The 101,469-nt window shown below is 44.4% G+C and overlaps 1 protein-coding gene across 1 annotated transcript; it reads left to right on the forward strand.

Annotated features, from left to right (window-relative positions):
- Positions 1-23,691: 23,691 nt before the first annotated feature.
- On the forward strand, positions 23,692-101,045 carry SH3GL1 (SH3 domain containing GRB2 like 1, endophilin A2). The gene is made up of 9 exons (XM_073544550.1): positions 23,692-23,970; positions 51,156-51,224; positions 63,942-64,014; positions 68,821-68,964; positions 82,869-83,002; positions 84,877-85,035; positions 88,498-88,726; positions 100,033-100,089; positions 100,192-101,045. Exons 1-9 carry the CDS (start codon positions 23,926-23,928, stop codon positions 100,386-100,388), a joined length of 1,107 nt encoding a protein of 368 aa, XP_073400651.1. The 5' UTR covers positions 23,692-23,925; the 3' UTR covers positions 100,389-101,045.
- The last annotated feature ends 424 nt before the right edge of the window (positions 101,046-101,469 follow it).

Consider the following 101,469-nt stretch of genomic DNA (forward strand, 5'->3'; position numbering starts at 1 on the left):
CTGATCAACCATTTTTCACTATTCCATAGTAGACTGCACACTATAACACATCCCCCCCCCCCCCAAAGGACCCTGGAACAGAGTATCTTGTTGCACCCTTGGGTCTACCCTGATGAACCGCAATTAAGGACATTTGACAGGAAATCTATAGGGAGAAAATTAAATGAATGGACAGGGACAGAGTGAGAGTTGACCCTTTAATGATATGACATATTTGGGACATTATGACACAGTCCCATTTTTCACATTTGGCATTTCTCACTTTTGCATAGCAATAACTTTAGAATGCCTTTTATGTACTCAAATGATTTAGACAGTTTTTTGTGACATTTGTAACTTTAGGGCAATATGCTTTGATATATTTTTTTAAAAAAAAGGGAAAATTAGCCATTTTCAAACTTTTAACACCTCATGACTGATGTATTTGTTGAGGAGTGAATTGTGAGGTGAGGAGCGGGTTCAGGAGCTGAGCATGCTCCATAAGTGTTGAATGCATGGCCGGCATGTGTCAAACCGTCATGGCCGCAGATGAGTTCCGCTCGCTGCTGATAAATGATTTAGATGCCGCTGTCAATCTCTGACAGTGGCATTTAAAGGCACGATTGTGAACCGACAGGTTATTATAGCGTCCGTGATCATGTTGAAGACCCCTTGTCGCTGCCGACTTAGTAACCTGTGAAACTCAGCTGCAGATTGTGATTGTACACTAAATACTGTACAGTATATAGTGTAAGTGATCGAACCGATCACAGGTTCGAGTCTCCCAAGAGACTATAAAACAGGAGTAAAAAAAAAGTTTTACAAATTTTTTTACGTAAAAATTTGATTCACTTCTCGTTTCCTTTGGTTAAAAATAAAGCAATGTGAAAAAAATAAACATATCTTGTATCTCCACATCTGTAAGAGTTTGGTCTATAAAAATATAAAATTAGTTAATTTGTAAGGTATGCACCATAGGAAGAAAAAAATAATGAAATCCTAGAAATGGATTTTTCGGGCACCACATATCCCCCCCAAAAAAAAAAAAATACATGATATGGTAAAAAGAATGGTATCATTCAAACTACGATTTATCGGACCAAAAATAAATAAAGACCTCATATGGCTATGGTGACAGATAAATTAGAAAGGTTGCCTTTTGGAAGAAGGAAAGTAAAAAATGCAAACAAAAATAAAAAATCTCATCCTGAGCGTTCTAGCCCTCTCCCTTCCTAGTTGCAGGGGAGCGAGCACTCCTCTTTGAGAGTGATCTAAATAAGCTATTGTCAGTGCACTTGTTCCAAAGTCTGCACTGCTATCTGTACATTTCCATAAAGAGATATCCGTGCCTTTCATCAAGCTAACAAGGGAGGGGAGACCGCAGTCTATCTGCTCTATAGAAATTAGTTATTCTAAAGGGGGATTTACACATAGCGATGTCGCTAAATCGTCACCGATTTTGTGACGCAGCAGCGATATCGCAGGCGATATCGCTATGTGTGATACTTGCCTCCGACCGGCTCCCCCGCTGTCTGTCGCTGATCGCGCAAGATCGTCCACGTCCATTTCTCGTCTGCTTCCTGCTGGCGCCGACGAGCGAGCTATGGACGCGGGCGGAAGACGGCGGTCATTGCTTCGTCTGAAAGGTAAGTATGACCGCCGAGCATCGCTACATCGCTGGTGAGATCTGCCTGTGTGGCAGCTCACTAGCGACCATTTAGCGATGCACCAGCGATCCTGACCAGGTTATATCGTGGTCGGGATCGCTGGTGCATCGCTAAATGTAAAGGGGCCTTAAAGGGCTACATGAGATACTCTGACTATTGTGTAGGGCTGCACCAAGAGGCCGAACTTCTGCTTATTGTTTTATATTAAATAAGAAAAATTAATATTGACTAGAATTAAAGGAGTCCGCTACTAGGACAAACCCGTTCTTGAACTAAATGTTTGGTGTCACAACAACCGCACCAGAGCTCCGGGACCGCGAGTGCCACCACCGCTGGAACGATGTCGGCACATGAGGTTTTTTTATTTCATCGAGACCAAACATTTAGTTCAGGAAGGGGTTGTCCTAGGAGTGGACAACCCCTTTAAGTATGGTGACTCAATGCTACTGTTAATGCATGTTATGGCATAGCTTATTGTAATATGTATTCTTACTGGTAGCAGATAGTCAACACCATAAAATGCACTGCTTTATACAGTGCTCAAAAAAATAAAGGGAACAATTAACAGAATATACCTCCAAGTAAATCAAACATCTGTGAAATCAAACTGTCCACTTAGGAAGCAACACTGATTGACAATCAGTTTCACATGCTGTTGTGCAAATGGAATAGACAACTGATGGAACTTATTGGCAATTATCAAGACACCCTCAATAAGGGAGTGGTTCTGCAGGTGGGGACCACAGACCACATCTCGGTACCAATGCTTTCTGGCTGATGTTTTGGTCACTTTTGAATGTTGGTTGTGCTTTCACACTTGTGGTAACATGAGACGGACACTACAACCCACACAAGTGGCTCAGGTAGTGCAGCTCATCCAGGATGGCACATCAATGTGAGCTGTGGCAAGAAGGTTTGCTGTGTCTGTCAGCGTAGTGTCTAGAGGCTGGAGGGGCCACCAGGAGACAGGCCAGTACACCAGGAGATGTAGAGGGGGCTGTAGGAGAGCAACAACCCAGCAGCAGGACTGCTACCTCCGCCTTTGTGCAAGGAGGAGCACTGCCAGAGCCCTGCAAAATGGTCTCCAGCAGGCCACAAATGTGCATGTGTCTGCTCAAACGGTTAGAAACCGACTCCATGAGGATGTCAAAAAAATACTACAATGTGTGGTAGTGCACAAATTCAGGTAATTATATATAGTGCCACACTACACACATTGTAGTATTTTTTGACACGCTTTTTATATTTCACATTTTTTTTACATTTAGATATAATCCACATCTATTTACCGTATTATATACAAACTGGATAAGTGCGCCCCTTTATTGTATCATACAGATATGTACTGTAATTTTACTATTTTATAAATTGACCTTACATTAATTTAAACCTGCTATACTAATAAAAATTTATATTCTGAATTTTGGACTGTTAGTCGGCTTTTTTTCTTTTGTGGTTACATGTTGGTTTTTCCGATTGTCCATTTTTTCTACTAAGGTCCATTATAGGTGGTATTGTGAGATATTACACTTTGATTTACCATATTTACACAGAAATAACCTATTTTTTGGTACTCTGAGTTTGGGTCCCCTTTCTCTTGTAAATTTATGTTTAGGGCCTGTGGGGGCATCATACTGTGTTGGGAGTGGTTGACTGCACAACAGGAGCATGAGACTTACTGCTTTATACACTACTCAAAAAAATAAAGGGAGCACTTAGACAACAGAATATAACTCCAAGTAAATCAAACTTCTGTGAAATCAAACTGTCCACTTAGGAAGCAACACTGACAATCAATTTCACATGCTGTTGTGCTAATGGAATAGACAACAGATGGAAATTATTGGCAATATTTTTTTGCTCTCAGATGAATAAACAAAATTTATTTGCTCAAAGATCGTGTGTGCATACCTTTCTCCAAGTGCTTGTAATTGTAGAGGCCTAGTCTCCTAATTTGGACTCACTTGTGATCTTGTAATTTGACTTTGAGTCAGAACAAAAAACACACCCCTTTAGGCCTCATTCACACATCAGTATTTTTGCATCAGTGTTTGTATGCCAAAACCAGGAGTGGAACTTACAGAAAAAAACTATAACTGAAAGACTGACACCTGTTCTCTGTTGTGGAGACTGTGACGACTCCTGGAGGGGACCCTCTGGGTCATGGCACCAACCCTCCCAGGGCGAGCTGACCTAGTGAAGACGACCCCTTATACAGGGAGTGTCAGGGGCAGACCCAGGGGGGTAAGGTACCACGACTGCTGGCACCAGGTGGCCGACTCACAGGAGACACGAGTGAGTGTGTACACGGACACGCAGGGTACAGGACAGTACAGGGCGAGTGTACGGAGGCACGGAGAGTACTGGACAATACAAGGCGTGTACACGGGAGTGCACTAGATACAGGATAGTGCAAGGCGGATACACGAGAGCACGTATGGCGTGCACAGACAATCACGCCCGGGTGCGAACAAAGCAGGACACGTGCAAAGGAGCACGTCAGAGTACAGAGTTAGATGGGACATGCGCAGAGAAGTATGTCAGAGTGTAAGGTTAGGCAGAAGGTATGCCAGGAGGCACAACAGAGTACAGGAACAGAGGATGTGCCAGGAGGCACAACAGAGCATAAGTCAGAATGCAGGAACAGAGCATGTGCCAGGAGGCACAACAGAGCACAAGTCAGAATGCAGGAACAGCATGTGCCAGGAGGCACAACAGAGCATGAGTCAGAATGCAGGAACAGCATGTGCCAGGAGGCACAACAGAGCATGAGTCAGAATACAGGAACAGCATGTGCCAGGAGGCACAACAGAGCATGAGTCAGAATACAGGAACAGAGCATGTGCCTGCAAAAACAGAAAAAAGCCCATCCGAGAAATTGCTACAACATTAGGAGTGGCAAAATCTACAGTTTGGTACATCCTGAGAAAGAAAGCAAGCACTGGTGAACTCATCAATGCAAAAAGACCTGGACGCCCATGGAAGACAACAGTGGTGGATGATTGCAGAATAGTCTCCATGGTGAAGAGAAACCCCTTCACAACAGCCAACCAAGTGAACAACACTCTCCAGGAGGTAGGCGTATCAATATCCAAATCTACCATAAAGAGAAGACTGCATGAAAGTAAATACAGAGGGTTCACTGCACGGTGCAAGCCACTCATAAGCATCAAGAATCAAAAGGCTAGACTGGACTTTGCTAAAAAAAACATCTAAAAAAGCCAGCACAGTTCTGGAAGAACATTCTTTGGACAGATGAAACCAAGATCAACCTCTACCAGAATGATGGAAAGAGAAAAGTATGGCGAAGGCGTGGTACAGCTCATGATCCAAAGCATACCACATCATCTGTAAAACACGGCGGAGGCAGTGTGATGACTTGGGCATGCATGGCTGCCAGTGGCACTGGGTCACTAGTGTTTATTGATGATGTAACACAGGACAGAAGCAGCCGAATGAATTCTGAGGTATTCAGAGCCATACTGTATGCTCAGATCCAGCCAAATGCAGCCAAACTGATTTGTCGTCGTTTCATACTACAGATGGACAATGATCCAAAACATAAAGCCAAAGCAACCCAGGAGTTTATTAAAGCAAAGAAGTGGAATATTCTTGAATGGCCAAGTCAGTCACCTGATCTCAACCCAACTGAGCATGCATTTCACTTGTTAAAGACTAAACTTCAGACAGAAAGGCCCACAAACAAACAGCAACTGAAAACCACCGCAGTGAAGGCCTGGCAGAGCATCAAAAAGGGGGAAACACAGCGTCTGGTGATGTCCATGAGTTCAAGACTTCAGGCAGTCATTGCCAACAAAGGGTTTTCAACCAAGTACTAGAAATGAACATTTTATTTACAATTATTTAATCTGTCCCATTACTTTCGGTCCCTTTAAAAACAGGGTGGCACATGTTAAGGAGCTGAAACTCCTAAACCCTTCATCCAATTTTAATGTGGATACCCTCAAATGAAAGCTGAAAGTCTGAACTTCAACTGCATCTGAATTGTTTTGTTTAAAATTCATTGTGGTAATGTCTAGAACCAAAATTAGAAAAATGTTGTCTCTGCCCAAATTTATATGGACCTAACTGTCACACCTTTAACTGTCTGATTCAAGCCTTGGATGTAACTACTGCGCAAGTTATTTTGAACCTTATTGTTTCCTGACCCTTGTTCGGTATCTACTCTTTTGGGTTTTACACTTATTTCCGAATGGTCTGCCATTCCCTTAATACAGCAGGTATATGTCACACAATATCGATTTATTTTCCATTATTTGTGATATACATCTATTGCTGTGTTTAATGCATCTTTTTACCCTGTAACATGAGCAAAATGCATCCTGGCGTTGTCATGGTGAAAAACAGCTACTGGGACACTTTGGCATAATAGCCGTACCACTGCTTTCAGAACCATATCAATGTAACATCGAGCTATTATTGTACCTGTAATGAAGACTACAAGGGACTTAGAACCAGTGAAGCAACCATTTTGCCAGAGTGTCCCAGGAACTGTTTTCCAACATGACAACGCCTAAACATGCTTCCACGGCTTGCAGTATCTCTGGACTTGTCTCCCATCGACCACATCTGGGATGTTATTGGTAGCCATTGCAAAGGTAGCTGCCAGCAAAGGATCTTGATGATTTCCATTAACAAACTCAGTGATTGCATGCTAAGGCATTTAATTTTGTGTATTTCTGCTTCTCATACTCGATACCGAATAAAATAAAACTGTTATTTTCATTTTGTCATCATTTACATACTATTAACAACTCTATTTACCTTGTGATTTCCATAATTACACAACTTTTCCTTCTTGGTGTTGCAATTTCAATGTTTAGTGATTCTGTGTGAATTATCTACTGACAGAGCGCATTAGGCCCTGAATCCAAAGGTTTCCTACTATTCCTAGCATTCACAATTTTGGAACCAAAGTGGACATAATAGAAGTTCCCAAATTTATCATAGATAATCCCACAGAAAAGATGCCGGCATTGTCCCCTGCTTTTCTGTCCTGGCTTACTTTGTTTCCCTTTTCCCTCACATCCCTAAAGGAAATACTCTGTTGTGAAGGATCTGTGCCAACAATGAGTTTCTAGTGTATTCTTGCTAAGCCAAAAAATGCAGCGTCTTACAGTCCTAGCCAAGCCGAAGGGTTTTATAGAAATCTGTCTTCTGTGCTTTTTCTTTCTCTTTTAACTCTGCTTAACCCCTTAATGATCACCGATACGCCTTTTAACGGCGACAGTTAAGGATACTTAAATCAGCGCCGTTTTTTAACCGGGCTTACAATAGCAAGGTGGCATTAACCCCTTATTACCCCATATGCCACCGCTACACGGCAGTGGGAATAGAGGGGCTAAGTGCCAGAATTAGCACATCATAGAGATGCACCATTTCAAGAGCAGCTGCGGGCTGGTATTTGTAGCCGGGGAGGGGAAATATCCATCGCCCCTTCCTAGGCTATGAATATCAGCTGCTTGCTTGACAAAGACCGTGCTGTGAGGTCGAAAGATTGCACCACTTGGCGCTGGATTAACGTCCACAATTTTTCCTTGAACTAGAGAGCTGCCTCATTATTTTCCATTTATATTTTGTGTTAGACAACCGCATTACTCAGGAAGTATTGCACCCAAAATCTGCTCAAGTTTGTGCTGCTGTCTGTTTTTTCTATCTATGTGATATATATCCATGGATCTCTATATCTATGGATATCATATATCTATGGATATATCTATGGATAAATCTATGTATTCTATCTATAGATCTGTCTATCTTTCTATCTGTGGGCGTTTTTTTCAATCAGATCCGTCAAAAAACATGAAAAAACGGATGCAACGGATCCGGTTTTTTGACGGATCCGGCTAGCAGATCAGGGCGAAAAAACAGATCTGTCTCATCAGTTTTTCATAATCTGCGATAGATCTGTCGATCCGATGGATTGTGACTGACGCCAAAAAACTGATATGTGAAAGCGGCCTACAGGGCATAAAAATTAAAAGTTTGAACATTGCAAAATTTTAAAATTTTTCGCCATATTTCATTTTTTTTTTCATAAGTAAACGCAAGTCATATTGAAGAAATTTTACCACTAAGATGAAGTACAATATGTCACGAGAAAACATTCTCAGAATCGGTGAGATCTGTTAAAGCGTTCCAGAGCTATAACCTCATAAATTGACAGTGGTCAGAATTGTTAAAATTGGCTCTGTCACAAAGGGGTTAAACTGACCTGCGGTGTGCTCTTCAAATCTGCAACGAGTTTATTTGTGGATTTTCTCCATAGAATTGCATGAGGCCGGTGCCCACGATCCGGAAGTAGCAGTGCTTTGGACGCCGCATATGTTCACTGCGTCAAAAGCGCTGACGTCCATTGAACGCAGGTAAATCCGCATATGCTCACTGAATCCTGCCGATTTACCGCCTTCAATACATTCCTTTGGTGAAATTGACATGATGTGGTGTGGACAGACGCCGCCACATGTCCGTCTCCGTGGGTGATCCGCGGGCGTCTGGATGCATAGTTGGCATGGGATTTCTTGAAATCCCATCCACTATGCTGTAACATCTGGATGCTGCATAAGTACTGCGTGTCCAACTCGCAGCGATTACTGATCGTGTACACATACCCTTAGATGCAGAAAATACGCAATTAAAAAATGCCTAAGTGTTTTTAGTGGATTTCTGCTACAGAATTGCAATAAAAACACACAATCTGCACATGAAACTTTTTAAAAGCCAAATGCCATGAAGTATAAAAAGCAAGCAGTTTATTTAAAATATGACATACCAAAAAGAGACGAAAACCGCAGCATGAAAAACACTATAAAAACGCATGTAAAAAAACGCAAGTAACCCTTATTTAGATGCAACTGAAGAAAAAGCCAGCACCCGTCCGCCGGGATGAATTCTTGTTCTTTATTCAGAAATCATATGCACAGACGTTAAAAGTAAGTATCAGAGCATCTTCTAAAACTTATCGTGGGAATTTTGCCTAGCGGTTATGCTTCAAAAAAATTAAAGTCCCCCTCCCCTCTTAATTATGAAAATACTACTATCTCCCTAGCATTCTGTGTCTTCTTATTGTACTTTGCCCAGTATTTCACATTCCTTGTTGGAGTAATGTTTTCTGAATATATAATTTTTTTCTATTTACAGTTTGTATTTCCCTGCCCTAATTTCATTCTCCTTTTCTTCAATGGTTGTGTGAATATTTTTGTTTTCAGTAGCCTGGTAGACCTAAAGGGCTTCTTCTTGCTAAAAAGGAAGAAAAAAATGTTTATAAAATGGAAAGAGGGAGGCATATCTAAAGAAGAATATAATGCTGTCTGCAGAACCTGCAGGGCACAAATCAGATTATCTAAAGCTGAAAATGAACTGAGGCTTGCAAGAGATGTCAAAAGCAATAATAAAGGATTTTGGGGATATGTCAAAAGTAAAAGAAAAGTCAAAGATGCTATAGGATTTTTACAGGATGAAAATGATGAAATGGTAAGACAGGATGTTGAGAAGGCTGAACTTTTAAATTCCTATTTTGCATCTGTTTTCTCTCAGAAAGGAAATGCAACATCAACTGTTATTCACTGTCCTATTAAGGGAATAGAAGAATCCAGGATATCTATAAACAGAAAGATAGTGAGGAAACACTTAGCTAACCTAAATGAATTCAAGTCTCCAGGTCCAGATGAATTACACCCCAGAGTACTGAAGGAGATAGCAGAAGAAATTTTTGAACCCCTCTCCATAATCTTTGAAAATTCTTGGAGAACAGGAGAAGTGCCAGAAGACTGGAGAAGAGCAAATGTTGTTCCTATCTTCAAAAAGGGGAAGAAGGTGGACCCAGGCAACTATAGGCTGGTGAGTCTGACTTCTATACCAGGAAAGATCTTTGAACAAATTATTAAACAACATGTATGTCAATACCTGGATAAGAATGAAGTGATTAAACAGAGTCAGCATGGGTTTCTAACTAATAAGTCATGTCAGACTAACTTAATTTCCTTCTATGACGGTATCACTGATTGGGTGGATCAAGGAAATGCTGTAGATATAGTATATCTTGACTTCAGCAAAGCATTTGACAAAGTCTCTCATACAATCCTTATTGAAAAAATGACTAAGTATGGAATGGACAAGGCAACTGTTAGGTGGATTCATAACTGGCTTAGTGATCGGACCCAAAGAGTGGTCGTAAATGGCTGCACATCCAGTTGGAAGAATGTCTCAAGTGGGGTACCACAGGGCTCTGTCCTGGGCCCTGTATTGTTCAACATCTTTATCAACGATTTAGATGAAGGAATTGAGGGTAAACTGATTAAATTTGCTGATGACACAAAGCTAGGAGGGATAGCTAATACTAGAGAAGAGAGAGAGAGGATTCAAAAAGATTTAAATAAACTGGAGAAGTGGGCAGCAACTAACAGAATGGTTTTTAACAGGGAGAAATGCAAAGTACTACATCTGGGCAATAAAAATGAAAAAAGCATATATAGAATGGGAGGAATAGGGCTAAGTGACAGCACATGTGAAAAAGACTTGGGTATACTAATAGATCACAGACTGAATATGAGTCAACAGTGTGATGCAGCAGCAAAAAAGGCAAATGCAATTCTAGGATGTATTAACAGAAGCATACAGTCTAGATCACGTGAAGTCATTATTTCCCTCTACTCCTCTTTGGTCAGACCTCATCTGGAATATTGTGTCCAGTTTTGGGCACCACATTTTAAAAAAGACATCAACAAACTGGAGCAAGTTCAGAAAAGAGCGACCAGAATGGTGACCGGTCTGCAAACCCTGTCTTATGAGGAAAGGTTGCAGGATTTGGGAATGTTTAGTTTGCAAAAGAGAAGACTGAGAGGAGACTTAATAGCTGTCTACAAATATCTAAAGGGCTGTCACATTGTAGAAGGATCAACTTTATTCTCATTTGCACAAGGAAAGACTAGAAGCAATGGGATGAAACTGAATGGGAAGAGACACAGATTAGATATTAGAAAAAACTTTTTGACAGTTAGAGTGATCAATGAGTGGAACAGGCTGCCACGAGAAGTGGTGAGTTCTCCTTCAATGGAAGTCTTCAAACAGAGGCTGGACAGACATCTGACTGGGATGATTTAGCGAATCCTGCTTTGAGCAGGGGGTTGGACCAGATGGCCCAGGAGGTCCCTTCCAACTCTACGATTCTATGATTCTATGATGGACTTCGTCATCTTCTCTCCTTTCTAATCAACGTGAATAAAGGGAATCTGTCCCCAGGTTTTTAGCTACCTGCAGCAGTTCTGAAGCAATCCAGAGCTTTTAGATTTAGAATGAAGCAGAGCTGAGGAAGCTAGCTGCTAGCCCCACCCACAATAGGCTCTCCATGTACAAAGTCCATAGACAGTCAGCTGCTTATCCCAAGAGAAGGGTGTGTTTCTGGACTATTGTAATCCATCAATGTTAATCTCTTAGTGATAAAACCTTCACAGTTAGTAAACAGCAGCAAAATATTCAGAATTGAGAGTCCTCAGTGGTTGATACCTTTTAATGGCTAATCACAACACATTAGGAGACCCCAATCAGAGGACTATAAAACATCCGGACTCCTTATCTATGTACTGGTCCAATACTTATGTTTCTCCCTCTCCCATATTGATAATTCTGCTTCACGTCACTTGTCTTATCTATTGCATTTTTTCTAGGCTGTATTGTGTATAAATATGATTCTTCAGCTTTTGTATTAGTCTATTCCTGATGAAGAGACCTGAGTAGTCTCGAAAGCTTGCAATGCGTTACCATCTTTTCAGTTAGCCATTAAAAGGTATCAACCACTGAGGACTCTCAATCCTGAATATTCTTCTATCTACTGGCTAACACGGTACAAAGATATACATCTTTCCTGTATCTAAACAGCAGCACACACTTTGACAAGTGATACATCCCTGAATTCTCCGTTTCAGCCTCTATCTGCTGCTATCTTCAGATTACATACAAAAACCTGCTGACAGATTCCCTTTAAGTAACATTGAATGTAAATAGTATCAACTCAAACGTCAAGTGGCATTTTCCAGTGCTAAAGATCATTAACCCCCTAACGACTGTCAATACACATAAAAATGCCTGCTGCTAAGAAGCCTTAATCCCTCATTGCCATTTTAAAACGGTGATCAGGAATAATCCTATAGCCCCCCCCCCACACACAGTCCACAAATCTCCAGGGACTACACTACCCTGGAGAACACAATCAGAGCTGGATTTTCCAGTCCTCGATCACGTGATTGCCGTTATTCAGCTAATAGCAGCAATCGCGTAAAAAAGTGTGCTCGGTATTAAAACAATTTCTCCCTCTTCTGACATTATATACATGTCAGAGGAGAGAGAAAGGATGTCCCCCCAAGCCTGCTCAGTAGCACCACCATGCCCCTGGCCCTACTGCTCTGGCCATCTGCCTCCTCTTCCTGAAAAATAAAATATCGGGCATACACACCGAGATCTACCAGGTGGCACCTGGCAACAGCAGGGATTTTTCTTATTGGTTCCTTTTGATCACTCTGATAGACCCTATCACAGTGATCAAAAGCCAAAAATTTGTAAGTCAACCCCCCCCCCTCATTCCCCCCGTGCCATCCCATTAGTCAGGTTATTTTTTATTTTTTCTTTCATTCTTTTCTGTTAGGGTTTTTTCAAAAGTTAAAAAAAAAAATGGATGACGATGTGATGAGCGCAAGTACTCACTACTCTAGTTTGCAACCTTCAAATGAAAAGTCCGCAGTCACTTTATTTGAATGCTGAATTATAGCAGTGCGCAATGCGCACACTGTCAGTCAAGTTTCCCCAGCATTCCCCAGTGCAGGTAGCTGCGCACGTGACTGTATGTGTGCGATCTGGCTTATCCCAATAGAAAAGAACTGAGAAAAGCCAGATGAATCTCATCAGCATGCGACTGTCAGAGGAAAAGTGACCGTGTGCTCATCGCATACGACACGACTCGGCACTGTGTAGTCACTTTTCATTCCAACTTGGACAATCCCTTTAATATTTTGGAGTTCATAGCCAAAGGCAATCATGTGTGAACACAGGCACGCACACCGATGTCAAATACTTCAAATTTTATACATACCGTCTCTGACATGCACGTGCACACCATGTTATGCTCACTGCTGGAGATTGGACACGTGAGATATAACCACACGTCTATTGCTCATATTGCCAAGGGGTGGCAGTATGATGTAACGTAGGAAGTAACGAGTGGTCAAAATGTCCCCCATCTGCAGACACAAAGAGCACTAGTGCTACTGCCAATGGAGTCTGCAGCCAAAATGATGGAAACATTAGGTGGAATACCGATGCTACGATGTTACTAGACTGTGCGATGTACAATTGTGGCTAATATGCCGCAATCATGTGTGATATTAGGCGACTTGGGCTACAGAACTGCCACGTGTCACTGCTTCAATACAAGTGAATGGGGTCACACAGCAGCGACACCTGGAGAAGTTTGGTCATGAGACAGGCTTTGTGGCCACAGTTGCCATGTAGCCCCAGCCTAAAATGGATCTGTCACCATGAAAATGCAGGGGAAGAAGAAGAGATATTTGTGCAAAAAGACTCAGTATAACCTGCGTATTAATCATTCATACCTCTGCTCTTTCTGGGGTTTGGGGTCCAGTGGGCGGTCCTAGCAGTGACTGACAGCCTTCCATGTATAAGTGTGCACTGTGCAGAGACAGCTGTCAGTCACTGATCGGACCACCCACTGGATCCCAATACCCCAGAAAGAGCAGTGGTATGAATGATTAATACACAGGTTATACAACTCTACAGTATATCAATCTGCTCCATTACATGGTTCTTGTAGACTGGACGGCATTTTCATGGCGACAGGTTCAATTTAAGGTTATTAACAGCATTACCTGAATTTTGTATTCTTATTAAAAACATAAGACTCGTGTATTAAAGTGATAATTGCTAGGAAGTGAAAGGGATTCAGTAGCCCATTGGGCAATCAGCATCAAATTACTGGGGGTTTCTCAAGTTGAATCTACAGGAGCACATCGTTCCCGGTTTCCTACTTGGCACGGGACTGTGTATTCCTGAGGATTGACAGTACGGACCGGCGGCATGGTGGTCTGCTAATGTAAACTGCTCTGTGCGGCGCTTACTTACTAGAGGCTGCTTAGTCTCTGCAGCACTGAAGAAGCCCAGGGGATGGAGGCCGATCAGATCCAACAACCTGACCAGATTCAGAACGCTGCGAGCAGGCGGTAAAACAGAGACAGCTTGGACCTCTGCAGCTGCAACTAGAGGCATCTTAGTCTCCGCAGCACTGGAGAAGTACAGTCAGACGGAGGGCGCTTGGTCCAACGATCCGGCCAGCTTCAGAGTGCTGTGAGCATCTTCACACGTCCTGAAATTTCTGGTACTGGAAAAAGTCATCCGTGTGCGGGACATATTGACATCATTGCTGCCAGATAAAAACAGACATGTCTATGTGTGCGTCACATGGACATGTGCGCAGTCCCATAGATTGTAATGGTTGTGCGGGTGTAAGTGTTTGCAGTACATGTGAAAACTGTCACCACACGTACCAAAAACATGGTGATGTGAATGAACCTATAGAATAGGGGCAGCTTGTGGCCCAGGTCTGAGCGCTGCGCTTTCCCAGGCTGCTAGCAGAAGCAGCTCTGCCTGTGAAGCCCCGAAAAAGTACAGGGGGGGCTGAGGCTGACCGGATCCAGCAATTTGCCGAGCAGGTGGCTGAGCCTAGAGCCAGCTTACACAGCGCACTCCTTGCCTAAGTCACCAGTCTGACAGGGAATGCAGAGTGGCCGGTAACCTAGGCAACGAGCTGTTCACTAAATAGGCACTTGGCAATTGTATCCATTTACAACCCTGAGCAGGGCTGTCACTAGGAATTTCAGGGCCCCATACTGGCAAAATTTTCAGGGCCCCCTTTAGACTCCACCCAGGCTCCACCCCTCGAACTGTCCACAGTCCCACCGCTCTCTCGTGGAAAAACTCCACTTCTCACCAATCACACATTAACAGTTCCCATCCCCAGATCACACATGTAGTCAGCAGCTATTGTTTTGGCCAAAAGATTTTTTTTAATCTGCCACCACAACAAGGTAGACTCTTTTGGCCGGCCCCTATTCTACTCTAACCTATTAAATATTTGTTAAAATATGCAATACAATTTAGGTATATTTTTATTTATGTTTCAATTTTTAAAATGACCAATAATACCACATACAAGGAGCAAATGCCGCCACACCATGTTCAGACCACATATTACCACCACATGGTGACCAATAATACCACATACAAGGAACAAACACCACTGCCCCATGACCAGACTCCATATTACCACCACAGTGATGGAATAATATCACACGCAAGGGACAAATACCATCACACCATGTCCAGACCACATATTACCACCACATGGTGATCAATAATACCACTTACAAGGAACAAATACCAACACAACATGACCAGACCACATATTACCACCGCACAGTGACCGAATAATAGCACAAACAAGGGTCAGATACCACTACACCATGAACAGACCACATATTTCCACCACATAGTGACCAACTAATAGCACATACAAGGAACAAATACCGCCACACCGTGGCCGGACAACATATTACCACCACATAATGACCTATAATACCTCATACAAGGAAAATATACCACCACACCATGTCCAGACCACATATTACCACCACAGTGACGGAATAATATCACATACAAGGGACAAATACCACCGCACCAAGTCCAGACCACATATTACCACCACATGGTGACCAATAATACCACATACAAGGAACAAATACCAACACAACATGACCAGACCACATATTACCATCACACAGTGACCAAATAATAGCACATACAAGGGTCAAATACCACCACACCGTGACCAGACCACATATTACCACCACATAATGACCAACTAATAGCACATACAAGGAACAAATACCACCACACCAAGTCCAGACAACATTATCACCATATTGTAAATGAATACTACAATACTGATTATTAATAATTAATAAAAAAAAACTATCACCATAAGTGCCATTATACACAGGAGATCTGTCCCCCTTACTTCATGCAGCCCCCTATCATTTCATCATGTGCAGTACCCCCTCAAACACACTTCATCATGTGCAGTCTCACTCCCCCCACCTCACCCATTTAAAAAAACAAAAACATTTTTTATACTTACCTCAGTCATTCCCGGGACATCTAGTGTTTTCAGCAGTGAACCAGCTAGACTGTATGGGCTGCTGACAGGACCTGGAAGGAGCCCATACACACCATGTCCAGACCACATATTACCACCACAGTGACCGAATAATATCACATACAAGAGACAAATGTCACCGCACCAAGTCCAGACCACATATTACCACCACATGGTGACCAATAATACCACATACAAGGAACAAATACCACCACACCGTGACCAGACCACATATTACCACCACATAATGACCAACTAATAGCACATACAAGGAACAAATACCACCACACCATGGCCAGACAACATATTATAACCACATTGTAAATGAATACTACAATACTGATTATTAATAATTAATTAAAAAAACTATCACAATAAGGCTAGTTTCACACTAGCGTTTTGGAGCGCAGCGACGGCCTGCACACGGCCGCCGCTAAGCCCCGCCCCCTGCCGCGCCCCGCCAGTAGCTCCGCCCACCGGCGCATGACGCTGCATGCGCCCTGCGTCCCCTATCTTTATCACAGGGGACGCAGGCCGTGCGCAGTATGCGTTTGGCGGCGCATGCGTCCTTTTGACGGTGCGCCGACCTGCGCCAAACGCAACCTGCTGCAGTTTGGTTGCGTCGGCGCACCGTCAAAAAGGCGCATGCGCCGCCAAACACATACTGCGCACGGCCTGCGCCCCCTGTGATAAAGATAGGGGACGCAGGGCGCATGCAGCGTCATGCGCCGGTGGGCGGAGCTACCGGCGGGGCGCGGCAGGGGGCGGGGCTTAGCGGCGGCCGTGCGCAGGCCGTCGCTGCGCTCCAAAACGCTAGTGTGAAATTAGCCTTAGTGCCATTATACACAGGAGATCTGTACTTAGTATGAAGTGTCTGTGTACAGGTAATACAATGATCACCGGTGCCATTATACACAGTTCTGTATATAGTGTCAGTGTACAGGAAATACAGGGATCACCAGTGACATTATATACAGGATCTCTGTACATAGAATACAATGTCAGTGTACAGGTAATATAGTGACCACTAGTGACATTATACACCGGAGCTCTGCATAAAATGTATAGTGTAAAGATAATAAAGTGATCACTAGTGATATTATACACAGGAGCTCTGTATACAGAGTATAGTGTCAGTGTACAGGTAATACCGGGATCACCAGTGACAATATACACAGGAGCTCTGTATACAGTGTATAGTGTCAGTGTACAGGTAATACAGTGATCACCAGTGACATTGTACACAGGAGCTCTGTATATAGTGTCAGTGTATAGGTAACACACTGACTCACCAGTGATGTCTCTAGCTGAAGTCCTTCATCTTTGCTTTTCTTTTTAATCCAGTGCAGACCGCCATCACTTCTTTCAGCCAGGAATTGTCTCTGCATAAAATAACAGTTATCCAGAGCACCACTTCCAGAGCATATTCCCCACTTTTTCCCTTCACTACACATCTGAATACAGACGTGAACCCACAATCAATATATAATTGTTTAATATGCAACCCACCATTCCAAATATAAATTATAATCCACTACTGTGCCCCCACTATCTATACATAGCCACTTTCCCCATTTAATATATAAATTAGTTAACCCCTGTACTCTTTCCACCAATTCATTATCAGGCACTTTATCCTCAAATCCCCCCACTATGTACCTCGCACTCTAACCCTAACCCCGATTCATTATAGTTACATGCCCCTTCCTCCCCAATTCATTTTCATGTCTTCTCTCTCTCCCACCCTCTATTCATTATCAACAGCTCTCCCCCACATTCAATACATCATTTACTCCCCTACCCTCAAAATTTATCATTATTTGCTCTCCTCACCTTCAATTCACCATTTGCTCTCCCCACCCCCACCTTCAATTTAATTGCTGTCGCCCTTCCCTCTCACTCAATTATTTGCAGTCCCAATCACCCCCACTTCATTTGCAGTCCCCATCACCCTCACTTCATCATTTGCAGTCCCCATCACCCCCACTTCATTATTTGCAGTCCCCATCACCCCCACTTCATCATTTGCAGTTCACCTTACTTCATCATTTACAGTGCCCTATCCCCCCTTCACTTCTTCAGTCCCCCTTCATCATTTGCAGCCCCCTATCCCCCTATCATTTCATCATGTGTAGTACCCCCTCAAACACACTTCATCATGTGCAGTCTCACTCCCCCCCACCTCACCCATTTAAAAAAACAAAAACTTTTTTATACTTACTTCAGTCGTTCCCGGGACGTCTAGTTTTTTCAGCAGTGAACCAACTAGACTGTATGGGCTGCTGACAGGACCTGGAAGGTGCCTATACATTTTAGCTACATCTGAGCAGGAGCTGCGCAGCCAACAAGGTTAGACGGCCATGGACAGCTCCGAGAAAGAGCCAACATGTGTGCCTCAGCGCACAGTATTTTAGTGCATGATGGGGCCCGATCAGCAGAAGCACAAGAGCAGGGTCCCGGACCTGCGGGCCCGCTGTGTACTGCTGCTCACAGGGCCCCTTACAGCAGTAAAGGCAGTAATTCCCTGATGGCGGCCCTGTAAATAGACTGCTGTATTTACATTATATTGTTGATACTGCTGCGTATAGTCGCAGTACATTATATATACAGTATATGATGCACAGCAGTATCACCTATAATGTACTGTATATAGACTGCGCTATATACATTATATAGGTGATACTGCGATTATATACAGCGGTAGAAGCCAGTATCACTTATATATTGTATATACAGCAGTCTATATACATTCTATAGGTGCAACTGCTGTGTATACATAAAAAAAAGTTTTCATCTTGGTGCTCACCCAGGTCACTGAGATGGGGGGAGGTTGAAGAGATGAGATGGGTCCACTGTCCAACATTAGTGGTGAAGAGGGGAGGATCCCTGGAATTGGTGAGTGTTCTCTGACGGCGGCTTTTTCAAATTTCTAACTTGGCCCTGTGTGCACACACGGCCTCTTGCTTGCCGGCGTTGTCAAAGGCGGCAGCCGTGCACACGCACGAACGAGAGCCGTAGCCGTGCTCGTGCACTGACGCGGGCAGTCACAGATTTTCTCAGTGCGTGCAACTAGAGAGCGTGCCAACACAGGGCCTTCACGCAGATTGCCCACAGGGTATCTGCCTGCCTTGGCAGATGCCCAATCTGGGCCTGATCAAGATCTTTGGAGATGGACTTGTAACCTTGAGATTGTTGATATCTTTCAACAATTTTGGTTCTCAAGTCCTCACAGTTCTCTTCTCTTTCTGTTCTCCATGCTTAATGTGGCACAGAGACACAATGCAAAGACTGAGTCAACTTCTCCAGTTTTTATCTGGTTTCAGGTGTTATTTTCATATTGTCCCCACCTGTTACTTGCCACAGGTGATTTTGAACAACCATCACAAGCTTGAAAACAAAGTTGTTTAGCCACAATTTTGGAAAAGTACAAACAATTTTGTCCTGGCCATTTTGGGAGGTTTTGTGTGAAATGATTTCCAATTTGCTGTTTTTGCTCGGTTTTTTTTTTGTGAATTTCCAATACACACAAAGGAAATAAACATATCTATAACAAATCGTGTAACTGCAATAATTTTCTGGAACAATTTCAAGGGTGCCAACACTTTCAGCCCTGACTGTACCATAATTCTATAGAAATTGTATATTCACTTTAAATTTACCTAGCCCACTGCTTGCATTTTACTATTCAGTTAAAAGGATTGTCCAATATTCACAGCATCGAGGATATTTGATTTCTGGTTGTCACACCTCTAAGACCGGTGAAGTTTGCGGTTGTGTTCGAATGGATCAATGGTCATTCATGTGCCGTGTTGTCCCATCCAAATTCCATGGAACTAGTGAGCGTGTAAAGAATTGTGGTCATAATAATGTGTATTATTAACATCCAATCTCGTTCTATACTTGTTCTGTACATGTTACAAGAAGATTGGTGCAACTATGAGACCAATGTCATTACAAATCTTACAGCATTGACTATACAAGAGTCGATGCTTGCAGTAAATATGACTGGAGGCTCAATGTCAGTTTTCAGCACCAAGTGAGGTATGATCCATGATAGAAAGAAAATAGAAATTGATCTTGTTAAAAGTGTCAGGCTGGAGTCACACACAACCATTAAAAAATCGGTCCCATTTTAACGGTACGAAATCGCACAAAGAATTCTTGGCCAGATATCCGTCTGTCATCCCATTTTCCGGCAAGGAACCAATTTTAATCGCATCTAATTGACATCCAATGCCAATGCCTGATGCCCTATCCTGTAGACCTGGAGAAGTCTTGCGATTTAATCGCAAGTCACACGTGTGGTGCGTTTTCCATGCTTTTTTTATTGCATCCATAGACTTGCATTGGGGAATCCGATCCGAAAATCGGTGACAATCGCAGCATGCTGCGATTGTCTCGGTCCGAGGATCGGATGTGATAAAAAATCGCATGATGTGAGCAGCACCATAGAATAACATGGGTTCGAATGCAATGTGATTTTTTATCGCATTGCATTCGACCGTTTTAATCGCTAGTGTGACTCCGGCCTCATTGAATAAACCACTGGTTGATTCGCCCAGTTCTGGCTTTAGTGCAAGGAGAGGACAGTGTAGAGGTGGAAATATTACAGACGTAAGCCAGACTAAATGAAAGGGTTGTAATTACAGGAATTCCTGGAAATAAAGCAAAACTGACATTAAAATGTAAATGGTTATAAAGTACCAAACGAGGATCTCTGGAAAATTACATGGTGTGTCCAATAATCTCTAAGCATCAAACCATTAAAAGGCTTATGTACCGCCCACCACCCCATTATCTGAACGCAAGGAAGAGTGTGAACTTGTGCTAATTGTGCAGTAACAAGTTGTCATCTATCCTCCGTCCTGTCTTCCAGCACAGGGTTAAAATTGCTCCGACTCCTGGCTTCATGGCTTCATCATAGATGCTGGATCCAGATTCCCAAGAAAATCCCACCAACCCAAGATTGTGAAAGAAAGGCACAAAACACTTTTATTGGATGTTAAATTGAGTGAATTTTATTCCAAATCTCATCATTATTATTTCATTCAGTGTCTGAAATTTAGAATCAGCCAATTACTATGAAGAAGACACTGAAAATGGCAGAACCCCCGACTCACGAAGAATCGTCCTTCAGCACTCAGGAGAGGAAAAACCCCCTGTAGTGGAAACCTCTAGGGAACCATGGCTGCAGGACTGCCCTTCCCTTGGGCTTAGAAGGTTAATGCCAACATGTAACAGCAAATTGTACCAGAATTTGTACATTGCGTCATATTTGTTATGGAGAAGCCTAATGCGACCTCTCCAGGCCGTACATAAAGGTGAAGGCGGCGAGCACCGGACGTGAGGGAGATCTGCCTGCAACATCTGTCACCCCATTGATCTGGCTGGCTAGGCGCTATGGCTGATCTGGCTGGCTAGGCGGTATGGCTGATCTGGCTGTCTAAGCGGTATGGCTGATCTGGCTGGCTAGGCGCTATGGCTGATCTGGCTGGCTAGGCGGTATGGCTGATCTGGCTGGCTAGGCGGTATGGCTGATCTGCCTGGCTAGGCGGTGTCCCCTTCCTCCCATTGTGGAGTGATGAAGCTCCAGGTCTCCAGACACATCAAGTATGGCTCCTCCTACGGCTGAATGACTTGTGGTTCTGGAATCTTCTCCTGCATCATATGCGTTTGTGACATCGGCGCAGTTACCATAGTTACCACAGATGTTTAATACTGTTGTTTCATTGGCTAGAAAGTCCCGCTTAGTGTTCAAAAGAATTAACCCTTGAATGACTGGCATTGTGCCTTTCTCCAGAAGCCTGTAAAATAAACTTGTCACTAGGCAGGACCATTATCATTATTATATTTTAAAGTTGCCCCAACCAAAGTCTGATTACTGATCGCATCTACAGATTTGATGTGTAAAACGCACAATAATTCCCTTAGTACAGAGGAGTCCCTAGCGAATGAATGATACAGAGGTTATTGCACCTAGATATAGGACGCTATAAGGGGGCACACACTGTATATAGGAGGCTAGGTGTGGGCACATACTGTACATAGGAGGTTACATAAGGACTCACATTGTATATAGGAGGCTATGTGCGAGTCATACTGTATACAGGATATAAAAGGGTTCACATGCTATATGGGGGCTCATACTCTATACAGGAGGCTATGTGTGGGTTGATACTGTATATAGGCTATATGGGGGCTCACAATCTATACAGGTGGCTTCATAAGGGCTCACACTGTATATAGGGGCTCGTACATATAGGAGGTTATGTGGAGGCTCACGCTGTATATAGGATTCTATGTGTGGACTCATATTGTACAAAGAAGGCTATAAAAGGGCTCACATGGCCCACCTGTCCACGTCTTCCTTTACACGCTGCTACACTACTGAATGGATTTCCATATTGGTTAAAATAAAGGACTTTTAACTTTTAAGGAATCGCTGAGTGCTGCCTTTCTACTTTCTGCAAGATTGCATGGGATCATACTGTATATAGAAGCATATGTGTGGGCTCACATGGTATATAGGAGGCTACATAGTGGCTCACACTGTATATAGGAGGTCATATGGGGGCTCATACCATATTTAGGAAGCTATATTGGGGTTTACACTGTATATTGGAGGCTATGTGCGGGCTCATACTAAATATGAGGCTATTTGCAGGTTCATACTGTATATAGGAGGCTATATATGGGCTCACACTGTAAATATAAGGCAACATATGGGTTCACATCGTATATAGGAGGTTATATGGGGGCTCATACTGTATACAGGGTATATGCGGGCTCTTACAGTATATAAGGAGCTATGTGCAGGCTCATACTGTATATAGAAGGCTATGTGTGGCCTCATTCTGTATATAGGAGGCCATATAGGGGCTCATACCGTATTTAGGGAGCTGCGCAGCCGTCAAAGTTAGACGGCTGTGGACAGCTCCGAGAAGGCTCCCAGGCCCCAGCGCTGACGTGTGCGCCACAGAACACAGTATTTTACTGCACGATCAGCAGAAACACAAGAGCGGGTCCCCGGGACTGCGGGCCCCTCTGTGTACTGCTGCTCACCAGGCCCCATACAGCAGTAAGGGCACTAATGCCCTGATGGCAGCCCTGGCCCTTAGACAAGTGGGACATCTTCAGCATGGCCACTCTGGGAAACCAAGAGCCCTCCATGCAAGTCAGGATGTCTCCAAGCCCCCTGCGAATGGTCTCTAGGTCCTGGGGGTGGCATGGACTCCTAAGGGAGGCAGGGGCACGCAGTAGGCGCCGGCCACTGCCGCCCGCTCCCCGGAGTCACCCACGCCACACACACTCATGGCACAGCCACACACCCAACAACTACACACTCAGGACGCGCTCACATTCAGGACCCGGTCACACGCAGGACGCGCTCACACTCGGGAGCCAGTCACACTCGGGAGCCAGTCACACGCAGGACCCGGTCACACGCAGGACGCGCTCACACGCAGGACGCGCTCACACGCAGGACGCGGTCACACGCAGGACGCGGTCACACGCAGGACCCGGTCACACGCAGGACGCGCTCACACGCAGGACGCGCTCACACGCAGGACCCGGTCACACGCAGGACGCGCTCACACGCAGGAGCCGGTCACACTCAGGAGCCAGTCACACGCAGGACGCGCTCACACGCAGGACCCGGTCACACGCAGGACCCGGTCACACGCAGGACCCGGTCACACTCAGGACGCGCTCACACTCAGGACCCGGTCACACGCAGGACCCGGTCACACGCAGGACGCGCTCACACGCAGGACCCGGTCACACGCAGGACGCGCTCACACGCAGGACCCGGTCACACTCAGGAGCCAGTCACACGCAGGACGCGCTCACACTCAGGACCCAGGCACACGCAGACCCCACGCTCCGTGATTGCTTCCACCCTCCCCCGTTTCCTCTCCCATACCGGAAGTGAGCGCTTGCCATGTAATTTCCTGAGCCGGGAGCCCCGAAAGGCTCTAAGTTTGTTTTTTCCCTTCCCCGACTGTCGGACTCTGCGCTCGCGCTCCCCAGGCCGGAGCCATGTCTGTAGCGGGGCTGAAGAAGCAGTTCTACAAGGCCAGTCAGGTAGGAGAGGGCTCCGCGGACAGGGCGCTGCCGCCAGCCCGGAGCCACAGGCGGTCACTGGGGCAGAGCAGACCCCGCAGCGGCTGGGAGAGGCCTCCATAGTGCAGGGGCGCCCAGCTGTTCCTGGGAGGTCGGGGGCCACAGCTGGCGATAACGTGCCTCCTTTCCCAGGACGTCTCCCAGTAGAATGGCGTCTCCTGCCCGCTCTTCCTTGGCTGTGCACAGTGTTCCTGGGAGGTCGGGGGCCACAGCTGGCGATAACGTGCCTCCTTTCCCAGGACGTCTCCCAGTAGGATGGCGTCTCCTGTCCGCTCTTCCTTGGCTGTGCACAGTGTTCCTGGGAGGTCGGGGGCCACAGCTGGGGATAACGTGCCTCCTTTCCCTGGACGTCTCCCAGTAGGATGGCGTCTCCTGCCCGCTCTTCCTTGGCTGTGCACAGTGTTCCTGGGAGGTCGGGGGCCACAGCTGGCGATAACGTGCCTCCTTTCCCTGGACGTCTCCCAGTAGGATGGCGTCTCCTGCCCGCTCTTCCTTGGCTGTGCACAGTGTTCCTGGGAGGTCGGGGGCCACAGCTGGCGATAACGTGCCTCCTTTCCCAGGACGTCTCCCAGTAGAATGGCGTCTCCTGTCCGCTCTTCCTTGGCTGTGCACAGTGTTCCTGGGAGGTCGGGGGCCACAGCTGGCGATAACGTGCCTCCTTTCCCTGGACGTCTCCCAGTAGGATGGCGTCTCCTGCCCGCTCTTCCTTGGCTGTGCACAGTGTTCCTGGGAGGTCGGGGGCCACAGCTGGCGATAACGTTCCTCCTTTCCCAGGACGTCTCCCAGTAGAATGGCGTCTCCTGTCCGCTCTTCCTTGGCTGTGCACAGTGTTCCTGGGAGGTCGGGGGCCACAGCTGGGCATAACGTGCCTCCTTTCCCTGGACGTCTCCCAGTAGGATGGCGTCTCCTGCCCGCTCTTCCTTGGCTGTGCACAGTGTTCCTGGGAGGTCGGGGGCCACAGCTGGCGATAACGTGCCTCCTTTCCCAGGACGTCTCCCAGTAGGATGGCGTCTCCTGTCCGCTCTTCCTTGGCTGTGCACAGTGTTCCTGGGAGGTCGGGGGCCACAGCTGGCGATAACGTGCCTCCTTTCCCAGGACGTCTCCCAGTAGAATGGCGTCTCCTGCCCGCTCTTCCTTGGCTGTGCACAGTGTTCCTGGGAGGTCGGGGGCCACAGCTGGCGATAACGTGCCTCCTTTCCCAGGACGTCTCCCAGTAGGATGGCGTCTCCTGTCCGCTCTTCCTTGGCTGTGCACAGTGTTCCTGGGAGGTCGGGGGCCACAGCTGGGGATAACGTGCCTCCTTTCCCTGGACGTCTCCCAGTAGGATGGCGTCTCCTGCCCGCTCTTCCTTGGCTGTGCACAGTGTTCCTGGGAGGTCGGGGGCCACAGCTGGCGATAACGTGCCTCCTTTCCCTGGACGTCTCCCAGTAGGATGGCGTCTCCTGCCCGCTCTTCCTTGGCTGTGCACAGTGTTCCTGGGAGGTCGGGGGCCACAGCTGGCGATAACGTGCCTCCTTTCCCAGGACGTCTCCCAGTAGAATGGCGTCTCCTGTCCGCTCTTCCTTGGCTGTGCACAGTGTTCCTGGGAGGTCGGGGGCCACAGCTGGCGATAACGTGCCTCCTTTCCCTGGACGTCTCCCAGTAGGATGGCGTCTCCTGCCCGCTCTTCCTTGGCTGTGCACAGTGTTCCTGGGAGGTCGGGGGCCACAGCTGGCGATAACGTTCCTCCTTTCCCAGGACGTCTCCCAGTAGAATGGCGTCTCCTGTCCGCTCTTCCTTGGCTGTGCACAGTGTTCCTGGGAGGTCGGGGGCCACAGCTGGGCATAACGTGCCTCCTTTCCCTGGACGTCTCCCAGTAGGATGGCGTCTCCTGCCCGCTCTTCCTTGGCTGTGCACAGTGTTCCTGGGAGGTCGGGGGCCACAGCTGGCGATAACGTGCCTCCTTTCCCAGGACGTCTCCCAGTAGGATGGCGTCTCCTGTCCGCTCTTCCTTGGCTGTGCACAGTGTTCCTGGGAGGTCGGGGGCCACAGCTGGCGATAACGTGCCTCCTTTCCCAGGACGTCTCCCAGTAGGATGGCGTCTCCTGCCCGCTCTTCCTTGGCTGTGCACAGTGTTCCTGGGAGGTCGGGGGCCACAGCTGGCGATAACGTGCCTCCTTTCCCAGGACGTCTCCCAGTAGGATGGCGTCTCCTGTCCGCTCTTCCTTGGCTGTGCACAGTGTTCCTGGGAGGTCGGGGGCCACAGCTGGCGATAACGTGCCTCCTTTCCCTGGACGTCTCCCAGTAGGATGGCGTCTCCTGCCCGCTCTTCCTTGGCTGTGCACAGTGTTCCTGGGAGGTCGGGGGCCACAGCTGGCGATAACGTGCCTCCTTTCCCAGGACGTCTCCCAGTAGGATGGCGTCTCCTGTCCGCTCTTCCTTGGCTGTGCACAGTGTGAACCATCAGGACCGGGGTGAGTGGGGGTCTCCAGCCTCGTCGCCCCCACAGAGGATGATGGCTGGTCGGATGGCATTACTTTGCTGTATCCTTTTGTGCTCCAGGAGATGAGGAGCTGTCAGCGGTTTCTCCATCTGCCCACTGATAACTGCTGAGCGGTCGGGATGGCGGCAGCCCTACAGCGTATGCTCGAGGAGGTGACGGCGTATGCTAGTGACACTGCCAGGCGTAGCATACTGCTGGCCTATCCTCAGGGCGCAGTCAGACGGCTGGAGAAATTAGACCAAGATTAAAACATACTGCGCCTAGGGTTTCTCTTTACAATTTTAAACAATGGCAGTAACCTTATCTGTCTGCTGACAGGGCGCGTTTTTTTTTTTTTCAGGAAACGCTTTACCGTAAGTTTTATTGGCGCCATTTTGCCGTACTTTTTAGGGTAGGTGCACTCGGGGTCGGTAAACGCTGCGAGTTGGACGCTGTGTACTTGTGCAGCGTCCAGATGTTACGGCATAGTGGGTCTCAAGATATTCCCTGCCCAGTATGCGTCCACAGACGCCCGCAGCTCACCTGTGGAGACGGACATGAGGCGCGTCTTTCCAGACCGCAGCATGTCTATCTTGTGGAGATGTGAGCCTCCAAGATATACATTGTATGGCTGAAATTTAGGACGCGGTGATGCCTCACAGTTCAGTGATCACAGATCAGATTAGAAAAAACTTTTTGACAGTTAGGCTAAGTGCACACGTACCGAAACTCTCTCAGAAATTACCGCAAGAATTCCGGAATTCCAGTCCGCGGGAAAATCGCATTTTAAATTCCCGCGATATTCCCGCGGAAAAACTAGCATTTTGCAAGCGTATTTAGCTTGCAAAATGCTAGCGTTCTCCAAGCGATCTGTAGCATCGCTTGGAGAACTGATTGACAGGTTGGTCACACTCGTCAAACAGTGTTTGACGAGTGTGACCAACTTTTTTACTATTGAGGCCGCCTATGCAGCATCAGTAGTAAAAGATAGAATGTAAAAAAAAAAAAAATACTGTTATTCTTACCTTCCGACGTCCCGCACAGGCGTTCCCAGTAATCCTTTGCGAAAATGCCCGCGATGATGTCCGTTCTCGCGGGATCGCGACGTCTCGCGGTAATTCGCGATGACCGCGAGACTTCGCGATCCCGGGCATTTTCGCAAAGGATTACTGGGAGCGTGGAGAGAGGCGGGAAGGCTGCGCGGGACGTCGGAGGGTGAGAATAATATTTTTTTATTTTAAATTCTATTTTTTACAGGGATATGGTACCCAGAGCCCGGAGGACAGTCTCCTCTCCTCCGGACCGTGGGTACCATCCGCAATTGTTCTGCTTACTTTTCGCATGGTGTGCACAGCCACATGCGGAAAGTAAGCAGAACAATGCATTCCTATGGGTGCGGGATCGCCGCGATTCCGCAAAATAATGAGCATGCTGCGTTTTTTACCGCGAAGCGATTCCGCCGCGGTAAAAACCACAGCATTAGCACAGCATTGCGGAATCCCATAGGAATGCATGGGATGCTTATTTTTCACGGCAAAATCGCGCGGTTAAAACTGCCGCGGAAACGCGAAAAAAAAGCCACGCGTGAACTCAGCCTTAGAGTGATCAATGAGTGGAACAGGCCGACATGAGAGGTGGTGAGTTCTCCTTCAATGGAAGTCTTCAAACAGAGGCTGGACAGACATCTGACTGGGATGATTTAGCGAATCCTGCTTTGAGCAGGGGGTTGGACCAGATGGCCCAGGAGGTCCCTTCCAACTCTACCATTCTATGAGGATTAGCCTGTGTTCAATAGCTGGCAGCGAACATGTGCTGCGTCCAAAGCGCTGCCAATTCCTGATCGTTTGCACATACCCTCAATCAAATTCTCACTTCAAATTTTTTTTGGGGGGGTCGTGAGGTGACCAAATGCAGCAGTTCAATTCTTTAACCCAATGGCAAGCATTCCCAGTGGGCTCTGGATATAAGCCCACCCCATCCCATGCAGATGCCTGCTGTGTTATACAGCCACCGTCTGACTGAAACAGCAACGACCAGAGTGCGCTCTGAGAGTGGCATCGCTTGTTCGCTCTCTCCCATGAGAACCCCATGATTTGATCAAGGGGTACCGATGAGTTGTCATGGCATCTAGGGGCCAGCTGAAGACCCCCATTTCTGACTCCTGTACTATATACTGCAATACTGTGGTATTGCAACACATATAGTATTCACAGAGGACTTCACATTCGCTAAGGAGGCTATGAAATAAAGTAAAAATATATAGAAGTTTAAACCTTTCCCATTTAAAAAAAAAAAAAAAAATACAAAAATGAACATATTTGATATCACCCTGTCCAAAAAGTCCAATCCTTTTCTTTTATCTTCTTTTGACCGGTTAAAAAATATATAGATATTATACATTCTGCATACGCACACACGGCCGAAAGTGTTGGCACCCTTGAAATTGTTCCAGAAAATTGTTGTAATTACATGTTTTGTTATACCCATGTTTACTTCCTTTGTGTATTGGAACAAGACAAAAAAAAAAAGGAATAACAGTCTAATTGGAAATAATTTCACAGAAAAACCCCAAAATGGGCTGTGCAAATCTGTTGGCACCCTCAACTTAATATTTGGTTGCACCCCCTTTGGAATAAATATCCTCAATCAATCTCTTCCTATAACCATCAATAAGCTTCTTGCACCTCTCAACTGGAATTTTGGACCACTTTTCTTCTGCAAACTGCTCCAGATCTCTCTTATCTGTATCAGTCCCTTCTCCCAACAGCAATTTTAAGATCTCTTCACAGGTTTTCAAATGGACATAGACATGGACTCATTACTGCCCACTTCAGAACTCTCCAGCTCTTTGTTTCCATCCATTTCTGAGTGACCTCGGACACAAACCCAGCTTTCTGACACTGGGCACTACATTGTGACCTAAAAATCTTTTGCTCTTCAGATTTTATGATGTCTTGCACACAGTCAAGTCACCCAGTGCCAGAGGCAGAAAAACAGCCCCAAGACATCTTTGAACCTCCTCCATATTTGACTGTAGGTACTTTGTTCTTTTCTTTGTAGGCCTCATTCTATTTTTGGTAAACAGTAGAATGATGTGCTTTACAAAAACTCTATGTTGGTCTCATCTGTCCACAAGACGCCTTCCCAGACATATTTAGACTCGCATACTTTTTGGCAAACTGCAGTCTAGCTTTTTTATGTCTTTGTGCAGTGTCGCACTGGAGTATCGGGCCCATCAGAGAAAAGTTAGTTTTGGGGCTCACTCTGCAGTTATATAGAAATGGTACAAGATGAGCAATTTTATTTCAAAAGGATGTAACATCAAACTTAGTGTATATTAACCAATAAATAACCATTTTAATTTATTGAATAACAAAATAAAGAAACACTCCTGGCAAAACAGAAACCCATTTCTCATTTAAAGGGGTTGTCTTGTCTTAAAGGGAGTCTGTCACCTCATTTTCGTCCTATGAGATGCGGCCACCGCATTCAGGGGCTTATATACTGCATTCTGTAATGCTGTAGATAAGCCCCTGATGTAGCCTGAAAGAGAAGAAAAACAAGTTAGATTATACTCGGCGGGAGCGGTGGGTGTCGCGGTCCGGTCCGGCGTCCTTCTTCTTACTTCTGCTGCAGCTCCTGCACAGGCGTACTTTCTCTGCGTCCTTGGGTCTAAAATAAATTTTCTGTGAAAAAAAGTAAAATTTTCATTTTTTTTTTCCTTCCACATTGCTTCAGTTCTCGTATAGTACCTGAAGGGTTAATAAACTTCTACAATGTTAAAATGTGGTTTTGAGCACCTTGAGGGGTGCAGTTTTTAGAATGGAGTCACTTTTGGGTATTTTATGTCCTATAAGCTCCTCAGTGACTTTAAATGTGATGTGGTCCCTAAAATTTTGTTGTAAAAATGAGAAATCGCTGGTCAACTTTTAACCCTTATAACTTCCTAACAAAAAAAATGTTTCCAAAATTGTGCTGATGCAAAGTACACATGTAAGAAATGTTATTTACCAAGTATTTTGTGGGATATAACTCTCTGGTTTAAGGGCACAAAAATAAAAAGTTTGAAAATTGCAAAATTTAAAATTTTTTGCCAAATTTCCATTTTTTTCATAAATAAATGCAAGACATATCAAACAAATGTTACCACTAACATGAAGTACAATATGTCACAAGAAAACAATACCAGAATCACCGGGATCCATGGAAGTGTTCCAGAGTTATTAACTCATAAAGGGACAGGGGTCAGAATAGTAAAATTTGGCCTGGCCATTAAGGTCAAAATTGGCTCGGTCACTATGGGGTTAAGGTTCACATTCTTAAAAGTGTAAGTCCCATAAATGGAACCTGCATCTATTGTGAGGACGGCGCCTGTCACACACTGCTGTCCATGGTGAGGGAGGCTGAATCCTGGCCATCTCCCCACTAACAGCGAAACAGATGCCGGTCTTATTTCTGACACCCCCTGTGAGTGTGCCACTAATGTGCAATATGGGAATACTCACATCTGCAACACAATGAGTAGTATTCAATAGGAAAACCATGAGCTCTGGGAATATAACCTTTTCCGAATTAGATAACTTGTCACCAAGCCATCTCCGCACACTCTCGGCACCCGCTGAGCAATACCACCGCACATAATGAGCTCAGGATGATGCGGCACACCCTTACAGCAGCACACCCACCTCGCCCTATAGTTTCCTATAGTCTGCATACACTACGAAACACCTGACTACAACCTTGGCGTACGAGGAGATTATGCACTTGTAGTTGGCACAGCCATATTAAACTTACATAGCAGCATATAGAATCAGTGTGAATGCAGAATGTGCCACAAAATGGGGTCTAAATGACAATGCTAAAGACGAATGTTGCATCAATAGGGAGATCGGTCAGCTTATTGTATGGTGTCGGGTGAGAAAGTGGGTCTGCTTTACAGACTCACCCAGGAGAGCCGACAGATCCACTATATACTGCACGGTACGGGTCACACCCTCTGTATACTACACGGGACACGTCCTCTATATACTGCACCACACACGGGACACATCCTCTATATGCTGCACCACACACGGGACACGTCCTCTATATACTGCACCACACGGGACACGTCCTCTAAATACTACACCACACACGGGACACATCCTCTATATGCTACACCACACGGGACACATCCTCTATATACTACACCACACGGGACACGTCCTCTATATACTACACCACACGGGACACGTACTCTATATACTACACCACACACGGGACACGTCCTCTATATACTACACCACACACGGGACACGTCCTCTATATACTACACCACACACGGGACACGTCCTCTATATACTACACCACACACGGGACACGTCCTCTATATACTACACCACACACGGGACACGTCCTCTATATACTACACCACACACGGGACACGTCCTCTATATACTACACCACACACGGGACACGTCCTCTATATACTACACCACACACGGGACACGTCCTCTATATACTACACCACACACGGGACACGTCCTCTATATACTACACCACACACGGGACACGTCCTCTATATACTACACCACACACGGGACACGTCCTCTATATACTACACCACACACGGGACACGTCCTCTATATACCACACCACACACGGGACACGTCCTCTATATACCACACCACACACGGGACACGTCCTCTATATACCACACCACACACGGGACACGTCCTCTATATACTACACGGGACACGTCCTCTATATACTGCACCACACACGGGACACGTCCTCTATATCGGACCTGGGCAAAGTGAGACAGCCGTGGGGCTGGAAACCAGAGGCCCAGCCCACGGTCTGCACCGTGAACGCCGGCTTGCTGTCTCCATAGGCGCTGACTCCTTTTGGAGGAGGGGCCTCCGGCCACTTCCTCCACGAATCAGTGTATAAAATATCTGATGCAATGATGTCATTTCATTGCATCCGCTGTGTACTGCGGAGAGTCAGCGCATCGGAGGCAGAGAGAAGCAGAGCATCGGGGAATGGGACCTAGGTAAGTATGTGGTTTTCTTTTGTTTTTATTTTTTTTCATGTGTATGGGATGTTTGGGTGGCATGGTGCTGCATATGGGGCTGACATCCGCATGCTGCTGCATATGGGGGTGATATTCTGAATATGGTGCTGCATATGGGGGTGATAGTCTGAACATGGTGCTGCATATGAGGGTGCATGCTGCTCATGGTGCTGGCTATGGGGGGCGTCGTGCTGCCCATGGGGAGGCTATGGGGGCCTAATGCAGTGTAGGCTGTGTGGGGCTCATGCTGCGTATGGATGAGGCTGTTTGGGGCTCCTGCCCAATATGGGGGAGGAAGGTGTGGGGTTCTTACAGTATATAAGGGGCTGTGGGGGAGGCCTTATACGTTATACAGAAGGGACTGTACTCAGGTTCAAACGATATATAGTGGGATGTCAGCATAGTTGTGGTCAGTATTAAGTGATACAATTAATATTAATAGAATTATCAATAATATATTAATGAGTAGAATTAATTTCGTCCTATTAGTTCGGCCCTCCACAACAGGCACGGTCTCTCATGTGGCCTCTCGGAAAAATTGATAGCCCGCCCCTGCTCTATATACTACATAACACACAGAAGTGCTGCCCTTTCCTCTGGTTTATAATATCACTCAGGCCTATTTTTTGCTATCACTAATGTAGGTTCTGTGTGTGTAGTAAAATACTTAGGCTGTGTTCACACACAGCATTTTTTTAGCGGTTTTTATCGCGGTTTTCACTATAAAACCGCTATAAAACCGCTAAAAATAAAGGTGCACAGTCATTTCTATGCATTTTGCACTTTTTGTGCACATTGATGCGTTTTTTACTGCAAAAAAACCGCATCTCGGTAAAAACCGCAGCATGCACATTAATTTTGCGTTTTTTCCGCGGTTTAGGCTTCTCCCATGCTTTTAGAAACCGCTGCGGTAAAAAACGCATCAAAACCGCGCAAAAACCGCCGCGGAAAAATAGGTGCGGTTTCTGGGAAGGGATTCAGGTTTTTGTGCAGAAATTTTCTGCAACGTGTGCACATACCCTTACTGGTGGCTGTATCCTACTGCTTCCGGCAAGGAAGATGACCGAATCAGCGGCAGAAGACAGTGACTGCTACGTATTTTATTACACAGAGGAACGTACAATACTGATACCGCTCCTGTGGTGAAATAAAAATACACCAGTTATACTTTAACCCCTTAAGGACCAAGGGTATTTCTGTTTTTTGCCTTTCTATTTTGTGCTCCCCTTCTTCCCAGAGCCGTAACATTGTTATTTTTCTGTCAATATGACCATATAAGGGCTTGTTTTACTTTAGAATGACACCATTGCTTTTACTATATTGTGTACTGGAAAACCGGAAAAAAATTCAAAATGCGGACAAATTGACATCAATCTCTGGAAACGAACTTGAAACCTTCCGATAGTTGATATTTTTCAACAATTTTCATGTCCTTAGACAGTTGTTTTATTTTTTATTTTACTCACTTATATAGCGCCATTAATGCCACAGTGCTTTACATACATTATCATCACTGTCCCCGATGGGGCTCACAATCTAGATTCCCTATCAGTATGTCTTTAGAATGTGTGAGGAAACCGGAGAACCAGGAGGAAACCCACGCAAACACGGGGAGAACATTGTCACATTCTCCCCTTTTTATCTGGTTTGAGATGTGATTTTCCTATTGCCCACACCTGTTACTTGCCACAGTTGAGTTTGAATGAGCATCTCATGCTTGAAACAAAGTTGGTTACCCACTTTTTTGGAAAGGTGCTAACAATTTTGTCCGGCCTATTTTTGATGTTTTGTATGAAATTTTGTCCAATTTGCCCTTTTTCCTGTTTTTTTTGTGTTCCAATACACACAAAGGAAATGAGCATGTGTAATTGCAATCATTTTCTAGAACAATTTCAAGGGTGTCAACACTTTTGGCCATGACTGTGTGTTTCTATATATGTGAACTACATGTACGTATACATACATATACCGGTACATTAGAACCTTATAAGTTTGTTATTGGGGCACTAGTACTGACCTGAAGAACTGTACTAATAGGCCATTTTTACCGCGTAATGACGTTTTAAAAAACGAAACCCAAATATCAGTAGTGGAATGTTTTTTGTTTTTACCACACTTTGAATTTTTTTTGTAGTACATTACATAATAAATTGAATGAAAGGCATTGCAGAACCTTGGATATCCATGGTGTGGCTACCCATCCACTGTGTCCCATGCTTGGGCCGAGTTTCGGGAATTTCTGCCTGTGCCTGTAGGTTGCCTTCCCACAATGAGCATTAGTGCGTTTTAGATGGTGCAGACCTTTCTGCTCCTATTAGGTTATTTGCGTTTGTCTTTTTTGGTATGCAACGTTTTAACTAAAGCTGCTTTGTTTTCGATACTTCCTGTTACTTATGTTTGAAAAAACGTTATTGATAGTCATGTGAGGGTTACGTGCGTATTTGCTGCATTTCCATTTTTTATCTTTGGATTTTCTTCATCTTATTCAAGTGTACAGGCCAAATCTGCAAATGAAATGTATTTACCGCAAGAGAAATTAACATGTTGCAGACCTCTAACGCACGGCAGGTCAATATAAAAGCGCTGCGGGTATGAGACTCCTATGTATCCTATTCCACTGTAAGACCCTGCATTCTTTGCACCCTATAAAAACCCAAAGTGCTCATAGTGGGAATTTAGCCTAAAAGGGGTTGTCCAGGCTTGGGGGTTCAAATCTGCAGTCTCTCTATGTGCCTGTAGACTTGTGAATCCTCACAGGGCAGATTGTCAGGATTTTCCAGTGCCGATTTGAGTGAGGACAGACACTTCTAGTCTGCACATTGAAGATTTGTGGTCACATGGCAAGCACTGTGCACACTGTGAGGATTCACAAGTCTGCAGTCACATAGTGACTGCAGACTTGAACCCCAAGCCTGGAAAGCCCTTTTAAATAGTACCAGTTCTGGAGCGGCTATGGGTTTATCAGGTAAGAAATTGTTCTTTTATTTTATGTCATTTACGCCCTTCAGACAAATGTCTTCCACCTCAGAAAAGCTATTGTAAAACGTAGAACTGACTTTGGTCAGAAGGGTTAAAGAAAGACTCATTTCTGACCTGATCTACAAATAAACTTTTGTGCCAATATGTACCAGAAGCTCAGCATTCACATTGACATTGGCTTGTATTTGCCTTTTGATAGCAAAAACCATTAACCAGCTAGGCTCCAAGAGCCACTCTCACAAATTCTGGAAACAATAGTGCAGCATTCTGTGCAAATTTTCCAGTAAATTCCCAGTAACCAAGATGGGAAGCCGACAGATGCCATTATGGTTAGTGGGTTTGCCTGGGTAGTATTGGTATCTGTCATGTAAGTGATAGGTAACAGCTATAAATTCCGTTTTTCTTCTGTTAGGCTAGGTTCACATTGCGTTAGAGGCATTCGTTTAATGGATCCATTAAACGGATGCTCTAACGCAGATGTCATTTTTGACATCTTTTGTGACTTAGTGCTAACGCATGGTAGCATTTCGTTACCATGCGCTACCATGCGTTAGCCCTTACAGGTCTGCACAGCGAACACGTCCATTCGCTGTGCGCTAGACCTGACGCACCCTCGGACTTTGCATACTGCGTCCGAGGATGTGTCATGAAGTAATGCATCATCGCTAACGCATGCCGATTTTGGCATGCGTTAGGATGCGCTGTTGTTATTGCGGGCAATGGCAGCATGAACGGATCCGTTACATAGTGTTAGTGCCGCTATGTAACGGATGCCATCAGCGCATTGCCCGCAACGCAATGTGAACCCAGCCTTACGGTTAACACAGTCTTATCATATATAAGGCTGGTCTAACCAGATGCAACATTGGCAGCCGCCATTCCTTGTGTTAGCATGAAGTAACTACAGTGGACTGGACTGTACACCTAAATATGAGATACCAATACACCTAGTAACACAGATCTGGGAAACTCCCCTGTGTCAAGTCACGGAGGACTCTTTCATAGGAAATCTAAGTGATTACGGAAGTTTCCTGTACTAGTAGCCATCACTGGCTAGCTGTCGTTAGTGTGCAAGTAGAATACATCGTTTTATGACCTCTCTACCCTGCTTAAAGGAAGTCTAACATTACAAAGTAACTGTTGATACCAAGCCCGGCACCTTGTAGAGGACATGAGTAGTGATGGGTGAACCCGTTCAGTAAAGTTTGGGGTCCGTATCGGATGCGTAGTGTCTGTGCATGGACCGCGAACAAGGACTTCTCACTGAAATCCGTGTTACTGTTTCAAAGCTTGTTGAAAGGCTGCAGCGCAGCCAATGAACAAACTTTTTCAGTGTGAGCTCTTCCGGCTCCATCACAGCCATGCCAAGTATTGGCCGGTACAATATGTAAAAAAAAAAAAAAACTTGGTGTACCATCTATTACTGATTACAAATACAGGTAGAACAGACAGCTGTAGCCCTCAGCTGTCTGGTTTATCTTGGCTGGCTATAAAAAAAAAAAATAGAGGAGCCCCAACGCCATTCTTTTAAATTATTTAAGTAATTTTAAAAAAAACTTGTGGGGAGTGCCCTCTATTTTTTGATAACCAGCCAAGGTAAAGCAGACAGCTAAGAGCTGGTATTCTCAGGCTGGGACGGTTCATGGATATTTGGCTCTACCCAGCCTAAAAATAGCAGCCCACAGCCACCCCAGAAAAGACGCATCCATTAGATGTGCCAATTCTGGCTCTTTGCCTGGCTCTTCCCACTCGCCCTGGTGTGTTGGCAAGCGGGATAATATTTTGCGGTTGATGTCAGCTGTGTAATGTCTGCTAACATGACATAAAGCCCAGGGGTTAGTAATGGAGAGGTGTTTATCAGACATCCCCCATTATTAACCCTGTAGTCAAAAGTAATAAACACAAAGAAAAGTCCTTTAATTGTACAAAATACTTTCCGACCCTCTTTTACTCATTTCTTACCTTTAAAAAATAAAATAATCCACTGGGGTCCGCCTGCTACCGTCCCATGACAATCCCCAAGTCTGCTACATCCAGATGCAGTGCTCAGCTGTGACCTCAGTAATGTGACCTAGCCTATTAATATCAGCCCCCAACTGTCTGCTTAGCATTTGCTGGTTATTAAAAATAGAGGGGACCCCACTTCCTTTTTTTTATTAAGGTCCCCTATTTTAATTACCAGTAAAGGCTACGCAGACAGCTGTGAGCTGATATTAATAGCCAAGGAAGCTCCATGTTTATTGCTTCCTTCCCAGAAAAATAACACCAACCTCAGCTGACTGCTTTCTCTCAGCTGAGTGCTAAAAATAAGTGGGACCCCACGCCAGTTTTTATTTCTTTATTAGCTAAATACATGTACAGTAAACTGCACTAAATATATATCTTGCTGACATCTTTCTTACTATGCACAGGCGCCACCTGGTGAATACTCTCATCAGCGAGACCAGGCGTATGGTGATGAGAGCAGTAGTCATCAACCAATGCCTGACTGCCGGTAACCTTTTCACCTCCGATCACCATTTGGCCCCCCCATTCACTTGGATGGGGTTCGGGATCGAGTTCGGGTACCGTTCTGGTACCTGAATAAAACTTTTTTTTTTTTTTTTTTTTTTTTAAATCAAATTTGTTCGAACCCGACAGATCGAAACATTCATGGGTCTGACCACCCCTAGATATGATCCTAATGCAAATCGTATTTTTAGTGTCCAAGTCTGCAGTTATTCTTTAATTTGATATGCTAATGAGGTGCTATGTACAACTTAGCTGTGATCACGCAGATCAGCGCAGCTTGTTTTGCATTTGTCGCTGATCTCTTCCATGACTGACAGCTTTGACTTCACAGGAGCTGGTGCTCTACACTGATGGGAAAACAATTAGAAGAGAAGGTGCCTTGAACTGCTCGGCCACACCCAGAATGCACATAGGCCTCATTAGCATATTTGACAGAAATTTCTGGAAAATGCAGCAACGAATTTGTATACACTAAAGGTATAAATTTCTGTAAATTCTGTAAGATTTAGTCATCCCACTGTACTTTAGTGCTCTACAAAATTATGAATTTCTAGGATTAGCATGGAAAGGAGGAATTATAATATCCTTCGATCTATGAAAAAAATTATACTATCTTGGGTAAAAAAGTTTAGATCAAGTTTAAAGGTTAGTTTATTGCTCCAAATCGTGAGAGAGGGTTCAATCTCTGTGACTTTACGTGCAGTTGTTATATCGACTAAAAACATGGTTTCCAAGGTTAACAACCTAATCAAGGGAGAGGCAGACATGGCAAAAAGAGCGCAACTGAGACTTAATCCTGACGGCTGCTTTAAACTATTTCCAACATTGCATGTAACGTTGCGTCAACAGGAACTTGTGTCCTGCTTAACTGAGAGTCAAACTCCTGCAATATCAGCTAGGGCTGGTGCCAGAACCGTTCCCTGGCTGTTTAACTCTCTAAATGCCGCAATCAATAGCAATTGCGGCATTTAGAAAGCTGTGAGAGAGAGGTAGCTTGCCCTCTTACCCTGTCACCTTGACCCTACCCTACATTGCCAGGAGGTCATAGTTGATCCCTGCCGTAAGCATGCTGTCACGTTCGAGTCGGGAGAGCCAACAGCCAGTCCAAGCATTGTGTCTTGATCCTCGTCCGAGTTATACAGCCGTCTGATTCTTCCATAACACTGACGGGTCTAATACCCTGCATTAGGTTGCACGCCGATTGAGATGTGCTGCTTATCGCAGTATACTGCGATTTTTGTGTCGTATCGGCAGGAGAAAGAATTTGCAGATGAGCATTGCCTCATTGAATAACACTGGGCAGAGTGCGAAGCAGGATTTTCTCGCATTGCACTCTTCCGTATTATACGCCAGTGTGAGCGAGCTGTTAAAGTGTATAGTGAGCCGGGTAAAGGTCATTGTGAAGGGAGGTCAGTGTCAGCCGTGACATCAGCTATCATAACCGGTGGATCCTGAGTTATCAGCTGTGTACAGAGGTGTTCCCAGTCATTGTAATCCTGCGTCTACTAATAACGTCCCAGTGGCCAGTATAGAAATTGCAAGATAGCTACTTTTATTACTTATTTTTAATAAGGATCATGATATAAAAAAAAGTTTGCAAATAAATATTTTAAACTACACAACACCTGTAAACTTTATTTAGACTGCAGTTCATGTTCCGATGATTGCGTCCTTTTAAATGCGATCTAAAATGATACCAATAAAAGCTTAGGGTACCGTTACACACATCGATGCACCAGCGATCCCAACAACGATATGGATCGCTGGTGCATCGATAAGTGGTCGCTAGTGAGCTGCCACACAGGCAGATCTCACCAGTGACATCACTGGGGACGGGGATCGCTACTTACCTGTCAGACGCGGTGATCCTGACGTCCTCCCGCCCGCGTCCACGCCTTGCTCGTCGACGACGAGAAATGCTCCAGGACCGTCTCGCGCGACCAGCGATAACCAGTGGGGGAGCCAGTCGGAGGTATCACATGTAGCGATATCGCTGCTACGTCACAAAATCGGTGACTTTACAGCGATATTGCTAGCGATATCGCAGTGTGTAACGGGGGCTATAGACTCCCTCCACAAAATAAATCTCATTCATGTCCATCATCTGTCAATTGAAATATAGGGGGCTTCTACATTACTGGTAGAACAAAGGCTTTGGAAAAGTGACATGGCTCCCCCCCCCCCCAAAAAAAAAAAAAAAAATAAAAAAAAAAAATCCTGCACTCCAAAATCCAAATCCTGTTCCCTTCTGATTCTCAAAATTTGCTGAAAGTGCAATTAGTGTCCGCATGTTTGTCAGTACTGTAGCAAGAGGAGCCGATTTGCAGGATGGATGTCTCCAGAGGCACAAGTTGGGCACAATATATTGGGCACTACAATGTACTGGGCAATATAATTGAAGGTTTGTAATCTTCACTCTGCAATGTCCACCATGTATTGTTTCTGGAAAACACCCATGAAGTCAAAATAAGATCAATTCCCAGATGCATGTAATTTCCTAAATGTGGTCACATGAGAGGGAGTTCTGCTATTACATAGTAACATACATAGTAAGGCCGAAAAAAGACATTAGTCCATCCAGTTCAGCCTATAAAATTGTCAGAATAAATCCCCAGATCTACGTCCTTCTAGAGAACCCTAATAACTGTAAGATACAATATTGTTACGCTCCAGGAAGACATCCAGGCCTCTCTTGAACCCTTCGACGGAGTTCGCCATCACCACCTCCTCAGGCAGGGAATTCCAGATTCTCACTGCCCTAACAGTAAAGAATCCTCTTCTATGTTGGTGGAAAAACCCTTTCTCCTCCAGACGCAGAGAATGCCCCCTTGTGACCGTCACCTTCCTTGGTACAAACAGATCCTCGGAGAGATATTTGTATTGTCCCCTTATATACTTATACATGGTTATTAGATCGCTCCTCAGTCGTCTTTTTTCTAGACTAAATAATCCTAATTTTGCTAATCTCTCTGGGTATTGTAGTTCCCTCATCCCCTTTATTAATTTTGTTGCCCTCCTTTGTACCAGCTCTAGTTCCATTATATCCTTCCTGAGCACCGGTGCCCAAAACTGTACACCGTACTCCATGTGCGGTCTAACCAGAGATTTGTACAGAGGCAGTATAAAGCTCTCATCATGTGTATCCAGACCTCTTTTAATGCACCCCATGATCCTGTTTGGCTTGGCAGCCGCTGCCTGGCACTGGCTGCTCCAGATAAGTTTATCATTAACTAGGATCCCCAAGTCCTTCTCCATGTCAGATTTACCCAGTGGTTTACCAGTGATATTGATTCCTTCTTCCCATGTGTATAACCTTACATTTATCATTGTTAAACTGCATCTGCCACCTTTCTGCCCACCTTTCTGATACTTAAAGGCAGGGGTTCCCAACCTGTAGCTCAGGAGCCACATGTAGCTCATGGGTCTATGATATGTGACTCTCAGCCATCTGCCAGCTTAGTGCATTAGCTCCAGATCCAGCAAACGGCTATGTAGAGCAGGTCTCCACAGGATTAGTTTTGTGAGTAGCCCCATACCACACAGAAGAGCAGATCTGAATGCATATCTACTGATTTGGGGGGATTAGACATAAATTAAAGAGGTTGACCCACCCCAAAATCCAATATTTTTGTTTTAAGCTTATCTGTGCTGTATTGTGATATAAAACACTCCTATACCTTTTATTTTTTGTTTCAGCCTTTAGTTCCTCCTGAATTTGACTTAATTCCCTGCACTCACTTTATCTGTGTCTCTACCAAACTTGACAGCTCCTCAGTGTCCAGCAACGCATTCTTCACACTCATTGGCTGTCAGTAGTCTGCCCCTGTGTTGACCTCTGTTCCGCATCTTTCTCCAATGACTGCACACCACAGCCCCTTTAAGTATAGTAATCTGGGGATAGGATAATACTGCCAGAGGAGTTGCCTGAAGCTGGATGTGATATTGTGGTGAAAGAGCTTGGTGCAAGGATACCAAATCGGGGTAATGTTGTAGCTACTGGATATAAGTGCACTGCCTCTGTGTGATTTCTCTGCAAACGTCTTGGTTGTGGCTACTTTGAGTCGGGCAAGATATCACTACTCCGTAGTTGGTTGAGGAGTCTTGATGTGGCTCGCGACCCTTTCTCAGAACTGAATGTTGCTCTTCAAGAGGTAATTTAGGACACCTGTGTCTACATGCCTCCGGGTGTCCGAGTTGTCCCTTCTCCGTCTCCCACGGTGGCCTACGGCTGCAGGCTGGGGGGACCCCTCAACACGGCCAGTAGGGCTGCTGCTGTTGCCAGGGTCTTCTAAGTTGCTGGCTGCTGGTGGCTCTGCTGGGTCTGGACCAGGTGCAGAACCTGATGCTGGTCCTGATGCTGGTGGAGCTTGGGGGTTGCAAAAGCTGTGGTTAGAAGATGGGCCTGCCACCTCTTCACATCCCTCGTCCGGGTCTATAATGGGCTCAGTATCCGACCCTGTCTCCCTCTCTGTGAGGCTGGACTGAGTTCTGTTAGGAAATGTACAAAAAATAAAATGTAGCTCTGACCCTAAAAAGCATGTGTCATGTGGTGTGATGTCTTATACTTACGGTCTGAGATCCATACTGGGTGCCAAAAATGCCAGGCGGTCAAAATATATGTATTTCTGCTTGGTCGGTGCTGCTGCCCCACTCCTGGCCTCTGCTGTCTGTCACGTCGGTACTGGTCACGAATGCTGCGCCAGCGTCTCATCACATCCTCAACTGCAATGTGAAGTGAAAAGTGACTGTAACCTTTGTGAATTGTGCCAAGCAATATTCCTAACATTTCACATAGTCACATGGCCTAGTAGGGAGTGGGTTTTACATAAATTTTTCTTTAGCAAACAGGGATACCTACATACACAGTCTAGGATTGTAGGAGCTACATTTAAAGAAGCTAACTTCTGGCCTTTAAGCTGATTGGTAAAAATGGCAATCACGTACGAATTTGTTGTTGCTCTTCATGTGGCCGTTTGGCATAGTCTGGGAACATGTGCACACAGATGCGCCTCAATGCCGCCTCTTTGTGCCCCCGGTCAGAATAATGGGCATCCCGTTGGTTCCAAAGTTCGGGCCTTTCCTGGCCCAATACAATTAGGAGCTCCACATTAATATGGCTAGACATGATGCTGCAGGACTCCGTGGAGGCTGACTTCCTGGATGTCTGGAGCGCTTTTTGAGCTCATTTGCATGTCTAAGCTTCCTGATGATGGATTGGCCCATTTCCTGTCACCAGGAGAAGTCTTGTGTATTTCTCGCAAGTCACACGGGTGGTCCGTGTGTAATGCGTTTTTTTTTTTTTTGCGCACCCATAGACTTGCATTGGCGTACTACGGTCGTAATACGCTGACAATCGCAGCATGCTGCGATTAGCACGGACCGTAGAAAATACGGGAGAAAAATACGGCTGATGGGAGCTACCCCATAGAGAATCATTGGTCCGTGTGCAATGCGTTTAACGCCTCACTCGTCCGTATTCCTCTCTAGTGTGACGCCGGCCTAAGAAGGAGAAATTGTTCGCTAAAGCAACATTTTATTAAGAAAAAAAATTAATTGTTCCTGTTTGCATTCCGCTTTCAGTAGTTCCTGTGAAGCACCTGAAGGGTTAGCAAACTTCCTGAATGCGGTTTTGAGCACTTTTATCAGGGGTTCGGTTTTTAAAATGGGGTCTTGTTTTGTGGGTTTTCAGACCTACATGACCCCTCAAAATCACTTCAAAAGTAAAGTGGTCCCTAAAAGAAAAAATAGGTTTTGTAAATTTTGTTAGCAAAAAATGAAGAATTTCTGCAAGTTCTCTAACCCTTCTAACATCCTAAATAGAAAATGTTTCAAAAAATGATGCTGGCATAAAGTAGAATGTTATCCATTTGGCCTGCGTGTCTGTTTTTACTATATCTGCTTTTCAACTGAGTAAGATTTTTTCCGTCTTTTAGCAGTGTTAATCGGGTGCAAAATCGAATGTTTTAAGGTTTTTTCACTCGCTGAATACGGTAATTACTTGAATGGGATAAGATTGGACCACAAATCAGACCAAAGTAGAACATGTTTTTATTTTTTTTTTATGGTTCACATAAAAATCTCACATGTTTATAGACGCACAATATACGTACAGTAGGCCCCAATTCATCAAGGCCCGGCCTTTTCCGGTGCGTTCCTGAATCATTAAGGGTACGTGCCAACAATCCAGAGTTGCTGTAGTTTTGACGCTGAGTACTTATGCAGTGTCAAACCCACATCCCATGTTCATTATGCGTGCACAGACACACTTGGATCACCCGCAGACACTGACATGCGGCGCATCTGGAAAGACGCTAATCTCCGCAATAGCAATGTATTGAATGCGGTAAATCCACGCGGTTAAGTGAACATGCGGATTTACCTGCGTTCAATAGAAGGCAGCGCTTTGGACTGTGTCCAAAGCACTGCTACTTCTGGATCATGGGCACCCGGCCTAAGAGGCTCATGCCACTTAATGAATCAGGTGAAGCGCAAAGTGGCATGCTCCTCACAGCAGTCATATTTCATTCCCTGCTGGAGTAAAGGTACTGTCACACTTAGCGATGTACCAGCGATCCCGACCAGCGATATGACGCGGTCAGGATCGCTGGTGCATCGCTAAGTGGTCGCTAGTGAGCTGCCACACAGGCAGATCTTACCAGCGACATCGCTGGGGTCGGGGGTCGCTACTTACCTGTCCGACGAGGCGATCCAGACGTCCTCCCGCCCGGCTCCACGCTCGTCGCTCCACAGGAAGCGCCGCAGGAAGCTGACGACGAGAAACAGTCCTGGATGTTCTCGCACGATCAGCGATAACCAGCGGGGGAGCGGTCGGAGGTAAGTATCAGACACAGCGATGTCGCTAGCAATATCGCTATGATATCGCGTAGTGTGACAGTACCTTAAGATTTGTGACATAGCAAATGCAGCTACTTGTCACAAATTTGACCAGTGGGTATCGCCACCCCAAACTCTGCCCACTTTTCAGAGCTGTTTTTTGACAGGTATTGTCAGAACCCTTTTTTTTTTTTTTTTTTAAAGTTTTTAAGTGTTTTTATTTTAATTCTCAAAGTGATTTTAATTATACTATAGGGTGCATCAACTTAGTGAGATTTGTCACATTTCTGCTCCTATAAATAAGCCAAAAAGCCTGCATTCTTCATCAGTTTGCACTCTGAGAACGTAACAAAGAAATGGCATAATGTGCGTTGGAAGCAAGGTGGACAGCAAGGTGGACAGAAACGCGGCCTGTGCATTATTGGCACTTTTCGCATTCAAATGAATAAGAACCTTGTTACAAGCAATGTAACTCCAAGTCAATCACACATCTGTGAAATCAACCTGTCCAGTTATGATTATGAAGCAACACCGATTGTGAATCAATCAATTTCTTCTGCTGTTCTGCAAATGTAACAGACAACAGGTAGAAATGATAGGCAATTAGCAAAACAACACCTATAAATGAGTGGTTCTGCAGGGGGTGACCACATACCGTTCTTATTCTTTTTGGCTATTGTTTTGGTCAATTTTGCATTTTGTTCTTGCTCTCACCCCTGACGGTACAGTATCATGAAGCTGTGTCTACAACCCACAAAAGTTGCTCAGATAGTGCAGCTCATCCAGGATGGCATATCAATGCGAGCTGTGGCAAGAAGGGTAGCTGTGTCAGCAAAGTGTCCAAAGCATGGAGCAGATACCATGAGACATGCCAGTACAGTAGGAGACGTGGCGAGGGCCGTAGGAGGGCAACAACACCGGCGGCAGGACCGCTACCTCCTCCTTTGTGCAAACAGGAAGAGCAGTGTCAGAGCCCTGCAAAATGACCTCCCGCAAGCCACTAACACCCATGTGTCTGCTCAAACTGTCAGAAACAAACTACATGAGGGTGGTATAAGTGCCAATGTGCTTACAGCCCAACACTGTGCAGGACGATTGGCATTTGCCAGAGAACACCAAGATTGGCAGGTTTGACATTGGCACCCTGTATTCACGGATAAGAGCAGGTTTACAGTGAGCACATGTGACAGACATGACAGTCTGGAGACACCATGAAGAACGTTCTGCTGCCTGCAACATCCTCCAGCATGACCGGTTTGACAGCGCCTCAGTAATGGTATGGGGAAGCATTTCTTTGGAGGACCTCACAGTCCTCCATGTGCTAGCCTGAGGTACCCTGACTGCCATTAGGTACCAAGGTGAGAACCTCAGACCCATTGTGAGACCATATGCATCTGAAGTGGGCCATGGTTACCTTCTTATGCATGACAGTGCTAGGCCTCATGTGGCTGAAGTGTGTCAGCAGTTCCTACATGATGAAGGCATTGATGCTGTGGGCTGGCCTGCTTGTTCTCCAGACCTGAAACAATCGAGCTCATCTGGGACATCATGTCTCGTTCCATCCACCAACGCCACGTTGCGCCACAGACTGTTCAGGAGCTGACTGATGCTTTAATCATGGAGGAGATCTCAGGAGAACATCAAGTGCCTCATCAGGAGCATGCCCAGGCATTGTAGGGAAGTCATACAGGCATGAGGAGGCCACACACACACAGTACTGAGCATCATTTCCTTGTCTTGAGGCACTTCCACTGAAGTTGGAAAGGCCTGTAATTTGATTTTCCACTTTGATTTTGAGTATCCTTCCAAAACCAGACCTCCAAGGGATATTAATTTTGATTTATCATTTTTACGTTTTATTGTTCTCAATGCATGCCACTATGTAATGAATAAAGATTTGCAACTGGAATATTTCATTCAGTAATATCTAGGATGTGATATTTTAGAGCTTGCTTTATTTTTTTTGAGCAGTGTATATATAATATATGAATGTTATCACCGAACCAATTCTAAAAACTAAGGCAAACATCTGATTGCTAAATCTGCAGAATTTGTTCTACAAGGCCATGTCTAAGGAACTTCAAGTCTCCTTGCAGACCTTAATGTGGTGTATAGTTCCTGGACTGAGGTAGATTCTACTGTTGGTTTGTAGGACGATTATGAGCAACAACCAGCCTCCTAGAAGTAGTGCAAGCTGCATATCTTATCATGTGGAGACCTCGCCTTAGCTGTAGTCTCGCCCTCATGTCTTAAAATAAGGCCAAGACAAATTAATTTCCACGTATCACAGGACTGCTGCCTTTTTCCACCCCTACGTGTAATAACATCTGCTTGTCTTATTCTGCAGTTTCACAGAGGAAGTTGAGGGTCAGTTTCTTTAGAAAGAAATTGTCACTGCCGAAGAAATTAAAGGGGGTCGTCACCCCTAAAACTCAAATTAAACCACTTATACAATCAAATTATGGACTTGGCCCAAAAGAAAATCATACTTGTAATATAGATTTCACTATGTTTTATTACATATGTAAATGAGGAGTCCTCAGTGCACCCATGACTTGGCCAAGGGTTCATTCCACCCTTCAACCCCCTTCAGTTAGCAACCTCTGCACCTCAGCTTATGGTGAATGTCAGTGCTATGCACGCACTGACACTGCGGGATCCAAGAGCACACATGGCATCAGTGCGGGCTTGCTCTGACCCTTATTTTCTGTCTGCTGTGGCCACTCGCTGCACCCAGGATCACACAATAGTGGGTGGCCAGTGTGGACAAGAGAGAGGAATGAGCATGTACGCACGTCCACTGTGTGTGTGTGTGTGTGTGTGTGTGTGTACACGCTCGTCCTCTGCAGGGTCAGTGGGTGCGTTCTCATCTATTTCTCCTGTTGGCATCGGCCACCTGCTGCTGTGTAATTCATTCTGCATTGAGCGGCCGCTGCAGACAGGAAATGAATGAGAGCGCATCCACGCTAACACTGGGTGTGCTCCTGACTCCTGCAGTATCCATACAGGCAGCGCTCCAAAGTGAGCACTGTCAGTCAACAATTTTATAGGAGCTGAGTCCCATATATGAAGATATAATTGGTTTAATTTGCATTTTCAGGGAGACACTCCCTTTAATATGTGTAAAGGATGTATACCAATAACATGGAACAGATTCAGATGCCTTTTACTAAGCTGCTGGCAAGATCCAGCTGATGTCCTGATGTATTTACACTTTCCACTAATATCAGGTAGTCTTAAAGGGATTTTCCAGGCTGAGAAGAGAGATTGTCGGAGTGCAGTATGCACACTGTCACAATTTACCTGTATTTTCCATGTGAGTTGCATAGTTGCGGTCACGTACTAGGCAGACTCTCCTGAAGAAGGCCAGATAGTGCAAAATTTCAGAATGCTGGTTGGTTTAACTTTTTCCCGACATATACGTCTCACGCTTGATGTGGGTGTATGGAGCGGGCTCAAGAGCTAAGCCTGCACGATCGCCAGAAGATGGCTTGTGCATGTAAACACACACAAAAGGAGTGACTGAAAAATATATATGTATAAATAATAAAATAAACATATTTGTTATCTGTGCGCTTGTTAAAGCCTTATCTATTGAAATTATTTATCCTGTACGGTAAACTAAGTAAAGCAAAAAAATATATATATATTTTTGGTTCACACAAGTCGACGAAAAAATGGAGACACATCCCAATTTTATTTATTTTACAAATTTCTGAAATTTTTATAAATATGCTATAAGGTTGATTTTGCAATAATCCTACTGATCAGAATAATTATATAGCCAGGTAATTTTTGCAGCAAAATGAAAGCTGTATAAACAAACACAGTAAAAACATTGACATATTTGTGTGTTATTGGGCCATTTCACCGCATTTTTTATTTTCTCATTTTCCAGTACATTATATGGTAAAATAAATGGTGGCATTCAGAAGAACAAATCATCTCACAAAAGACAACCCTCATGTCTCTGTTGACGGAAAAATATAAAAAAAAAAGTTATGGTTCCTAGAAGGCTAGGAATAAACGATAATTGGCATTGGGAAGGGGTTAAAGTTGTCCCATGTTTGGTCTGCAGCTGGTCTCCCAGCGCCTGCCAGTTTCTGAGATGTCTTGCTGGAATTGGGTGGCTCCCAGTCCAATGTAAATTTCTGCTGCTCAGTTTTAGTTCCCACATTTTCAAACACTTGTGTCTGACAGTATATTTTTTACATCAGACCACCCATATTAAGTGTATGAATGGAACATTGAGAATTATGTACAATTACCGGTTTGGTTTTTTTTGGACTATAAGACGCACTTTTTGTACCTGCTTCGGCTGTGGTGGGGGAGCGGCAGCGGTGGAGCAGTGAGTCACAGGAGGCAGGAGCTGGCGGCTGTGGCTAACTCCTGTGCCCACAGCTAAAGAGAAATGAATATTCACTGCCTTCCACACACCCATTCCCTTTAGCTGCAGGAAGCCTGCGGCTAACACTGTACTAGCTACTAAAGAGCAATGAATACTCACTGCTCTCCATGCACATAGTCCCAGACAAGGATGGGGCCAGGCATACCAGGACAGAGATGGGGGGGGGGGGGCATGCATACCAGAACAGAGATGGGGGGGGGGGGGCATGCATACCAGAACAGAGATGGGGGGGGGGCATGCATACCAGGACAGAGATGGGGGGGGGGGCATGCATACCAGGACAGAGATGGGGGGGGGGGCATGCATACCAGGACAGAGATGGGGGGGGGGGCATGCATACCAGGACAGAGATATGGGGGGGCATGCATACCAGGACAGAGATTGGGGGGGCATGCATACCAGGACAGAGATGGGGGGGCGCATGCATACCAGGACAGAGATGGGGGGGGGGGGGCATGCATACCAGAACAGAGATGGGGGGGGGCATGCATACCAGAACAGAGATGGGGGGGGGGGCATGCATACCAGGACAGAGATGGGGGGGGCATGCATACCAGGACAGAGATGGGGGGGGCATGCATACCAGGACAGAGATGGGGGGGCATGCATACCAGGACAGAGATTGGGGGGGCATGCATACCAGGACAGAGATGGGGGGGGGGGGGGCATGCATGCCAGGATGGGGATGAGGGGGGCCATGCATACCACGGTAGGGTATGGGGATGCATACCAAAATGGGGATGAGGGGGCGATATATACCAGGGTATGGGGTTAAGTACAGAATTTACCACTTTTTGTCTAATTTCCCCCTCTAAAACCTGTGTGTCTTATGGTCTGGTGCGTCTTATAGTCCGAAAAATACGGTATTTCCTATACATGACTTTGCTGTATGAAGGCACCCCAATAGAGTCTGGGTCTATATTGTTCTTACTCTAGATTCACATGCCATGCTGTGTTATACAGATGTCTTTTAATGTACAGAAAAAAAAAAGATTTTCCTGACCTCCCATGACCAGATCTGAAAGCCATTCTGGGCACTAAATACATCTGCCCTAAATCATAACTAAGATTAAGTAATCAGTAAATTCTTCTATTTAACGGGATCCTGTCATCAGGATTTCATGGGACAAACTAATGACATGTGTATAAAAGTTATTTTAATGCTGATGAAATTCTTAACTTTATTGTAGAAATCCCTTTTGCCATTTTAGAGAAATCCAAAGTTGAAATCTTGTGCTAATGAGTCACAAGTGCACTGCACTTCCAGCTCTCCTGCCTTTCCCTCTATTTTCCACCCTCTTCCGGCCCCGTGCCTGTGATTGACGGGTCGCTCTTCTATCAGTGATCTGCTGTTATTGGCGAGATCTTTCTCCAGCGCTGTCAGTGGGGAGAGCGGCGTAGGTGTACATTTATAGTCCAGTTTTCAAAACGTCATCGAGACCTTACTACACCACCCCATGAAATGTCCTCACTTGCCCAAGATTTTGCTTGGAAAGCAGGGCATCAGAAGATGTTGGCCAAAGACAGGCAGGAAAAAAGCCTGTAATGGGGAGAGAGGGTTGGGGAGCTGTAAGTGCAGTGCCCACCCCACTGCACTTGTGACTCATTTTCATGACATTTTAACAATGGATTTCTCTGAAACAGCAAAGAGGATGTGTTCGGCACTATATGGCCTTTACAGATATGTTGTTAGTTTGGAGGTCTAAAATCCTAATGACAGGTTTTTTTAAATACTCTTGTCCATTATCATTTTTGTCTTAATTAACTGCCTAATTAGGTTCTATTTACACTGCCTTATTTCTAAACTTGCATGTATGGATATATAGACTTCCACTTAATAAGAAACTAATGCTTCTGATGAAGCTTCTAACTCATTATTTTTTATTTTTTTTCTTTAGCTTGTAAGTGAAAAAGTTGGAGGAGCAGAAGGGACTAAACTAGATGAAGACTTTAAGGAAATGGAAAAGGTAAGATATATACGGTTGTGTGTGTATATATATTCTAGTAAAATTGCAACATAATCTGATAAGAGCAGGGATTTAAGTTGAAAAAAAAAATAATCCTATGGAAGTGTAGTGTAAACAGGCATAAAGTCAATGTGTCCAGGACGTGTGGTGACCGTTTTCACACGTACCGGAGACACAGAAGAAATTCATGTGTCGTCAGTGTGACGTGCATCGGTGCCAGGGAAACATCTTTACAGTAAGCGCTGTTCCCTGGCGCCGGGTGCTGAACACTGCTCTCCTCGTTCTCCCCTGCTCTGCCGGTGATCTGTACAAGCAGGGGAGAATGAGTTATATTCAACTGATAACAGCGAGCGCAGGCGTCGACTGATGGGACTACTACTCCCATTAGCCTACCCCTGCTGCCGCTAATAACAGTGAGAGGAGGCAGCGGCTGATGGGAGTAGTCATAAATAAATTTAAAAAAAAAAAACTGTGTGAGTTCCCCTGTATTTTTGATAACCAGCCAGGCAAAACTGACAGCTGGTAGTAGTCCCATCAACTGCTGTCTGCTATTGCTGTTATAAGTTGAATATAACTCTCAACATTCTCCCCTGCTAGCACTGATCGCAGTGTGAGCAGGGGAGAATGATGAGAACTGTCTTCAGCACCTGACACTGGGGAACAGCTCCAACACCAACGCTGCCTCCCAGGCGCCTGTACATGTGCTACTGATGCGGCACACGTGTGCCGCAAGTATTACACACACGGACACTGATATCTCAGGTACTGTTTTATTTTGGTACCGAAAATATCAGGATATGTGAAACCAGTCTTAGATTGAGAGAAATGGGAGCTAAATGGAAAACAAGGAGGTGGGAAGGTGCACGTAAATGTTTGGCCACGCCGTGGTTCACCGAGCGCCTGTTTTTTGTTTGAACAGTCATTATGTGCTGACAGAGTCCCTTCAAATACTTTGTAAAAATCCCTGAGCTTATTTAACTTTGCAGCTCTTTACCGTTTAGTGCTGTGTTGCTCCATTGCAAGCAAATATTTTGTTACATGCAAAATCTCGGCTTGTGTGTAACAGGGCATGTGTTTTAATCCCTCGTTTCCAGACGCTGCCAATCACAGCTCGCCAGCTGATCAAGCGGTCTCTTACATGCTGACGAGTTGTGACTGGCAGCATCCGAGTAGGATAGGTTAAAACGCACAATCCCAGAGAAGACTGAAGAAACGCATGGTTGAACTACCAGTACAAACTTCACATACTGTGCTCAAGAAGAAACCAATGTAAATATCTCTGCAATGGAGTGACGCAGTGTAAAACAGAAAAGCAGCAGAATCGCGGGAGAGACTAGAAATTTTTTACAAGGTATTCTTTGATTCATCCCCACATTTACAGAAATAATTGCCAAGACTCAGTCAGGTGGGAATTGGACATTATTGTATCTGGTGATTTGGATGCACACAAGGTCTCAAGAGTGTCCCAGCATATAATGAGAGATATAAAACGTAAAAAATAATGGTCATAAGACAACACCTCTCATATAAAGGTAAAAGTAGATAGTGTGTAGCCAACCTCCTCAAGAATGGCCCTCTTTGGGTGGTTTCACATTAGCGGTTAAGGCCGTAGCGTCGGCCTGCGCACGGCCACTGCTAAGCCCCGCCCCCTGCCGCGCCTCTGCCGGTAGCTCCGCCTACGGGCGCATGACGCTGCCTGCGTCCCCTATCTTTAGCACTGGGGACGCAGGCCGTGCACAGGTATGCGTTTGGCGGCGCATGCGCCCTTTTGACGGGTGCGCCGACCAGCGCCAAACGCAACCTGTTGCAATTTGGTGCGCTCGGCACACCGTCAAAAGGACGCATGCGCCGCCAAACGCATACCTGCGCACAGCCTGCGTCCCCAGTGCTAAAGATGGGGGACGCAAGCAGTGTCATGTGCCCGTAGGCGGAGCTACCGGCGGAGGCGCGGCAGGGGGCAGGCCGACGCTGCGGCCTTAAACGCTAATGTGAAACCACCCTTACCTTTGTGTTTTGTGAAAAGACCACAACATCATATTCATGCAAAAAGTAAATCCAGCTGCTGCTGCCAGTCCATTCTAGGCAAATGGAGAGCCTATTGACCGGAAACTCTGCTGTCTTGGTACAAAGATCAGGCCTAACCCCCCTTCATCAGGATAACAACGTTCTACTGTCGTGCCATATACATTGATCTCTATATATAATAGGGCACCAAAAAAGTCATGATTTCATTGAGTGGCCGTGTGATATTATAGACATGTAGATATTTATTTTAGCATTTTAGGTGAGTAGGTCAGGATTAAGTACCAGCTCTGCAAAGCCTTAATTAGATGCACCCTGACTTACTTTAACTAAGAACCAGTGCCTGTGTTAACTAAGTGCGTTAGTCTGCTGAATGAAGCTACTGGTGAGTGACCAGTCAAAATGTGAGCTGTAGCTGAGCGAGACATGCTGGGGTGTCTCTCTGAATGAAGAATGCGCTAAGCAGTTTCCTTGTGAGAGCTGCAGAGTAATGAGTTAAAACTGCAGCCTATTCAGTGTGAACTTTTCCCGAAGTTGAACACTTGTGTTTGTCGCTGAAAGCTGCTGGAGCTTGTGCTGAAGGGGTTACCGAGACTGGTTGTATTGTGCCTCTCCTGTAATCTGTTAAGGTGAGCCCTCACTGACAGATGTGATCATGATTAAATGCATGGTCCTTGTTCAGAGAACTGCAAGCATCAGTGGTTGCTATGGACAATAGTGGTTTTGTATCACCGAACTGGAGTTAGCTCAGCCTTGTATGAGTAGTCAGGGTCTGGACAGTTTAGCCTGGAAAAGGCTAGGGTTTTATGTTTTGGTGCTGAGCAACCGGTGGAAAAGAATACAAACTACATGTGCGTGGAACAAAACCGCCTTGCCTGAGTGAACGCTAATGGCTACCTGAGAGAGTGAAACCCTTCAATTGGTGTTTTTGATGCGGGCATAGAATCCCAAGAAGCAAAGGTGATTGCTGGATAAAGACTGAATATCCTGGGCAAAGACGGCTACAACATTGCAAACATGGTTGGAAGCCTGGAGGAGCTATCCTGTCGGAAGGGGACATTGCTGCAGTGTCATGGCGTTGCTGTTGTGACTTGGGAGAGCTGGAAGCAGACTATTTTAAGTGGCATGTGCAGAGTAGAAACAAGGTTCACAATGCTGGGTGGGGAAAGTTCACATAGCACCTCAGTACAGAGCGATGGTGGAACTGACCAAGTCGCCGAACCAATGGACTGCAGCATTGGCCGGCGCAACTCCTACTTCACCTACACTGCCTGGAATGCTGGTCCTCATCCCTGTGTGTGACCTCAGGCTTGCCAGGTGACTGTGAACAATGTCCAAGTGACGGAAGTGAAACACCCAGTAGTCCGGTATGTTGTCAGGAGTCTGGTGTGGTGACAGGCTAATGTGATGTGTGGTGATGTACACCCGATGTGTGGTGACAAGGTCACATGGTGTGCAGGCGGCATAGTATGAGTGCGTGATGTAATCTTTGGGTGGCAGAACATTGAACATTGCATGTAATCTCTAAGTAGCAGAGTCCTGAAAGCTCTATGCGTTGGCAGAGGGGGGATAAGTAGCATAGCTGGGAAGGACGGGGTCAAATCTCAGTTTACGGCCATAGTGTTCACAAGGTCTGTCAGTCTGCTGAATGAAGCAAAGTTGAGTGTGCTACTGATGAGCGACTATCCAAAATGTGAGCTGTAGTTGAGAGAGAGAAGACATGCCAAGGACACACACACATACAACCTTCACAGTGGTGGAAAATTAAGTATTTGATACACTGGTGATTCTGCAAGTTTTCGCGACTACAAATAATGGAGAGGTCAGTAATTTTTTATTTTTATCGTATATGTACACTTCAACTGTGACAGACAGAATCTAAAAATTAAAAACAGAAAATTACATTTTATGGTTTTTAAATCATTACATTGCATTTCACTGCATGGAATAAGTATTTGATCACCTACCAACTCGCAAGAATTCTGGTTCTCACAGACCTGTTAGTTTTTCTTTAAGAAGCCCTCCTACTCTGCACTCCTTACCTGTATTAATTGCACCTGTTTGAACTTGTTACCTGTATTAAAGACAACTGTCCACATACTCAATCACACTCCAACCTCTCCACCATGGCCAAGACCAAAGAGTTGTTTTTAGGACACAAGGGTCATAACTGTAGATCTGAACAAGGTTGGGATGGTCTACAGGACAATAGGCAAGCAGCTTGATGAGAATGCACCAACTGTTGGAACAATTATTAGAAAATGGAACATTACAAAATGACTGCCAGTCTTTCTCGGTCTGGAGCTCCATGCAAGATCTCGCCTCGTGGGGTAAGGATGTTTCTCAAAAAGGTCAGGAATCAGCCCAGAACTACATGGGAGGACCTGGTCAGTGACCTGAACAGAGCTGGGCCCACAGTCTCAAACATTACCATTAGTAACACACTATGCCGTCATGGATTAAAATCCTGCAGGGCATGCAAGGTCCTCCTGCTCACGCCAGCACATGTTCAGGCCCATTTGAAAATCGCCAATGACCATCTGGATGATCCAGAGGAGGTTTGAGAGAAGGTCATGTGGTCAGATGAGACCAAAATAGAACTTTTTGATATCAACTCCACTTGCCATGTTTGTAGGAGGAGGAAGAATGACTAGAACCCCAAAAACACCATCCCAACCATGAAGCATAGTGGGGGAAACCTCATACTTTGGGGTGCTTTTCTGCAAAAAGAATGTATTTGTTAGAATAATGCATATTGATCTGTATGTATTGCAACAACTACTACTGTACTGTTTTATATATTGTGCATATTGTGAGATTGTTAACAAAGTTCAGTGACAAAAAAAAAAAACACAGGATGCCCCCTCCTTCTCTTCCCTTCTTGTTGTTGTAATGCTCCCATGCTGCAAGCCACAGCAGATACCAGACTGATCACATTTCATGCTGTAAGCTGTTCAACCTGGATATGAATAAATCTACATTCTGTGTTGCTGACTCTGGATGTTCCGCTGATTAATCCGCTGCTAACAGGTTATGGGCCCAGAGTCCTAGAGTCCCAGATCCCCAGAGCACAGAGAACAGAAAAGAAAGGAAGACAGCAAAGATGGCCACCAGCAGCAGCAACTCCATGGAGTTTACAGTACCAAGTCTCACTAACCAGAATTATCAATCCTGGAAATTCAAAGTGAAAATGCTGCTAATAAGAGAAGGTATGTGGAAATACACACAGGAGCCTAAACCTGACCCAGTATCACAGGAGTGGATAGAGATGGATCAGAAAGCACAAAGTACCATATCACTCAGTATAGATGATGATCAGATTGTGCATGTGTGTAAAAGTGAAACTGCAAGAGAAATGTGGGAGCAGCTGCAAAAGGTGCATGAGAGGATAAATTTAAGCAATAAACTTTATCTCATGAGAAAATTGTACCAGTCTAAACTACAGAACAGAATGGCCAGGATATGCAGGACTACATAACAAGCATTCTAGAGATTGTAGAACGCCTGAGTGGCATTGGGGAAGATTTGAAGGACTTTCATGTAGCCGCATTACTGCTTAGTGGTCTTCCAGAAAACTATGACACGCTTGTAACCGCACTAGATGTGCTCCCAGATGATGAGCTTACATTGGAGTATGTCAGAGGGAAGCTCATAGATGAATATAAGCGGAAAGCGGAAGGTGTAAACAGCAGGACATGCGATGCAGAATCTGCTTTACAGACACAAAATCTAAATGATAACAGAAAGGACCTAAAAGAAACACGTGAATGTTTTGTTTGCAAGAAATCAGGACATTTGAAAGCCGACTGCAGAGTCTGGAAAGCTAGAATGAATCAGCTGAAAAAGCAAAGCAGTCTTCAAAGGGTTACAAGTGCTGTCTGCAGAAAATGATTCTGTGAATACTGAAACTGCATTTACTGTCAGTGTAAATACATCAAAGCATGCATGGTGTATAGACTCTGGAGCAACTAGTCATATGACTAATAACAGGGACTTCTTTTCTAAGCTTAACCAAAGTAAGTCAGAGAAAGTGATTATGGCTAATGGTCAGTACATGACTTCACAAGGTATAGGAGATGGCAGGGTGGATAAAAATCAATGTTTTTTTTAAAAAAAAAATCGGATTTTTTTGATTTAAAAAGGATTTTTTTTCAATAAACTGCTTTTTGAGGAAAATATTTTACCATCCAAAGGTTCTTCCATCATGAGATAAAGCTGAGTTGTTTAACTCATTAGAATAAAGGCTGTATATGTGTAACATTCACAATGCCATGCTCTTCCAGAGGTTTCTGTAGGATTAGTGGGCAGTTTCTCTCCTATATTATCACAGACGCTCGCTTTACTTACGCAGTTCTCAAAACTGAATTTGACTCCGCAGAGGTCCCAGCCTCTTCTTCACGGCAAAAATGTTACAACATGAACAGAGTTGAGAAAAAGACCTTAATCCTATTGTTCTACAAACCTATGAATACAGAATCAACCCCTTCAGTGCCAAGTCCAAGAAGTTAGACAATATGTTTCTGATTGTTTGGAGTGGAATAGATCTGCACAACACAAGAAGAATGTGAATCTAAGTGTGAGGAGGAGGAAGGGCAAGCAGACAAGAAAATGAAAGTGAAACTTTGAGCACAATACTGCAGCATAGCCACAGACAGACAAGTCTGGATCTGTTTGTGTGTACCATCTGAGGTTTATTACATTCTTTCCTTATAATGGCAGCAGGCCGTAAAAGAGACCCAGTTTGGGAATATTTTAATGAAGCTCCTTCGCCTATCGGTAAGGCAGGCATGCGTGCAAAACGCAAACGATGCAACAAAGAGATGCAAGGCCTGGTGGCGCGAATGAGGCAACATCATGAGAAGTGCGGTGATGAAGATGACCAAAGAAACACTTCTGAACAGGCAGGATCTTCAGGTTGGTAAACATTTTTATTGAATCCTATTTCTAAAGACTGAACTGTCATGTATGAGAAAAATTATATTTCTTATTATTACTGCATGTTACTGTCATTTGGTACAGTTATGAAGAAAAACAAATATTCCTTTTGGGGCAGGGGCAGTGATGTGTTGTGTACAATAAGCAGAAATTGTATAAACAATAAAATAACAGCATTGACTTTTTTTGTTTGGGGGAATTCATGGATTCTGGAAACTATCCACCTCCAAGATCACCATCATCCTGTTCTACAGTTTCAGAGTTATCCATCCAGGATAGTGCTTCATTAGCAGCAGCAGCAGCAGCATCATCAGACACCCACAGCCACATATCACCATCACCCAAAAGGAAGAAAAAACCTTTACCTCCTGGAACCACCATAGATAGGTTTGTGATAAGAACTAGCTGATTAGAAAAAGAGTTGATTGATGAAAAAATTGCCCAGTTTATTTATGCAACGAACTCTTCTTTCCGTCTGACTGAGAACCCACATTTCATTAATATGGTTCAGTCACTGAGACCAGGATACAGTCCACCCAGCAGAGCTGATGTTGCAGGGAAACTGCTGGATCAAGTGTATGACAGAGAAATGGAGCAATGTGCAACAGCTCTGGAGGGTAAAATTGTTAACCTAAGTATTGATGGGTGGAGTAATGTCCACAATGATCCTATTGTATGTGCTTGTATAACAACAGAAGAAGGTAAAGTCTTCCTTGCACAAACAACTGATACGTCAGGAAATGCACACACAGCAGAATACTTATTACGGAAGTATTTAGCAATTTCAACAACATTAGCCTTTATTCCTGGAACACTTAAGTGTTCCAGAAATAAAGGCTAATGTTGAAATTGCTAAATACTTCCGTAGTAATCATTTTGCTGCAGCAGCTCTGAAAAGGATGGGTGGAACCAAGCTAACGCTCCCACAAGATGTTAGATGGAACTCTGTGGTGGACTGTTTTGAGCAGTATATCAAAAACTGGCCTATTCTGATGACACTTTGTGAAGAAAATCGAGATAAAATAGATGGCACTGTCACGGCCAAAATCCTCAACATTGGGCTTAAGAGAAATGTTGAACATATGCTGAGCTTCCTGAAACCCATCTCTCAAGCTTTAAACAAAATACAGAAAAATAGCTGTTTTATTGCGGATGCTGTTGAAATTTGGAAGGAACTGAGTGAACACTTAAAAACAGAACTACACATGGACAGAATTAAATTACAAGCAGTAAACAAACGAATGGGACAAGCACTGACTCCAGCTCGTTTTTTGGCATATATTGTCAATATCCAATATCAGGGTCAAAACCTAAGTGCTGAGGAAGAGGAGTTAGCTATGACATGGGTATCCAGCAATCATCCATCTTTAATGCCAACTATAATAAACTTCAGAGCTAAGGGGGAACCATTCAAGAAATATATGTTTGCTGAAGATATTTTAAGGAAGGTCACACCAGTAAACTGGTGGAAGTCACTTAAGCGCTTGGATTTAGAGACTGTTCAAGTAATGATTTCACTTTTAACAGCAGTAGCTTCTTCTGCAGGCGTTGAAAGAATATTCTCTTCCTTTGGACTCATTCATTCTAAATTGAGAAATCGGTTGGGACCCAATAAAGCAGGAAAGCTTGTTTTTCTTTTCCAGATTATGAATAGGAACAAAGAAGAAGATGATGATTGAAGATGACGACAAGTGAGCTACAGAGGACAGCAGGGACAGTAGTATTTCAGTTTTTCATGTGTCGGCTGGGCTGACAGTCTAAGTTTCTTAAAATATATATATATTTTGTTTAGCCAAATTAGTTAAACATGGATGTTTGTTTAAGCAAATAACTTATGCTGTAATGTTGTTATTGTTTCAGTTGAATAAATCTATTTAAATTGTTAAGGTCAGGATTATTTTTCTCCTTCCTAAGTACAACAGAACAGTGGTGTCCAAATATGAATGATTAACCCATTAAACTGGGGAGAAAAAAGTAATATAAAAAGTGATTCTAAAAATCTTCATCTACTTGCTTGTTAAAGTAGCAAGAACTAGTTTAGGTAGAAACTTTGATTTAAATCACTGATTTAAATCAAGCCTTACTGACTAGTGATTTAAATCGTGATTTAAATCAGTTAGATTTAAATCAAATCCACCGTGGGAGATGGTTATATTGATTGTCAAATCTCACCAACACAAAGCAAGAAGATCCCAGTAAAAGATGTGCTCTATGTGCCTAGTCTTGAGAGTAATTTACGATCTGTGAAGAAACTCACAAAACAAGGAAATGAAGTTACATTTAAGCATGATAGCTGCATCATCTCAAGAGGGCCACACTAGCAGAAGGAAAAATCACAAATGAACTTTACCAACTTAAATGCAAAGAGTGTGTGTATACTGCTCAGGAAGAAAGGCACAATAACTGCATTCATGTATGGCATAGGCGTCTAGCAAACAGAGACCCAGAAGCAATAAGGAAGTTGGTTCAAAAGCAACTAGCTGAGGACATTACAATTGATCTATGTAACCAGACAATGAAATGTACTAGCTGCATCAAAGGGAAAATGTCTAGAAAAGCTTTTCCTAAGAGAAGTACTACAAGAACAGAACAGACACTAGATTTAATACATACAGATGTCTGTGGTCCAATGAGCACTCAGACTCCTGGGAAGAAGAGATATTTTCTCACATTTATTGATGATCATTCAAGATATACAGTTGTCCATCTGCTTCACAGCAAGAAAGAAGTTCCAGAGAAACTTGAAGTATATCTAGCTGAGGTATATAATAAATTTGGGAGAATGCCAAAGATTCTACGTGCAGATAATGGGACTGAATACACAAGTAATGAGACACAGAGCATTTTAAAGAAAAATGGAATCCTATTTCAGACCACTGTGCCGTACAATCCTGAGCAAAATGGTGTCGCGGAAAGAAGGAACCGAACACTCTGTGAAAGTGGAAGAAGTATGTTGTTTGATGCAAATCTGCCCACAGCATATTGGGGTGAAGCAGTCATGACAGCTTGCTATCTTCAGAACAGACTACCAGGTAAAGCTACAGAGAAAACTCTGTTTGAGCAATGGAACAGCAGAAAGCCAAGACTACATCATATAAGAATATTCGGAAGTAAAGCGCTTGTACATGTTCCCAAAGAAAGGCGAACTAAGTGGGAATCTCACGCTAAGGAAGGGATCCCGGTAGGATACAGTGAAACCCAGAAAGGTTATAGGATTCTACACCCAGAAACAAACAAGGTCACAATAAGTAGAGATGTAGTGATTGATGAGAACTTTGTGTCCCCCAAGTTTTGTGACATCACGCCAGTAGTCCAGCTGAAGTCACAATTACAAGACAATAACAAGGAGGATGTAGAGGTCTGGCTGGATTCTTCAACCACTGAAGGAACAACAGAAAAATCAGGTGAATCTGAAATCAGATCTTCAAGATCAAACAGAGGCGTACCAGCTAAACGTCTATCCTACATAGTCAAGACACTACCTGAATCAGAGCCGCAGTCATGGGATGAAATGCAAGAACTACCTGTCCATGAAAGAACAAAGTGGATCAATGCAGCTGAGGAGGACAACCAAGGATGCATAAGGCCTCTTTCACACATCCGGTTTTTGTAATCCGGCACGATGCGGTGAAATTTTTAATAACCGGATCCGGTTTTGTCCCATAAGCTTTCATGGTCGCCGCATCGTGCCGGATGGTTATGCGTCGTGTCCGGTTGTTGCCGGACACGGCATAAATTAGCCGTCCGGCATCTGCAAAAAACGTTCCCTGCAACGTTTTTTGTCAGCGCCGGACCGGCTTTTTCCACAGCGCATGCCCGGACTCTGTGAATGTTAACCCCACAAGTGCCCGGCGAGAGAGAGAGAGATCTGTCACCCGGACACTTGTGAGAGATCTCTCTCGCCGGGCACTTGTGGGGTTAACACTCAGTGTCTGGGTGAGAGAGAGAGATCTCTCTGTGTGGTTAACCCCACAAGTGCCCAGCAAGAGAGAGAGATTCTCTCGCCTGGACACTAAGTGTTAACCCCCCATGTCTCTCTCTCTCTCCACTCCCCTCCCCTCTCCTCCCCTCCCCTCACCTCCCTTTCAGCAGCTGTCTCTCATCGGCTGCCTCTGCCCACCTCATCCTGCGGCTCCTTTAAATAGTGTCCGAGCCGTATCTCTTGCCGCACACATCCGGTGTCACGGCTGCAGGCCGGATCCGGCGGCCTGGCTTTTTGCCGCACGCCGCCGGACCCCACACACTGGATGTGTGAAAGTAGCCTTAAACTTGCATGCAGTGAAAAGATCAGTGCTAGAACCAAGCACAATGACGTCAGACATCATTTACGTGATTTGATAGATCGTGGCATAATTCAGTTCGTCTATTGTGAAACTGATAAGATGGCAGCTGACATTATGACAAAGCCATTGCCACGAGCCAGGTTCCAAGAATTGAGGACCACACTGGGACTAAGAGGATAAGTAGTTGTTGAGTGGGGGTGTTGGAATAATGCATATTGATCTGTATGTATTGCAACAACTACTACTGTACTGTTTTATATATTGTGCATATTGTGAGATTAACGAAGTTCAGTGACAACAAAAAAAAAAAAAGGATGCCCCCTCCTTCTCTTCCCTTCTTGTTATTGTAATGCTCCCATGCTGCAAGCCACAGCAGATACCAGACTGATCACATTTCATGCTGTAAGCTGTTCAACCTGGACATGAATAAATCTACATTCTGTGTTGCTGACTCTGGATGTTACGCTGATTAATCCGCTGCTAACAGTATTCTATTCATGTATTCTAATGATTATCATGATGCATATTGGGGGCACTTATTGCTGATGGGTGCCTTAATGAAGGTTTATATCCACACAAAATAGAAAAAAATGATTTGTGGGTATGATCCAAGCAGAGTCTTAGATGTGCGACACTTAACTAAATATAAAGCCTCAATATGTGCAGAATGCATATGTACCACCATGTTTCCAAATCTGCACCCTAGGGTGGCTGAAGGCTTTACCCACCCCTACACTTACAAATTCATTTTTTTAGCCTGATCCTCAAGTTCTAATGAGCTTCGCACCTCAAATATTGGATGTGATGGTTCAACCCTTCCACTGTTAAGTTGTCATAACTTAAAGGAGTTTTCTGGGCAAATGATATTTATGGGGGTCTGAAACTTGACACCACCACCACCGATCATCTATTGGCTCCTGTGGTGGCGAGATGTATACATTTAATAGAACTGCGCAGCCTGGAATCATTCATTGTTTGGCGCCACGGCTGAGAACTGCACCTCAGCGGCTGCCGGCCACTAGAGGGCTCCTTTCTGTCTAACTCGCTATCACGCTGTCGTTTCTCAAGTGAAATTCGTCTTTACCAGCAAAGGCGCCTAGATGGATTGTGTGGGATTGGGTGACATGCAGGACAGCAGGAGCAGACACAGTCGCCATACTGGCATAACAGTTGTGGGCTTTCAGGTCAGGACTCACAATCCATTGGACAAAGGCAGGCACAATGCATGCCAAGAAGTGGGGGGAAAAGGAATTTCCGGCACCTATGGTATTGGCTAATGCTGATGGCTGGGAACTTCCTGCTTAGAGTGAATGGTAAGTTAAAGAATAAGTATATGAATAGTTCCACTAAACTGGTATTTATTTGCCCTAGAGGTACTCGTGGGGGATAAGGGCAGCAAGACAATGTCGTTACCTTTTGGGTGAAAGTGCACTTTATATTGTTTGTTCTCTATTTGTATTCTGTTGTGTTCTTGCAGAAGGTGGATGTTACCAGTAAAGCAGTGTCTGAAGTGCTGGCCAAGACCACTGAATATCTTCAACCAAACCCAGGTACAATGTGGGATGTTTTCATCTTCTTTTTTTTTTTTTTTTTTTTTTTTTAGCTTTATTACATGTTTGTTGTGTTTGCAGAGAACCTGATGTCACAATTGACGTCTGCTTTAGTAGATTTTTGCATACCCCTTACATAAAATACATTGTATCTTTGACCTCTGTGCTGCAGAGTTACTGGTATTCCTATATGAATGACTACTAAGGGTTACATGGAGCATTTTTAGGAGTAACAGAGTGCAGCGATCAGATGTACGCATAGATGCTCCAGAATGACTGGTAATACAGCTATTTACTGAAGCAATGGTGCTCAGAGAGTGAATGGCTCCTCTATCAGCGTATACAGTGCATTGCGAAAGTATTTTGCTCCCTGGAAATTTTCAACCTTTTCCCACATATCATGCTTCAAACATAAAGATACCAAATGTAAATTTTTGGTGAAGAATCAACAAGTGGGACACAATTGTGAAGTTGAACGAAATGTATTGGTTATTTTTAATTTTTGTGGAAATTCAAAAGCTGAAAAGTGGGGCGTGCAATATTATTCGGCCACTTTTACTTTCAGTGCAGCACTCACACTCCAGAAGTTCATTGTGGATCTCTGAATGATCCAATGTTGTCCTAAATGACTAATGATGATAAATATAATCCACGTGTGTAATCAAGTCTCCATATAAATGCACCTGCTCTGTGATAGTCTCAGGGTTCTGTTTGAAGCACAGAGAGCATCATGAAGACCAAGGAACACAACGGGCAGGTCCATGATACTGTTGTGGAGAAGTTTAAAGCCGGATTTGGATTCAAAATGATTTCCAAAACTTTAAACATCCCAAAGAGCATTGTGCAAGTGATCATAATGAAATGGAAGGATTATCATACCACTGCAAATCTACCAAGATCCGACCGTCTCTCTAAACTTTCATCTTAAACAAGGAGAAGACTGATCAGAGATGCAGCCAAGAGGCCCATGATCACTCTGGAGGAACTGCAGAGATCTACAGCTGAGGTGGGACATTCTGTCCATAAGACAACAATCAGTCGTACACTGCACAAATCTGGCCTTCATGGAAGAGTGGCAAGAAGAAAGCCATTTCTCAAAGATATCCATAAAAAGTGTTGTTTAAAGTTTGCAACAAGCCATTTGGGAGACACACCAAACGTGGAAGAAAGTGCTCTGGTCAGATGAAACCAAAATGGAACTTTTTGGCAACAATGCCAAACGATATGTTTGGCGTAATAGCAACACAGCTCATCACCCTGAACACACCAATCCCACTGTCAAACATGGTGGTGACAGCATCATGGTTTGGGCCTGCTTTTCTTCAGCAGGGACAGGGAAGATGGTTAAAATCGATGGGAAGATGGATGGAGCCAAATACAGGACCATTCTTGAAGAAAACCGGTTGGAGTCTGCAAAAGACCTGAGACTGGGACGAAGATTTGTCTTCCAACAAGACAATGATCCCAAACATAAAGCTAAATCTACAATAGAATGGTTCACAAATAAACGTATCCAGGTGTTAGAATGGCAAAGTCAAAGTCCAAACCTGATTCCAGCCGAGAATCTGTGGAAAGAGCTGAAAACTGCTGCTCACAAACTATCTCTATCAAACCTCACTGAGCTCGAGCTGTTTGTCAAGGAAGAATGGGCAAGAATTTCAGTCTCTCGATGTACAAAACTGATAGAGACATACCCCCAGCGACTTGCAGCTGTAATCGCAGCAAAAGGTGGCGCAACAAAGTATTAAGTTAAAGGATCCGAATAATATTGCACGCCCCACTTTTCAGTTTTTGAATTTCCACAGAAATTTTAAATAACCAATAAATTTCGTTCAACTTCATAATTGTGTCCCACTTGTTGATTCTTCACCAAAAATTTACATTTGGTATCTTTATGTTTAAAGCGTGATATGTAGGAAAAGGTTGAAAAGTTCCAGGGAGCCGAATACTTTCGCAAGGCACTGTATTCTCACGGTACCTATAAGATGCCAGCAGAACTTCCAAGTTTTCCAAGGTCTTCGCCGGTGTCTTTGCTCTATACTTTCAATTGTATGGACCAGGCAGCTTGAAAAAGGAAGCCGCCGGAATAGTGAGTGTCACAGAAAATATTAAGATGAAACCCCTTCTCTCTCCTTTTCCAGTAAGGAAAAAGAGCTGACATTTTAAGTCTCTGAGGCTGGTTTCACACTAGCGTTTTTTTGCGCTGCGTGCGCATACATGCGCAATGCGCCCCTATGTTTAACATGGGTGCGCATTGTCTAGCGTTGTATGCGTTTTTGTGCGCATGCGTTTTTTTGCAGTGTGCGCCTATGCGTGGCGGACGCACCCTGTTGCATTTTTTGTGCGCCCAACCTGTGTCAAAAAAACGCATGCGCACAAATGCGCAAAAAAACACATTACAGTCTATGGGAACGCTGGCGTGCGCATGGACATGCGCATGTCAGCGTTTAAAAACGCATACGTTTTAAGAATCAAACTGGTTAAAACGCATGCGCATAAAATAAGCTTGATGCGTTTTTTGTATGCGTTTGGACTGCATGCAGCGCAAAAAAAGCTAGTGTGAAAGTAGCCTTAAGCCCCCGTCACACACCGATCTCGCTAGCGAGATCGCTGCTGAGTCACAAGTTTTGTGACGCAACAGCTATCTCACCAGCGAGATCGTTGTGTGTGACACCTATCAGCGACCGTTCCCCCTGCCGGTTATCGCTGATCGTTCTGAAATGGCCAGGACATTTTTTTTGATGGCTGGTCTCCCGCTGGCCAGCACGCATCGCTGCGGTAGACCAGCGATCAGCGAGCAGGAGCTGGTAACTAAGGTAAACATCGGGTCCCTATGTGGCGCGCAGCGCTTAGAAGCCCGATGTGTACCTTAGTTACCAGCGCGCTGGTGCAGGGAGCTGGTAGCCAAGGTACACATCGGGTTTCTAAGTGCCGCGCGCCCCTTAGAAACCCAATGTGTACCTTGGTTACCAGCTCCCTGCACCAGCGCGCTGGTAACTAAGGTACACAGTGGGTAACTAAACGACGTGCATCGCTTGTTACCCCGTGTCGCTGGTGCTGATCGCTGGTGAAGCTGCCTGTTTGGCAGCTCACCAGCGATCCTGACAAGGTCATATCGTTGTCGGGATCGCTGGTGCGTCGCTATGTGTGACGGGGGCTTTAGTTGTAGAATTGTACAATGGAAATGGGAAAGTAGGAAATGATGTATAGCTGGGAAATGGCAAACTGAAATAAAATGCAGGCAGCTCCTTTTGAAGCAAAGGAACCCTGCAATACCAAAGAGGATGTCTGTTGTGAGACAGAGATTTATAGATTGGACAGGTAATTAAGATAAGATGCCTATTGTGCTATCGAGGATGAATTATTGTTCCTCCCAGGTTGAGCTGCCTTTCATCAAAACGTCTTTAGTAGTCAGCCCAGCTCTGGCGTCCAGATATTGAGGTTTGTTTGAATCCGGTATTTATGGTACATACATTTTCAACTTCTAGACTAGTCGAAGAAGAATATACAGATTTTTTTCATAACCGTGACACCTGCCTATAAGCTTTCAAAACCTTAGTAATGTGAACAAGGGTCTATCAAACAGTACAACCACATAAAGCAAAAAAATCTTTAAAATAGCTTTTAATTGTATTCATGAAAAATGCCTCTAAAACCATAATTATATTAAATCCGGGAGGTAGAGGGTCATAAACAACAACATATTGGATCAGCTGGGTGTAGCAAATGCTTTTGCCACTAATGCACAAAATAATCTAAGAGAAACCGAAAATATCTAACCCTTAGTTGACCCTTCCTGACAGCGGAGGTTGGCACCCTCGATATTCGATATAGGGATAGTCTACATTGAGCGGGAGCACCATGTCTAATCTCTAGGGTGCCAACCTCCGCTGTTTGTTTCCATAAGATCATGTCTTAGTGACATAAGCTAATATCTTGTGTTTATGACTCTCTACTGCCTTGATTTGTTACAATTAGGGTTCTAGTGGTATTTTTAATGAGTAAAATAAAAGCAATTTTTTTAAGGTTTGAGGTTTTTTTTTTTTTTTGCTTTATGTGGTTGTATCACCTGACTGTAAGCCCCAGATCAATAGTGGCCAGATGACTGACACCAGCCATGTCATGTTTACTATCTATGGAAGGGTAAAATCTCCGGTAACTCGGGTATTGATGAAATGTCAAGGCGAATTATGATCTGTGTTCAATGCTGAGGAAAATATATATCAGTGTAGGACGTTTTCAATCGGATTGTGTCCATATGCTAAGCTGAGCCATCTCTGTGTCCTCCACCATAGTAAGTTCTCTGCTGATCCATTTTTATTTTATGTACCTGAATATGCGGTGTTGTTTTTTCCCTTTGTAAAATCTTTTATTTTTTTATAAACACTGCCTATCGTTTTGGATTAAATACAAAATGTAATGGTTTTGTTCTGTAAACCGCACCCTGAAGCCATACGCTACCAGAACCAGGCATTCAGTCGGCCTGTATAAAAATGACTGGTGGTGGCAGCAAGTAGTTCTTGGGTTATGATGGAGATAGCGTTGACCGTACCAGTTAGTGGTTGCTTATTGGTTGCTGCTCATTAATATTCCGCCAAACCAGATGTTCGTTGTAACTGCCATTTAAATTTTTTCCATAAATTGTACATGTGAAAATAATTTTTGTAATATATTTAGGTATTTATATATTTTAACATGCATTTGATTTTTGTTAGCCATTATAAGGGCCTAATATCTGCTAAATTATTACTTCTCTTGCTGGCAAACATTGCTCATCTTAAAATTCGTTATTTCTTCTATGTTTAGCTTCTCGTGCCAAGCTTTCAATGCTGAACACTGTATCCAAAATTCGGGGGCAAGTAAAAAATCCAGGATACCCTCAGCCAGAAGGTCTTCTGGGAGAATGCATGGTACGCTATGGAAAAGAACTGGGAGATGAATCAAAATTTGGTGAGTCCAAAGCCTTCTTTGCAGGGCTTGATCAGCTTCAGTATATATGCAGAGGCCATTGTTCGGCCTCAGTCTAACCTTCCAACCCATTGGAGCCTCCCAGCAATGTCATAAGGAGAACATTGGGGGTGACTTACTGAATTGGCTAGATATTGCCATTTGGTTACATTGTCAAGATCAATACTAGTTTTGATGTCGCCAGTTGCAGATGGCACATGCTTAACTCCTTTGTCCTAATGGCCTTCCCACTTAAGGTTGTTGCCATTGAATGGGTTAATGGAGGGAGGGGGTTTCCAGGTTAACACCCTTTTGCCGTTCAAGGTATATTTGATACCAATAATGCCGACAGCTCGCCCCACAAACGTCAAGCTCTCCTACAGCTTCATTCATGAGAAAAGATACTCTTAGAATATGGCAACAAAAAATATACATATATATTTATATTGCCACCATGAATTTCTCCTCCTTGCCTTCCTGGGGAAAGCTGTAGTTTTTATTGGCACCTTTTGACTTAAATACAATTTTTTTTATAGCATTTTTTTCAGCTTGAAAAAGGTGAAACATTAATGACTTGTTAACTTAAAGGTGTATACCCATCTCCAAAATCCTACTCAATATCCTCTCTCCTTCTGTACCAGTTAGTGAATTGTATTGTTTATGATTTTTGTACTTGTTTTTACGATTAACGAACTGTCACTATATGAGTGGTCTTAACCATGGATACCCAAGCTACTGCAATACCTGCACATGGGGTAAGCAACATAGTAAATCAGAAGAACTATACTACATTTCTAATTGCAGGTATTTGCTTATATTGTTATTATACCTACTACATATTGGGATATGATCTTAGAGATGGGAATACCCCTTTTAAAAGGTTATTACCAAGTTGCCATCTCACTGTAAAACACTGTTAACTCCTTAGTGTCAGAGCCAAATATTGGAATTTTGTCAAATTGAGAAAAATTCACAATTTTTAAACTTTCAATTTGTATATCCTTTTACCAGTTAGTCATGCTGTACATAATAACTAATAGCTACCACTTCCCATATGTCTGTTCTACATTTGCATCATTTTTCAAACGTCAATTTGTTTTGTTAGGATGTTAGAGGGGTTAAAATTTTAGCAGCAATTTCTCTTTTTTTTTTCAACAAATTTACATAACTTGTTCTTTAGAGACCTATTCACATTTCAGTGGATCTTGAGGGGGCCTATATATTGGAAGCTCCCCAAAAGTGATACTAAACCACACCCCTCAAATACTTCAAAACTACTGTTAGGAATTTTTTAACCCTTCAGATGCTACACAGGGATTAATGCAGAAAAAAAAATCTTACCTCTAAAATGTTGCTTTAGCCCCAATTTTTCCACTTTTGCAAGAGGTAAGACCAAAAAGGGAACCTCAAAGTTTGTTACCCATTTCTTATGAGTGTGGCGATACCCCACATGCAATCAAAAAGTTCTAAGTGGACACACCTCAGGGCTCGGAATGGAAGGAGCAATATTTGAATTTTGGAACGCAAATTGGCTACAATAGATTGCAGTCGACATGTCACATTTGCTGGGCCCCTAAGGCGCTTAAACATTAGAAACCTCCCCCCATAAGTGACTATTTTGCAAACTACACCCCTCAAGGATTTTATTCGGGGGAATAGTGAGCATTTTGGTCCTACAAGTATGACGCAGAATTTGATATTAGGCAATCATATTGAAAAGTTCCTTTTTTTCACAAAAATGTTGCTTTAGCCCCAAATTTCTCGCTCTTGCAAGAGGTAACAATAAAAAGTGGACACCACAACTTGTTACCCACTTTATTACAAGCGTGGTAATATCCCCACATGTAGTCAAAAAGTTCTGTTTGGACAAACAATATTTGAGCTTTTGGAACACAAATTTGGCTCTATTTAAAATAGATTGTCGTATTTTCAGCGCCCGTGTTGTTCAAGAACAACAGAAATCCCCCATAAATGCCTTTTTTTTTTTTTTCTTTTGTAAATGAATACCTTCTCATGTATTTATCTAGTGAGTAGTTAGATACCACCAATTTTTATGCTGCTTTATGCAACACAAGCTTGAAAAATTATAATTTGCAATTTTTCACTGTCACTTTCATGTTTTTTGTACGTTCTGAGGAACACACCTCAGATATTATTGCACTAGTCTTTCAGTATTCAGAAATATATCCAATATGGCACCAATGTGAGTACTGGACAAAGTGGCTGCGCCTATAATAACAGATGGCACACCATTTGGTCTTTAGGGTAAATTTGATGGAATTCCAGGACCCATTCAAAGCTTACAGAGACCTTGAACTACCGAACATTGCACATTTGCGATTATAAAACTTAGTGCTGCTATCAAAACATCTGTCCAGCAATTGCGTATATTCTAGCAGGAAGAATAAACTGTAATGGAATGAAAGGCAAAATGTGGAGAAAAATGCAGCCAACTATGTGGCAAACTTGAGTTACTTCCAAAGATGAAAGAACACCAGCAGGGCTAGAATGGCAGACTCTTTCAGAGACTGGTCGTGCAAGATCCTTTTAGCTCCATCAATCCATATATGAGAAACAAATGTGCCCATAGACATGGTACACCATAGCAAGCTCCCACCCGCAAGGTAGGAACCACTATATGCGCAAAACCAATCCTCTACCGAATGCTAAAAGTATTGTCTGGTACAGGAGGTTCGGCAAGGACCATGCAGTAAAGCCCAAAAGTACAGAACAGCCTCATTATTAGAGATCCTTCAATAAAATTATAATGCTTGTATCACCAACATAAATGATAAAAAGGAAACAAAAGTGTTATGTAGCAAGACATAGTCGTAAAAACAGTCAAACTTAGGAACTGCCACTAAAATGAAGGACTCTCCTTAGGGTTTCATAACGGGCGCTGGACATAACAGCTGAAAATACGGCGGACAGATTTTGTTGCGGAGAGCGGATATTTGTTTTTGTAAATCCAAGTTGAGGGTAAGGCTCCAAAAAAATTTTATTTGATGGACATTTGTGGGGATCCGTGAATGGGAATGAAAGGATGTGGGTATTTGGGAAATACAGCTCTGGCAAAAATTTATAGACCACCGCACAGTTTTGTAAAAATCAGCTTCTGTACATGTCTACTAGCCATTCCATTGTCAGTTGAATTCCAACCAGAGTACACATCCTTCTACTTAATGTGCTTCTGATTAGGTGATCACCTGAACCAAATCTTATTTAACGAAGGAAAGTATAGAAAACCTTGCTGTGGTGTTCACAATCCTCTTGCAATAGGACAAGCTGGATGGCAAAACAAGTGCTAGTAATATCCCAGAAGTAACAGGAATGAAAAAATAACTTTTAAACCATGCCAAAGGAGTTGAAAAGTGTTGAGTGAGGAAAAGAAGGGCTCAATTCTGGCTTTACTAACAGAGGGATACAATGAGCGTCATGTTGCATCATCCGTAAAACTTTTAAGACTGTAGTCCATTACAACAAGGTCAAGCAGCAGAAATTGGGGACAACAAAGCTACAGACCGGCAGAGGGCGAAAATGACACTCCACTGAATGGGATGACTGTCATCTTATTCGAATGTCACTCAGCAACCGCAGGATGACATCAAGTGACCTACCGAAGAAATGGGTTGAAGTGCACGGCAAGAGCAGTTCGTAACAGGCTCCTAGAGGCAGGGCTCAAGTCATGTAAAGGTAGAAAAGTGCCTTTCATCAATGAGAAGTAAAGGAGAGCCATGCTGAAGTTTTCCAAAGACCATAACGATTGGACCTTAGAGAACTGGAGTAAGGTAATCTTCTCTGAGTCTAATTTTCAGCTTTGAAAAAAACTCACACAACAAGATATGGCCTTACCAGAACCTTGTCTGATAAAAAATGCACATATAGCAGGATGCAACTGGCCTCCACTAATAGAGGCAAAGGGCAGCTCAGGTGCAAACTACTGCTAAAAACAGCCACCCCACACCTAACAAACCATGGTGGGGTTGGCTGCCTAGTAGGAAAAATGCACATAGATAAGGCTTGCATAGGACGTCAGTCACACATATATGTGTGATGCAGAGTGTTTGACTTGCAACCTATTAATGATGCCCATAGTATTAGCAGGCGGGCTGCTACAGCACTAAAATATGCAACACACAGTGACAGACGCCCCAATAGACCAAGCCAACAAAAAGAGGCCAGACTGCATCCTGCAAAAAATGATATAAGTGCAAAAAAAATTTTCAACTTTGCCCAACATCTGGTCGTCTAATGGTTAGACTGAGACCTGGAGAGGCGTACAAGCCACAGTGTCTTGCGCTGACTGTGCAATTTGGTGGAGGATCGGTGATGATCTGGAGATGTTTCAGCAAGGCTGGAATTGGGCAGGTTAATCTTTGCGAAGGCTGCATACAAGGTTATCCTGGAAAAAGTTGATTCCTTCTGCTCAGGCAATGTTCCCTAACTCTGAGGACTGTTTTTTTCCAGCAAGAAAATGTGCCATGGCACACAGCTAGGTCAATCAATGTGTGGATGGAGGACCACCACATCAAATCCCTGTCATGGCCAGCCCAATCTCCAGACCTAAACACCATTGAAAACCTCTGGAATGTAAAAAAAGAGGAAGATGGATAGTCACAAGCCATCAAACGAAGAACTGCTTACATTTTTGTACCAGGAGTGGCATATGGTCACCCAAAAGCAGTGTGAAAGACTGGTGGAAAGCATGCCAAGACGCATGAAAGCTGTGATTAAAAGTCATGGTTATTCCACAAAATATTGATTTCTGAACTCTTCCTGAGTTAAAACATTAGTATTGTTGTTTCTAAATGATTATGAACTTGTTTTCTTAGCAATATTTGAGGTCTGCAAGCACTGCATTTTTTGTTATTTTGACCATTTCTCATTTTCTGAAAATAAATACAAAATTTAGTGCTTGGAAATTCGAAGACATGTTGTCAGTAGTTTATAGAATAAAAGAGCAATTTACGTTTTACTCAAATATACCTATAAAGTTATAAAGAGAAAAATCAGACAAACTGAAAATTTTGCAGTGTTCTCTTAATTGTTGCCAGAACTGTATTTTGTTGGGCATATATTTGTTTGGTGGGCAAATTGACTTCTCGGGTAACAAGAATTTGGAAAAATTCAAAGGAGGTAAAATTGGTGACATCTACTTTTATTCCAGGGGTTGTTGAAAAAGGGAGAATTTGAGGGGAAAATGCTTTGTCAGGATACCGCAATGGAGGGGGGACTTCAGATCTTGGCTCTGCTGCTGACTGTCATTCAACAGTGACGACTGACTCCGCTGCCATCGGGCTGTGGGATACCGAGGAGGCTGAAAACTGTTCGGCTTCAGAAGCACATTCAGTTTCATTCCTGAAACTGCCAGGGCAAAGTAGAGTGTACGCTTGCTCCACAGTGTGTGTATGTATGTGTGTATGTATATATATATATATATATATATATATATATATATATATATATATATTTTTTTTTACTTTTGAAGAAACCCTAACCGTAGCTAAAGGCAAAGAAAGAAATAAAAGTTATAAAATAAAAAATATTAATCTAACCTGGGGGATGATAAAGGGGGAGATTGAGGAAAAATGTATTGAACCTAATCTAGAAATTTGTTTCTTTATCTGACCGGACAGTACTTGAGCTCTGTAGTGTATCTCTCGTCTGTCCCAGAAAAACTGCATTGAGAGAAGAGAGAGGAACAGCCCAAGTGCTGCCATATTTACTAAATATTGGGCTTTTGATCACTGTGATAGGGTCTGTCACAGTGATCAAAGGTCAGAAGCCAATGGAATTAATTCCTGACTGTGGCGGTTGGCAGATTTTGCTTGAGGAACAGGAGGAGGGGGTGCCAGAGAATGGCGGTTCTGGTACCAAGGTATCGTGGGCACCATTTCCCTCTCCTGACATATTAGATCATGTTAGAAAAGAGAGAAATGATTTTTAAATGGGATTTCACTTTTTTTTATCATGATCGCCGTTATTCTTTCAATAATGTCGATCACGTGATTGGGTATCGAAAAAAACCAGCCCTGATTGTGTATCTGCATCCCCGGAGATGCTGGGTTGCACTCGCTATTCACTTATTTCTCAGTGCCGTTAAAAAGCAGTGCTGAGGAATAAGGCTCCTAAACTGCCACCATTAAAAGGCGTATCGTCAGTCGTTAAGGTGACCTTTTAATGTAAATTTATCCACACATGATTTAATCAGCCTTTAACATCCACAGGTGGAGCAGTGCTCCAGAAAAAAGAAAAAAAATTCCAGCTACTATAAGATCCATTTATTGAGTGAAAGTAAGACAGAGTTCACATGATTGTCTCTATTACACGTTTCGAACACCCACACTGTGTTCTCTATCAAAAAAGCTTTGTCTTAAAAATGTGAAAAAAAATCAAATCAACCCCTTTTTGGCTCATTAAAAATGAAACTATCAAAAAAACAAAGCACATTTGGAATTGCTGCGTTAACATAAGTCCAGTCTATCAAAAAATAAATTAATCTGGTCGGTAAACGGCGTAACGAGAAAAACAAAGCGCCAGAAATACCTTTTTTTCCCTTCACCCATGACAGCACCACATGAGAGAGGGATCCGCCCCGCCAGGACAGGAGCCTACTGAAACATAAGGGGCGGCACCTCTCCCCCGCTTCAGTTGGGTTCCTGTCCTGGAAAGGAATCCCTCTGACAGGGGATTCTGCATGCAGGGGAAGCCGGGGGCAGAGACCGGCGTCTGACGTGGGAGCGCGACCGCTGACGTCATCTGGACGCGACGGTCATGGCGCCGAGCGCGACGCCAGCCAGGAGAAGCGGCTGGCGGTCGCGGGGGGGAGGGGTAATGAGGGGCTCACTCACCACATAAAAGAAGGAGCAGAAGCGGCTGCAGGGGTGACAATGGCGTCTCAGGAGGATCGCTCACCGTCCCCGTTGTCCCTGCCCCCATCGCAAGCTTCTGGTCGCAAGAGCCGCTCGAGCGGCAAAAGCAGCAGCCGTCCGAGTCACCGATCGAGGGATTCCTCGAGATCAAAAGAGCGCAGAGCGCACGCTCCTTCGCAGCCCCAGAGCCCGGTATTCGTCTTTCCTGGGTGGTGAGTGATCTCCGTGAAAGTTAGACAATAATAGGCCTTCCTATGTCTTGTTTTTTTCTCTTTTAGGGAGGCAAAAAAGCTATAAGCAAAAAGAAAAATAGAGAATGTGCCATATGCCACAGCCCTTTAGCAAAAGACTACCAAAAGGACTTATGTGTCAGCTGTATCCAGCGGACTATGGCTGAAGAGGTGCCGAGCCTGGCAACAAACCTCAGATCGATAATAAAATCTGAGGTACAGGGCTCACTTAAAAAATTATTAAAAAAGAAGAGTAAGAGTAGGAGAGCCTCCCCGAGTTCCTCGTCAGGCTCCTCCTCTTCGGAGTATCATGTTGAGCACGGGTCATCTTCATCCTCAGACATTGATACGGGGGGCAGACGTTGCTTTCCCGTAGAAGATACGGACGCTCTTCTCAAAGCCATCAGGTCCACTATGGGCCTGCAAGAGGAGAAGGTAGAGAGATCACTGGAGGATGTAATGTTTGGCGGCCTGCAAGAAAGGAAGAAGCGTACCTTTCCGGTCAATGACAAGGTTCAGGCCCTAATCAAAAGACAATGGAAGAAACCAGAGAAGTCAGGTAGCCTTCCCTCCTCTTCAAAGCGAAGATACCCCTTTGAGGCTAAAGACACGGACGTCTGGGACAAGGTCCCAAAGATTGACGCAGCAGTGTCTAGATCTTCCAAGAAGTCGGCCCTGCCCCTGGAGGACTCAGGGGTTTTGAGAGATCCCTTGGATAAAAAAGCGGACTCTGACCTAAGGCACACTTGGGAGGCAGCGGCAGGGGGTCTGAAACCGGCAATAGCCGGCACCTGCACAGCCCGGTCATTAATGGTCTGGTTGCAACAACTTGAAGAAAAATTAGCCTCCAAGGTACCAAGAGAGAAAATATTAGGAGAAATGTACTTGCTACACGGAGCTGCCGCTTTCTTGGCTGACACCTCCGCCGACTCAATGAGGCTAACGGCAAGAGCAGCGGGGCTATCGAACGCCGCAAGACGGGCGTTATGGCTCAAAGGCTGACCTGGGGACATTCAATCTAAGGCGAAATTATGCTTGTTACCATGTGATGGGCAGTTCCTGTTTGGGAAAAACCTGGATGACATCCTGGAGAAGGCCGGTGATAAAAAGAAGGGCTTCCCCAGATTCATGGGTGATCAGAGGAGACCGCCCTTTCGGAGGGGAAAGTTCAATCGGGGCCGTCCCCCGGGAGAGCGGAAAAGGTGGGACAACAAGAGGAAAAAAGAACCAGGGCTCATGTTTGGGGGAACTACCTCAACCACCAAAAAATCCCCGCAATGACGTCAGCCCTCCGGTGGGGGGAAGATTGAAGCTCTTTTCTCAAGAATGGGAGAAAATATCGGCCAACAATTGGATTCTGAGCATTATAAAGAATGGCCTAAAAATCCCTTTCTTCCAGCATCCGAGAGCTTCATTTGTGGTAACCCCCGTCAGAAAGGAACCAGGAGAGCAATCAGCCATAGAAACGGAAATTTTAGGACTGTTGGAGAAACAAGTTCTAATAGAGGTCCCAAAAGATCAAGAGAGAAGGGGGTTCTATTCTCCCCTCTTCCTAATAAAAAAACCAGACCTTTCCTTCAGAACAATAATAAATCTCAGGCGCCTCAATCAATGGATCATAAACCAAACATTCAAAATGGAATCGGTGACTTCGGCCATAAAGCTGTTACACCACAACTGCTTCATGGCCGTAATAGATTTGTAGGATGCCTATTACCACATCCCGATGCACCAAGAATACCAGAAATACCTGAGGGTAGCCCTATACATCCAGGGCGACCTCAGGCACTTTCAATTTACAGCTCTTCCGTTTGGCATCTCCATAGCGCCAAGGATTTTTACGAAAGTAATAGCGGAAATGACAGCTTTCCTTCGAATCCACAATGTGATTATGGTGCCTTACTTGGACGATTTTTTGGTCATTGGCAATTCAGAACATCACTGCGCACATCAAGTAGAGAAAATAACAGAAACCCTGCAAAGACTGGGTTGGATGGTAAACTTAAAGAAATCAAAACTTCAACCCCTAAAGAAACAAACATTTCTAGGTTTCGTCTTGGACTCCGACCTTCAAGTTTGTCTCTTGCCAGAGAAAAAACTAGAGAAGGTGAGAGAAATGACCCTTACGGCAATACAGCATCCTCACATGACCCTAAGGAGGGCAATGTCCCTGTTGGGCACGCTAACAGCCTGTATCCCTGCGGTCAACTGGGCACAGTTTCATACCCGACAACTGCAGGCGGAAATCTTGTCAGCCCAGAAACGATTGAAAGGGCGTTTAGAAGGGAAGCTGGAACTTTCCGAAAAGGGGAAAAACTCTCTCACTTGGTGGCTAGACGGCACAAATTTAGCAGGAGGAACTTTGTGGCACAGGCCCGTGTCTGATGTAATATTGACGGACGCAAGCTCCTCGGGATGGGGGGCACACCTGAGAGAACAAATAGCCCAAGGGTCCTGGGGTCACCTAGAGCAGAAGGCTTCCTCCAACTTAAGAGAGTTAAGAGCGGTAAACAGAGCCTTAGAGGCATTCATTCCCATGTTACAGGGTCAAAACGTCCGAATTATGTCAGACAACAGGGTGGCAGTGGCGTATGTCAACCACCAGGGAGGGACAAGGTCAAACTCCCTAATGGACGAAGCCAAAAGATTCTTTCTCAAAGCAGAACAACATCTAACCTCCCTGACGGCCCTACACATCAAAGGGACAGAAAATGTTCAAGCCGACTTTCTAAGCCGCAACAAGTTAAAACAGGGAGAGTGGGCCTTAAATCGTGTAATATTCCAGAGGATAGTACAGTTATGGGGGCAGCCAGTGATCGACCTCTTTGCCACCAAAAACAACCGGCAAGTGAGGAGGTTATGCTCATTAAACCCAGGGGAAAACCCGTGGGCAGTAGACGCTCTGCAAATCCCGTGGCTGTTCAAACTGAGCTATGCCTTTCCCCCAGTAGCGTTAATCCCGGCAGTGGTAAAAAAGATAAGAGACGAGCAAGCCAGAATAATCCTCATAGCCCCGTTCTGGCCAAAAAGACCGTGGTTTTCACTACTACGAATGATGTCTCTCTCGGACCCGTGGGTACTGCCAGAAATTCCAGATTTATTAGCTCAGGGGCCGATATTCCACAAACAAGTCAAGGGGTTCCATCTGACGGCGTGGAATTTGAGAGGGCACTTTTGAGAGATAAAGGGTTTTCCCCGGGGTTGGTGACTACTCTAATGAAAAGTAGAAAACCAATAACAACCAACATATATGGCAGGACGTAGAAGAAATTTCTACAATCCCTGGGAAAACCGTTAGGTCAAGAACCCCCAATCGAGTCCATCTTGGAGTTCCTGCAGGCAGGCCTACAGCTTGGCCTGGCGGTTAATACCCTCAAGGTACAGGTTTCAGCGCTGGGTGCGTTATACAATTGCAATATAGCGGCAAACAGATGGGTAGCCAGGTTCATAAAATCTTGCCACAGATCTAGGCCAGTTTCCCTGCCAAAAATAGCTCCATGGGATCTAAATCTGGTACTGGAAGCCCTTACGAAGGAGCCGTTTGAACCCATACAGCAGATTTCAACTAAAAATCTCACCCTAAAAACCATCATTTTGGTAGCTCTTAACGTCGGCACGTAGAGTTAGTGACTTGCAGGCCCTCTCAGTCAACCCACCATATACCCAGATATACCAGGATAGGGTGGTTATGAGAACAGACCCTGCTTACTTGCCGAAAGTAGTAACTAACTTTCACTGAAACCAAGAAATTGTCCTCCCTTCCTTCTGCGAGAATCCGAAAAACCCAGGGGAGGAGAAATTTCATAGCCTAGACGTTAAAAGAACCCTAGTAGAGTATATGTCTATAAACAGCCAGTGGAGGAGGTCCCAGTCCCTATTCGTAGCCTTCCAGGGTGCTAGGAAAGGTTATGGAGTGTCAAAGGGGACTATTGCCCGATGGATTAGGGAGGCCATTAGTGTAGCCTATTCAGCTAGTGGCGTCCCGGTTCCTGACGGCATCAAGGCTCATTCCACCAGAGCCGTGGCGACCTCCTGGGCTGAGAAAGCAGAGGTATCAATAGAGCAAATTTGTAAGGCCGCTACCTGGGCCTCACCCTCAACCTTCTTTAGACACTATAGACTAAATCTATCCTCCTCTGCTGACTTGACCTTTGGTAGAAGGGTGCTGCAAGCGGTGGTCCCTCCCTAAGGTGTTCGAAGTCTCCAGAATCTCTCATGTGGTGCTGTCATGGGTGAAGGGAAAACCACCATGGTTACTTACCGGTAGCCGGTTTTTCCGGAACCCATGACAGCACCCGTATATTTCCCCCCCTTTTCACCGTTTGGGTGTGCACAATAGTCGGGTGTATTTGTGTGATGTGGTGTTGGATAAATATGTAACTAACCGGGAAGTCCTCTCAAATGCTCTGTAATCCAACTGAAGCGGGGGAGAGGTGCCGCCCCTTATGTTTCAGTAGGTTCCTGTCCTGGCGGGGCGGATCCCTCTCTCATGTGGTGCTGTCATGGGTTCCGGAAAAACCGGCTACCGGTAAGTAACCATGGTGGTTTTTGCCTGCTGCATCATTGCAATAATAGGCGATCAAAACCTTTTATGTACCCCAAAATGATATCAACACAAATGTCTGCTCAGAGCACAAAAAATAAACCCTCACACAACCACAGTTCCTGAAAAATGAAAACGTTACAGGCAGGGCTGTGGAGTCGGTAAGCAAAACCTCCAACTTCTGAATTTCCATGACTTCGACTCCCTCATACCAGGGCTATGGAGTCGGTAAGCCAAACCTCTGACTCCTCAATTTCCATGACACCAGCTCCAACTCCACCAAAATGGGCTCCGACTCCACAGCCCTGGTTACAAGTCTCTGAGAACGACATAATCAAAAAAAAATTATTAAATTAAAAATTTCCAAATTTTTTGTCACCACTTACGGTAAATTAAAAAAATATATACACGTTTGGTATCTGCGCACTCATACTCACCTAGGAAATCATATTGCTCTGACAGTTTTACCATATAATGAACAGGATAAATTAAACCCCCCCCCCCCCCACAAAAAAAAAAAATTGTGGATTTGCACTTTTTTGCAATTTCAAGTCACTTGGAATTTTTTTTTCCTGTTTTCCAGTGCATCACATGATAAAGTGAATGGTGTCATTCAAATTACAACTCATCCCAGAGCAAAAAAGCCCTCATACGGCTATGGAGAAATAAAAAAGTAATGGCTCTTGGAATAAGGGGATAAAAAAAGCACAAAAATGGAAAATCGCAAGGTTATAAGGGGTTAAAAACAATGTGCAAGGTCCTGCAGCAAGGAGCATGTGACGTAGTAAAGACTATTTCCCATAAGCACCTTGCACTATACGGTTTGTACTGAGCACCTCCCATCAGCCTTGTTCTCAGTCAGAACAGTACAGTTTAGATATTAGTGTGTGCTGCTGACTGTGCGCGATCTTTCAATATAAAGCAGTGCATCTGTGAATTTGAAACCAGCAATAAAATCTAGCCTCCTACATCACTCATGAAGAACCACATAAGTACATTGCCACCACCATGTTTCACTGTAGGCATTATGTATTTAGAAAAATCTTGAATTCATATATGCACTGCTCCATATTGAAGGAGATGATGCTACCTTTGCTCCATGCCCTTGGTAGAAAAGCACGTTTCCAACATGACAATGATCCTGTTGCATTTCTGAAGAACAGTGAAATTGATTATGTGGCCAAGTATGTCTCTTGATCGGAACTCAATAGAACACATATGGAGAATTCTGAAGTGACAAGTTGCGCATCACTTTCCATACAGCATCCCGGCTCTAAAAGAGGTCGTTCTTGAAGAATGTGTAAAGAGATGATGACGTTTCGATAACTTGCTTATTCCATGCCTAGAAGGCTTGGTGCTGTTTTTCAAAATCATGGAGGTCACACACAATACTATATGTAGTAGTTTTTGATGAGGGGTGTATTCCTTTTTGCATCAACTAGTTTGAGTAAAACAGGACTTTTTTTTTTTTTTAACCCATAACATGAAAGTGAGGTTAATATAACTTTCATTACAACATCTTCAATGAAACTCAGTGACATGTTCCTCTTCCAATGTGGTGTACTTATTTCTGTGCGCTATTTGTCCTTAGGATAGTCTCTATGTTGGAGAAACTGGACAGAAACTGACCATAAGGATGCGGTCTCATCGCCACACAGTTACAGATTACAAAAAAAATCTACCTGGAGCTAAACATTCCTGTGCTCCAGGACACAACGGGAACAATATGAAGCTTTCATATTAAAGGGCAAATTCAAATCACAAAAACACTGATGGGTCTGTGAACAAAAATCTGACAGTTTGATATGCTTCACACAGGAATAAATCTGTGACAAGCATGTATGATTTACTACAACATATAAGGAATCTGCTCCAGAGACGGTGAGGGTACCAGGTCGATGATCTTACATTGACATTGGAACATTAAAACTTTCACACCACTTATCTAAGCCAATGAAGGATTCTCTTAGCTCAGTTTGCTTATTTTTCTAAAATGTCCATTTATTACGACTCTGCGCTGTGTGTATATTTGTGTTTCTTCAGGTACTTTGTTATACCATGCCGATGAAGAGGCCTAAGAAGTCTCTAAAGCTTGCTTTGTAACGTCATTGATTTTTGTTAGCCATTAAAAGGTATCATAACTACAATATTATTTTGCTTCTCCCACTGAGAACAATCAATCTTCTTACTCATTAGAAACGGAATACATAATACAATTAGCAACAATCAGGTTTAATATTCTTATTTATTGCTTTTAAACAGGCAGCGCATTGTTGGATGCTGGAGAGTCCATGAAAAGACTTGCAGAAGTGAAAGATTCTCTGGACATAGATGTAAAACAAAACTTCCTGGATCCCATGCAAAACCTTGCTGACAAGGACCTCAAAGAAATACAGGTTGGATAATAGAAAATATCACCCTATTCTGAAGCTGTAGGCCAATGATACTCATGTTGCCTTTTCAGAACATTTTTTCCACCGAAACTTTGCAGCCAGATTGATTGGGAATCTACATCAAATTTTGAGTATGTCTTAGCTTTATGGCCTTTTGTGGAGTTATTTTGGTCAGTAGGATCTATATAAAAATTCATCAGGCCAGGTATTTTGATATTTTAGAATCTATTAGCTATGTCAACAATATAATGGACAAACTATGCTTGTATAGAAGAAGTATAGAAAAACACTTGTCCAAGTATTGGTATTTATAAAAAATGATAAATAGATCACATATACCGGGGATGGATACAGGACCAATGCCAGCTTACCCTTGGGTTTCATGATGCAGCCAAATAGCGAGCATGCACAGGGACGTAGTAAACACCTTGACGCGCGTTACTCCTGAAAAGCCTTTGCAAGCGTAATGCACAGCAAGCTGTTTTGTGTGCAGGCATATGGAGCATGATCAGGTGGCAGAGTCTGTGGGTGCAGGCTGTGTAAAATAGGTGATGCCAGTACCCCTTCACGACATGTGCCGGACATGTACAGCTCATCGGAAGTGGGTGTATTGAGCGAGCTCAAAGGGTGAGCCCACCCCAAGCTTGGCAGGTGATGGCTGTGCGTTACAGCCAGGACCTGCCTCTTAACAATTGTGGGAGGAGCGGAACTTCAAAGGAGACTGTGATTCTCACTATCTACAGCAATGCTGTGGCATCTCTGTATATAGCACAAGCGATCAGACAATCACAGCCTCAGGTCCCCTAAGGCACTAACGAGTCCAATGGAAAGTAAAAGAGAAAAATGTTTGAAAAAGTTAAAAAAAATAAAAAAAATAAAAAAAAAAAATAAAAGCATAAAACTTCAAATCGCCCTCCTTTTGCCCCATTAAAAATTAAGATAATAAAAATAAATGCACATTTGGTATCGCCGCATTCAGAAGAGTTAGATCCATCAAAATGTAAAAGTGATTAACCCCATTGGTAAACTCTGTCAACTAAAAAAAAAAACTCAAGAACACCAAAATTCCTTTTTTTTTTTTTTTTTTTTTTTTTTTTGGGAGGTGGGTCGCATCAATACCACAAAAAATGCTGTAGCAAATGATAAAAACATCACATCTATTCATCTTCTGAAGGCCCCTCTGTTTGCAATGTGGGCATGTGATTCAGTAAAATCTCATTCGCAACCCTATAGATTTTAAATCCCTAGAAAGTAAGAGTTTCCTTTGGATTTGTTTTGTTTGTGCATTATTCTTTCATCTTCACATTTTTACATATAAAAACCCCCAAAAAACTAATCACATGTTGAAATTTGTAAAAGACAGAGCTATTATTATAGTACATCATATTTCCTGCATGGTGAAGGTCATGAAGCTGTTTTTGGGCACCTCACCTCCGTTATGGATGATAGAAGGGTTGTATGTATATCAAAATGGTGCCAATAACAATTACCTCTCGCCCTACAATCTCACACTGCTCCATTGGTGAAAAGATGAACAATTAATGCCGTTCAGAATATGGCAGCACAAAACAATTTTATATATAAAATTATTACTACCGTAATTGTACTGACCCACAGAATAAAGTTAACAGGTCATTTTTTACAGAACAGTGAATTCTGTGTAGGCAAATGCAGAATTGCGACATTACATTGTTTTATGCTTTCAGCCTTGCCTATTACATGGACTGCATTACAAGTCTTGTACTGCACTGCCTTTACTTAGAGAGGAACTTCTGTGCCGACAGGTTCTCTTTAACAGATATTAGATTGCCCAGGTTTAGCCATTACTGGTCTTTCCGTCTTCATGGTTGATCATTTCCCCCCCTTGTACCTTTCAGCACCATCTGAAGAAATTAGAAGGTCGCAGGTTGGATTATGATTATAAAAAAAAACGCCAAGGAAAGATCCCAGATGAAGAGTTGAGGCAAGCCTTGGAGAAGTTCATAGAGTCTAAAGAAGTGGCAGAAACAAGTATGCTCAATCTTCTGGATACTGATGTAAGGCAAAAAATTGTTATTCTTTTTAGTAGTATAAAAATGTACCGTATTTTTCGGACTATTAATTTGGGGTGCGTCTTATCAGAAGGAAAATTAGGGAAAAAATGTGTCAAATGGGGGGCCGTCTTACAGTCAGAATTCGGCTTACCTGAGAAGGGATCAGGACAGGTGGAGGAGTGGTCACATTGGTCGTTCGGTGGTCCAAGCTGGTGCAGTGGCCTCCGGGAAATCCTATCCCAAGCTGGTGTGGTGGCGGTGCTCTGTGCTGGCGCAGTGGCGGCGGCTCTGTGCTAGGGTGGGGCTGTTCTCTGGGGCAGGGGCTGTTCCTCCGGTGCAGTGGCAGCGGCTCTCTGTGCTCCGTGGGGTGCTGTGCTCCGGGGCAGGGGCTGTTCTCCGGTGCAGTGGCAGCAGCTCTCTGTGCTCCGTGGGGAGCTGTGCTCCGGGGCAGGGGCTGTTCTCCGGTGCAGTGGCAGCAGCTCTCTGTGCTCTGTGGGGGTCTGTGCTGGGGCAGGGGGCTGTGCTCCAGTGCAGGGGCAGCGGCTCTCTGTGCTCCATGGGGGGCTGTGGGCAGGGGCTGTGCTCCGGTGCAGTGGCAGCAGCTCTCTGTGCTCCATGGGGGGTTCCGCCGGCATTTCTTCAAAGCCCGGAGGTCCCCGCACATCCGTTGCTGCCATTTTGTGGTGGCCTCTGGGAATATGGCCGCCGGGCCGGAGGTGGTGCATGCTCAGATTCAAATTTCTGTAACAAGATCTTGGGACGAGATCTGAATCTGAGCATGCGCCGCGCCTGGTGGCTATGTTCCTGGAGGCCACCACAACATTGCGGAAACGGATGTGCGGGGACCTCCAGGCTTTGATGAAATGCCGGCGGAGCCCACCTTGGAGCACAGAGAGCCGCTGCCACTGCCCCGGAGCACAGCCCGCCACCACCACACCACAGAGGCCCACAGCCACAGGATTTGTAAGTATATTGCAACCATAAGACGCACCCTTATTTTCTCCCAAAAAATGTTTGGAAAAAAAGTGCGTCTTATGGTCCGAAAAATACGGTGTATATATACCGTGAAGAGTCCGCACCGCTATCGCGCCAGAGTCCTGTGCCCACAATATTTGGTCACCTCGCTCCAAGCATTATCATGTGAACTTATGGGTACCAACCCAATACAAACCGTTCAGATAGTCCATTCAAAAAGAGAAAAAGGGGTGGCACTCACCAGTCTTTATTAGTACAACCCATAGAAGCGCAGATGCGCGAAACGACCATCATCCGATCCTTATCCATTCGTTCTCATCCTGCCTGTGTGAAGATGTTTTAAGGTTGTACTAATAAAGACTGGATTTTAAGAACGTTGAGTGTCACCCCTTTATTTTTTTGAGCAGTGTATATACATTTTTATCCATTCAAAAAGAAAAGAAAAGGGAACACTTAACAGAATATAACTCCAAGCTCTACAACCCACACAAGTGGCTCAGGTAGTGCAGCTCATCCAGGATGGCACATCAGTGCGAGCTGTGGCAAGGTGGCTTGCTGTGTCTCAGCGTAGTGTCCATAGGCTGGAGGCACTACCAGGAGACAGGCCAGTACATCAGGAGGTGTGGAGGGGGCCGTAGGAGGCAACAACCCAGCAGCAGGACCGCTACCTCAGCCTTTGCGCAAGTATGAGCACTGCCAGAGCCCTGCAAAATGACCTCCAGCAGGCCACAAATGTGCATGTGTCTGCACAAACTATTAGAAACCGACTCCATGAGGATGGTCTGGGTGCCTGACCTCCACAGATGGGGGTTGTGCTCACAGCCCAACACCGTGCGGCCCTCCAAAGAAATGCCACCCCACACCATTACTGACCCAATGCCAAACTGGTCATGCTGAAGGATGTTGCAGGCAGCAGATCGTGCTCCACGGCGTCTCCAGATTCTGTCACGTCTGTCACATGTGCTCAGTGTGAACCTGCTTTCATCTGTGAAGAGCACAGGGCGCCAGTGGCGAATTTGCCAATCCTGGTGTTCTGTGGCAAATGCCCAGCGTCCTGCACGGTGTTGGGCTGTGAGCTCAAACCTCATCTGTAGACGTCGGGCCCTCAGACCATCCTCATGAAGTCGGTTTCTAACCGTTTGTGCAGATACTTCATCACATGCAAATTTGAGGCCTGCTGGAGGTCATTTTGAAGGGCTCTGGCAGTGCTCCTCCTGTTCCTTCTTGCACAAAGGCGAAGGTAGCGGTCCTGCTGCTGGGTTGTTGTCCTGCTGCTGGGTTGTTGCCCTCCTACGGCCCCCTCCACGTCTTCTGGTGTACTAGCCTGCACAAACCACAACAAACCTTCTTGCCACAGCTTGCATTGATGTGCCATCCTGGAGGAGCTGCACTACCTGAGCCACTTGTATGGGTTGTAGAGTCCATCTCATGCTACCACGAGTGTGAAAGCACAACCAACATTCAAAAGTGACCAAAACATCAGCCAGAAAGCATTGGTACAGAGATGTGGTCTGTGGTCCCCACCTGCAGAACCACTTCTTTTATTGAGGGTGTGTTGATAATTGCCAATAATTTCCATCTGTTGTCTATTCTATTTGCACAACAGCATGTGAAATTGATTGTCAATCAGTGTTGCTTCCTAACTGGACAGTTTGATTTCACAGAAGTTTAATTTACTTGGAGTTATATTCTGTTTAAGTGTTCCCTTTATTTTTTTTGAGCAGTGTATATTCTAGCGAATGGATCAGTTGGGGGTCCTGTCTGAATCGCGTATTTCGGAGATTTTAATGGAATACTGCTGTAAATGCTCAGTGTAGAGCGCAGGTTAACTGTAAACCTAGCCTTAAAAGTGATCCAAAATGTCATGTCCTCTCAAAATGATACCAGTTAAAGCCTCAAGTCAACACAGCCAACCAAAAATATTGGCTCCAACATGCTGGAAAAAGCATTGTCCATCACTGACTAGCGCCTGACTTGTTGAGAGTTGATTTGGAAGGATTTTTAGATGCCATTTTTATTCATGGTAGTGATGAGCAAAATTTTGAGTAAGCCCACTCCCTTGGATAAACCGCAACCCCACGTATGAATGTCCTCAGGATGCTTAACTGTTGGCATGACACAGGACACTAGGTAGTGCTCATCTTTTCCTTCTCCAGAAAGTCATTCTTCCCGATGTCCCAAACAGTCTAAGGCTTCATCAGAGAAAACAACTACAAGAAGTACAGGTTTTGAACTGCAGAAGACTCGGGTAAATTTTCTCTGATGAAGCTCCCTTCAGAATGTTTGGGACATCTGGAAGTATAAGTGTCTGGAGAAGAAATGGTGAGCACTATCATGAGTCCAGTGTCATGCCAATGAAAAATAAAACCTCAAAGTGAGACTAAAAATCTTCTCAAGACTAAACATTTGATCTTTTTACCTTAGCCTGGAGGCCATGTAAGGATGAGTGTAGTAGCCCTCTCTTACTGTATATTTTGTACCGTTTTGCAGGTGGAGCAAGTAAATCAGCTTTCAGCATTAGTTGAAGCTCAGGTGGATTATCACAGGCAAGCCGTTCAAATACTGGAGGAACTGTCAGACAAGCTCAAGGTTAGCGTCCGTGAAGCCTCCTCCCGCCCCAAAAGAGAAATAAAAATTAAGACACATGAAAATTATGATTTTGGTGAAACTGACCATTCCAATGGAGGAATTTCCTGTAACCCTCCAAACAAGCCAACAGGTAAGATTTGCAAAATATTCTGAAGGGGGTTGACGGAGTTGGGGTGGTGTAAGGGGGGCATTTGTAACAGCAAATGAAATAACAAAAATAGACAAAAACAATAATCGCTCTTTAAATTTTCTATTGATTCATGTTACTGCCACAGTAAATCACTTGCTTTTTGTAGGTTGATCGAGTTCGGATAAAACTTTGATCACTCCGGTTTTTACGAAAAAAAACAAAACAAAAAAACTTTACCCAACTATTGATATTGGACAACGTGTGATTTTGAAGGCAAAAGACCAACTTGTTTTTTTTGCTTCCTAAATACCAAAGTAACAGAAATGGTCTTCATTTCAAATTTCCTCTTACCTGCAAAGCTCATGTACATCCAACAATACAGTTGATTCTGGCTGTATAGCTCTCAACCCCCCTTCCCTTGGAGAAGCTACTAGAGAAAGTTGTGTTTAGGCAGAACAGTGTGTGGAGAGGGAAGAAGCCCCCAAGTCTTCAGGGAGGGTAGATCACACAGGCTGGGGTCAGGAAGGAAAGAACACAATATGAATGTTCCTCTAGTTACACAGAACTTGAATCTTGTAAGTGTTACTGAGGAGACATGGCCTGATGAGAAAAGTCTGAGACTAAAAGCTGATTTAAAACAGCATATCAGGAGGTCTGAAAATGAATAAAGGAGTGTGTAAAAAATCGCAGCCACAGGGGGATTGCACTGAACCCACCATGCGGTTATCTTTTTGTCACAAACAGTACTCTGCTGCCCTCTGTCGTCAAGACAATCACGCAATTGATCGGCGATTAATAGTGAAGGCTGCGACTGTTTCCACTAAAGCTGGTTATTGGGAAACTTAACAGTGAGTGTATAGTATATAGACCTCTGATTCCAACTCGTGAAATATGTGAATATACCACCGGTACTGTCACTGATAAATTCACAATAACCCAAGTAACTACTCGCTGCCACAGCCAGTTGTTTATACAGGCTAACTTGACTCCTTATTTCTGGTAGTGTATGGCTTTCAAGAGTGTGGTTTACAGAACAAAAGGAACATAAGTATTACATTTTATATTTAATCCAGAAACATAGGTAACGTTTATAATAAAGATAATAAGGGGGAAAAGGAAAGGTCAGCTCACCACATTAAGTTGCACTTTTATGTAGATCAATGCACAAAGCCGTCCTAGTCTGGGATGTGGAAACTCAACATGCAGGTAAAAGAAGATTGTCCTCCAATGATGATTAATTCAGTTAAAAAAGTAAAAAAAGTCTTCATTTCAATATTATTAAAGGAAAAAATCTGCAGGTCACCAATGAAATCCAGGGTACATAAGACTCGTTTCCGCTACAAACCTTAATGCCTTAATGACAGGAGCTTTTTGTCGGTTTTTCGCTCCCCTTCTTCCCAGAGCCATAACTTTTTTTTATTTTTACGTCAAAATGGCCGTGTGAGGGCTTATTTTTTGTGGGACGAGTTGTACTTTTGAATGACACCATTGGTTTTACCATGTTGTGTACTTGAAAACGGGAAAAACTTCCATGTGCGGTGAAATTGCAAAGAAAAGTGTAATCCCACACTGGTTTTTTGTTTGGCTTTTTTGCTAGATTCACTAAATGCTAAAACTGACCTGGCATTATGATTCTCCAGGTCATTATGAGTGCATAGACTCCAAACATGTCTAGGTTCTCTTTTTTATCTAAGTGGTGAAAAAAAACATTGTGCCATTTTCCGAGACCCGTAGTGTCTCCACTTTTCATGATCTGGGGTCAGGTGAGGACTTATTTTTTGCGTGTCGAGCTGTCGTTTTTAATGATACCAATTTTGTGCAGATACGTTATTGTGATTGCCCGTTATTGGATCTTAATGCAATGTCACAGCGAGCAAAAAAATTAATTCTGGCGTTTTGATTTTTTTTTTTTTTTTTTCCTTGCTACGTTGTTTAGCGATCGGGTAAATTTTTTTTTTTTTTTTTTTTTTTTTTTTTATATTGATCAGGCAATTCTGAACGCAGCAACACCAAATATGTGTAGGTTTGATTTTTTTATTTTATTTTGATGGGGGTGATTTAAACTTTTATGTTTTACTAGACTGTCGCCCGATTCTAATGCATCGGGTATTCTAGAATATGTATGTAGTTTAAAGGGAATCTGTCACCGGAAGTTGCAGGCCTATGTAAATGGCCTGGGTCCGGTCCGATGGGTGGTGTTTCTTCTTTTTTCTCCACCCCATCCTTTGTGAAAAATGACGAAAACAGAAAAAAACATTGGGCACATCAAGAAAATAATAAAAAAAAAAAAAAATTACATAATAAAAATGAGTATGGCAGAAAACAAAAAAAAATAGTAATACATATATATGTTCAATTGTATTAAAAGATCAAATTCTTTTTTCTCCTTCGCCTCATTGGGGGACACAGATACTGTGGGTGTATGCTTCTGCCGCTAGGAGGCTGACACGTGAAAAAAATAGGTTCGCTCCACCTCCGCCGTATACACCCTCGCCCCTATTGCGGGCGGAAATCAGTTTTTTGCTTAGTGTCCATGGAGGCACACGTCTGTTTTTTTTTCTCCAGACTTTTTTCGTCTTTTTCCATGAAGATGTGACAGGGGCAACGGATCCTATTGAAAGTGTCCGATTTCCCCAAACCAACAACGGGCGAGCACGTGCGAGTGTCCCTCCACGTATCCTCTCCCGCGTCGTGGGACACAATGCCGGACTTATCTCTGACCACCCTTAGGTATTGAAACCATGGGCTGTACAGAGGCACAAGACTAGTCTGTGCGGCCCCCACTGCTTCCCCAATGCTCAGACTGCGGTCGCGGACGGTCCCTCTCCTCACCCCCTGAAGGGATTAGCTGGAGCTAGGGTGCCTGCACTGTCCTATTTTATCAAGGCCCCCTCACATACCTGCGCTCAGGCTGAAGAGGATCATCAGTGAGGAGAGGGTCTGGGAGGGCTCCTGCGAAGATCTCAGGGCTGGAGCCCCCAGCCGGCGGAAGCCACCAGCCATGCAAGGCTGACGGTGGCTGGATCCGTCAGACGGTGCCACGCAGTTGGCGCCATGTTTTTTGTGTACCGCAGAGATTTCGGAGGTCGCAGGTCAGATGGCGATGGCCGGAGACTATGTAATCAATGTGTCTGGATGCGGCCAATTGCTCGGCACCTGCTGCCACTAATGCAATTTCGATCAGAAGAGCCGATTCTTCTTCTAAGAAGTCCTTGACTTCCCTGCCTTATCAGTGCGGCCGCCTATTTGTGGAGAAGTATCAACTTATCTCCGACTCCACAGGAGGAAGGAGCAGGTTTCTCCCTCAACGAAGGGTCAAACCGCTTTTTCGTCACCCGTTTCAGGAACGTTTTCGGGCCTTTCGCAACACCGGGTGGACTACAGCGGCCAATTCCGCCGCCTCAGACCGCTCCAACCGGGATAAGGCAGCGGCAGGTCTAATATAGAACCAACCCATTGGGGGAGATTGTGTACTCAGCAGCCCAGATCGAGGGGATCCAGATCCCAAAGATCGTCGGCCAAATGACTCGAGGCCTTTACCAGACGACACCGGCAAGGCGGGCGGCCGCCTACTCTGGTTTTTCCACGTCTGGGCCAATGTCGCTCACGATGCATGGGTAAAGAATTGGTGGCATCAGGTTACAAAATAGAACTTGTCAGATACCCGCCAAGATGGCATCCCAGAGTGGATGCCATCAAATTGGGAGCCATCAAATCACTCCAGCACAACGGAGTCATTGTTCCAGTACCGGAACACAAAAAAAATCAGGGGTTCTATTCCAACCTTTTTGCGGTTCCCAAAAAGGACGGCTCTGTCAGGCCTGTTTTGGACCTGAAGCTTCTAAACAAATTCATCAGGATCAGACACATATCAGCATATTCCCATTTTTCCTCCTCATCAGAGGTTTCTACGCTTCGCCATCAGCGATCTAAAGTTTTCAGTTCGTAGCACTGCCCTTCGGGCTAGCCATGGCCACAGAGTGTTCACAAAGGTTATGGCAGTTGTCATGGCCATACTGCATTCTTGAGGCATAGTCGTCTTGCCTTATCTGGACGACCTCTTCGTCAAAGGCCCTTCAATATGGGCATGCGAGGAAAATGTCAACATCACGCTAGATACTCTTGCCCTCTTAGGGTGGTTGGTCAATGCGAAGAAGTCATCCCTTGTGCCAGCTCAAAGGATCTCCTTCCTAGGAATGATTCTCGACACTCGCCGAGGGTTGGTAATTCTCCCTCAGGAAAAGGTGCAAGCACTCCGGCAGGGAGTCCGGACACTTCGGCAACCAGTCCCTCATACCATCCGATCCGGGATGAGGAGTTTAGGGAAAATGGTGGCAGCAATATAAGCGGTACCGTTCGCCCATTTCCATCTTCGCCCCCTGCAGCACGCCCTTTTGTCAGCTTGGGACAAGAATCCCTTCACGCTCGATCGGCAGTGCCGACTGTCTCTTCAAGTCAGGCAGTCACTCAGATGGTGGTTAACCAGTTCCTCTCTGACCCAGGGGAAACCTTTCCCGCCAGACCATTGGTTGGTGATGACAACTGACGCCAGTCTCCTCGGCTGGGGAGCGGTGTTTCACCACCATACAACCCAGGGACGGTGGTCGCCACAGGAGGCAGGCCTCCCGATCAACTTATTGGAGATACGAGTAATTTGGCTGGCTCTGCAAAAGTTTCATCACTTTCTAGCAGGCCGCCCCCTCCGGATTCAGTCGGACAACGCCACGGCGGTGGCTTACATAAATCACCAAGGGGGCACCCGCAGCAGAGCAACCATGCACGAGGTGGGGCATGTTCTGCAGTTGGCCAAAGCAAACCACTCAGATTTCGGCTGTCCACATCCCGGGCGTGGAAAATTGGGTGGCAGACTCTCAGCCGGCAGGATCTTGCATCCGGAGAGTGGTCTCTACATCCCGAAGTCTTCCGGCAGATTTGCCAGCTGTGGGGAACTCCGGATGTGGACCTGATGGTGTCCAGAGTGAACGCCAAGGTGCCCACATATGTCGCTCGGGCCAGGGACCCGCAGGCAATCGCTTTGGATGCGTTGGTTCTGCCATGGAACCAGTTTCACCTCCCATATCTATTTCCCCCGCTGAGACTACTTCCGAGGGTCATCAAGAAGATCAAGACGGAAGGGGTCCCGGCGATTCTGCTGGCCTCGTCGAGCGTGGTACGCAGATCTAATGCAGCTGCTCGCCGACGTTCCTTGGCGCCTGCCACAGCGCCCAGATCTACTTTCTCAATGGCCGATTTGCCACCCGAGCTCAGGGGCTCTGTGTTTGACGGAATGGCCGTTGAATCTTGGATTCTAACCCAGGCAGGGTTCAGGAGCAAGGTGGTCGCTACAATGATTAGCGCCCGGAAGCCTGCTTCAGCATGAATTTACCACCACACCTGGAAGGTGTTTTTTGCTTGGTGTCGAGGCCGTGGTGTTTCTCTGCTGAGATTCTCGATCCCCCAACATCTTGACTTTTCTCCAGTCTGGCCTAGACTCGGGCTTAGCCCCAAGTTCCCTCAGGAGACAAATATCGGCTTATCCGTCCTGTTACAGCGCAGAATTGCTACCAATCTGCAGGTGAAGACTTTCATTCAGGGAGTCTCCCACTTGGTACCTCCCTATAAGGCACCTATGGATGCTTGGGACCTTAGCCTGGTCCTAAGTGTTCTGCAGGAAGCTCCATTTGAACCGCTTCAGGATATCTCCTTGAGGTACCTTTCCTGGAAAGTGGTGTTCTTAGTGGCCATCACTTCAATCAGGCGGGTTTCAGAACTGGCAGCCCTATCCTGCCAAGCCCCGTTTCTCACTTTCCATAAGGATAAGGTGGTGCTCAGACAAGCCCCTCCTTTTCTGCCGAAGGTCATGTCCTCTTTTCACATTAATGAAGATGTTGTCTTGCCTTCATTTTGTCCAGCATCGGTGCACCGTGTGGAAAAGGCTCTTCACACGTTAGACCTGGTAAGAGCCCTCCGGAGGTACGTGTCGAGGACGGCACCCTTTTGTCAGACGGACACGCTGTTCGTGCTCCCCGAAGGGCGCAGTAAGGGACTCGCTGCCTCAAAATCGACCATAGCCAGATGGATTTGTTTGACTGTTCAGGAGTCCTATCGCATTAGAGGCACGTTGATTCCAGCAGGGATCAGAGCGCACTCTACTAAGGCAGTGGGCGCCTCTTGGGCGCTTCGGCACCAGGCTTCGACGGAACAGGTTTGCAAGGCAGCAACCTGGTCCAGCCTGCACACATTTGCCAAACATTATAATATTCATGCTCAGGCCTCGGTGGATGCGAGCCTGGGTAGAAGGATTCTCCAAGCAGCGGTGGTGCACTTTTAAACAAAGAGGTGCATGAAGCTTGAATCGGTGAGTCAATCTCCCACCCAGGGACTGCTTTAGGACGTCCCACAGTATCTGTGTCCCCCAATGAAGCGAAGGAGAAACATGGATTTTTGTGATAACTCACTGTAAAATCCTTTTCTCCGAGACGCTCATTGGGGGACACAGCACCCACCCTATTAGCCAGTTGGCTCTTGTTTTGTTTAAATTTATATGCATTTACTAATTTGATATAAGGGTGGTGTTTCGGACATCATGTACCTGTATTATGGCTGATTTTGTTGTCCTACTGCTTTGGCACCAAACTGATTTCCGCCCGCAGTAGGGGCGAGGGTGTATACGGTGGAGGTGGAGCTAACCTCTTTTTTTTCACTTAGTGTCAGCCTCCTAGCGGCAGAAGCATACACCCACAGTATCTGTGTCCCCCCCAATGAGCGTCTCGGAGAAAAGGATTTTACAGTGAGTTATCACAAAAATCCATGTTTCCCTTTTTAACAGTATTGATAAAGGTTTTTTTTTAGATTTTTAACTGAATTAATCATTGCTGGAAGACGGTCTTCTTTTTCCTGCATATTTAAAAAATGTACAAAAGATTTTACAAAGGGGACAAAGCAATACAGCATATATGATTGCATAAAATGAAAGGATAAACAAAAGATATGTGCTACCCTGGTCTCACAGAGATGGCTCAACTTAGCGAAGAAGAGCACTTCGATTGGAAATGTCCAGTGAACAAGGATCATGCATACTCTGATCTCTCTGTATTGAACACAGACAATAATTTGACTTGTACTTTTATCAGCACCTAAGTTACACCCACACACCTCCCCTTCATGACTGATAACTGATTATTTTCCCAATATTCCCAATATCTTCACTCCTGACAATCACAAGAGTTCGATATCATCGTCATATTTATCGGGATTTAACCTTTTCATAGACATACAGAAAAACATAGTATAACTAACGTATAAAAATACTCTGCTGTAAAAAAGTAACAGTAAACAGCAAGTGCTAGTAAAAAGATAACGAAACAGGGTATTTGGTTGATACGGTTTTTGCAAAAAATTTATACTAAGCCGCTCTACCAAATGTCAAGGTATACCCTTATCAAAGCAGTCCCTAACTGATGTATTTGAAAACCTGACCATGTGTATGATACCTATATGAGCAGGATTCAGACAGGTAATGTCCGATGTGGACACGCTTTGTAAGACTGCTTATATATACATGGCCCAAAAGGGAGTGGTGGAGACCTCTCTAATCTTGCAGAAACAAGAAACTAATTGAATATAAACACATGGGCCATTCACACTCTTCATAAATAGGAAACATCGCATGGCTATTGTCAGCGATCTGGCCACAATTGATTTGGGGTTTATGGACATGTCACAGTTATGAAAAAATATGCATATTCTTCCCCAATAAGTACTGAACGTGAATTTTATGACCATCAATATCTGATCTATATATACCAATATTCAAAACTTTCCACCATTGTCCCAGTGTCTTGCTGCAGATGTCCTATTTCCTCTGAAGGGGCAGAAGTTACCTCAAGCTGTTTTTATATTTCCTGCTTCTCTTAGATCTCATGTCCACAATAGGTATCCTGCGTGAGTTATTTGGTCACCGCAGGCCGTCCTGGCCTTAAAGGGGATTTTAATTAGTTCTATCACTTCCCAGCTATACGCAACTTCCTCACTTCCCTATGTTAACCATGTGGTTCTACTTCAAGAAAGATTGTAGATTTTAAGTTTTTTTTTTTTTTTTTTTTTTTTTCCCTACTCCAATTCTGTGTGAGTGAGGAGGGGGATGAATGTTAATGTTTTCTATGACATCTCCCCCTTTTTGAGGTTGCATGGGAGATCGTTTTACAGATAGTTTTCCAAGCCTGCCTCCTCTGCATCCAGCCAGAAGTAATACTAAGGCCAGAACCTTACAGGAACCCACCGAGACATGCCCTGGGACAGTAACTTGTCCTGTTATCCCGCTGGCTGAAGAGGTTCTAGACTGCGGCACATTACCTGCGTTCTGAGCTCTCTGGCTGTTGGTGACAACAGCTATGTAGGCTGTGGTATTCCCTTTTCCTTTACCCTGACAGGTTGTGCTACGCAATTTCCCACCATCTGGACAAGTTACCGACACACCTCCCCCCTGCCCCCCCCTTCCCCCTGACAGGCTATGGGTACCGCTTTCCCATCATCGTGACAAACATTGGTACACACTTCTCTCTAACACTGACCAGTTGTGGGACATACTTTCCTATCCGGACAGGCTGAGGATAAAACCTTCCCTGCCTTCCTGTTGCTTCAGAAGCTGTGCTAATTATGGGGCAACTACCACCGGCCGTGTCACGGTTGGTTGTGACACCGGTCAGCTGCACGCGACCACCTTCCTTATGATCCCTGTGCTTCTTCTCATCCTCCCCTGTTACCTCAGGGACCGTGCTAATCATGGGGCAGCTACCACTCACTGTCCATCATGACACTGGTCAGCTGCATGGGACCACCTGCTGGCTCCTTCATTTAGGGGATCCTCAGCAACATAACCCCATAGCATGACATGACATAGTTCTTCTTAACTACAAAATACATTTTCATTATGCATCACACTGACAGTATTGACAGTTGCATCACATGACTTACCAGATCTGTGAGGGTTGTCGGGAATGTATTGGGCAACCAACCGGCCCACATCAGTTAATCACCCAATAAAACATTTGTGGGGAGGTTCTCGGACACCCCCCACTTCCCTTAACTACCTTCCCGCACCCCAACCATAAAAACCAGGGCCATCGGTAAGGGATGGCAAACAGCCCCCAAACTCGCTGACAGTCAGAATCTTTGCAAGGATGTGTTCTTCTGGTAACATATACTTGGGGCGGATGAGGGTACATTCTGCACCAGTGTCCTTGATCCTATCAGTAACTGTGTAACCCACAGTAACCAGTTGCAAATTTTCATGGGCCCTCGGAACTACCCCACCCACAAAAAGAATAGCTGCACTAGGCCCCTGGGCCTCCGATATGGGGTTCATCTTCTGCCTCTCTGGGCAAATGAGGTTTATGTGACCAGTTCAATCACAGGTATTGCATCGGTGGGAGTGCTATATAGGAAACGTTGCACGACTATTGTCAGCAATCTGGTCACTATTGATTTTGGGTTTATGGGCTTGTGTCACAGTTATGAAACAATAATTTTCCACCTTTGCCCGAGTGTATAGCTGCAGATGTCCAATTTCTTCTGAAGGGGACAAAAGTTACCTCTGTTTTGATTTCTGCTTCTCTTAGACTCCTTGTCCATTCCCACAGTAGGTATCCTGCGTTAATTATTTGGTCAACCCAGGCTTTCTTGGCCTCAAAGGGGACTTAAATTAGTTTTCACTTCCCAGCCATACGTAATTTCCTTACTTCCCCGTTCTACCATGTGGTTCTACTACAAGGAGGCTTGTAAATTGTAAGGTCTTTTTACTACTACAGTTTTGTGTGAGAGAGGAGGAGGGTGGAGATGTTATGGATTTAAATGATTTCTATGACAGTGAACACTGCAATTTAAAACGTTTTAGCTAATTGTAAAAATCAATTTTTCTTTTTCAGACCGGGATTAAATATGAAAAACACATACGACCTGTACTTAATAATGTGATGAACTATCCTTAGAGAGTTGAGCGATATGATGGTCATTGTCTTTCATTTTCTAGCCCATTGTTAGCTTGCCTTTGTATGAAGCCATTTACTTTGCTGCGCCCTATGTGTACAATACACACCACTGTGGGAGTGAATGATGAAATGTAATGTTGATCTTATTTTCTTAACCAAATTATTTGAAGAGAATCAGTCACCATATGTATCGTGACCCATTTGAAGGAATCGGTAACTCCTTATTCACTCGGATTCTAATGATGGGGCACTCATTTGGCTGCTTGCTGTAGTTTTGATAATAAATTTGTTTTATCTTGTGCAGTTCTGCTAGTCCTCTCGATGATGATGAGCTCCTGCAATGTACTCTTTGAAATCCATAAGCTCCAGCTATACCCACAACTACAGTTGATTGGCAGCTTTTTGTCTGTGCACAACACAAGCAAACTGGTGTCAATCAAGTGTGTGGTTGAGGTTAGATAGAATGCCTGATAGAGAGGATTACAGCAAGATTCCCAGTAAGTGACGTAGTGCTAGGATTAGGTGTCTGTAATGTTTTTATGTTTTCTCTCAGATTGGGAAGCCAAAGAACAAACCTGGTGACTGATTCCCTTTTTAAATGCTATATTTCAATATGTCAATTATAAGCAGCTCTGGAGTCTGTGCTTCTTGCCTCTAGCAAATGCATCCCAATATTTCAGAACCTGTATATCTGGAGAGAGCTCCTCCTCCCATATCCCACCAATATGACTTAACTTCTGTGCAATAAGACATGTATTATGCACTCCTTCCACTACAAGGAAGCCACTGAGATCGGAGCAAAGTTCAATAAAGCAGTACAACATGCTTCACGCTAAAAACAAATAAAATACAATAACGATCTCGAGACCAGAATCCACCCTTCTTTTATCACACTTTCAGTATTTGTGTATTCAACCAGTCTATCTGTCCTCCCACAAGCAATCGCCGCCAATATTATCAAACATGTGACAACACCAGCTTCTACCCAAAGGGTGTTACCTGTCGGCTCACCCCCAGTGGAAGCAGTTAGGCGAAACCCAGGGTTGGGTAGAAGCTGCTGTGCTGCGTGATTCACTTATTTTATTTGTTTTCAACCCCTTTATTCTTGGAAACTTGGAACAATATTGTCGGCTGTCATAAGACTAGTATCAACATCAATGGGTGAAGGCGCCTATAGTAGTATGACGAAGAGCATGGATTCTGCTCTAAAGATCATTGATGTGGTAAAATTAAAATATGTATTACGCCTCCTATTTTGGATACCACACATGCCATAATACCATTATATGTTCCTAATAATATTCTGTTTTTCTTTAGTTTCATCCTCCTTCCGCTCAGAGAAGCCCACCAGAACACCTAGCAACCGCAGCTCCAGTAAGATCTTGACATCATGTGACTCATCTATATAGTCAGTTTTGTCCAACTTTATCTTTTTATGCTAACTTTTATATTTCCTGTCAATATTTCTACCTGCAGCACCATTGGACCAACCATGTTGCAAAGCTTTGTATGATTTTGACCCTGAAAATGATGGCGAGCTTGGCTTTCGTGAAGGTGATATTATTACTCTGACCAATCAGATTGATGAAAACTGGTATGAAGGAATGATCAGTGGGATGTCTGGATTTTTCCCACTGAACTATGTGGAGGTTCTGGTTCCGTTACCTCAGTGAAGACTGAATTATTCTTTTGGCGGTGGTAGCCATTATCCAGCCTTTAGTCTAACGAAGGACCAAATTCTTGGGGTGCTGGTTGCATCAACTCTTGAGTAGGAGAATGCCCCCCATTTCTTGAACAGAAAGTTGATGATGCTTTATTGTTATGGTGGATTCACCTCAGAACACTAGGTATAACCATGATCCCGTCCATGTAACTTCTGTTATAACCCTTTACGGACAACTCTTGAGATTCATTACCTAACCCGTAAACACTACTTTAGCACAGTAACTATATTGACTCAAGAAACTTATTCTAATTTTTTTTCAGTCAATTAGATAGCCTCTAAGGGGCTTGTATTTTCTATGTGAGGGTATTTTTTATATTTCTTTTTAATCTGATACTCCTAAAAAGAATTTATCCTGACCTATATAAATACAACTGCATGTAGCCTATCTATACTTGTATTATTACTGTAAATGTTATTTTTCATATATCCTCTTTGTACTTTCATCCTTTTCTATAGCACAGGATGACTGCTTTCAAAATGTGACTTTAAAATCTTGTATTAAAGAACACCAACATCTATGCTTCATTTTCTACGCTAAAAGGGCTAACGCAAACATTTCACGTGTCCCCATTTACTTGCAATAAATACTTTATTGAACCCAAAATCTGATATTTCCTCGGAGTTCAGAATGTATTTTTAACAGATATCTAAAAATAATATAAGGGGTTTTGTACACACAGCACACTAACTATACATACAAGTGCTTCTCACAAAATTAGAATATCATCAAAAAGTTAATTCATTTCAGTTCTTCAATTCAAAAAGTGAAACTCATATATTATACAGAGTCATTACAAGCAGAGTGATCTCTGTCGAGTGTTTATTTCTGTTTATGTTGAATGATTATGGCTTACAACCAATGAAAGCCCAAAAGTCATTATCTTAGTAAATTAGAATAATTAACAAAGCATCTAAAAAGGTCCCTTAGTCTATTTCAGTAGGCTCCACAATCATGGCGAAGACTGCTGACTTGACAGATGTCCAGAAGGCAGTCATTGACACACTCCACAAGGAGGGTAAGCCACAAA

The sequence above is a fragment of the Dendrobates tinctorius genome, unplaced genomic scaffold (genome assembly GCF_039654945.1).
Source record: "Dendrobates tinctorius isolate UK_male_01 unplaced genomic scaffold, ASM3965494v1 ptg000011l, whole genome shotgun sequence".
In the NCBI taxonomy this organism is placed as follows: domain Eukaryota; kingdom Metazoa; phylum Chordata; class Amphibia; order Anura; family Dendrobatidae; genus Dendrobates; species Dendrobates tinctorius.

Bases quoted from the DNA above. Each gene is read 5' to 3' on its own strand.
- SH3GL1 (XM_073544550.1), top strand. From the start codon at position 23,926: ATGTCTGTAGCGGGGCTGAAGAAGCAGTTCTACAAGGCCAGTCAG. The intron at 51,225-63,941 runs GTAAGATATATA...GTGTTCTTGCAG, and splicing joins ACTTTAAGGAAATGGAAAAG to AAGGTGGATGTTACCAGTAA. The intron at 85,036-88,497 runs GTAAGGCAAAAA...ACCGTTTTGCAG, and splicing joins TCAATCTTCTGGATACTGAT to GTGGAGCAAGTAAATCAGCT.